The sequence below is a fragment of the Centrocercus urophasianus genome, unplaced genomic scaffold (assembly GCF_019232065.1).
Source record: "Centrocercus urophasianus isolate 14NV4802_14NV808 unplaced genomic scaffold, USGS_Curo_1.0 seq_23, whole genome shotgun sequence".
Classification (NCBI taxonomy): Eukaryota; Metazoa; Chordata; class Aves; order Galliformes; family Phasianidae; genus Centrocercus; species Centrocercus urophasianus.
The window spans coordinates 8,866,421-9,008,226 of record NW_024884789.1 but is presented as its reverse complement, the minus strand read 5'-3'; the positions used below and the strand labels follow the sequence as shown (position 1 = coordinate 9,008,226).

Here is a 141,806-nt window from a genome sequence, read left to right as displayed (position 1 = left end):
TGCCCTTCTTAGTGGGCAGAAGGGAAAGAATGGTTCTCTCCAGTCATCTTCTTCAGTCTGTCTGTGCCAGCAGAACACATTTGTTTCTCATTTTTGATTCCTTCTGGTTGTTTCTGCTGTTTACTTTAAAATATCATATTTTGGTTCTATTATCTGGTATCTATCTGATAAATAGCACAAACCGTAATGCTTGGACAGCACTGCAATGGCTGTGTTGGTACCTAAGAGGTGCAGGCTGATATCTATGTGACTACATATGATTTTTTTTTCTCGTAATAAGAAATTAGATCTGCTAGGGAAAATAAATTTTTCCCTAATTTTATGTGGTGCTGGTGGAAATTAGATTGCTAGATCTACAAATGCTTCTGCTAGTCAAATGTCTTGCCAGAACTAAATTCCCTGTTCCAGCCTCCCAGAGTGGCAGGGACTCTTCTTCATGCTACGGTGAGAACCCGTGTGTTTAGCTCTGCTGAAACTTTCAGGATGCCCCTCAGACTCAGGCATTTATCACTTCCCAAGTGCGTCTGCTGCTGTTTTCCTTCTGCTGAAGTATTCTCAAAGCTTTATTGAGTAGGCAGGAAATAGCTTTATGATAATGAATGGTGTCCCGAGTTAGTGCCTCATTCATTAGTTACAGCAAATGGTCACAATTCATGTCTTAATGAAGCCAGATGTATGAATGGTTTCCAAATGCCCAAATGTCTCCAAATGGTTTCTTAGTAGAATGGTATTTTCATAAGCTTGGTAGTATGACAGATAAGGGATCTTTACAACAAATAGTCTAGCAAATCCAGTGTATGCACTGTAACGCTTCATACCATCTCTCTGCTCACTTCATGTCTTGCAGGACATGCAGAAGTGGAAATGTTGCTTGACTGAGACCAGATAACATGAAAGTGATTATAGCTGTCAGGGATAATCAGGAGGAAGAACTGACAGAGACAGAAGTCAGCTACCCTGATCTATCTGTCATCTACATGGAAGATAATTTAGGGATCTCATTATCTTATCTTTGTTTCTGTGAGTTCCCATATAGAAGAAGGCATAGAGATACTATTTTGTGTTCCTGCACAGTAGAACTGATTTACTTTGTTTTCTGATGTGTAATATACCTGTCCTATTGCCTTAGAGAAGAGTCATTTTGAAGTAGGATTTTTTATTTAAAATTCCATGGCATGCCTACATGGAGTTTCGGATCTCAGCTTGAGGTACCATTATGCGGCTGTTGGCAGCTCTGCAGCTGCTCTGTGATTTTGGGACAGCAATAAGTGGTTTTAAAGTCAAACCAGCCTTCCTCATCTAAAGAACGCCTCCCACCAACTCTGCTTTACGTACAAAATTCTGCCTCAGTCTTTTTCATTTATGTCCATCACCATGACAGATTAATTTTTAGCCAGTCTATAACCTGGACTTATGCACCTATTTTGCTGTGACTGACAGTAGTTACTGCTCGAGTTGCATCTCAACAATATTTGAAACCTGTGGGAGTATTCTCATTCCTCTTTCACTGCACAATCACAAAATAATCTCTGTCTATGCACTGCTCTTTATTCCCATTGTTTGGGAGATGTCATACTGTGCTATAATGGCTTTTAACACAGCACAAATCAGATATCTTAAGTAATTTCAGCTTAAACGTTTGTTAGTACTGATGGATTTGTCTCTTTAGTCACCTATGTCTCATTTTGTCCACAAGATGGTGTTGATATTCTGCCCTTATGGTGAGCTCTGTGTCAATGGAAACATTCACTGAGGCATGTAATCTAAAAAGAGCTCACCATTAGATAACCTTTGGCATTGCCTGTGAGAGAACCTAAAGGCCTGGCAAGCTTTTGCAAAGTAAGATTTATTCCAATGGATTAAGGCAGATGCAGGAAAGGGAATGCCTCATTAAGCCTCCTTTCCAAAATCACAATCCTGCAAGAAGCTTGAAAAACTGTTTGGCAGTTTGCACAGAATAACAGGGATTAATGCCCACTTGTAGATCCATGCAGGCCTCCACTGCTCAGCCCATGTGATGTGATGAGTGCAGTGCTGCCAGCCCAGTATGCTACCCTCTGACCTGCATGGAAACCTCAGGGACCATCCCTAAGTCACATCCTGACCCAAAGCACCACGTTTGATTTAGGTATTGCTGTTGCCAGAGACAACAGCTGTAGAGGGAGCTGCTGTGATGCCCATAACTTTTCTCCAGCCTACCCTAAGGGATGCAGAACAGTTTTTGTTTATTCTTCTTGTTCCTGTCGACATTTTGCTCAAAGTAAGTGAAAATACCTACAAGCAAAACACTTTTTGAGGTATCCTTTGTTTGGCCATACACAAAGTACTATTGGTCAACATCAGAAATAACATCTCTATATATGTGACAGCCATTGATTGATAGGATGCAGTCAGCTATCTTCTTAGGAGTCAGCTGAATTGTTCAGCTTTGCACAGTGCATCAGAAATAACATTTAAGTGCAAACGAAGATTGAATTCTGCCTTCTGACAACTCCTTTGCAAGGGCTGAGAGCTACAGAAAGGTATCAGCGTAACCGCTGATTTTAAAAACGTGGCTCAAAAGCCATACATTGATAGGACCATGATCTATTCTTCCTGAACTCCTTCCGGTTCAGTTATGCCTCTCGGTCTATAGGAAATTAAGACCAAGTGTTGGTATCCTACTGAGCAGTGGCACAGGTGAGATTTCTGTGGGCAACATGGTGTATTTCAGCAGTTCCTGTACTCTCAGATCACTATTCAGAATATTCCTTTCTGTTAACCAAAATATACTGCTCACTGTTAGAAATAAAGAATGTTTTTAGAAGAACCAGGAGTTAAGCTATTGATGTGAACCTTAACAAATTCCAAGTTCTTGGGACAAAACACAATTCAGGTTTTTACAGAAATTGCTTTGGGAGTTGCATATTGTTTCTTCTACTGATTTGAAATCTCACTTTAGGAGTACATCAGCAATCCCCTTTTGAACACCAAATTTAAATTAAAATGCAATCTATCTTCTTTATTCTTCTTTCTATATTACTTCTGAGTCAGCAAAGCACTGACATAACTGTTAGGTGACTTGCTTTGCCCTGGCTAGCTGTAATACTGAACTGTGTTCAAGGAAGCCAGAGTTCATTGACCCAGACTCTGTAACACAGTTCATGTAAAAATTATACCAGACCTGTTAGTTTTTCTCCAGTTGACTAGTAAGCACTTTGGTTGCCATTAAGTGTGTCACATCCTTGTAGAATGGGGAGATACAGCATTTTCCTTATCTCACATTAAAGGTACCACTACTTGATAACTTATGATGTCAGTATTTATCTCATACTTCATACACAGATGTATGTTTTCCACAGAGTTTTCCTGTCATAGGGAGCAAATGATCATTGCATTTCTCAATACAGCAGTGGTAACTGTGACTTGTTCTGGGCATGTGGGCTTCCTAAAGCTCAGGAATTTTGAAGTCTGAGGATTTATACACATTCCTTCCTTTCTGGGCAAGAAGGAGTGAACCGGATTTCTTTGGCCTTGTGGTGAGCTAGGATGGCTGACACTGGGAGTTGATATCTCAAGTTGCAAGGTGTTTGTGGTGCTGTAGGGAATTTTTGAAAACAAGAGTGAAAAGGGGATTTCAATGTACCTGTTGTGGCTTTGTTTTGAAGGAATAGATCTCTCCAACTTTTTCTCTGTAATCTTGCTTACAAAGTGCCATTCCTTGGGAAAGCTCAAGGGCTGTCAGAAGGCTGGTGAATATAATATAAAAAAAAAAAAAAATCCTGAATTGCAAAGACTGCGCTTCTTGACCACGGTGAAAGAGGAAATCAGGTGAGACATAAATAATTGGTCTTCCATGTGCACGGCATGTACTTTAGCATACTGCTGTTCTCTTTTCTATATATCCAGCAACACGTGGTAAGCTGGAGACTAGCTAAGAAGAGGCAGGGTTGAGGACTGCAGTGGCTGCCTTTATCAATTGTTAGGCAATGACTTCACAGTTGTAGTTCATTTTCCTCATTATGGTGCCTGGAGACGGGCTGTACTGCACCACAGCTGTCAGCAAGCACCAGCATACTCAGGTCTTACCTCTGCTTCTGCTGAAATATGAGCACAATACGATACAAAATGAGATTTCTTTCCTAAACAAGAGGAGATTTATACAGCCAAACTCTCAAGATAGGTCTAGTAAATATCAAAACCTAAAGCTTTTGCAACGATCTTCAAGATACAGTCATTGCTGTGATAACTCAGCCTCTGATTTCAGCTCACAAATCTATTTAATCAGGAACAAGCAGGTTTATTTCAATGAATCAAGAATCCATGTTTTCTCACAGCGTCCCTGATCCCTGTCTTTCAGCTTGCCTAAGGAAGGAAAAAGCATTAAACCTTTGTTCAATGTTGGCTGATAGCACTGCAGTTACAGTAGGATGTCAATTAATCTATTCTGACACGTTTCTGACAGCAGCTTGTTACTCACAGGCAGGGCAGCCTCTGCAATGGGCTGCTTTATCAGGGTTTGGGTCAGAGGCTGCAAGACCTGTGGTCTGAGTTTTATGCTCACGCCTACTGTGAGTTCAGCCAAGCACTCAGCTTGGTGAGATCTGAACAGTGCTGGGTTGTCAGTACGAGCCCAGCATTGCCAGGTTTGGGGCAGCTTGGTGTCACGCATACCCCTTTGTAGCACTGGCAGCTTCCTTTTAGTTTCCCACATTAGCTTTCCTGATGGCTTGAGCTCAGCTGGGAACTTCTCATTCAGCAGGGCATTTACAGGATCCCTTCCCTCTGCCAGACCACCCATTTTCACAAACTCAACATCTCTCTACAGAGTTTGGCTCTATTCCCAAGAAACTCAGGCAGAGCCCACAAGTAATACAGTGCAATTTCCTTAGGAAACTAAATGAGAAATAGTTTATAGCTTTTGCTGCTGATCCAAAAGAAATATGTTTCAGACATGTTCATGAGGATTTCTCCTTCTGCATTAGAAATGCAAAGAGTTGTTTTGTCTCTATGGCCCATTCCATTTAACAGCTTTTCTCCTGCAGAGGTAAATGTTATTCCTACCTGTTCTCTGAGGCAGAGAGAAAAAATGCATCATACTGTGGGCTCTCCTGAAATAAAAAAGGAAACAGATACCCAGATGCAATTACAGCTCTCACTTCCTGATCTCCACTTCCGTACTTGCTGTACTTCAAAGCCATCTTTAGACCCATCTGCATTTTTCCTTTTTCCTCTTCTTCACTTTCCTGGTTGAACTTCACAGTCAGGACTTCACCACTACAAATGGTCTGAAAAGTCTATTTTCCTCCAGCCTCAAGTCACCTTCTGATGCAGGGAAGAGAGATTGCTGTTGCTTTACAGGAGAAAACCACTGAGCTACACAGACAAATGTGTCTGGCTTGTCATTGCCTAAGAGGTTAGTGACTAATCCATGGGGAGAGTCCTGATGTCCTAAATTAGTCCAGAGAAAACCAAGCTGTGGGCTCTCCTTCCTGTGATCTGACACAGCTTGGAACAGATGTCTGGTTTACACTGAAGGTTCAAGCTGAAAACCTTGTCGAGTTTGTTTCTCCACAGCAACCATAGGAAAGTTTATTGTATGTTATGCTGTGCATGGGGAAAGTGTTTCCTTTAATTGCTCTGTTTTAAATTAGGAAATGGCAAATTCAAAACCAGAAAAACTCTGACAATTACTGCCACAGGATATCATCAAAGCAGGAGGCGTAGCATGGACACCTACGTGGATAATTAGATACAGATCTTTTGCTTGTTAGTTAATGTAAGCAAGTTTTGGAAGCCTAGCTTGCCCCTACTCTGTGACATACCTAATATGTCATGGAATGGGTGACCTGTAATGAGAAGACAGGAAAAAAAATATAAAACAAAACCAAAATATAAAGAAATTTTATATTTCACCTGGGTTCCTCGCCTCCTCTCTTAAAATTCAGCAGGCAATTAGTGATCAGAGATTTTTGCCCAAGAGACTCAAAGGAATGGCAGAAAACAGAGAGTCCTTGAAACTGCTGTCATAAAGAGCCCTTGTGAATAATTGGGCAAAGACTGGCATAACTCCAACCTGTGTGCAGCAGAATCTTCCAGCTGGGCAGGGAGTAATTTGGCCGATCCGCTGCTAGTGGGGATAGTGAGTTCATGTGACCCTTGAATTATTTCTAAATAGGCAAAACTTGTTGTCAGAGGCTCAATTACACTGCAGTAGAGTGAACATGCACCCAGCTCCTTGAGGAAGACAGACATGTGTTGAACACTGGGAGAAGGCTGGGATGATGTTACACATTTGTCACCCATGGGGGATGTCGGCTTTGCTTTCCTTGGACTTGCGTGGGCAAATGGTGGGATAAGGAGTGAATATCCCCAGTGCACAGCCTGCTGTTCTTGTGAGATAGGAGTGTGCGTATTGCTAGTCTCACAGCACAGGTGGGGAATCTGGGGCACACACCAGGCTACTGGCTTCTAAATTCACACTCTGTCCTTTGCTGTCCTGCCTCACTGCATAGAGACATCTGTGTCCTTGCACTTCTGGCCTATTTTGTTGGTCATATTTGACTTCATTTCTCTGAAATAGATGTGTAATCAATAACGCATACACCTGGCTTGCAGCTAGACATGCACTACAGTGTTTCTATTCATGCCCTAACCTAGATAGATGCTTTTAGTCAGTTACCATTTTGTGAAATGTAAGCTAATCTCCTTAAAGACGTATTTTAATTAAACTGCTGAGAAATCTCTCATGAAATCAAATTTAATGATTTGATTAATGAAAAGATGAGTGCATGAATCTAGGATGTGCTCTTGAGTAAATCACTTCTGTACTTTGCGCTTTGATGGCAAACACGTCCAAAAATCTGATTCCGGTACCTCTAATTTTTAACGATACTGCCAATATGATCAATTGATTAAAAAGATTTTCTGCTTTGACCAAACTGAAGTTAATCTTTCTCTGTAGTTACCATTAAAAAAATAAATAGATGGATTTCTACCATATAAAAAATTGCTCAGCAAGGAAGAAAGTCATGCATTGGACAGAAGCAAAACGACCTTCCTTGTCCAGAGTAGCCAGTGTCCTGAACTCCTCTGTTTAGGGGATTAATACTGGGAAAGCCTTTCCTGAGGTAGTCAAGCAGCTGCACTGAGCATGAAGCCCCATGAGTCTTGAAATAGATGCCAGAGATCAGAATCAGTTTTGAAATTGTAAGGCACCAGATATCTGCAACTGCACTGCCTGATACACAGTGCAAACAGAACAAAGAGAATTAATCTTTTGTTACCTGCTTTTATTTATACTTACTGTAGCCCCTCTCTAAGACATGCACAAAGTATTAGAAGAGGAACGTCTCTGTAATTTGAGTGTGCTCCTTTAGGTACATGATGCCTGAGAAAAACGATCCATTTGCCTGAGGAATCTTCCTTAGCTGGGAAAAACTTACCTCAGACTTATCGAATAGCCTGATTTTTATGGGCTGACAGGGAACTAGAGACTATTCTGTAAATTTGTCCCTCTTTTATGCAAACTTTTGAGAAGGAAGTTGTTTTAAGCTGAGTGTGTGGCAGACACTTGTGTAGGAGCTCATGTTCTCCCTCCTGCACATGGTTGGGCCAAGGCACCGGGCTGCGGGACCCCAGGGCTGCTCACGCTGAGTTAGGAACAGCCAGCTCCCCTGCAATCTTCCCCAGATTTCTTTCATCTAATAAAAATATTTACCTACCCTAGCAGTAAGTTGAATGTAAGTTGGCTTTATTGCTGCAGTGACGTGGAACGGTGGTTGCTGGGTGACCTTGCCTGTGATTTTATGGCCTAGGCCAACTCTGCAGCACAGAGGTGTGGCCAAACCGCTGCGCTCCATTCTCACCTTTCTCCTGAGATGATCAGAGCTTCATGTCAGCTCTCTTTCAGTACCTGTAAAGACAGAATTTGACAATCTGATTTTGGCATCTCTTATGTGAAAACCTGGATCCGCAAGGAGAACCCAAGAGAGATCAGTACCTGGCTAGAGAAGCTGCAGAGCTTAACAGAAAGGCCAAGCTCTGTGCTGCTGTCATCCAGCAAGGAGCCAGGATCTGAAACCTCGGATTAGGCAAATGGCCATGAAGCCTGTGTGTGGCTTACTGCTGGGATCTGACAAACTGGAATTCTAGAGCCTGAATGACTTGGTTTGGTTTTGCCTGGAGGTGATTTAATGTTTTCCTTTGGAAACCAAAGTTTTTCAAATAAGCAGACATGGAAGAAAACGAAGGAGTAAATATTTTGGAAACCAGACCTGTCTCAAATGGTCCTCGGTGCAAGGTGAGGACTTCTTTTTTTTTCAATTACAGAAAATATTATATCTTTCTGCTGCTTCTAAGTGACTTTGGTAGACAATTGCCTTTGGACCAGAATGCACACAAATCCTACATGAGCCATTGTAAACAAGTTCAGAAATTCCTTACAGCGAGGCTGTGCTAAGCATTAGAAATAGAACTGAAATGGTAATGTTTTGGGTTAGCTACTGTCATCCACCGCCCAGGAAGTTGCATATATCTGAGTACAGATTTCTGTGCTGTGGAAAGTATCAAAACAGTTTTCTAGGTTCTTGGAAAATCCATAGATGACTTCTTACGCTAGCAAAGCCACTGCTTTATGATTTGCAGTTCAAATGCATTTAGTAAACCACAGCAAGCATAAGGTAAGATAGGCATTAACAAACGGACAATTAAATTGTGTGGAATGCAGTGTCCAGCAGCAAACTTCTAATATTCTTCTTCCAGCCTGCTAGAGATCATTTAACCTTCCTAACAGGTCAGCTGTGCTTGTCAAATCTCGGGCAGTGACGTTCACAGATTGTTTTCTGTTTGCTTGTGTTTGTAATTTGATCTCACGTAACAACATTGTCCTCAGCTCACGTAGAACCACAGGGACAACTGTGACATCCTGCCTGAAAATTCCTTGTTGTTTCCTGGGTTTGAAATATGAAAGATTTCCAATTTGGACAGGTTAGCATGCCTGTATTGATCTCATCCTGTTACATGAGATTAAAACATTAGTGAATTGGGAACTGGGCATTCTACATCCATCTTGCTGTAAACTGTTTTTTTCTTCTTTTTTTTTCAAGTTTTGGAGGGGGTTGGTGGAAATTTTGCTGTTGCTAGTGCTGAGGCCAGGATTTCAGTACAGACATTTGTGCTTTGGAGAAAGCCTATGTGGGATCCTGTCAGGAATGTGCCAGTTCAGATTTTTGTTCAAAATTGCTTCTTTTTGATAGGAGTTACTGGATATTAAGAGAGAACACAGAGAACTGGGAACCTGCAAAATAACTGTGTTTGTTACTCATTAGAAATAGTCTCAGTGAATGCAGAAATGTGTGTACCTAATGACAATATGTTTGTTGGAAGCGCTGATCAAACAAAAGAAACACAGTCACCTCGTCCTGCTGGACATCTGCTCAGAACTGATAACTGCTTCTCCAGACTGTTGTTCATACTTGTGCTGAGTGCCTTTCACCTGAGAATCTCCAACAATACTATCCATTGCTGATGCATTCTATGTTCTTTTTGTTTCTTATTTAAAAGAGACATCCATTTCATAGGCACAAGCAAGCAACACTCCAGAAAAAGTCCAACCAACCAAACAAGAGATGAAACTACAGAAGTTTTTAAACACTGAGGATGAAAATTGTTCCCCTGAGATTTGGCAAGTGGGCAAAGATAACAAACTCCAGAGCAGCTTGCAACGAAAACGGTTGTGTTATGATTGTCTGTTACCCATCTCAGATCCTGACTCCTGTGAAGGTGGGGAGTTAAAATGATTTCTGCAAGTATTGTGCAGCTGTGCCCCTTGCTCAGTCATATTTCTACATATCTGCAAGCGCGCAGTGCTTCAACAAACTGGCAGTGCTTTAGATGGACAGATCAGAGTTCATGGGAGCCTGGGCAGGATGCATGGCTGTGGAACAACAGAATATACTGAGTAATAATTTGCACTCTCTCACGGCCTGAGTGTTCAAAGAACTTGTGAAGTTTTACAGGCTATGATATCATGGCTCATACAATGGGATTTTCTCTCTGCTGATCTGGAATTTTCTAGTTTTGCTTTAAAAACTGGAAGGTTTTTGTTTGGTTGGGTTTTTGTTTTGTTTTGTTTTGTTTTGTTTTGTTTTGTTTTTTTTCCCCTGGGAAAAACCAAGAGGATTTTTTCAATCTTATTTAAGTTATTGCGGTCTTAAAATACACAACCAACTGAACACAACTGCAGCAATGTGATAGCACATTCTTCCCAACAATTACCAAGAAATAATATTGAGGATAGCTCACTAACCAGCTGTTCAGCAACTGCCTTCACTTTTTTTTTCCTAAGTGCAAATCTGTGTTTGCAAATACTTTGTCTGTATGTTATTGTGGGTACAAATGTTACTCATTAGAGCCTCTTTGTCGGCATTGCAAAATGTGTAATTGAAGTTCCGGCTACAAACATTTGCTTGTGTTTCCTGCCTTCGTGTTCAGTTTAAGAGGATTCAGTCTCATTTCAAGATGCAAGTGAAAGTGTGTTGATGTTCGTTTATTTGTTTACTATCAAAACATAAAATATCGTTATTTTCCATAATTAGGGGGGACAGTGCCTGTGCTGTGACTCAGGAGGAGGCGTGCACGCAGGCTGGCTCGCACCAGTGCCAACAGGGCCCTGCTTTCATAGAATTTTAAATGTGCTTATGGAGTTTTTAAATAAAAAGAAGCTGGTTAGTTATTAACTTGCACGAATATCTGATTTTAGAGAACAGGAGATTACAAAACAAACTGGATTTTCACCAGCTCCTGAAGGGCAAACAGCATGCTGCATCTGGGGAGAGAATGAGAATTTTCCCCTTGCATTTCCCTGCAGTGTGTTTGTGCTGAAGCTTTTTCGCTCTCCCAGTACTTGATGTAAATGTTAATTAGCACTCCAGGGAAAATGTGTTAACAAATGTACCTTTGACACAGGTCCACAGCCGAGCTTTGCTCTGTAGCTGCAGGCTGGAAAGATTAGCTGGCAAAATACCTTGTGCTGCTTTTGAGGAAAGTCCTCAAACACAAACTCAGCGGTGCTTGCTGAGCGCTTCGGCTTTGCTGCTCTGTTGCAGCTCGGGCTGTACTTGCCTGGGAGGAGGTGCCTGGGAAACCTGAGCAGCTGTAAAAAATAAGAGTTAACTCCTGGAAAAAGGAGGCTTGAAGCCATTAGCAGATAAGTCTGCCTGGGCTATTGTTTTCACAGAATTAGGAAAAATTGTTTTGATTTAGCACAAGCTTTGGCAGAATGATTCCTTCTTCTCTCACAGTCTGATCTTGATTAGCAATAAATATGGGTGGGAAAGTCATTACTGTAAGCTGTTAGAGTAGAAAGGTGACAGTAATGCTTTCATGAACTCATTTATTTCCTTTCCATATATGGCAAGTCAGAGATTCAGAAATGGAAATCCTTTGGAGGTGGATTTTTCAGTAGTGTTCAGACCTGCTTTGACTCAGGTTAGTACATGGACATTCCAGTGCTATCTGTCCAGTTTAATTCTTCAACATTTAGGTATTTTGTACCATGACCTCTGTGAAAATATATGCAGACATCTTCCAAGATTTGTCTTGTTCAGCTGTTCATTGCTGTGCAATATCAAGTATTGATTTATTCCCTGTGAGGAACACCTCATTTAAGAAGGTAGCCCAGAGGGCACAGTGCTGACCCCTGGGCAAGTCTGATTACCCAGCATAGCCTGGACCTCTGCCTTCTTGAACTATGGATGTTGCTTTAGTTGCTTAAAAGGAAAACATACAATAAATGCTGAATTCTTGTTGGCCCAAACGACTGAAAGAAAAATCACAACATTCCCTCAACAGATGGCAACTTTCTAAACAAAATTTGAATGTCAGCCAGGAACTTAGAAGGCAGGGCTGGATGCTGTGGCCAAACAAGTCCTTGAAGCTGCCCTGCCCAGGCTGAGCTGGGAGCTCTGCCTGGTGACGTTAGCCTGGATCTCAGAAGATTGCTTGTTCATGACCCTACCTGGTTTGCAGTCAGGAAATTTGATTATCACTTCCACAGAAGCCATTGCAGAGCACCTACTGCATGAAATATGCATTTATTCTTGACATGTCCCATGTTTTCTTTCTGTTTCCGCATACGGAGTTAAGGTTAATGTTCCATACGCTATGGACAAATAGGAGTTGCCATGGATACCATAGCCTTGAATTTCCCGTCTTCTAAGCGATTAAATTCTGCACCTTAATTTTGCTTTATTGGTTCATTTTTCTAACTCCTGATTTCCTCGGTTTGCTCTCTCCTCATGAGAGCAAAGCAGGACATTTCACAGGCTCCTTGTATCTTCTGGGGTATTGCATTTTGCACACTGGTCTGGAGGAACACTTAGGGCGTTGCTTTGCAACGTGCATCGGCAGATAAGAGCAGTGTGACGCCCAGCTCTTGGAGGCCACGTGAGCCCAGGGCTCTGTAGGGAACTCCTTGTGTGCGAGGTGCCCCCAGGCAGAGCTCTGTGCCTGAAAGGGCTGCATGTATCTTGATGGGCTAGGCAGGCCTCTGCAATGCTGCTGGCTTCCCAGTGCCTTGCAAAGTCTCCTATTCCATAATCCTAGCCCTCCAGAAAATGGCATGAAATAATATTGAATTGTGAACCACAAGCTATAAAAACATAGCCCTAGTTGGTAAGTAAAACGAATAAGTAGCTGTTAAATGCAAAATGAAAAGGTATAACAGGACACTGGGTGCTTTTGCTGTTCAATCTGAAGTGTTCTATAAATATAGCGAGGTTGCTACAGATCGACAAATTGGTCACCCCCCTAATTTAAGGCATACCATGGGCAATGGAAAGAGTGGCCCATAGACCTGACTAATGTGGATAGAAATAGAGAGCAATTTGGAGAAGTAATGATATAATTCCAGCCTTGTAACTGCAGACCCTGCAAACTGCGCAGCAGCACCATCAGCTTAATGGCGCTTTCCTCCAGCAAACACTTATGGCGGCTGATGTTGATTATCTGACACTGTTTACTTTGAAGTCATGATAATTACAGCTAGAGTGTCATCTGCACTGTAACTAACATGCTCCTCTACACCTAATTTATTCTGACAGTATAGATTAATGATGGTAAATGACCAGCAAGGATTTATCATGAGGTGATTCTGTGTTCTGCGGGCTGCCTTAGACAATGACAGGAAGTGATTGTTAAGTTTAGGCTATTGTCCTGATGTGATTGTGCATGCTCGTTTGTAGCTTTGTTTTGAAGTAAAACTCATCCAAGGGCTTAATAAAGACTTAGTTATGGCCCCTGTGAGGCTGAGCCATGTTTGTAAATGGGAGAGACACAGGCTGGTTATACTCCTCTGATTTCCTTGTACTGCAGTGCTTGTATCCCTGCTGGTATCAATAGAAGCTGGGACAAATCAGCTCTTCTGAAAATCAGGAGCTTAGCTGATGGTGAGGGGTTTAAAAGACCAAGACATACTGTATAAAGGAGATGCTCCCCCAAAAGGGAAGGTATCATGTTCCCTGCACACTCAGTGCCTCGGGGGCTTTCACTAGTCCTGCTTGCAAGATCTTGACTTTCAAGTCAAACCAGTCACGGCTTAGGGGACAGCACCATGTCATGCTAAGCAGAAAGTTGTGAAAAATGATACAAATGAAATGAAATTTTCCGAGGTCTGCATGGCTCTCAATCTCTGGTTACTTCTTGCTAGAATTAGTTTCATCATTGGCTTTTCTTAATAATAGCTTCCTTGTGTACGCAAGGACTTAACCTGGCTGACTTTAACTGCGTCATGTATTGCCTCAAGAATACTTGACTAACAAGATGATCAAAGTGTGCTGTTCCATGTGTCAATCAATAGGAATTCATATGCAGGATCCTAGTGAAAAAAAAAAAAAAGTGAGATTATGATGGAGATTTGGTTTTCTTTGCACTTAAGTGTTGCTGTGAGCAAACAAATGCTAATATAGTGAGCTGGCTTCCATTGTCTCCACTCCCTTAGGCCGGCATTTTTCTTGTTTCTTGCATGTTTCCCCATTTTTACCAATTCAGACCTCCCATCTAGCTGTATTGATGCTCCTTCATGTTTGCAGCAGAGCTCTGAGATTTGGATTAAAGAAGTGAAACAGTGGAATTGCAGAAATGCACAGCAGAGGTACTTAAGCAGCAGCAGGTGTCTGATTTGGGTTTGCCATATTCCCTAATGCATGCACAGATCCCGTCCTGAGGATCGGACTGCAAATCAGCTCCAGCAGGTAGTGATCATAGGTCTAACAACTGGTACCTTAAAAAAAAACAGGGCACAAGGGGGATTTGAGTTGACTGTGTAGACAGTTCTCAGAGCACGCAGGTAGATTCTGACTTGCTCTTCTTTGTAGACTGGTTTGGCCAGAAGGAAATGAGTGGTCATAGCTTTTAAGGCTCACAGAGATGAAAGGATTAATTTCTAGCACACCTGCAAGAATGACCTTTTGCTGAATACAGAGCAGATCAGCTTCTCCCCAGTGGTACAGTGAACAGTGCAGCAGCACCAGAACAGTGTATGTTTTGGGTACAGGGGGTAGTCCTGTGTGCTTCACTGCTCAAACTACATGCCTATGTTCTGCAGTCTTCCTCCAAATATGTGGCTGACTGCTTTGGCTCTATCAGCTCTGTGCTGGAGCAATCAGCCTTTTTTGGGATAAAGAAGGACATTTTGGCCATTGCAGAGGATGCTCTCTTAGCAATCTTTTTACTACTGAATTCAAATGTAGGCTGTCTTTTGAATGGAAACATAAGTAATACATTTTCAAAGAAAAGAGTATTTCATATCAGTTCTAATTTTGAGGGAGAAGTAAAAGATACCTACTCTGAACCTTGCAGCTCACATCCCTTTTCATTTTTGTTCCTAACTGTGGGGAACATTGGGAACATTTGGGAACAGCTCACCAGTCAGTGGTGGCCACAAACACACAGCTGGCCAAAACAGTCACCTACCCCACATGAACTCAAGTCAGGCTCTGCTGTAAGTGATCGGCTGATGTGATGTTTGGTAGACCGTTGCTCATAGACTTGCCCAAGCACAAAGCTTAAATGCAAGTGCCTTCAGTGTTTATAGGAAAATACTGCTGTGCTTTACCCTGGGGACACCAGCTTGGCCCTGGTGGCTGCTGGCCATGAATTGGTGCTCCCTACGCTGTTGGTCTTCACTCCACAACCAAATAGTTACTCTTCTGTAAATGACCACACAGGGAAAGTAAATAGAGCAGGGGAAACAAGAGGGGTGGGTAGAGAATGAAAGAGCAGAAACACCCTTTTTATTTCCCTTGGAATGAAATCTTTTGGGATATGAGTATGTGCGAATTGTTGCCCCTTCTCCAGCCTCAGAGGGATGACGACAAGGTGTTGTGCATGTGGATTAAAAAGGAGGTCTCTGAGGCACCGAGGCCATGGAAGTGCACAGTGTTGGCATTTGTCCTGTTGGCTGTAGAGATGCCTGCTCTGCACTTTAATCCCTGAAGAAACTGGGGTACATCTGAAATGGTCGATAATCTTTGCAATTTTTCCTCTTGTGAAATAAGAAAATAGGGGCTGGAAGCAGAGCTGGGTGAATGTGGAGTGTTTCTGGTTTGCTATTTGAACACCCCACCCCGGATATGAAAAATAAACAGGTCAAATGAAACCAAAAGCAGAAGTTTCTTTGGAGAAAACTTAGTCGTTTGGGAAGAAAAAAAATTGCACCATGTTTTACTCAGTGCTGAGTGCCTGATGTTGCTTTATAAGCTCTTCATTTTTGTCCTGTTTCATTCTGGAAAAAAAAAATTCAAACCCAAGCCATTTAATTTAGAAAATACCAAAGCAAAACACTTAGCAGAATCATAGAACAGTTGATGCTGGAAGGCACCTCTGGAAATCACCTATGCCAATCCCTCTTCTCAAAGCGTATTTGAAGGTGCTATAAACAGTTCTGTTTTGAGTTTTTCTTTGTGTCATTTCCCAAATTTGACTTAAATCCTGAATAGGTCTAGAGCCTGCAGATCGTATGTTGGGGTGGATTGAATATATATTGATTTATCTGGCTTTTTAGGCTTCTGTTTGGAACATTTGTGTCCTCTTTGCCAGGTTGGCAATGTACACCATTTTTTTTACTCTCTGTATACAAATGTTTCCCAGATGTCATGGATTTCACATAGTCCCTCTTTTTGTCTTCCATTTGGTTTGATATAGCCAAGACAGTCTGACCTCATGTTTGCTTATTATAGTGCACTTCTTTCTTGTAACTTAAAAAAAAGTGTGGACACTTGTGGAAGGAAAGCATCTGTACTTGTTATGAAAAATAGGAATACACTGTCTGGTTGGATTCATACCTGTGCTCATGTGAATCAAAATGCTTACTGATGTCTGCCAATGATTTACTAAAGGGACAAAATAGGACCTGCCATTCATCCATTAACTTCTTTTGGCCTTTTTTTTAAAAAAAGGAGAATTAAAGGGTGAAGGGGCAACACTCAGAGCGCATAAAGGGCAGCTGATGACCAGAAACATGAATAAATGACCGGATGACTCTGCTTTCAGCCTTGGATGTGCCCAGAAGTTCCCTCAAAGTCTAAAAAAAGTCCCCAGAATTGGGAAAATAATTTGATGGTGCCCATGATTGTCCCTCTCCTGTGGTCTGTGAGGTTTGGTAAGGATTTTTAATCATGATTGGTGTGGTTTGGACACTGACTGGAGCAGTAAAATAGGTTTTGTCACACATGTTGTCATATGGAGCTGTGTGCATGAGTGACAGCTGTCCCATGCTGGCTGCTAATGTACAGCTCGAATAAAGCACAGCCCTTCTCGTGCTTCTAGTGCTGCATGAAACATGCTCACTCTTTGTGAAATGGAAGGACAGTAATGGTTCTGTCAGCAAATGCAAGTCAGCAATTCTGTTTTAGTTTTTTTCTATCAAGGTTTATTTTAGATTCCCGTTCTGCCTTTTCTTATTGCAAATCATAAAAACAGACTAAAGCTCAGGGGTTCCTTTGCTAAACCATTCCCTCATGCTTACAGCTGGAGTAATTTTCCAACATTGACATGAGCTCACAAAATGTTAGTCTGACTCTAAAGAAGATTTTCCAGAGTTGGCTGAAGGTTTTGGCTTAGTTATAGAATCAGCTATTCCGGAAACTTTTCTGGAGTGGATTCTGGATAACCTGGCACCATTTAGAGCATTAAGAAGCCATGCATAATTTGGCCTTTCAAAATACATAAGGCTTCTACATTTCTTACCTCAGAAGATACCTTTTGTTTCATCAAATATCAGCTGTTTCTAATTGCTTCATCTTATTTCAGTCATGTATTTTCAGGTTGTTTTTTTTTTTTTTTTTTTGTTCCAATGCATAACAAAATACCTTCTTTAAATCAACTTCAAGTAATTCATTTTTCCATCCATCTCCTTGCTTGTGTTGGTTTCTTTTCTGATTGGAATGGTGCACGAATGTCATATACTGAAGGAGCAATATCATCTGTGCAGTCCTGAGTGTGGAGTACTTGGCTTCACTTCTGCAGCTTAATAAGTGAAAAACATGAAGACAGCTGCCAGTTTCTGCGTGTTTTCACTGCTTTACTTTCTGCAGCTCTGAGCAGAAGTGCTGAGGCCACAGCAGCTCTGCACATCATGATACCCAGGTCCGTGGTCTGGTGAGTGTGCAGTTCCTTGCTTCTAGTTAAAAGCATGGGGTGAGGCATAGGAGCGTTATAAAATGCATCCATGCAAGTTCTGTATCAAATGTGACTGAGTATTGCCACTTCTTGGTCCTACCAGCTCTGTAACACCACTGCAAATGCAGTTTTGCTCTGCACTGATGTGTGGCTGACAAGCATGCCTGCTGCTCTTAAGTAACCTTGGTTTGTTGCCCTCAAATTAGAATGAAATATCTTCAACCTTTGAACTCTTGTATAATGGCCAAACACCCACCAGAATTCTGATCAGTGTCCATATCACACATGCATTTTTTTTTACAATCGACAAACACAGAAGTTGAAATTATCCAGAATAAATAAATATGACACAGAGCCAAGCATAGGAAAGGATTTGTTTTGATTTGCATTTCTTTTCTTTTTTGTTTTTTGGTGGATAAGGATTTGACAAGGCGAAGGATCCAGGTTGTTGTGGTAATCATATCCCAACTCTACATCAGCCAATGTGAGCTGTGCTCCACAGAGGAGTGGAGTCAGGTCTGCATGTGGGCCCCAAGCACTAAACCTTACTGTCCAGAGTGGGATATGTAAAACTGCATTTCCCCAGGATCACTGCCAAATGACTGATCTTGGACACTTCCAGGCATTCCAGCATGTCTGGTTAGTGGTTACTCAGCCATCCTATCGTGTTTTTGGGAACCAAATGTTTTACATGCTAAAGCAAGGTGCATGTTATACAAGGAGTGTTTATAATGGATTGAGATAGAGTTTGTAGCCAGCACGCAGTGGCTTTACATCAAAGATAACCATCTGAAGAGGGAACACTGTGCATGTGCTTGAAGTCAGAAATGTGGAGGAATCAAACCCCTTCCTACTGTTTACTTAGGAGCCATGGGCAGAGGGATGGATAGGAAGGAGGGATTTTAAAACTCTGAGTGAAATAAGTTTTGAATTCTGTTTTGATTTCCATGCAAGTGCCAACTACATGCTATGGCCAGAGCTGACCTAATGAGACATGCTCTGAAATAAGCACTACTCAGACAAGCATCAAACTATTGCCAGTAAAAAAGAGCTTGCACTTTATGCAGAGACATCCTGCGCTCACAGACTGTTCTGTTCCATAGCCTCACCTGTTCACTAATGCCCTAAATCTGTGGTCATTCCTTCACTGCTTGCTTCTCGATGGACATCCTGATGTCATCTCACAAGATCCCCTTTTCTGCTTAAGACACAACTTTCATTTAATAAAACAGCCAATAGTATGTCTGGCCACTGCCCACCTACTGCCCCAACCCTTCCCTGTAGCCGGTGTATCTGCCAGAGGGCATGGCTGCCTCTTGAGAATGCTCTTTAGGATTTCACTGTACTTTTTGCTTCAGTGATACACTATTGTGGTTTCCAAAGGTTAATTGTAAGTGCTCTACAAAAGAGATGTCCTATCCAGATAGCATGGTTTCCTTTTAATTGTGAATTTGGATCCAGCTTTGTTCTTCTATGTGGTAATGGGCCAGAGGCAGCACCGTGCAGGCTGTTTTGATACGAGTTGAACCTCTTTACAAACTCTTTTGTGCCTTCTTTTTAATCCTGCCCTCATATGGAAGCTTTGTATCTCCTGCTCGGCGTCAGGGCTGGACTGGGTCTCAGTACTCCCAGTCTGATGGAGCAGGCAGGAGGATGAGCTGTGCTGGGCAGCGTGTGGCTGAAGGCCGCTCCCAGCTGCGGCTGCCGTGCGCTGTGCTCTGTTGTGTTAGGCAACACTAAATCTTCTAAGAAACGTGCTAAACTTTGTGGTTACATGAATCTATTGTCTTTGCTGAGAATTTCAGTCAGTAACCTGTTATACCAGTGAAAGGAGCAGTTTTCATGTTCCAACATGTTCCCCTAAAATACTGGGTGTTCAGACAGGGCAGGGCTGACAGCTCCCTGTCAGGGTCCCTTCACCCTGCTAGCTAAGCTCGATTTTACACCCATGCAAATGAGCACTCAGGAAACACACCTTAAAAGAGGCCTAAATAGCTGGAACTGGGTAGGACTGGGGGGCTTCATGGCTTCGCACCCACCGCCATCCCACAGTGACTGAGAGCTGGGCTGCACCCTGCAGCCCTGCTGGGCTCCAGGAAGGGGAAGCAGCACCCCAGTTGTCATTTGGCAGCAGAGAGCTATAAGCAGGCTCGGACAGAGCATGCCAGCATGCTTTTGGGCCTTCTGCTCATCTTGCTAGTATTCCTCTTTAAGTCCTTCCTGAGCAGGACAACTGCAAATGCAGAAAATGCCAACAGATCCATGCTCAAACAAGAACTTAGAAGTCTTTAAAACCAGCAGAGTTGAGAAAATGGAAGATGAGAAGTGCTTCCTTGAAAAGCTGCAGGTATCAGGTGATTTGTTATTGCCCATGCACAAGTCAGATGCTGAGAGAGCCCACTGCACTTGTCTGCCCAGTGCACCGGCTTCCTGCAGGAGCTCCCATCTGTAACAAAGCCAGGAGACTTTCCTTTCCAGGGGCAAATCTGCTACACTGAATGCCATCTCGCTTCATTGAACCTGACGAGAATTTTCATTATACATTGAGCATCAGAGAAATACAATCTTAAATAAATACCAGCCAGTTATGCTTAAAAGCCTTTTAGATGAGTGCTGGACAGTTTGAGCTTGTGGTTGACACTGAACAATTTCTTGCTGGTCTTAACTAAGGTGTGCTAGCTCCAGGAGGTGCAGGGCTATGCTGTGGGTTGTACCAAAAGTACTCTAAAAATATAGATTTTTACTTGACTATATAAACTATTTTAAATATGCAATTGCCCAGAAAACTGAAATTTCAAAAGAGGGATTCTGTTGTGAAGAAAGTCAGATTATAGCCTTTCTTCCAGGCCATGGTAAATACTTCCTAGGTGATTTGGGTCAAGTCACTCAATTTGTGTTTTCCCTTCTGTAAGGAATTAAAGTCATAGATCAGACAATATTTCTGATGTACTTGGGTTTGCCTGTGATACAGCGGTAGAACTTCAGGTAAACAAGAGTTTATTTTCATTTGCAGCTCAAGAGAGCAAAGAAAGCAATGCAGCAGTGCTTTTAGAAGAAATCCGAGATTTCTGTAACCTCTTCTGAGGCTCTTTTTTCACTGAAGCGGTTAATAAAGCTTGGATGTAGTGTATTCTAATGTGCATAATTGAGTTGAGCACTTTAAATTCTTTTAGTTATATGGCTCCTGTCTGTCTGTTTTTGTTTTACTTGTTTTTTTTTTTTTTTTTTTTTCTTTTTCCATTGCTGAGCTCTATAATTGTTCCTTTTAGCCACAGTCACCTCAGGTCAGGCTGTACCTTGCGAGGGAGCCGAACTGCAAACAAGGCTGGCTAAATCCCGTTCCTGTTGTTAATCCTCCCAGTTCTGGGTCTAGCACTTGGCAGAGCAACAAAAGCAAACTTTTTATCATAAGTTCACATTCTCCTCAAGTGGAGGATGAGTTGGGTAATTCCAGCCTTCTCTAAGAAGGCTGTAAAGTGGCAGCTAGCTCATATTTCCATAATGCAGGGGCCACAGAGTACTTTATTTAAAGACCATGAGGGTGAATTTAGTGTGATGATATTGTTTCTTTTCCCAAAATGTGTATGTGAAAGGTAAACGTGGTGATGTCTTCAAACTGACGAGAAAATGGTGAAAGTGTGTGTAGTTTGTAGTCTGGTAGAACACTGGCCTGTGTCTTCAGGTTTTGTCTGAGCTTGCAGTGCTATAAAGGACTTTTATTCCTTCAGTCTCTGTCTAGCGAGGTCCGTGTGTAATTTGCTTTCTCTTCCTCTTATAATTTTTTACAGTCTTCATCTCTGCTTCTGTTCTTTGCACGTTATGTTCATTGCGTGGGAGCAAGCAGAGCAAATTGAGAAAATCCAGCTGGGAAGCAAGGGAAGGCTGATGTGCTTTGTGCCCAGAGCCTCAGGGCAGCCTGGGGGAGCCCAGGCATGGCCAGCACAACCCTGTGAGCACAGGGACCCGACACAAAGCACCGTGCTGGGATCAGTGTGGGCAACTCAGTCACCTGCCTCAGATGGGACAGTTTGCCTATTAATGTGCCAGTGTTACCAATAGGCTACTATATTAAAATAATAAAAATTGTTGCCACATGGGAAAATGGTGAGATAAGTTGGAGGGAACAGAAAAGGATTGAAAGTAGAAACCCTAAAAAGAGAGAAAAACAGTAATCCTCATCATTTGGGAAATTATATATTCCTCATCTAGGTCAGTATTTAGTTACTGAGTTTGAAGGCCATGTAGGAGCAAGGATGAGAAGTTTTGGATGCAAGAAAAGGGTGCACAGTGAGAGTCACCTGCTGGGAGCAGAGCATCCCTCTCTGCTGCTCCAGCCACCACTGGTCTGGGGGTGATTACATAGGACAACTTTCAACTTTTCAGTCCGTTTTTCTTCAATATTCTGACACTGTGAAAAGCCTAATGCATATACCTGTGAAACTGGAGCAGATTTCAGAGACTTCCTCTGATGAAGATCTTTAGAACTAGTGGGAAGGTTTTAAAAATGTAGCTAATGCTGTGTTGAGTGTTGTAGCATTGTGTTAATGTTCAAGTAACTGAAGCTAAAGCCATGGAGCAAAAGTGATGGTGGCTGATGTAATGGGATTGTCTTTACTAATGAAAACACAACTTCAATGAACAGCCAAAGAAGGGAAAGCAAATTTAAAATAGTCTGTTTGCCAAAGTGCCATGTCATTGCTGTGAAGGCGACCTGTAAGTGAGATTCTGGGTACTAAAACTGAACTTCATCACCAACAGGAAATCAGCATGTATGCAAATTCTCTCTCGTACCCCAGAATCACCTTCTGGTGGGGCTGTGTTTGTGTCTCCCACACCTTAAGGAACAGCCAGCACAGCTTGCCAGCAAAGAAAAAATAAACAGTGTGTTTTAGAAAGCAAATGCAAACAAGGGATCTGCTCCCACTTATCTAAACCTGTGTGTCAGTGATTTTTATCTGAGCGTCTAATGTTGCAGGTAATTTGTGTAGAGATGCCTATCCCTAAATAGAGCTATAGGTTAGTACTTTTTTTTTTTTTTCCTATTCTAAAAAGTGCAACAACTTGCACTACCAGTTGGGAGAAGTTTGCATTTTTCTGGCTTGTTTTATAAAAACAGCATCCGCATGAAAGAAGTTGATGTATTATACTTAACACATACATCTGCATTCTCCTATGACAACACTTGAAAATATTCCCTGCATACTTTTTCCTGTTATTTAGCTTATGATATTAATAAAACTTGAACGGAAATGCTATGAGGAATGGAATTTGCTATATTCCTTTTTCTAATTTAATTTATTTTTCTTTTTGATCATCTGTTACATAATCAGTGAAATACCTCCCAGCTGGAAGCACAGCTTCAGCTGTGAGATGCCTCCAGCTGTTTTTGGTAAATGAGCAAGTGGTTTAAAAAAATCAAAAGAGAAACATTGCTTAGGAACTGGGGGTTTGGTTTTGTGCTTTTTTTCTGCTCCTGGTTCAAGGTAGGACTAAAATAGGGACCTAGATACTAAATGTACTTTAAGTGGCTTTAAGAGGTCTCTCATCTCTCTCCACGTGGCACTTGGAGGAGAGGTGAATGGTGCCTTGCTTGCTCAGTGGTAGGAATGAGTTAGGGCTAATCTGCTGTAGAAGTGATGATGTTTTAGGGGGATACCTACAAGTGAAGGCAAGTGTTTCCTGGTGTCCCTCTCCCAGAGGTTCCTTGAAATCACCCCTAAGTAAATGAGGGAGAGAGACAAATTGCTAAGTTTTGCCCCTGAGGCTGTATGCATGCTCACCTGCTGTGGATAAGCTGAACTGTTAACTCATGTAATATTTTTCTTGAATAGCTGTATTTCTCTGGAAAACGCTTTGCTGGGATTTGCTGTTCTTGCTGAAATCAAGCATGGCTGTGCTTGAAAAAAGTTTTTGTAGTGTGGTTATTGCCAGTGTTTTAGTAAACAACTTATATAGTAGACGTGCCTTTGCTTTACCCCTCTCTCATAAGGTTCTTGTGTCACTCTGTGAAATGGACAGTTACTAACTTTGTTTTTTACCGGGTAGCTGTTTTAGATCAGGCTCAGAGCTCTCTTTTATTTTTTATAAGACCTGGTTGTTTCTTTTAGTGCCTTTCAAAAGGCAGATGTGATTTGTAGGTGTTTATACTGGCTGAGCAAGAGGGAAGCTGCCTGTGTAATCACTCAGATCACTCTGATGCTTGCCTAATGAACTTCGAAGTGCACAGAGATGTGCAAACCTTCCATTGTTTTGTCCAGAGTGCTATACCTGTGGTAATGATTGGTTCATTTCAATTCTTTGTAAAGCCGATATGCCCACTAGTTCCCTCTGAAACCAGAAGTGTCAACCAGCTCAGGGCTGGGGAAAGGTTTGGTTAACGCTTGAGATGAGAGATAAGGAGATATGTGTGGCCAAGGTGTGAGCATTTTTCCTACAAGCAGATAGGGAGTAGAGAACCATGCCTTGGAGGCATATTGGGAAAGAAATGTACCACAATGAGGGGAGATTGAAAGCATCTGCACTGAGCCTGAGGAATCTACTCACATGGACAGAGTGAGTACATACCAAGGAGAGACTGCCAAGGTGAATAGAAACCGTGAGATGTGCCTTTCTCTTCAGCAGGTTTGTCAGATACACCCTTCCCAGCAATCTGGAATCCTCTCATGAGGTTAAAGGGCATGTCTTAAAACCATTCTTCCTCTCTGCTTTCAACCCATTTTGGTGAATTTTTTTTATAGTGCTCACAATTGAGACTGTGTTCCAGAGCCTGCTGTGCACTGCAGCACCCAGCTGTGCAGCTCTGACCGTAACTCATGTGAACTGCCAAAGCCTGCTCTGCTTAATGTGACAGATCCTTCTGTGACAGCAGTGCTGCGGCCAGCCCTGGGGGAAGTGTGGGGAGGGCTGGTGCCTGTGTGGTAAGATTTGTTTGTTAGGGCTGTGGTGAGTGAACCTGCAAGAGCTGCCTTCCCTTCTTCAAAAACTCAGAAGCTTTATCTCCCCCACACATCCTGAGCAAGTCGGGTTTCTCTTTGCTTTTTCATTTTTAATAGCTATCCCCAGAAAACTTGCACCGTCTGGTTTCTCCACCTGCTCTCAGTGTGGTTTCACCTTATCTCTCCTCTAAGTTGTCATCTCCTCTTGCAATTCTTGTGGTGTTGCTCTTCCCGCTGCTCTGCTGCATGTGTAGACGGCTGTAAAACAGAGTTTACAAGGCTCATGATCTACGAGCGCTGTGCCATGGCACCGCAGAGGTCAGGTTCTTGTGCATTCCTCCTTACAGCTGTCTGCACGCAGTTGCATGCAGAAAAGTGGCACGGAGCATAACTTCCCTGATGAGAGCTTAGAAAGACACAAATACAGTTGGAAAAATTGTATGAATCATGAATGAAACTACTCACAGAGTCTGATTGCAGTGTAGGAACTGGATGTCAGACATTCCTGGCAGAAGGAGGGTACATTTGACGAGAATAATAAATTGCACAACCATCTGAGTTATCTATTTGATGGTACGGTATGTTTCTTGTAGTTAACTGAGGGTTCAGCTTCTTGCAAGTAATTGTACAGCCTTGCTCCATAGAAAGACCTAGCATCAGGGGAGATGGACTGTGCAGATAGACAGGGCTGAGCATGGTTAAAGGTACCGGTTTGGCCCAAGGAAAGGAAATGGACTTGAGAATGCAGTTAACAATTGGTAAATATTCAGATTAGATCCAGTCCTCTGTCCTGTATTCAGACATGTTTGTAGAACGAATTTTTTGGATGTTTGAGTGGTCTACGAACGTGTCACTGCCGGCAAGTGTGATTTTGGTTTTTTAATTTTTATTTTTTGGTTGTGAATGTGTAATAAATTACTAATTAGCATAACCATGGGTAATGGATCTGTTCCTTTAATAAATTCAGCAATCAAAGCTATCTATTTTGCAGGCGTAAAGCCTGTCTTAGAGTGATTTTTTTATTTTTTTTTTAAAAAGAGAGTTTTTCAGCTCCCACTGCTGCCACAATGCAGGGATGTGTTTCTACCTCTGTGTTTTGTTGTTCTCTTTGCCACTCACACCCCATGTGTCTCTGGGAACGATGCTGACCCAGCTGTGGGGGGGGCTACTGATCCTTAATACTCTTAATTAATGAGGAGTAAGTAAGAAAGGAGCTGCTGAGTAGGAAGGAACTCCTGTCCTGGGATCCAGGCTCTTGATTTCTGCTGCAGAGGGGATATGGGAGATGGCAGAAAGGCTTCTGTCTGGCCTTGAAAGCCTTTCTTGAGCACCTCTTCCTGCAGGAGCCTGAGGCGGCTGGCTAGCTGCTGAGATAGGCTTGCTGATGCTAACAGCTGGTTCTTGTGGCTTTGATGACCAAATAAAAGTGGTCCACTGCTGGAGGAACCATGTGTAGCAGAAATGCTAAGTCACAGCCTGAACCAGTGATTGAGCATCTGGTGAGAAGGCAAGGCCAACCCAGGGGAGCTCAGGTGCATGCAATGCATCTGAATGAGCAGACAGGGTGGAGCCAGGATCCACCCCTTCCCAGACCTCATTTAAGGGTTGGCAGTGGAGGCAAGGGGATCTCACTGGAGGTCCCTGCATACCTGAGGTCTTCCAAGGGTAAGCAGATTTCTTTTTCCTTTGTTTCTGTGTCCCTGGCTGCTACACTTGGGCTTATCCTCGCTTGCTGTAGCCTGGGACTTTTCTACTCCACTGTCAGTGCTGTGTTTTCTATCATGTTACATCATTACACACTTGTTTGTTTCCCTGATTTACTGCCGCTTGCTGGATCCAGGCAGCAACAACGTTTTATGGCATCAGTACCCAGTTCACTAGTTGGAAGAGTTCTGAGGCTGGGTCTGTGCTGAGCTGGACCAGAGGCTGGCTGGCTAGGATTGATCCAATACTCTGGGAAAGCAGAGGAATAACAGGCAGCCAGGACTGTAGAATAGAAGAATTAGGAGACAATTTTCTAGGAGGCAGACCAGTTCTCATCCTTAGCTTAGTAAATCATAACCTGCAAGGGATGCATACTAAACAAATGAGGGTTAGTTTAAAAATACTTAGGAAGAGAAAAGGCAAAATTCTCCAAGAAGAGAACAGCTAATTCGCTATGGTCACAGCTGGCAGCATGGTGCTGTGCATCCAGATAGATAATTCCACTTGTGAGGCACGGGATAATTATAGGGGAGTGAGTGGATACAGCAGTGCTTTGTTCCTCCCTTCCCCACAGATTGTTTGGCTGACAAGGTGCTGCCAGGCAGCGGGAACTGTTGGAGACCACCTTAGCAGCAGCAGCTGGTGGAGCAGCTCTGCCACTGAGCTCTGGGGCTGGCACTGCAGCCAGAGCTGGGCTCTGCGGTGGGGCACCCTGAATCCTGCAGGGATGTGCTGCCTGGGCTGAGGAACCAGAAAGAGAAGGTATAGGTGATGAAGACCTAGACACTTGGGTGGAGAGGATTGGGTGGGAGAGGAAAACTGAGGCTTTTGGGCCCTGTAACTTCAAGGATCTATATACCTGCAGTGCCTAGGGAAATCAATGGTGCTCTGGCATCAGCCTGAGCTGCACCCGGGTCCGTGTTCTTCCTCCCTGGGGGCAGAGGAGATTCAGAGAGGCTGTGCTCTCACCTTTTTTCCCTGGATATGTCCTGATCCACTGAAATTGAGTCTAGATAAGCCTGCTGAGAGTCAGCAGCAATGGAAGCCTCATGCCCTGTCTTTAAGATGCTGCTCTTGGGTTATTTGAAGATGGCTTTCAAAAGTACAACAAAGATACAGTGCTGGAGGAGACTTGACAAATGTTGGGTGGACAGACAGACTTGACAATGAAAGGTAAGGAGCTTCTACAATAAGGGCTTGACCAAACTTCTGGGAAATAAAAGGGAAAATTGCATTGGGGCAGAGTAGGGACTTTGATCCGATGGGGAGAAGTGGTAAGAGAACGAAGAAAGAATACCTGAGGAAGGAAAAGTATTTAGAAAAAAAGGTAGGAAAAAAAGGCAAATGTCAAGGAAAGAATGGGACCAAAAAAGAAACCTCCAGATTGTGAGGACTGCAGATAGGTAATGGAATTAGAAAAGGAGGTACGTTTTCCTCCCAGGTATGCTGTCTGTCCTACTGATCTCTGAGCAGTGGTGAGTGGGATGTGCAAATCACAGCTGCAACAGCAGACCAAGTTGTGTGAAAGGACAGCAGATGAAGTTTGTAGACACTTTGTGTATGTGAGCTTTAGATTCAAATCTCTTTAGTGCTAGAGTTTAAAAAGTTGCTGACCTAGACTTTCCTGAGGACTCTGATTTCCAAATAGTACAGACAATTGTCTGTATTCTGCAATCTTTATTTTGCAATGATGCTGGGACACCAGAGAAGTGGTGAGGGAAACAAACCCATTGTATGTATTTCTGTATTTGCTGGGAGCTGATGATCTAGCTCAGGATGAACTTTATACTTGCCTCCTGTCACTGGAAAATGCCCAGTTCAAACACCCTGCCTTGCTCAAGGGATGTAATGCTACCTGTGGCTAAGGCAGAACACGGGCCCTGTTTTCTCTTATGGAATGTCTTGGGGATGAAGAGATGAGCTCTGCTGCAGTTTGCAGGTCAGCAGTTAGTGTAGAGTCCACCCAGCTGTTTGTGTCGTGGCAAATTTTTTCACAGTTTCTGCTCCTCCTTATTCTTCTTTGCTGGCCTATGAACAGGCAGGATTGCCTCATTTTGAGAAGGCCAGAAGACGCACTTGGAACGTGTAGCTGACTTGGGGGAGAAGCGAATAAAACAACACAGCAGTCTGGTGTCAAGATTGTTCCCTTGAGCTCACAGACATGCTTGCTCTACCACCACAAATATTTTTTTGCTTTTCCAAAGCACACTATACTTGTTCATGCAGGTGTCAGTCCGTTGTTTCTTCTGCATAATTTTGACTGCCAGGGTCTTTGGCACTGAATTACTTTCAGCACTGCGTTTTGGTACTAAACCTGTTCTCTGGGCCGTCATGTGTGTTACTGTGTAGCTGGACAGGAGTGAATTGCTATAGTGCTGGTGCACAAGCTCTTGCAAATGTGTAACTTGAAATGGTCAAGGACTATGTGAAATGGATGCCTGCTGCTAACGTATCAAGTGAAAGTGCTTTTGTTTAGAGATGTTAGCAGGGACAGCGCAGGTGTGGGGTGCAGCGTCTCCCCCAGGTCTGGAAGGCAGTGTGGTGTTCAGTCTTCTGTCAAGAAATGCAAGATCCAAGCTAATTTGTCTTTAAGATGTACAAGGAAGTGGCTGAATACTGTAATTTTCAATCCCTTTTGAATTTTAAGCTTCTGTATTTGCTTTCCAAATACTTTGATCTTCCCCAGCTCCCACTTGTCCAGACCGAGCTGATAACAATCACTGCAAGCTCTTTCCTAGCCTTCGTTCTTACTCTGCAATCTGGAATGAAATTCAGCTGTGTTCTCCACAAATAGCCTTTCTCATCCCCCAGCTGTCTGCTAGGGCTAGTTTTCTTCTGACCTCTCACTTCACTGATTCTGAACTGACCTTGCACTCCCCCCCATGGCCCTAATCTGCCAGTGTCTACGCTCCTATTTTTCCTCTACTCTTTTACACTGTTTAATTTTCTAAATAATTGGGCCCACTGTTTGCTGAGCTGCCCTTTAGCAAATCAGCTTGAGCCAGGCCCTGAATCTGCAAACAAAACTCCTGTGGTATGGTGAAAAATGGCCACTGCTGGTGGGTTTAGATATTTTCATCTCTTCTGTCTGATTCGAAGCTACAGGTAAAACTATACTTTCAACAGTGTTTTTCTATTGGCAATAAAAAAAATAGTAGCCATGTCCTCAAATTTGAGAGAAAATAGCTAATGCTTGTACCAGTTCAAATACCATTTTCCATCTTTAGCTGGATTTTCGTCAGTGTAGCAACAACAGGAGTGATTTTTTCAATGGCTTAATTACTGTTAAGGGCTCATCTCATCTTCCCATCCAAAGCAGTGAATTCTCCTTAGACAAACTTGCAAATGTATATTTAGTTTTTGTTGTTTTGAAGTTAGGCTCTAGATCAGCATAATCAGCAATAACCTGCCTATGTTTAGTGTAGGGAAACTTATGAAAGAGAGCAGAGAGGTTGTGTGCACTGTATCTGCATGGGCACTTTGTTTTGTCACGCTGCTGTTATGAGATGTTGAACAAAGCATCCCCCCCAATATTTGTTTGTCATTTGGATAAACTGAATAGTGTTTGAATGTGAAATACTGCTCTCATCTGTGTAGCTGCAAATAAAACCTATTTGTTTCACAAGGAGAAGGCTCAACTGTAGGTGTCAGCACTGCAAGCTGAATGTGGAGTGCTGAAAATCAAGTCTTGCTGTCTCTGGCTCCCTCGGTGCCACCAGGAATAAAGCGCAGTTTAGTTTTGCAGACAGATCCATTAAGGCTGAAGAAGACAGGAGCCCATGCTTGTGGCTGATGGCACAAATAGAAGCTGCGCTATTCTCTTCTGCAGCTTCTTTCCAGTCCCTCTGAAGTGTGTTCTTATCAATGGGATCTAGTAATGAGAGATCTAGCATAAAGAAAGAATGAGGATGAGATTCCTCTCCAAACAACGCCCGCTGCTCCAAGCACGTATGTTAAGCCTTTTCCTTCGTCTATTACTGAGTGTTTATCTGAAGTGGGCATCCCAAGCGAGAGCCCAGGCAGCCACAGCCATTCCTGGTTCTGACAGACAGTTACCGGGTGTGTGAAGTTGGTGAGATGGCACGGTGGCAGGGGAGTGGGGAAGGAAGGACTTCATTTCGCAGCCCTTAACCCTACCCGTTACTGTGAACAAAAGCATTTTGGTGGTGCTGTGGTTATGCTGAAACGCAGCGTTCCGCGGAAGCGCTGCCCGGCCCTGCGTGGTGCTCCCGTCTGCTGTGGGAATGGGGAGCTGCTTTTGAGCACGTCTCCTCTCTGTCTTTGAACGGCTACCCGGTGGCGCGTTTCCGAGCCAGAGAACTGAGGAGTGGGCGGTGCAAGGGGCCGATGGAGCTCCCGCAATCCAACCCCCGACATTCTCTCTCCTCAGACCCGGCAGCCTCGCAGCGCTCCTTTCCCCGCCCCTCAGCGGGGCCGTCACGCGCCCACCGCAAGCAGCTCAGCGCGCGAGGCGCACGCGGCGGTTTAAAGTTCGCTCCCGCGGGCGGGGCCGCGGCGCGGCGCGCCATTGGCGGGGCGCGGCTCATTTGCATTGACGCCAGCGCGGGCCGGAGGTCAGCGCCGGCGGCTGCTTTTATTGGCTCCGCCGCGCCGCTGTCAAGCGCGGGGGCAGCGCGGGCGGGGAGGAGGGGGGGGCGGGAGGGGTGGGGGGGGGGCGGGCGGGCCTGGGGGGGGGGGGGGGAAGCGCCGCCGCATCGCTACAACCAACGGCGGGTGCGGAGCCGGAGGAGGCACTTCCCTGCTGCGAGGGACGCCGGCCCCACGGCCCCGGGAATTAGGGCTGTCGCCGCTGCCGCGCTTATCCGTGGAGATGGAACGCTAGGATCGCTTTCTGCTACTTCTCGCTCTTTTTTTTTTTTCTTTTTTTTTTTTCTTTTTGATTTTCTTATTATTTCATTTTTAATTGTTTCCTCGCCTCGTTCTGCCGCCCCACGCCTTCCCCCCCAACATGGAGGCCCTTTGATGCCTCCGCGGGCCGCCCCCGCCGCCCCGGCCCGGCCGCTGAGCGTTGAGCTCCGGATGCCGCTGCGGCGGGCGGGACGCAGCTTTCTGCCTCCGGCCACCGCGAATGTCACCGCCGCGGCGTGAGGGGCGCGCGGGGCGCCGGGGCGGCTCTCGCCCCTCGCCGTCGTTCCGGTGATCGTTTCGGCCGCCCCGAGCGCAGCGCGGCGCCCAGCGGGACCCGGCGGACGCAGCGCCGTTGGCGGGTAGCGCGGAAGACGCAGAGGGGAGCGGCCCCCCCCCTCCCCCCCGGCCCGGGTTAATCGGTAACGCCGTGCGAACTCAGGTGGAAAATGCGCCGTGCTCCGGACTGAGAGGGAGGAACGGTGCCGTGTCTCCGGCTGCGCTGAGCCGACGAGACGCCGAGCTGTGCGTGCGGTTGGGGCTCGCGTTTTTGTGACCTCCCCCATCGACCCCCTCTTTTTTTTTTTTTCCTCTTTTTTTTTTTTTTAATATTTTTTCCTTACCCCCAGAAGGAAAGCGAAGCTAAGCTTTCAGATGGCTTAGGAAAATCCCTAACACCCTGTGACACCATGACGCCGGCCCGCTGCTGACCGCCCCCCGCCCGCTGCCGGGCCGCCGTCACCGCGGAGCCGCGCCCGGGGCCGAGGAGCGCAGAGCCGATCCCGGCGGTGCGGAGGGACCGATGGCAGCGACCCGGTGGGGAGCCGAGCCGCGGGACTCGGCCCGTTAGCAAATCCAGGCGGGGGGAACGTACCAACGTGAAGGAGAGAGAGAGAGAGAGATACGCGTATATATATCTCATATATATACAATTGAGAAGTGTTCCCCAGGTGGCCACAAAGCATGGGCTGTGCTCCAAGCATCCACATCTCTGACAGCAGAGTGGTCTATCACAGTAGCAAAGAGTCCGAGGAGTGCCATTCCCCTCACCAGACCAACACCACCATGTCTCAGCAGCAGCAAGGCAACCCCGTCCCGGGATTATTCATTAAATCCTCCAACACATCCACTTATAAAGTGAGGACTAATTCCTCTAAGAAAGACAAGAGGGAGAACAGCCAGAGCATGGAGGCAGAGACCCAGACCAGCAGATCCAGTTTTAAGGTAAAGGGGTGCGGACCACGAGCGCCGTTGCTCCCACTGAAGTCACACGTTGCGGGGCAGCTCATTCTGCTGGAGCTGTCAGCATTTGTTTAAAACTCATCAGCCCCGCAAACGGCTCTCGTGCTGTTCTGTGCCATGCTGGGCGCTGCGGGCCGGGGAGTGGATGCTGTGGGTGCCTCACAGCTACCAGGCCTGGGGCTCACCTCGGTGCTGGGGCGGGCTGCTGGGCGGAGAGGGGCTTCAGGTTGTGTGCCGGGTGCTCTTTACACCAACAACTTGTTGACCTTGTCTGTTGCTGCAAGTAGTGTGTTGTTGTTCTTAATTCTTTTTTTTTTTTTTTTTTTTGAGTACCTTTTTGTGTGTGTTCTTTCCTGTAGGGATGCAGCATCAGCCCTGTAAGAAATCAGCAGGCACATACTGAAAAAAACTGCATTTCAATTTCATGGCTGTATTTTAGAGTGTACATAGTGCAGTGCTTGCTCGTCTGTCTCCATTCCATTGGTGCACCATTGCTTTACGTGTTATACTTCTATTCCTGATGCTGCTGGCTTTGAATATTCCGTATTTTCTCTTCTTCTGGGGAGCTGTCTCTATTTCTCCAAAGTAAATTATTGCAAATGTCAAAGGAAAGTGTAGCACCCCAGGGATGTTGTATAACATGGCTGATCTGCCCTGGGCTGCTGTGATAAGCGCTGAGATACGCACGCTGTCAATAGGAGATAGGGGCTGGAAGTGCAGCAGGAGCTCACACAATGTCAAGTGCTTTGCACACACAGAGAGACCAACAATTCGTAGCTTCCTTGGGAATTTTACGTGCTCAGGAGGAGTATTGGCCCAAAACAATTTTCGTCTGTGCTGTGGGGTATTTTCTTCAATTGTTTTCCTCCAGATTTACTAAGTTCAGTTCATGGAAGTTTTAAAAAAAGCTATGGGAAATGGGAAGAGGTTATGTGAAGTTGAGTTAAAGGAGGAATGAACGGCCAGCACACGAAGGTCGGCTGCGTCAGAGGAACCTCAGGTTTTGTGTAACGCCGTGCAGGAAGCGGAGCGGGACGGCTCTGCTCACACGCGGTGCTCGTGCTTGTATGGCACACTGTGTGGTAGCTCTGCTCACAGCCCTGACCGTTGTTTTACCAGCTTTATTCTTAATCGTGATTATAACTGCGCCTTACAGAAACTGAGTGACAAAAATATTCTTATATTTTATATTGTGTGATTTTGTCTTTGTGCTTGGTGGTGGGGGGGAATAAACAACTCCAAGATCTTCTTCTAGAAGCCTGTGCATGGGAAGTGGTCTTAATTGTGTTAGAATTTTGTTGTTTTTGTTGGCACTTTGTACCAGCCCTTGTTACTTGGTTTAGATAACCCAGCCAGGTGCTGTGTGTTTGACTGGGGCTCCTTGCACGCTGTGATCTCACTGACAGCTATTCTGATTTTCATCACTCAGTGGTTTTCTGCCCTTCTCATTGCTCTGAGCACGTTGCTTGGGTTTTGGGAAGTGAGAATGGAATTCTGTTTGTGGTCAGTTGAGTACAAAATCTGATTGAAACATCCCCTCTGCATAATTTTTACCTGTAAAATCCTGCTCTTCAGAGATACAAGGCAGCACAGTACTTCATTCTCTGCTTTTGTTGTTAAGTGTGTTTATCACAATCAAATTTATGGACTTAAAGTCTGTACTGTGCTGGAGTGTAACCATGTTATTGCAGATGTCGTGCTGCAGAGAGCTACGTTTGACAGCAGCTTTCACAATACAGTGCTGATGTTTGAAGCCAGGAGGGTCATAGGGCAGCGCTGGGCACTTCTGGAGTTAAAGGAATTTTTGGTTTGAGAAGGAACTGAGAGAATTTGGGCGCTGCTGCATAGAGCACACAGTGTGTTGTGGCACCTGGGGTCTCATCCTAACTGCAGATGCTGCATTCCTAATCTAAAATGTCTAATCGGCATTGTGTGAATGGCCAGTAACCTGCCTGAATGCTTTCTCCCATTGTTTCGTGGCACTTTAATTTATTTCTTTCTCACTCTTGTGTTACTATGCTCAAATTAAAGCCGAGGAAGTCGTAGATGAGAGCTAAGAACAGAACTTGATTCATGTGTAAATCTCATGTTGTCACTTAAGCTGACAACAGCATGAATTTAAAATAAGTGTAATAGGTAATACAGTGACTTTTATTGCATTGGTTTAGTAGCAATAGTGCACGTGTCAAAAGAAGAAATAACCCACAGTGATTGTAAAATGGCCTTATTTATATTGCTCATTAGCCCCCAGACTTATTCTGGTTTTATGGTTATGTCTTGTTAATTCTTTGTACTGTTCAGATAGTGGCGGATCATTTGCCAGGGTGTGTAGTGTGAGTGTTGTGTGATAGCATTGATTTACAACCTGTAGCTAAAAAATTGCCTGCTGTTTTCTAATAAGGAGGAGCCTAAATTTATCCATAGTAAACATGCAGTAAACTCCTGAACGCGCCATGCGCAGAGATCAATGCCGCAAGAGCAGCTCCCCGTATATATGAATGTGGCAATAGTGTGTGATAAATGGAGAAGCCTTTATAATAAAATGTTTGGTCCTGGTGCCTGCATGTCCCTCTTTAATTAGTAATTTCATGTGTGGCTTTCATTTGAAAATTTATGAGCAGCTTGGAAGCAGTGCTGTATGTGAACGGTGAACCAGCCATGAAACCCTTCCCTTAGTTTTCAGTGCACAGACTGCACGGCTTGAACTCTGTACTTTTCCCAGTGGAAGATGAGCAAGATTTACACAGTAATAGCACTGTTGCAAAGGAGAGGTTTACTGATTTTTTTTTTTTCCAACTCTAGAAGTCTGAAGATTGTGAGTTCAAAATTGTGACAGCTTTTTTGTATATATCATTATGATTTGTTTCTTCAGACTGCTGTGAACCTGAGTTTGTATTAAGGGTGCTTAGCTGTACACAGATCCGCTTAAACACTTTCCAAGTAATAGCTGTGTTAACATATAGTACAGGTAAGGACTGGCACGGTGTAAGGGCCTCATGGGCATGTGTTTAAAACTGGCTTGGGAGTCTGTGAGCCTGTGCTGTCCAACAACATGTGTCAGTGTCACTCTTCCACAGTGCATGGCTGCACACTGTGGTGCATACAGCGCATTTATTTTGCCCCCAATCTTTTATGTATGTGATTTCCTTCCTTTTCTCTTGTGTAGCTCTCCCTGTCATGTAAATTTAACTCAGAAGTGCGTGCTTGAGTGCAACGGGATCGGAGAGTAAACCCATACTTCCTTTATTGTAAATTCACAGTTGCTGTAAGCCAGCAGGACTAGATCTGCCGTAGCCTTTTGATTGATCAGCTGGTGTGGGGCACCCGCTTACACCCATGGTGCCACAGCACCAAGTTTTCTTTGTTCAAAACCTGCAAAATTGTGGGTTTAGAGTCGCTGCAAAGCAGTGGTTGTGTAATTCTGCGTTCAGGAGGACGTATGCTGACTTGTACTTTCAGTGCTGAAATGGATCTCACTTCGGCGTTTAGCAACACACTATTTAGTCTCTTAAGCCATCTGTTCTTTTCCTGCCTGTCTGGCGATTCCTTCCCCTTGCACCATATCAGCTCTCCCTCCTTTGAAACTCCCACACGCTCCGTCCCTGCTTTCAGCAAGGCCACCCGACCTTCCCGACCCTCCCTGTTCCCACTGAAGCTGTCCTCAACCATTTCCCCAACAAACCTCCCAGCACCGTCTCCCTCCCACTTCCACTGACGTCAGCCCTCCCATGCAGAGATCCTTGCTCTGCCATGAGGATCCTTCCCACGCTGCCGCACGCTGGCTGTGCTCAGCCCCACGGCTCCAGGCTCCCAGGCTGACGGTCGCGGTGCTTTTAATTTCAAGGCACGAACCCTTTTCTCCAGGGAATGGGGATGTCGAATTTGTAAATTATACAAAGTGAACTGATGGAGCGACGTGAACTTTCCATATTCGTGTCTGGGTTATTTTTTTTATCTTCACCTTTTAATTTCCTGTTGTTTGTAATGTCAACTGGAAAAGAACTGGAAATCACTCGCAGCGTGTATCTCACCTCTGTGAAAGTAGCCAAAGACATGCTTTTGATTTTTAAACCATTATTACTAGATCCCTCCTGGTCATGCAAAACATCAGCAAAATGTGCTGCTGCACCTGAGGGCACTTCCCTGTGTGAGTGAGATGAGCCAGATTAGAGCCTGCATTTTTGCAGTTCTTACTGTTGGTGTGAGCTCTGCTGAGTCTTCTTTCAGCTATAAATTCTTGCTAGTCACAAAGCACTGCTTTCTCTCTGGCCTTGCTACGTCCCTTGCCTGGTTTTGCCAAGCTTAAGCTTTAAGTTGTCTGCCACCCAAATGTGTTGGTAGATTAAATATTAAAAACACGTTTATTTCTATGGTTCTAGTTATTTGTCTCGCTGTATTGCACCTTTCGTAGAGCTGACATGGAAGTAAAGTCCATCCTCAGAAATTTTCATGTTGGATGTACTTATAAGATGGGCAGAAGAACGAGAGGTGCTGCAATTAGCAGTTCTCCATCCCTTCCCACATTTCCGGTGTTAGACGTGGTGTGAAATGGCACTGCAAGGGACCAGCATGGCCTTACCGTTTAATGTGCCAGCCAGGCACTGAAGTTATTCCACTTTTTGAGCAGCTAGAATGCTGACTGACTTTCAGATAAGTCCTCAAAGAGGAAATATGTATTTAGGGATACGGACAATGGCAGCTCTTATTAGCTTGCTACAAAAAAGTGAAAGAAAAGCAAATCTGATAATGAGCAGCTTGCCCTCAGGGTGAAGCTGTTTCAATGGAAGCTTTGCATAAGTCAGGGTTGTGTCGGGGGGACCCTACATGCACCTGCACACCTAGGAGAACAGTTTAGTATTGTGTTCTGGTTGGGTTTTGTGTATGGATGCAATGTACCACATTGCAAACAGCTTTAGCAGCCGTGGTTGGAGCTAAATCCTTGCAGAGATGTTTTCAAGATTGCACGTAAAATGTGATTTTACATCCAGAGTGCAATTTGTGGTGTGAATTGCATTCGGTGCTGTGAATGTGAGGCTCATTAATTCACTGGCGTTTCAGTACGAACTTGCTCGGCCCTCTGACATTGTACTCATTGCTGTCAGCCCATCGGGTAGAATAATTAGGTATCTTCATTTAACCATAATTTAAATTGGCATGGGACGACAAGATGCAAATTGAATAGCTTTAACGTGCTGAATAGTTTGATTGCTCAAAGTCAGATTTTAAGCTTTCAAAGGCACAGAGAAAGTGATGTCAAAGCCCCCATTTGTCAAAAATTTCGGCATCCAGCCGCTTTTACCTTCCTTCTTAAAATCTCTGCTAAGGTCAGAATGCAACAAACAGCATTGACATATGCACTGTGAGACTAAATAGTGCAGGCTCTAATTTGTACGTTCTTCCAGACCACCCCCTTTTACTCTGGGCTGAATTGTTGGCCTCAGATCAAACTCCAAGGCCCTTTTCTCCTCTTGTAAAATCTGTAAATACGTCTCTGTACATAATGTAAGAAGCTTCACATCCTACAAAGCAGCGCCCACATGTTTCACTGGGAAGGGTGACGGCTGAAACCTACTTTTCTGACATGGAAATGTGTTGAAATGCATTATTGGTTTTACTTTTTTGGTCAGAATAGAAATTAATCCTTTTGCTAAGTAATGTTGAACGGATTTGAGTTGTGTCTGTTTCTGTATCAGAAATGAGGATTCACTCCTTTTTCCAAAAGCAGAATTAGCTTACACTTTGGAAGTTGCACAGAAAACTTGGAATGTAGTATCTTGTGTGTACTTGGAAAGATCAAACCTTTTCAAGCAAGAAGTATTTTTCTCTATGAAAAAAACCTGCAAAACTCCACAAACAGATTTCTGACTACAGCTTTGCGAAGGGAAAAATGGTAGCCTTGAAATCTTCTCATTGTTAGATCTCCCAGTTTCCTAAGTAAATCCATGCAAAGAAAACACAGAATCACTGGGCTAATATGAAAGAACGACATCCTCTGCTTCCCATTGTTTTTAACTCTGAGTTAGCGGCGACCTTTAGCTTCCTACTGGGATGCAGTGGAAACCTGGAGGCCCCACGTTACTTCAAGTTACACATTTACTATAGTTTTTTGTCTTTAAGCTTGAGGTTCTGCTATGTCTGATACAAACTGGCCAGACAAATAGCCTCAGTAAGTAAACCTTCTGTACTGAGATGAAGCTTAGGCCGGTGTGTGTATGGCTTACTTAAAGCACAGCAAAAGCCGTGTGATCAGCACTGACCATGATCTTTCTGTATTCTGCGACTTGCTTCATCACACAGTCGCTGTGCCTCACTCATGCTGATATCACAGCTGCATCTCTTCTGATGCTTACATGTAGAACTCTGCCTTTGCAGCAGTAGTTTGAATCTCAAGTTTTGAAATACGTACCTGTTGTGTGGTAGGTAGGTAGGTCAGGATTTGTGATCAGCCTAGCAGGCTGAGTTTGCAGCTGCGTATTTCTTTTTCTTTGGAATACTCTGTCTGCTGTTTTAGTTTTTAAGGTTTTTTTTGGTGAGAAATTCCTCAAATGGCTGAGGACAACCACACCTATTACTTTGGTAAGTTGAAGCAGAAGTGACTTACCCTGTACACTCATTTACTGGCTGATAAAATCACGCTGTCCCACGAGCTGTGACTTAGTAATCAATGTCCCAGGGCCAGGAGAAGGATCCAGGGGTCCAGAGGCACCAGCATTCAAAGAAGCTCTGCCATGCCAAATATGGATGGTACTGGGACTGCTAGCAAGATATCTGTGCTTTCTTTTTCAAAATAAAGAGAATTATTATTTTCACATACCAAAGAGGTTTATTGGGGGGTGAAATTCAGACTGAAATTACAGTCCTTCAGCCCCATTAAGCTCTGTGGTCTCAAGAGGTGTACCTGTGGCAGGACTTGGACAGCTCTATTTACCTTCCACTGTTGTAGAAAATAGCTCCCTGTTGGATATGAGATTTGGAAATAAAAATAGTGGCAATAATACTTGCATTAAGGGCGGAGTTGTTTTCTGTCATCCCAGTTGGTATAGCTCTGCTAGGCAAGTTCTTGGCTGTACTGAAGCTAATGGAAAAGTCACAGTTTAAGAACAACCAGAATTTGGTCTCTGGTCCGTAAATAAAACTTACCTGGATTCTGAAGTGCAACCAGGGTATGTGCCCTTATGTCTGCGTACCATGTTTTATGGTTGCTTAATCTGACACTAATGCAGAAAAGCTACCAATAACAGATACTATTAACTGCTTAATGATGAGAGGAATAGGATAGAAACAAAATATTTTTTTTCACAGCTTTGTATAGCAGCGAGGGCTGTTATCAAGCAGTAGCGATGTAAAGAACATAAATTGCTGTGGTTCCAGGTCATAAAGCAAGTCTGTGAGTCTATTGCTGATCTTGAGAGTGCTGGCTGTCAAAGTTAAAATGGAATTTCTAGGCGTTCAGAAAGATTTATTTTTCTGTATTTTTGTATCTGTGTTGTTACCGAGTTCTGTCTGAAGTATCCTGGGACGAGTTGGTTGCCAGGTGTTTTCTAGTTGCAGATGATTGCTCTGGGAACTCTGCTGCAGCCAAGGCTAGAGATACGGAGCTGGAGGCAGAAGAAGGCTGCTGGCAGTTATCGCGTGTCTCTGTGGATGAGTTGTTGTACGTTTCTGCTTGCATGCTTGATCTTAATTCTAAGTCACGGAAGATCAAGGCCACCATGTACCCGGGAACAGAGGAGCTGCTCTGAGACCAAACCATGTCCATGTAACGCAGTGCTTTGCTCTGCCCACAGTCAGCAGAATGTGCTTTAGAGAAAGATGCAAGAATCTATTTAAAGTTACAAAAACGAGAAGAGTTTCTGACGTTCCTCTTCGGAACTGAGCCTGGACATGCTGATTTACTTCTCCTTTCTAACAATTCTGGCATGTAGTATGGTACTTGTATTTTAATTTTATCTCCTTAAGACTTTGTTGCTAAGCTGATAACTGCAATTAAAAATCTGCTCTTGAATGGAATTTATAAATGGTGGAATGACTTCCAAAGCCCATTCTGCCATGGCAGTGCATGCTTACCACTGACACGCTGTCAGTGTGGAACATTCATGTATTTGCAAATCTGCAAATACTGTTGCAAGGACCAAGAACAGATGGAAGCGTTTAAGAGAAAGCAAGTGGGATGAACCGTAACCAAATAGGAGTTTGCCTTTTGAAGAGAACCTTCAGGACAAGAGAGGCAGGGTGCTTTTCATACATAAAGCAGTCTCCTGCAGATGGAAGAAAAAAGATCTGGGGGTTGCATTGATATTTTAGAGGGATGAAACATTTACAAACTCAGGCAAAGAGGGCTTTGCAAACCCAAACAGCTTTTGTTTTTTTAACAACTATACTGTGAGGAAGAGTAAGTCCTGGGAACTCAGAATCAATGCTTCCATTGATTGCCCTGCAAGTTTTAATTTGCTTATTGTTTGTTTTCTTTTTGCCTTTTGCTGTGAAAGTGATCAGCTCTCTGCAGAATTTCAGACAAAAGGGCTGTTCTGCATACGCTGTCTCTCAGCTGTGTTATCATCTGTCCTCAGTGCTGGAAAACCTGGGATTGTTTCATGCCGTTTCATGCCATGCTGTGACGTCTGTTGTGACAACAGCTGAGTCAAGTTCAGAGGTAGTGCTGTCGGTTGCAGCCCCTCCTCCAAAGAGCAGCCCGATAACCTTTACACAGTACCCTGCCTCTGGCACTGGGACTGGATAGCAAAAGCCAGCTTCTAGGTGATTAGGGACGCTTAGGTTTTGTGATCCTTGATAATAAAAACTCATGAAATTAATGCAGCTGCTCAGGGAGGAAGCTGATCTATCCTGCTTGCACTGGGCTTTGCTGGGAGGAGAAAAGACAGTGCTTGCTTCTGAAGGACAGGTTGTTGAATCTGGGTAAGCATTTTGTTTCCCGGAGCTAAATAGTGATGGATCAGATAATCATTTTTTATTGAAAAACAGAGTTTTGCTGTCAGTGTTTATATGTTACAGTGTTTGATTATTTATTTATTTTTTAATCAATGTAAAACCTCAAAGTTAGAGTGGGAGAGGGACGAAGCTGTGCTGGTGGTTGATGTAAGGATCAAACAGCTCTTCTGATCCCACACGTAGCCCGAGTCAGTGTGAGCAGTGAGGTTCATAGCTGGGCTGTCAAAAGGGAGTGCTGAAAATACTCTCTCTTATTTTGCCAATTAAACTGAATGGAGCTTATTATTGGAGATTAAACAGCACTGAGGTTTTCTCCTAACTTAATCTTGGCTTTTCTGATTCCTAAAGAACTCTTACAAGGCTCTCCTGTGCCCTTTGGGTAATACAAACTCTCTTCTGCTAAGGCTGTAAGACTTAGGCTGCAGTGAGTCCGCGTGGTCTCTTGCCCTTTCTTCATGGATGACCTGCAAAGAAGAGCTATCATTCCTCTCAGGAAACTTGACACTTCTGGTCAGTGGCCCCTTGCATTTTTTCCCAGCTGGCTGGCATTCTAGGTGACTGATCACAGAAGTACTCAGTTGCATCCACTTGTTCAGGATTCCCCATGCCAATGCTATTCCATTTCAGGATAAACGTACTGAGGAGGTGTGTTCTGTTGATCATATCTGAAAACAGAGCTGTGCTTCCCTGGTCAAACACCTTTAGGTTCTTCCTTCTCTGTAGCTCTGTACCAATAAGAGTAAATGTGCATGTGAGATACTACCTGGGGATCATTAAATGCTTGACTACTGTTAGCTTCATGCCATTTTAGGAGGGTCACAAGGAGCTCTAAAGTATTTCTGACCTTTTTTCAACCCCTCTCCTTTTGCAGAGAGGTGGATGTGGCTGAAGGACTTGGCATTTTTCATCAACTGAGAGGTCTCAGGCTAGCAGGTGGAATCCCTAGGAGATGCTCCTAGTGGAGGCATCTCCACAGGTTGCTCTGAAATAGTTTAGTGATTTGAATGTAAACCAACAAAACAAATCACAGAGAAAGAAAAGCATGAAAGAGGATTGACAGGGTGAGAAAGGGCTTATGGCTGTAAGCACTGCACCTCTGCTGTTGCTGGGTGCTGAAAAAGGTCCTTATATCCTTCAGAGTCTGAATCATGTTTGGGAAACCTTGACCTCTGACAGAGGAGTAAGCTGAGGCCAGTGCTAATGGTTTGTTTAAACACAAGTTCTTAAACTCTGATTAATTGATTGCTGTAACTCTGTTTGGTAACTACAGATATTTTTGTCCTATAACAGATGTCAGCAGACTGTCTGGAGGAATATGTGCGTACAAAATGTTTGCCTGTTAGTTTGCAGTTGGTTAAATAGAAAGCAAAAGCCTAAGTTCATATATCCTTAGGTCTTGTTTTTGAAACTAGTTTGGACAGAGCATTTAGCATGTGTTAACCTGGTTAAGGTGCAGGAAAGATAGTGACACATCTGTAAGTGCTTTGCTCAAAGCCGTGAACAACAGCAAGGTAGTCGTTTTAGGGTGTACAGAGCAGCTTGCTTTTCCTGATGCCCTCTGAGGTCTTCTGCCTTCATCTGGGTAAGATGAGCCTTTGGGACCATGGCTGTCACATCAGTGCACCCATCTGCAGCACAGAGTGCTGAAAGCTCGGATCTTTGCAGGGTTTCCTCAGGAGGATCTTCTTCCTCTTTCCAAATCATACGTGTCTTTCTAAAGGTCAGACTATCTTAAGAAACCATTGCAGACTGTTCCTAAGTGATTATACATCTTAATTCTCTAAAAATAGGAAAAAAAAAGATGTAGCTCCCAGACGTGCTGGGATGACTGGGGGGCTTTCTTAAGACGCTTTCTTAAATAGCACTCTCTCTCATCATATGAGCTTTTAATTTCTCAGTTCAGAAAAGTATGCAGCACTTCACAACAGCGCATAGCTGGGCACTTTCAAACCCTGCTTCTTCAGACAAAATATATGAAAGATGACTGTTAACTAAACTTGGCTTAATTAAGTCGACAATTTCACAGCTCCTTTGAACAGCTCATTAACTGCAGGCTGCAGTGTCTTTGCAGCCAAAGCTCCACAATACATCATACAGTGAACCTGCTGACAGAAGGGTACAACTTCCAACACAGGCTTCAAGAAATCAGATTTATTACTGCAGTCCTGCTTCGTCTAAAACCAGTTAAGGCCTCCATTAACAGCTGCTGTAATGTAGTCCTAATTTAGTCTCAATGGTAGCTGCTGGAGGTAACAGACTAAGCTTACTGACTTCAGTTTATCTCGTTGGGTCTCTTCAGCTTGGCCTTGGAACAAGATTTCAAACTGTTTCAAAGAAGTCTGCAAACCTCTGCTGCCCATGATCCTATGCTGAAAGATGCTATTGTGAGTTACGGAGCAAGTATCTAGGGTTTTGTCTCTTGTGTTAATATTGCAATGGTCTGTTCTTAGCACTTGTGATTTCTTACTGACACGGCTAGGGTAAAGCCCTACAAAATTGCAGCAATTCTGATACTAATGTGCTTGTGACTGTGTGGTTTATGCCACTTGAGAGTAGAAATAAAATGGTATAACTTCTTCCACAACAGAAGATTTTCCAGTATTTTTTGACATTCTTGACATTTCTGATTTAGGCAAAGTCTTAATACAGCTGAGGCTAGGACTGAACAGAGAATGTTACCTAGCCTGAAAATGTCTGTTGAAGAAGCTGGATTCTTGATAGTACCTTATGTAGTTACAGATACACTGATAGTGGCAGAAAAAAAAAAAGAAAAATAAAAAAATTGACCATGCTATTAAATTCTAAGATGGGTATTTGCAAACCTTTGGTAAGAAAAGGCATTTTTTGGTCAGCAAAGCTGTGTATGCTAGACCAGGCAGCAGAACAAACACAACGGAGCAGTCCTTGAATCAGGACAAATAAGTGATTGTTAATGGCCTTTGTCCTCTGTTGCTGTTTTTGTGCCTTTTAGTGCAGGACATTTTGCTCACTTACTCTAAGTATGAGACTCTTCATTCTGCAATTTCAGGTTATTACAGAAAAGTTGAACTCTCAGTTAATTAATTGCATTGTTTAGGAGCCAATAGACTGTTAATAATTATCTCATGAAACTGTCCTAGATTTGTGTTGAAGTATGAGACAAATGATTGCTGTACAGAAGATTCCAATTTACCAGGTATGACTCGATGGCAATTTGAGAGTAAGACGCAAAAAGGCAACCTGTGATCCAAACGTTGTGAAGCCACAGCTGCTTCTGCAGAAGGGCAACTCTGCTGCGGGTTGACCATGTTACTGTAGCATCTGCAGCAGTCTGTAGTTTTTCTTTAACTTGTTCAGTTCTACGTAGTAGAGGTTCCTTCCTACAACCTCTTCTACAACACACAGCTTTTAAAAGCCATTCTCCTTCCTTTTACCATTCTGTTCTACCTTTGGCTGCCATTTTTATGTTTCTGTAACTTCTTTTTCACAAGCAATACACCTCATCTCACTGGAAATATCAACATCAGCTTCTCTTTCTTAGTACATCACTTTTTTTAAGAGAAGATGCTTTAGTTGGGTTAAGGTCTTTAAGGGAGGTCTAACACTAACACAAACACTATCCTAGAAATTGTATGGTTTCCTATTTTGTTGTTGTTGACAAAGAAGAATAGCTGGTAAACAGGTCTCTCCCTGAAATTCTGTATTTTGTACACACAGTATACTGTTAATCATTTGCACCAAGGTCAATAGCCCCTGAAATGCTATTATTATACATCAGTCTGATATTAGAGGAGTATTTTCACAGTTGTGTACATGAAATCAGAATCTTCACCTAAAAGGCAGTAAACTCATTTCTGATCTGCCATACAATAAAAATGTTATTTTTCGTCAGTTTTCAAAATTGTGGTGCTTTTCTGTGCTTAAAATATTTTCCTTGCTGACATTTTAAATTGTAGGTATGTTTTTGTGTTGTTTAACCAAAATAAGCAACATGTTGTGAGATAAAATAGTTTTTTTCTTTTTATAGCACAAAGCTTAAATAATTAGCTGATACGTAAATTACTAGATTATAGTTTGCAGATATGAATTTTACTTATTTGAATATGAAGAGAGACTGTCATAAATGGCATTAAGCCTGGACTGGTAGTTTTGTATGATTCAGCTGGTGCTGACACATTTCGTAATACAGATTAGACAGTTTCCCTCTATTTTTATAACCACATCACTTCAGATATTAGCTCAAAAAGGAGAATAGCTACAGACACAGTTGTGATCAAACTGAACTCTGTTCTGAAATGGAAAATGGTGATTATATGCTGGTGTCTGGGAGCTCCCTGTGGCCTAGTGACGATGGCTCACACCCTTTCCCATGTTGGACTGTAGATTGGAGATAATTACTGATGTTCCCAGACATTTCTTTCCTTGCTGGGAAATTGGTTGTTTTTTTTTTCTTTTTTTTTTTTTTTTTTTTTTTTTTTGCCTTCCTAGTGATCTTGAAAGGCCTTCCCTAAGTATTGAGCCCAAGCTAGTTTTGTGGCAGCTTGCTTTCTGGCAACCACCAAGTGGGAGAAAACTTCTCCTCCAGTCACTCCCTGTGACTACCATCTTTATTGTTGTTATTTTTATGTTTTTCCTCCAACAGCCAGTTATGGTGTCTCTAATGTAATTAAGTGCTATTTCATATCTTTCAAAACCTTTAGTGTTTCCTGTTCTTTTTTGCACTTGCCAAGCTGGTGGCCATTCCAGAGGTGCTGGAATGCTTCATGAGTGCCTTCTGGCTTACAGAAGCTATGTCCAATATCTCCTTCTGCAGTCTGTTTTTGGGCTGCCAACTGTTCCTCTTTGGTTTCCTGAAAATGGTGTCAATAGAATGAGGGAAGCCTGGCTGTCATCCTGATTGCACCAAGATGGGAGGAATTTCGTGTAAGTGGAAGTATGCAAGGAAATAGAGTTGTGAGACAAAGTCTCTTGCTTCTGTCTTTGTATCCATACAGAGCTCTACAAGCTGATGCTTGAAGCTCGTAGGGTTAACCGGAATGCTGTTCATACAGCCGTGTTCATAGAATCATTGAGTTGGAAGGGACATTAAAGGTAACCAAGTCCAGAGCCCATCCAGCCTGACTTTGCATGTCTCCAAGGATGGGACATCCACCACCTCTCTGGGCAGCCTGTTCTAGTGCTTCATTACCCTTATAAAAACAAAACAAAACTTTTAAAATGATGTTATTAGATGGCTTCAGCTCTTTTTGTTTTCATTTTTTTATTTTCTTTTTCCTGTCAGAGATGACCTCTGTGTGATGACCTCCAGTTTTTGGTAATGCCCATACTGATAACTTTTCGTGCCATGTTAGAGCTCCACTGTGCGTGCAGTGTAGAGCACAGGTGAATGAACCCTGCTGGCTTGGAAAACAGAGTGCTGAACAAAATGTTCTAGCCGATCTGAAGCCAGCTAGGTGTCAGTGGCAGGAGTGGTCATAATTGTCATTAATATGACATACAGCCAAGAACAGAAGTGACAGAAAATATTTAATAACAGAAATTAATTTAGGTGATTTTGTAATGTTGCCATAACAAGCTCTGTGAAGTTAGGCTTAGCACAAAGCCCTGGTAGTGTGCATTGGTACAGAAATTTATTTAGGCAGGAGACAGGTTTGCGTATTATAGGGAAGCTCTTCATTGAGTCAGCAGTCATTTCTTCTACAATTCATAATCTGCCAGTTCTGTCCATGGAAAATAATCCTAAAATTTAATTATTGTGCCTATTTTATTCGTTGTTCTTTACATTTCCTTCGCCTTTTTTATAACTGCTTTCCAAAATGCCTCACCGCCTATAAACATTAGGCTGCTACGTTTTTGAAGCTCATGACAACATTGTTCCATAGATGTGCATTTGCTGGCTTTTGTGGGGTAAACACCCTCGAAGCAGAAACTAAGCAAGCTCAGTCTCTGTGGCACACTAAGCCCTCATGTGCCTTGGGATCAAGAGTCCCTGGTCTGTTTTCATGTCACTCACATGATGTTGTTTCGCACTTGGCGTACAGCATTGGGTCAGCACTTCCTTGCTTTTTGAGAATGCTTCTCTTTTTAGAAAAAAAAAAAAAAAAAAGCAATTGCTTGATTCTAACTCTGCTTTGCATAATAATAACAGCTTTTTAGGGCTAATAAGTGAGTATTTCTAAACTTTCCAGCTCCTTTCCAGGCAAAAGCTAGCAGTGTAGATTACTCAGCAGTAAAAAGAAATACAGCAACAGCAAATAAAGCACAGGAAAACAAATAGTATTTCTTGGGAAAGGCCTTCATTATTTTTGGAGATTGATTCCTCTTTAAAAATCCATTAGGCTGATCACAGTATGCCTTGGCAGAAATTTTTGGGATATGGAAGGATATTTTACTCGGTGACTTGTGGATTTGCATTGCTCAGGCAAGAAGATAAGATGGTCAAATAGAAAAATGTTAACTTTGAATGATGTCTAATGGTCAGTCAAGGCTATTGTATAACTTGTCTGCTTCATGACAGATAAGCAACTGCAGTGCAAGGACTACACACATTTATTAGTTTAAAAATTCTCCTTTAGCCTTATCTAAATCGTAGGAGCTTTTTTTTTATTCCTATGACTGAATCTGTGGTAACCTCTCCTGTCCTCAAGGTGCAATCAGGGTGCTATTTGAGGGGAAAGAAAAGGAAAAACGAAGGTAAGAAAAATTTTTATAAGACCTGAGAACTGTTTCCAACTTCAATACTTTGAGTGTACCTAGGCATTAGTAGGTCCTTTGACTCTATCTCCCACGGTATTCTCCTGGAGAAGCTGGCAGCTCATGGTTTGGACAGGTGTGATCTTTGCTGGGTAAAGAACTGCCTGGAGGGCAGGGCCCAGAGAGTGGTGGTGGATGGAGTTAAATCCAGCTGACATCTGGTCATGAGCGGTGTTCCCCATGGGTTGGTATTGGCACTGATCTGGTTTAATATCTTTATTGATGATCTGGATGAGGAGATTGAATGCGTCCTCAGTAGTTAGCAGATGACACCAAGCTGGGAGGAAGTGCTGATCTACCTGAGGGTAGGAAAGCACTACAGAGGAATCTGAACAAGCTTGATTAAAGGACTGAGGCAGCTTATGTGAGGTTCAGCGTAAGTGTTGAGTCCTACACGTTGGTCACAATAACCCTTTGCAGTACTACAGGCTTGGGGCAGAGTGGCTGAAGAGCTGAGTAAAGCAAAGTCACTTTTAAAATAAAGTCAAAAACTTCAGTATTAGTCAACAGCTGACAGAACATGAGCCATCAGTGTTCTCAGATGGCCAAGAAGGCCTATGACATCCTAGCTTGTATCAGGAATAGTGCAGCCAGCAGGAGCAGGAGGTGGTTGTCTCTCTACTTGGCACTGGCGAGACTGCACCTCAAGTACTGGGTTCAGTTCTGGGCCCCTCACTACAGGAAAGACGTTGAGGCCCTAGAGGATGTCCATTGAAGGGCAAAAAGGCTGTGGAGGGTCTGGAGCACAAGTCATGTGGAAAGGGGGTGAGGAAACTGAGATGGTTTAGACTGGAGAAGAGGAGGCTTGGGGTGACCTCATTGCTCTCTAGAACTACCAGAAAGGAGATTGTGGTGAGGTGAGGGTTGGATTTTCTCCTGGGTAACAGCAACAGAATGAGAGGTAATGGCCTTAAGTTGCACCAGGGGAAGTTCAGGTTGGGTGTTAGGAGTATTTTCTTCTCAGAAAGAGTGATAATGCATTGGAACAGGCTGCCCAAAGGCAGTGGTGGAATCACAATTCCCTGGACTTGTTCAAGAAGAGAGTGGATGTGGCACAGAGGGACATGGTTAGTGGCCGTGGTGGCAATGGGTTGGTGGTTGGACTAGATGATCTTAAAGGTCTTTTCCAGCCTTAATAATCCTATGATTCTATGATTTCAGATATCAAATGTCTGGCTGTATGTGTAAGTTTGGTGTGTTCTGTTCAGTTGAGTAAATTCTATTCTGTATGTGAGTTGTTGGGGAGGACATGCTGCTTTGAGGAAAACTGGTTTAGGAAAGAAAACAAATTGTGGAACTAATATAGCTGTAGTGCCATTTTGTTTGTGTTCATGTGGAGTAGCATGCAGCTTATGAAGAGATCTTTATAATTGTTTTTGATAACCAGTCCAAAAAAAATGTGGAAGGAATTAGCACTAACAAGAAACTCCATCTTGAAATGTCGACTAACAGAGATAAGGATCATCTTTTCCTGTATGTTTGTAGGGCTGATGTACAGTTCAGCGCTTGCATAACACAAATGTACAAATGAAGTAAAAACGGTGATGATGTCAAGAACTGAATTCTCTGTTCATTCGCTCTCTACAGTGACGTGCTTCTCTTAAGACTTAAACTCATTTACACACGAGGAGAGAGCAAGAGTTGTATGTTGAATTAGAAATAGTTTAGTTTAGAAATAAATGGTTTGTTCTTGTGCTGGCATAATCAGTGACACTGCCAGGTTTTAGTGTTTCAGTTATGTATATTAAAAGAGAGAATTGGCACTAAAGTTATCAGACTGCAGTTATCAACTCGAGGTTTAAAAAAAAAAAAAAATCAATCAATCTTCTAATATCCAAAAGAGCATATTGCTCATTTCTGTATGCATGGCTGTTTTTATAATCAAATGCAATTTTAATCCCTGATGTCTTAATGTTTAAAAAAAAAAAAAAAAAGGAGATGAAGGAATCAAGACAATCTATGCTTGCTGTGTTGTTTTCTGCATCTGATTTTGCAACCGCAATCTTCAGTAAATGGCGTTGCTCTCCCTGTGGTTGCCCAACTGACGTCAGTGGTGGCACCGCAGGGGGTGGACAGCAGTGGAGCCCTCCCATGGAAGGACACATGATGCTGAGGACAGCTGGAGGCTTGCCAGACAGCTTTGCACTCTCTCATAGAAAATGATTTTCTTAACCTGTTGCGTTAAGCCTGAGAGAAATGAACCGATCTACCAGAATAAAGTATATCCTGATATTTGAAACCAAAATATTTTTGGTGGTTGCTGAATTGAGTATCTCTCAAGAAGCTTGATATGCTAAACCAGAACTAGATAAAATGCTCTGACTGCTATTCCTGCAGAACCAAAACCAGGGGGCAGTTAACCCCAACCCTAAACAGCAGGCTTTGCAATGTTGCTGTTTGATGCTGGATGCAGCAATCCCTTGTGCTTCTCTGGGGCTCAGCTGGCCCCAGCGTGGGCTGGTAGCCCCAGCACAGTGATTCCAGGGTAGCCCCAATGCTTGAAGTGATAGGTCTAGCAGTTAGGAAATAAACAGCAGTTACAAAGTGATTAAAGTCCTTGGGTTTTCTTTAGTAAGATCTTGGACTGTAAGTGAAGGAATCATCTGAAATAGGTCTTGCTATTAAGATATGCAAAAGTATGGTCTACGCTGAAACTTGAGTTCTTGGAACAATTACTTTCTTTCCTGCCTGAAAGAGCTGTGTCAAGGTGTGCTCTGAGAAGGCAGTCCCTGATGGCTGGCTGAGGTGCCAGCAGGCCTCCTGCAGCGGAGCGCTGACCTCAGAACGGCCCGGTGCCCTGGGGAGAAATGGTATTTATTTAGCTTTCACATGATTAAATTGGGATTAAGTTGGATATGTAAAAGACTGTCCTGTACCTCATGCTCTCAGCTCAGATATTAAGTAACTGTTTCCTAGGATGTAGAATGAAATGTTGACAGGGGCCAAAGCACCTTGTTCTTTTGTTTCCAGGGAAGCGAGATTCAGGTGTAGAGAGTGTTGTTCTTGGGAGCTGCTTTGTACAGCCTCATCCTTCCTCAGCTGAGCCAGTAAAGAAATCTGAGGGTAACTAAAGGGCAGAGGTACAGCAATAATATGCAGAGGAACATGGCTCCCCAGGGAGGTGGTTGAGTCACCATCCCTGGATGTGTTTAAAATTCGCTTGGATGTGGTGCTCAGAGACATGATTTAGCAGTGGGTTGTTAGAGTTAGGGTAGTTTGGTAAGGTTGTGGTTGGACTTGATGATCTTTAAGGTCTTTTCCAACCTGAGCAATTGTATGATTTTGTGATTCTATGAAATGACCAGGCCATCCTGGGTAATGGAAATTGGAGAACTGTGAAAACACGGGGACTTATTGGTGCAACATGCTGTGGGAATAGAAGCGCGCCATTTGCAGTGCTTCAGGGAGGTAAGTTGGAGCTAGCTTTGATATTCACTGCCTGAGTCCTGCTATGTAGGCCTCCACACAAGAAGTTGAGGAGATCACACCTTGAATGAGGTGTGGGCAGGTGCCCAGAGCCTCTTCTGTTCGGTGCAGCCTGGCCAAGGGCTCTGACCATGGCATTGGATTGTCCCTGGCAGCATGGGAGGAGGCACGGCCCTGCAGGGCCTGCCAGGAGCTCACTGAATCCCAGTGGCTGGGGAGTACAGCATGCCGGAATCCTGTCAGCAGGCCTGTGAGAGTCTTTTCTATGTTTCATCTTGTGAAGAAGGGTAAATTGTCTCATGTGCTGGGCAGCAGCAGTCTAGGGTGCACCAGGGCAGGCTTAGGTTCTTCAGAAAGTTGCATCTCTTCTTCCACATCTCTTGTCTCTTTGATTGCTCTCGTATAACTTTGACACGCCTCAGTGCCTGCAGCAGTGTGTGCAAATGGTGAACAGAGGCTGGCAGAAAACAAGGAGGGCGGGCGGGTGTCCCGCGGTGGAATTGTTTCCAGAAGTGACTCTGTAAAAATGACAGCAGGAGGTTCTTACACTTGTTCTCTCAATCACTTTCAGATAAAACTCTGCTTGGTTTACAAGTCACAAGGTGATTTTTCTAACAGTCAGTATTTCAAACTCTCACATTTGGGTTTGACAATCAAGCTGTTTTCTGTCTGAATCTTACTTCATTGCCAGTAATAAAAATTCCAGCTCACTCAGCCATGGTAATATTGGTTTTGCAGAGCTAACAGTAGTAAAAGCTTGTTTTTGTCAGCAAAGTTAGCAAGATTAAGTCTCAAAGAGATGTCACCGAGACAACTGATGTACAGGAAAGTGCTTTCTTTTGTTGGTGACTTACCTTGGACCAAGCTCTACTGAAACGACTAGGAGCTTGTTTCAGCAGCACCAGGTTTTGCTCATTGTCTTGCCTAGGCAAAGGAAAAAAGATCTCACTTCAGAAGTGTCGAGGTTTATGCATCTTGCTCTGTCTCACTGACTACTGCAACATGATTATTCCCGGCTATAGGACACACTTCCTCTCTTTCCTTGGTTTATTGCCAGTATTTGAATCTCGGAAATTAAATCATATGTTATCATCAAGCAGATTTTTTTTTTCACATGGAATTTTGAAAACTCTAATTAATTGCTGATGGGATCCATTCTTCTTCTTTGTCCTCCGTTTCTTATTATTTCCTTACTTCACTGGTGTCTAGCAATTTCTGTTTTTATTTAATCCTTCATAGAGTTGACAACTTCATTTTGAAAAAGAAGGAAATGATACCTTAAAAGAAAATGCCAAATATATCTGCTTAATTGTCATCTGTTTACTCTGCAGTCTGTCGGCAGAACTATCTGTCTTCCCAGCCTCCTGCTGATTGTCATTTTCTTGCTGTCACAAAGATTATCATCTTACAAACGCCCTGTGAAGTCGGAATGCTATTTCACAATCCTGTGCTCATTAGTCCTGTTAGCAAGTATCCTGTTATCTTCTTTCCTTTCACCCTTGGCTTTCAGATGTGAACATGACAAGTATTTTATAGGACCATAAAGTTAAAATTCACAGTTTGGGGCAGTGTCTTTTGAAGATAGAGAAAAACCATATCAGTTGAGGAAATGTTGCCGCAGAAAAGGGATGTGGTCCCCCTTTGATATGCCTCGATCTTCTGTTCAGAGGAGTTGCGGCTAGGCTTTTCCAGCTGCTGTCAGAGATGTCTCTTGGCTGTTCAGTTGCAGCACTTGCTTGTGGTGCTGCAGAATGTGTGGGAATTGAGTATGCCAGCCTAGGCAAGAGCAGAGCGTGTGCAGTCTGTCTTGTATTCTGCAAACTACATTGTCAACATTGAAATCTGTGATATCCTTATTGAGAAAGTAAAGAACTTCCAAAATGTAGCTCTGGTTTTGGTGGACCTGCTGCTTGGCCACTTGTAGCATAGTCCCATGAGTATCTTATGGAAAATGAGCGGTGTCTTGGTTTGCTTTTCCTGACTGATTCGTTTCCCATTTAACCAAATGCAAAGGGACTTTTCTAACAACTAAATCACAGAATATCCTGAGTTGGAAGGGATTCTATCATAGAGTCCAACTCCTGGCTCCATACATGATCATCCAAACTTCAAACCCTATGCCTGAGAGCATTGTCCAAATGCTCCTTGAACTCTGCAGGCTTGGGGACATGCCCACTACCCTGGAAAACCTATTTCAGTGCCCAAATGCAGTGTGCCTTGTGCTGGAATATATGAAGAGCAGGTAGGAGATCGAGATGTGGGGGGGAAAAAAATTGGATGCTGCTGATTTGGGTGCGAGCAAGATCGTGTCTGGCTATTAGATGGCTGTGCATTTTGCAGTCTCCTCAGAAACCAATGAAGGCTCCTCTGGTGGGGCATGTTTCAGTGGCTCTCAGGTATTTGTTGTGTGGAGTGCCTGAACTCTTCAGTCTCAAACCTCGTTAGACACCCACGTCTTGTTTTGGAGTCAGTGTACTCATTAATTAGAAATTCACGTGAGCATTGAACTGCTCCCAGCAGATTATTTCTGCTGTGACCTGCCTTCTTCCCAATATGTTAGTTCTGCTAAGAACCTGTGTTACCTCCTGCTGGAGTTCATGTCCTGCCTTCACAGACTGCTCGTTCTGCTTACTGCAAGAGGACCATGTCTGGTGGGCAGCACTGCTCACAGTGAGGAGCCCCATGCTGGGCCCGTGTTGGAGTTGCTTCCCAGCTGTCGGCTGCAGGGTCCGGCCTGTCTCTCCCCGTTTGGGGCAGGAAGCATCATTTGGAGGTTATTTTGCCCATGAAGTTTGTACTGGGGAGGCTGTTAGTCCTTGCTGTTGATTCTAAGCCCTGAGCAGATCAATAGCGAACGCAGGAACATAAACAAAACCAAATTAGACACTGCCAGTTTGAGGTTTCCCCCTCTGTGGGGCCCTTGTGGTTCATGGGCTCAAGCTGTGAATCAAGGCGACTGTGTTGCCACAGTGATCTCTTAACCAATGGCAAGTGTTTAGTTCCTTGGGTTCAGCATGGCGATTTCATTAAGTTCAGCACAGGAACGTGATTTACTGCGATCTTTTTGGCACCACTCGTTTTTCTTGTGGAGTTATCGACTCAAAGGCTCCAGTGTCCAGGTTCTGTGGGAGGTTTGGGTCTTTTTCTTTCTCTTCCTTGCACCAAACGTATTTGTGTGCCAGGTGTAAAGTTTTGGGGTGGCTAGTGTGATTTTTCTCTTGAGAAGCTTATACAAAACAGATTTTGCTCTTATCAGTCTTCATTTTATAGCTTCTGTCAGTTACACACAGAGCCCCTTTCAGTTTATATTTGCCCTGTGCCTCACAGCAAAGATTATTTCTTTCTTCCATCTTCTTTCCCTAATCTGTTTGTTTGTTCCTATATATTTCTGCCATAGTTTAACTAAAGCTGGGAGTTCAGTGCAGCTTTGTGGCTTAGACTGCTTTGTGCTTCTGTGCAAACTGCCCCTTCGTGACACTCAGTTTACTGATACCCTTCCTTTGGAAAGTGGACAGACACTATTTGCAAGAATTTTAGAGCTGCAGGAGGGGATACCTCTTGCTCTTCTTCCTAAATCATTACAGAAGACTACTCCTGCTGAAAATCTGCAGGCTCCCATAAATCACCAGGGTGAAAAAAATCTTATTTTAATATGCATGGTGATATGCATCTCTTCTGATCAAGGTCCTGGTTCTTTTGTTTTGTTTTCTTACTGAGTTAAAACATGAGTACCCAATGTTGATTTTGGAGATAACATTTTCTGGGTAGAACAGCAGAGTGCCACTTGTGATGATCCGTACCAGTGTACAAATACTCTGAATGCCTTGGCTCTTCCTTCTGATGCATCTATGCTGTCAGTATTATTCAAACATAGAGAAGTTAATAAAAATGGACAACATAGATACATCTTCAGTTTTTTACTATGCATTTTTAGGTAGCTCTAGGCATATACTGCAAATGAGTTGTGGTAGACTTTCAACTGTTCTGTCAGCTAGGGCCACTTGCAGCAGAGGGGAGGAAGGCTGCCAGGCACCTACTGCTTTAGCTGCCATGGAGAGCAATTCATAGGCCAAATGATGGTAGGTTTGAGGTATTAGAAGATGAGTTTGTTAAATTAAGCTTCTGTAGTGTTTCTAGTCAGGGACGTGAACGTGGCTCTTGAGCTATTTGGAAAAAGAAAAAGAGAAGGAATAGTTAGTAGTAAAATAAATAAATAAATAAAGTCAGCAATTTGGACATGAAAAGCTGTTTTCTGGCCTTTGCAACCTGGGTAAACTTTTGTGGGTTGAGTGTTCTTGTTTGTACATGAGGCTGATTATTGTGAGCCCTCTACCCAAGATTGCTGGGCTGTGTCAATCACATAGGGATCTAACAAAAAAATGGCATTCTGCAGCCAAATCCAGTTTCTGATGACTCAGTTGGTAGGGTGTGCAGCCAAGATATGTGCCCTTCAGTGACATGAAAACCACAGTCGCTTGTGGAATATAGGGTTCTTTTCCTTTCCATAAAGCAAGTGGAGCAAAAGAGTTGCAAATATGGCATATTTTCTAGATAATAAACTTGAGTTTTAGGGCACGCCATGAAAAAGGATCACTTTAAAGAAATGTCAAGAAATAAAGAAGAAAAATAAAGCAATTTTTTAAGTGCATCAAGTTGGGTCAAGTTCTTACATACACAAAGAAGGGATGCAAAGTGCCAGCATGTTTTGGTTTAGTAAGAAACTGGCTTAGGAAAAAAGTTAACTTGTAGGAAAAAGGAAGGCAAAAGAAGGCAAGGCTGTGAAATCTGTTTGTTCTGTCTTAAAGTTGTTCAAACCTTACTCTTAACATAAACCAAATTTTGTGTTGAAATTATTGTAGTGAGAATAAGAAATGGTAAGCTGATATTTCTTCTGAGCAGAATATAATTTTATTTTATAGCAGGTCTGAGATTTAAAGCAAAATGAACTTATATCTCCTATGCCTGAATATTTTTTTCACTATCATTTGATACCAAAAAGATTTAAATCATAAAATAGTACCTGGATAATCTCCTCCTCCAGATAACCTTTAGAAAAGCAGCAGCATGAATGGGCTGGGAAGGAGCAACCCAAAGCGGGACAGCCAGGAGAGAATGTGTAAGGGGAGGGAGCTGAGCATGCCCTGGGTCTGCACATGTCACCATGCAGGTGCTGAACTGCATGTTGACTGCAGAGAACTCCAATTTATCCCGCAGAAGTGTGCCAGTAGACTTGTGAGCACTGTCTGATGCAACATGAAATAAGTGACGCTCAGACCTTTCCCTCTGCAAGCAAAATCAGTAGATTGGATGGGTATGCCAGGAGTGAGCCTACTTGGATGTGTCGTCTTCTTCAGCAGACAGACATCATTCAGTCATTGGTTGGAGGTGCTCTGTGCTGCAAAGGAGAGCTCAGCAGTTGATAAAGTGGGGCTGCAGTTGTAATGAAGCTACTTTTTACATTTTTAGATTAAAAAAAATAAGTTTCTCCAGAGAAATAGCATCTGTCTCTGCTGATAAGGAGAAACGTAATTTTAATCTGTGGTAATTCTAATCCATGCATCGACAATAGTATTTAGAGATGGAAAAAATTAAGTTTTTGGGAGGAGCACAAAGGTACCAAACCTTTGGCATCTCAGTAGAACCCTGAGACAGCTGGAGTCTTTTCATTTATTTTTATCTGTGTTAGAGGTATATTCTTAAACCCTGTGTTATTTTCCTTTAGGGGGAAAAAAAAAAAAAAAGAAAGAAGGAATGCTTCTTTAAGGACTGTGAAATCAGAAACAGAAGCTCATGCTACCTGGCCGAGTAGAACATTTCTGAAGCTTTTTTTGTTGTGTTTCTGTCGTCTTCCCCCATCTCCTATTGCATGTTTTCTGTTGTATAATTGTACATATTTCTACTCAAAGCCAGGCAGCTTCTCAGCAAAAATTGGACTGACTGAGCGTCTTAGTTTCTTAAAACAGTACATTCTGGCATAACTTTTTTCTTACTTGTCTTCTGAGCTGTCAGCAAGGGAGATTTAAGAACTTCCAGCGGAGGTTTAAATGTCTGGCTTTCTGAAAACATTGCAGCTCACCAGTTGTGTATGTAATTTAGGACTTGCTGGTGCTCTGTAACAAAATCTTAGACTATTTATTTCCCTCTTTCTAACATTAAAAGAATATTTTTGAGCATGAAACTGTAACATCTTTATATACAAAGCTCTGAAATTTATAGTAATTTGTGGAGTTCGTTAGCTACCTCCACAAGTCTTGTGGAGACAACCAAACTGTAATTTTTAACAGCCATGCTCTTTAAAGCATCAATTTTTAAATTCACTTTTATCTTCTGAAGTTTCTAACCATCCTGTTTATTTTAGAGCCTTCAGGGCTCTCTGCTAAGACACTATTAAAATAATAATTCTGATGGCTTGGGTATCTGGATAAGGGTTATGGCTTAAAAAAAATCCTGACTTTTAAAACAAGGGATGTTACCTAATCTTTCCCATATGGACGTTTTGAAAATGAAAAATCATTTCTTACATAGTAATTCTTCAAATGCGGGTAACAGCAAAGCTGTGAATTTGCAAAACCAGCTGAAATGAAATGACGAATCCTGGCACGCGTTGCCATTGCATTAGCTAATAGCGCCTGCGCTGCTGTCCAGAACTTCGCTTTCGAAGTCTTAAATACAGGCAGCAATAAAGGCGTTATATAATGCAGTGCTAGTCAAAAGGAGCAAAGGGAAATATCCAGAAAATACTGCCTATAGGAAATGAGTTAACGAGTGAGTTTTATTTCTTAACCTATGATTTCTGACATATTTTGGTGATACCAGAATATTCTGCGCTTTATGGAACTGTGATATGGGTAATTAAAGTTGTCTTCTTGTGCCTGTATTCTTTTCCAACAGAAACAACCAGACAATGATATACTTGCTTTTCCTCATACAGTCTTTACTCACAGTACCTCCTGCTTGGCTTATGGCTTCCTGTGAGCGAAGTCTCCTTTGTGCCATGTGTCCATGGGAAGCACGCAGGCAATGCAAAGAGCGATGGGGGTGCAGCCAGTATCTTCCTGGTAGTGCTTTTGTGCAGCTCTTCTAAGCCAACCTGCTCTCCTGTCCTGTGTAAAGACTGGGGAGAATTTGCAGTGCTGCAACCAGTAGGGTTCAACTGACTTGACTTTAAGTTAACCCAGGCCAAAGAAGATGTAATTCTGTAGGAATTTGTTTGATGGTGGAGTTTGTAGAGTCTCTTGCTGTAAATGTTTCCTGACACAGTACGCTAGCAAGCCGTCTTACTTCTTTATATTGTTATTTGGTCAGACTTCAAGCGTTGACTTTAATTTGCCATTCAGGGCTCTGCCTCAGGTAGCGTGTGTTTGCGCTTGGCTGTGGGTGAAATCCCCAGCCCAAAGAATTTCGCTGCTCACAGGAGCAGTTCCATTAAAACAGACTAATTTGGCCCACCTTGAAGCCCTGAAACTGTTTCTTGTGATAACCTGTCATAGCTTGGGTCCAAGAACTTGACCGTTTGTGGTAGCTGGGGTCTGGGCTTGCCTGAAGAACCAATGGGAGCCTTTGTGGAAGAAAAACTTTGAGGGAGAATTTCTTATTGATGGTTAGCTCTCTTTACTAGTTTTGTTTGTTTGTATTAATAATGAGACTGTAAATATTTTTCTATCATATAAATGGTGTTGACTTTAGATGGGAACAAGTGGTGTTTACAGTGAGAGGAGAAAATTAACATCAGATTATTTAATCAAGGCAGAAATTGCAGCATGTTGTACATTTTGGAAGGTAAGCTGCTTGCAGAATAGGGAGAAAATGCAAAAGAATTAAAAATAATAATAATCACGTTTGTGTTGAGTTCCACTAATGCTTGAGAGTGATGTGCACAGTGTAATTATAAAAGTGTGATGTTACCAGGAAACATAATTTATTACTTTTTATGGCCATCAATAAAAAAATAAAGGCCATTCTGGATGTAAATGTGCAGATACAGTGACCGCGATGTTGCAAGCCTCATACTTACAAGTAAACTGAAATGCTGCTAGACAGAAAGTTATTTTTAAAGTTCAGTAAGTTCTGTTTTTCCATTGTTTAGAAATACCCAAAGGAAATGGCTGCATATAATGGATTAACAGTTTATACATTTTCCTGTCCACAGCTGAAAAAAAATAAAATGAAATACTGGCATGTGGAATCTGAGCGCTCAGTATCCAGCTATAAATTGCACAGTCTTTAATTTGTAGTAATCATCATATCTTCTCCAAGTATTTCTAGCCTGTTCTCCTTTATGGGACTGTGGACTCCTCTTGTCAAACTGTATTGCTAACTGGTAGCAAATGGAACTGGATTTATTAAACTAACAGTTTATTAAGATGTCATTAAACTATTACAGTCAGATGCCAGATAGGGAGCAGTTAGAATTGTCTTAATATGTTTGTTGGAGCTGCGGGCTATTCTCAGCTTGGGAGCTCATTTTTATACATTCTGTATTTTGAACACCATCTGCCTCTCAGCCCTCCTTATTTTCACCCCATCCCTTTCCCCCAGACCAAATTCTCACCAACCAAGGCACCCCAGAAGGCAGCCTGCCCTTTGGCTAGCTTGCTCCTTGCCGGACCACAGAAAATTAGAGGACTCTATAGAGTCAAAATCGGAAGGCTTTTTTTTATTATTATTAATTTTTTAAAATTGAGCTCGGAGAAGAGCCTGATTAGCATTTCAGACTTCATTTGGCTCCAGCGATTTGGGCGTGCTCCCATTGCCCTAATTAGAAGCAGCCCTGGGCGCTGGCTGCTGGGAGCAGGGAGCGATGGCCCCGCTCCTGCCTTCGTTGGGGCAGAGCCTGCTGCAGCCCGCGGAGCTCGCTGGCAAAGCAAGCCTGGTGGTGTGGTCTGCTGGAGACCATGTTGGATTTATATAATGCAATAATTGTGGAGCGAATACGGCTCGTTCCCTTTTTGCTCCTTGTTTTGAATGCTTCTCTTCAGAGTGTTTGAGCATTTTACGGAGACCTTTCGGTTGGCTGGCAAAGGCAGGACAGCATCCCTTTCTATAAATGGAATAATAATTGCTCTGTGCGCTGGCCAGCAGTGACCAACATCTGGGTCCTGGTTATCGGTTATCTTTTAGTCTCAAATATGTGGAACATCTTCCTTGTCAGTTGCTCTTTGCCAGGGCCCAAAGCATAGTCAGGAGGTAGAGCTGTTGACTGTGTGCTCCTTGCCTGGAAAGCAGGGAGAAATACGGCAGCACAAAGTGAGAGCAAATGAGGATGGCGTTCTGACCGCACTAATAGGCCTTTCAAGAACCAGGAATTTGCCTCTTGCTCAACTGTAGCATTTTTACCCTTGGATGTTTTGAAATAAATAGAGAATAAAGAAAATGTGTGAACATATTTTAGATGCTAAAAAGAAATGCATTGCTTGTCAGCAAAAGGTGCAGCAGGATGGTGAAAGTAGGTGAGATCCGTACAGGAGGGGAGCGTCTGGGTTTCGCTCTCCGCCCCAAGGCTGAGAAGGGCTTTGCCTCTTTGCCATGGAAAAGGATGATGGGGAAGACTTCTGTGTCTCTGTAAACAGAGGATGATGGATTCTGAGAAAGGAGTAATAGTGACTTGAGTGCAACCCATGTTTTATACTGGAAATCAATCATTGCCTGAAGAGTCAAAGCAATAAAAGCAGTAGTTTGGTAACCCAGCCCTGATTCATGGAGGATTTGAGTTCTTGTAAAAATGGACTTCTAATTAGTTAATGAATTTTGGTTGGAATATGATCTGATGGCATTCCCCTGTTGGACTTTGCAACTTCGTATTTTGGGGCTTTCTCTCGCAGTAGCAGGATTTGGGTGCTTATCAGCAGTTAGGTGATTTTTTTTGTTACCAGCTGTGTATCGGTGTAACTAAATTGTTCTCCAGCAGCATTGGCAGTCACATACCAGCTCTTTAAAGAAGAATGTTGATATAGCGCAGCCTAATTTAATGGGGAAGGATGGAATATTTTTATGTTTGATTGCTAGCACCTAAAAAAGAGAAAGAAAAACATTTGAAAGGCCTGGCCTTTCTATACATGACTTTTACCTTCTTAATCTTGAGGGAGGGGGAGGCTGGGAAAGCAGAGTTGCCTTCTGCAGTTATGATAAACAGACATTTATCAAGGATGGTCTGCCCACACGCTAGGCTGTGGGAGCCCAGGGCATCGCATTTCAGGTGAATAGAGCTCTTACTTAGGGCTCTATCCCACAGAAAATAGTTGAGGTTTTTCAGTCTGTATGAGCCTAAAATATGCAGATTTCAGCTTGCTGGAGACTGACCAGTGTGAGGGGAAGATGCGGAAGTCTGAAGTCAATGCTTCAGTGCCATCAGCTCAGGTCTGGGGATGGCACTCTCAGAGACCCCGCGGCACCATCACCTCTTCCCTCTGGAAGGTGCTCGTGTCTCTCAATGCTCTGAGTAGGCCAAGTGTTCTGAAAGGTGGGAAGGAGACCGAATACAGGAATGTAAGCATGGAAGAAATGGAGGCCAGAGCTGATCAGAAATTCTAAAGAATGTGTTCAGAAAGGAGAGAGAAAACTGAGTGTATCAAATGTGTGTATATAGCTCACATGAAAAATAACAAGCCCAGGATTTGGCAGCCACTAAAAGAAAAAGAAAAAAAAAAAAGAAATAAAAAAGGAAAATTTCTATCCCAGCTTTGGTAGAGGAGGGACCCCAAACTCTCCATCTTTAAGGCTGCAGAGCACACACACTGTTTTTGACTATTTGCCACGAGTTGCTTTTTCTTCCTCTTGTGGACTGGCAGCTATGGAGATTCACTTCAAGACAGATAAAAACTTTAGGAAGTGTGGCTGCTTTTTATTTTAGCTCTAAATCTGTTTGCACGGGAAAACAGTGGAAAAAATCCTTCAATTCAGAGATAACGAAGTGTTCTGTTTAGAAGATGAAACCAATGTTAGAAACTGAAGAGATGAATTATCCAGTGAGAAAAGTTTTTTTTCAAGGAAATTCAACTATGCTTTAGTAGTGGTGAGTTCTGACAGCTGGCTGGGCTGAAGCAGATCTGGTGTGCTGTTGAATCTGTGTTATTAGAAACCAAATGGCTGAATGATTTAATGTGAACAATCTTATATATATTATAGCCATCATTAAGATACGTCATTCTTTAGAATGTCACCAAGAACTTGTCCCGAATAAAGCCTCCTGCTCTTTATCATGCTGATCGATGCTGAGTTATTTGCATTTCAAATAAACGAGTAGCCCAAGGACAGCTAGAGAACAGGAGTTAGCAAGGACTGGTCTGTGAAGTGCTTTGTCAGGTGATATCTTTTTGTGCTTACAGATACGCATTTATGTTGATGGGTGACATGGCAAGGCTTTCATTTGCTCTTGATTTATGTATCTTTTTCCAAATAATTCAGAATACCATTATTACGGTTGCTGCGAAGGTCGCGCTGTTAGAATGAGAAGAAAGGTGAGATTTTGGTCAAGGAGGATTATACAGCGGTGCCTTTGGCGCAGTGATTTTACTAACTAAAGATCAGACTGTGAACTCCTCAGGGTAAAGACTTTCCTCAGTATTTGTACAGTGCCTCACAGAATGAGCTCTGGCGTGTGGCTGGAGTCCTTGGGCTCCAGCACAGCACAGCAATGAATAAAAGGTAAGTAAGGGGCAGCTGGACTGGTTGGCTGCCTTGGGAAATCTCAACTCCTGTTTTATGGACGTGTGTGCTGGAATTATTTGGCATCGGCCTCAAAATGAAGTGCTTCAGTTTGCCTGAAGGAGTTCTGCTTCAGTTGCTCTCAGAATGGAACGTAAGGCTGAGATCCTTCCTAGGCTGCACACAAGCCTGTGTAAAAGTTGGCTTCGGAGGTTAACAGTGTTACAGTTACTGCTCGACATATTGGAAATCCAAGTGTAAATTTATAAATCAGTGCAAAATGCTTTCTGTACCTCATTGTGCTTGCTGTTGATTTTTTTCTGGTATCTCTAGTATTGCCAGCACATTATTACTTTTAATTCCATGCAATTAGAAGACATGATGAACTGAGACCCAAAGCTACTTGCCTTTGCTTTCTACCATAAATGGTAAGATGGAAAACAAGACTTGATTTTGGTTAGCTTTAAAAACAAGATAAAAAATAGGTGATACAGCAACAGGAAATGCAGTTTTGAAGTGCGGTTTTCGTTGATTGAGATGCAGTTACATGGCCAACCTCCAATAAATTGGAGAAGACTGATGAGTTTAATGCTGCTGTAGCTGTGACTTGCTAGCAAAAGTGCCCTGACCCACGTGGGATTTGCTTCCTACCTGTGCACTCGTTCTGTATTGGAAAGCTGTTAGCAGTTCTCTCCTAACCATCACTTGATCCACAGCCTGTTCAGATGAATGAATCCATTCAGTGAGTGCAGGAAGTATATTGTTAAATACTGCTCTGGAGTAACGGAGATTGGGCTGACTCTGAGCTGCCTGTTTCTTTTTGCCACAGACGCTACATACTAAAGTTAGATAGATTTGTTTGTTTTAAATCAAAATATAGCTCTTCTTTCTTCCAATATGGGACACCTGGCTAAAATGTAAGAAAAGTAATCATTCAGCCCTTGCTGAAGGCAGCTTTCAGTATGTCTTTCAATAGGAGTCTTTAGGTTGAGGGAGGCAAAATGTTTGTGGGGATGCTTAGGAAGTGCAGCAGCAGGATGGAGTTCAACAGGCAGTCACAAGGCAGAAGAATTTATATATGATGACTTCATTTGTTCTGAGCATTTGGGAGTGAATCCTAAGGTCAAATCTATTTTGAGTCTGAGAAGCCTCTTGTCAAGCGCCTCATTTTGCACATGGCTGATCACTTTTTGGTGGGTGCTGTGTAGCTGCATCTCCAGCTGCTCCCAAAGGGAAGCCCAGCATCCAGCCACGGTGATTGCCTTTCCTCATTCCTTCCCCACTTTGTAATTCTGCCTGGTGTCCGGTTTGCTGTCCTTCCACACAGTGGCACCAAGGCAGAGGTATGGATCCGAGTGAGAAAAGTCACTTCCTGGATGTCGCTGCTCTTTCTGCTTCTCCTCTTTCCCACTGCAGCTGCTTCGGGCAAGCAGAAAATGCGTGGAGGTGCCATCCACCATTGAAAGCTTTCTGCTGCTGACAAGGGGTAAACCAGACACAAGCCTCACAGCAACTTCCGTGGGTAGGAAGTCGTATGAATGAGACAGCGGATAAATTTGTCCACAGCAGTGGACAACAACAGGGTGCTCAGCGGAGCTGGGCTTGGCTGTGGCAAATTAGGCACTCCTTTTTTTCCTTCAGGTTTTAGTGACAGCTTCAGTGTTGTCCCAAGCATTTTTGCTATTTTGAGAGTGAAAAAGAGAATAGAATGGAGATGGGGAAAGAAAAAAAAAAAAAGGAAATACACTCTATTGGGAAGTGTCCCCTTTCAAGCTGCTGATGGAGCTTTTGTCCCTTCAGCAGCAAGTTGTAAAGTCAGGTGTGTGCCTTTGTTATGCTATAAGGCTTCCTGTGAGTTTTGCCATTGCCCCTATCAAACCATATATTTTGAGCACGAGTACTGCTGTAAAATATTCATAAAGGCTTTTCATCTCAGCTGCAGGTCACTTCGTTACCTTGTGTGCTGTGAGTGGGTTTGAGGTGGTGCTGGGAGCCAAACTTTTGTTCTATGTCATTGAGTGTTCTCAGGGTGTTTGTGCATGATAGAAGCTCTGTCTGTCAAAAATGCCTATACCGTGTACTGAGTCAGAACCATACAGTGTAAAATATTTTATCTATGGCCTATTAGAAAACAAAGAGCCAATAAAAATAGAACATCTTTTATCCTCCCCTTCAACAAAAGAGGCCATCCAGCCACAGAGATGCGGTATTATTGTTTTCAGTGGAGTGATGTAATGCTAAATCAGGGGTCATCAGTGTCCTGACAGCAGTTCAGCAGCCCCAGCCCTCACTTTAAACCTGCATATTTTGCAGCAGGTTGTGCATTTAGTCCCTCAGCTCAATTTGAATTGCAGAGGATTTTCTGTAAGCAGGCCTTGAAAAGTTGCACAGGGATTGGAATTGCAGGAATAGCTTTTTCTGCTAATTCTGCCTGCCCTGACCAAGGAAGGGGTGGTAAACATCTCCACAACTAAATGCCAACCAGGAACAGTTCCACTGTTGCTGGTTCAAACTACTTCATGTGCTTTGAAAACCTGAAAGCTTTGACAGGGTGCTTACTATGAACTGATGCCAAGCAGTGACTAAACAATCTCATTAAAAATGCAAGGTAACTGAAGCAAATATTTCCTTTGAAGAAGCACTATCAGTTAAGTACTCATTTCCTCTTTTAAGTCTTAGATTAAAGGGGCAGAGACAGGTGGGCTGATAAGAGCAAGATAAGGCTTGTTGAGTTAGTTTACCAGCTAATTTGGCAAAAAAAGCAGTCTTGTTTCATGCAGTTTTAAGAGCTTGTGTTTGTTATACGAGGCATCAACTGTCTAAATATCTAGTGTAATCGTGAAATGTTTTTGTATGCACAGGTAACCTGATATATTTACATATTTTCCACAAGATGTAATACTGCTGAGATAAGATCTCACCTACATAGTACCATAACCTCTGATACTAATTCCGAGCTCCTAGCTAGACTTCCCTTTAACAACAGCGAACCCAGGCCAGCTGCAGTAATAGTGTTTGTCTCTGTATTCCTAGAACTGCTCCTGAACCTGGACATATTTGGTGATAGCCCAGAATTCGGCTCTTCTGTAGGCTCTACAAACAGATATTAAAAAAAAAAAAAAAAAAGCAAAAAACCACCTCACCTTACATGGGTCTGCTGTGTGTGCTGTGTGTTCCAAAGCAAGTCAAACATACATTTTCTTAACATTAATGGACAGGATGGATTTTTTTTTTTTTGTGTGTGTGTGTAGTGTGACATTCAAGCTCCTATCTGTGCCAGTGACTTGACCTAAGAGAAGGAGGTCCTTGGACAAGAGCAGTACAAGAGCCCTCGTTCTTGTGCATCTTTGCTCCCTGTAAGGACTTGGTTTATGAAGCGCTGTTGGGTACCAGTGCAGCTGATGGGATTTGTGAATAGCTTTATGGTAAGGTGAGCGAAATGTCTGACACCCCAGTACAGAATATGCTTGATGTGTAATCTTATCAGTCTTTTTTTTTTTTTTAAATTTTTCTCTCAAGTCATTTTAAAATACAGAAAACAGAAATCGTTCATAGCTTTCCTAACCAGGGCATTGGATGCTGTGTAGAAGCCAGGAAAAAACTTGGAAGTTTCCTGGCAAAGCTCTTGTGGATCTATTTTACACATCAGACCCTCTCACAGATAGTTTGCTCACAGATGTTAGAAGACTGTAATGAAGTTAATGATAAAACTGTATACAGTGTGTAAAGACTGGACCTGGAAGAATGCCTCTTGGCTTTAATGGCTTTTGGATAAGGCCCTAAGAAAATACAGAAGACACTTCACAGACAAAAACCATGCTTTAATTTTTTTTGGCAGGCTGCTAGCCTTCAAACCACTCCCTTTTTGCTTTTCCATCCCCTAATATTGTGGAGGTACTTTGATTCCTAAATACAAAGGTGCTGTGATGATCAGCCTCCCAAACTACCAAGATTTTGGGAGGGGACAGCTCTGATGCAAAGAAGTTGTGTCACTGTACAAAGCACATAAGCATCCTGTTGCTGCTCTAAAAGGTTTCAACTGAACATACTGATTTCTATTTCTCTTGGGGGTCCCCTGGCACCCAGTTGTGAGTCACAACATTAAAGTCTGGAAGGAAAGAACATCTTCAGAACTGTCTTTTACCTCTTATTTTAGCGGTCTCCTAAGTGTTTCTCTGGGTCAAGCTGCATTCAACTTTAGAAGATGGGAACATGTGGGATTACAAGACATCCGTGACTTTTTCCATGAGAAAATAATAATAAACTTTCAGTAATTTAAGGATAAGTTCAAGCTTTCCTCTGGAGACTCGTACATGTATTTGCAGATGAGATAGTTGTGATGTTTGCTAAGAAAAAAAAATAATCTCACAACAGGAAAGAATTTGTTTGGAGGAATCTCTCCTCCGCTGCTGAGGCTTTTAACCATTGTCTGCACTGAGAAGCTTTGTGCAGGGCTCCCAGCATCACACACACCAGATGTCAGCAGGAGTTGGCAGTGAGCAGAGCCGGGGTGCGTGTGGCTCCTGGTGCCATTTGAAGGGCTGTGGCTGTTTGCACAGGGGGCTGTGAGAGCCGCTTTGTGTCCACGTTACCATCTAATCACCAGTAAGATTAGGATTCCTTCTAAGGCAGCGGTGGGGGAAAACCGGGGCTGAAGCCAGCCTGCAGATCACACAGCTCTAATCACAGGGGTTGCGATGCCTCCCAGGGTGAGAGAGGGAGCCCTGGGCTGGGCTGGGGCTTCTGGACTGACAGCTGTGGCCCTGACAGGGTTAAAACAAGATCAGTGGAGTGCTGCAGGTGAATCATAATGGCAGTTCTAGTTCCTCTGCTGCCAGCAGTCCTGTGTGGGTGATCATGGCGTCAGGGACTGGGTGAGCATCCCTGGCAAGGGAAAGCTCTGCAGCTGCTGTACAGCACTCACGGTGTGCTGCCCTGCAGTGCTGCCAAGTAATTTTGTCTGTTAAAGATGTAACTTGTCCCTCTGCATGCCCTTCACACATCACAAATTGTTTTACTCCGTCTCCTTTCACTGTGCTTTCCCTCCTACCTTTTGTATTATGGCCTGAGGTGCAAAATGATCCTTCACTTTTTTTTTTTTTTTTGGTAGCTTCATGTGAGAGAATTGTTTAGATGATCAGTAAGGTGATGAATTTATCCTTCCAGCAGGATTTTTTTTAAACACTCAGAGCAACAGAGGTAGTGAGACTTGTGTGAACGCTGAGAAAGCAGCTTTGCATCTGGTTGTGATTTGGGCCTGGAGGTTGGGTGAGCTGTGCAACCCAGAAGGAGATAGCTTGGAGCTGAGAGAGAGAAACTTTTCCATTTGTGCTGAAGGTGCTCTCTGCAGGACAGCTCTGTTCTGTCCTTGGTGGACTGGCAAGGCAGTGCGCAGGGCTGCCACGATATGTTTCCCTCCAGCCTTTTCTCCATCACTTTCTCAATGTTCTTTCTGTGCATAAGTGGCCCTTTAATGGAATTGTTTTTTCCTGTATCTCATCACGAGAGCTGCACATTTATCCTTGTGTTTGGAAAGGTTTCTAAATATTCACATAAGCTTCAGCGTAATTTATTTTCTTCTGTAGCTTAATAAAATCTTGGATTTCATTCTGACTAGCTTTCTTCAGGGATTTACAGAAGGCGGTGGGACTGGAACACAGGATAGAGCTCAGAGACAGGAAAATAAGGAGCTGTATGAATACCTAGCATTTGCTTGGCATGCTATGATGCAGCTCCAGTGCTGCTTGAAAAAAAAAAAAGCTCGTAAATTATTAATACTTGTAGGAGGAAATGAATATAGTAGTGGTTCTGCAATGTCTGGGTTGCTCTGAAATGTCGGGTATTTATGCAGGCTTTGAACACAGCATGTTGATCTGAAGGCGTTCTTGCTCCTGCTGCATTACTGGAGCCCTTCTCTCTGGCAAGGCTGACCAGCACCAGCCATTTCTTTTAGACATTTGCCATCCAGGTAATGTCTGTGTACCTCCCAGATACTTCAAACATACATTCTTCTTTCCCATGTTGTAGAGGAAGTTGTCCGATAGCTGTGCGTTCATGTAGAAAGTGAAGGAAGAGATAAATGTTTGGCCTGTTCAGTTTTGACTGAGGTGAGACCCATGGTGATGTTCTTTCCTGTGGAAGAATTTCTGCGGCCGAGACTCGCACCAGCAAACCTCTGTCTGGAACTCGGCAGCGTGCTGACATGCTTGTTGGCAGTTCCCTTCTGCTGCTGGAATGTAACTGCTGTGGGAGATGGATGCTGCAGGAGAAAAAATATTGCAGGCAGCTCTTCTTCCTTGCCGAGGAGGGGTCTGTATCTCATGGAGCAGGATCTCTTATCTGGTGCAGATCTGCACAGGATGAATGTTTGCTTCTGCCCCGGGCTGGATGTAGCTCAGCACACGGGGTGCTCAGCAGGCTGGGATTTCCTGCTGCTGCGCTTTGGGCTGGGAGGAAGGGCTCCGCACTGCAGGTCAGCAGCACCTCTTCATTTGTAGCTGCTTATTCAGTCTACAGAAAAACGATGCAGTTGTAAGAATTTCTTCTAAGTTACTGTCACATTAGCATATTTTGGCAACCAGATAGCCCAGCAGAAGAGCTTTAAGCTAGCTTAATTTTCAGTGCTTAACAAGAATAAGAGAGGTCTAAAAATATTTTACAAACTCATCTTTCCGTGTCAGCAATCCTGTAGAACTCACAGTGCTGCATGAGGAGGATAGCAGTGATGATGTCAGACTACCAGTGTGTTAATTTTCTTTTTTCTTCTTTTTACTTTCTGAAAAGTGTGATGGTTGTGTCTTTGCCACAACTTCTGTAGTTCTTTAGAAGGTTAATTTGCGGAGTGAGGCAGGAAGAGAGAATTCGGTACTTTGGTCTTTCTACCCAGAGGAAATGATAATGAAATGAAAATTGACAAAAATTCAAATTCCTTAATATCCCTGAAGAATCAGATATTTTTTCTGTCCAATTAAAGTGCATTAGAGAGTGAAATAAAAAGAGGGATGATATTTGACCATTCTAATTTTTTAAGACTTTATAAAAATGATTTATTGTGACACAAGCTTTCCCAGTACTCTATTGAGAGGTCTCTCAAGGTACTGCAATATAGTTTGACACTGGAAGCACTGTCACTAAATCTGATCTTCTGCTACATGCCATCTAAACTATGGTAAGAGTTTAACTTCTATGGGTTGTTTCCTACATCACATAAATTCATATCTTCCTGTGCAGGTTGCGTGAACACAGTAGGAAGACTCTGAAATACATCCCCCTTTCTTTGTGTTACTGGAGACCTTCCACTGTGTCAGTCATTCTGAGATGTATTTTAGGACCTTGGGACATATCTATTTAATTTGAAATGTTCTTTATATCCCTCAAAGATGATCTAAAACAAGTTTATTTATATGTAGAAAATACGAATCGCTTTTTTGGAAAGTAGAAGTACTAACGTGCTTCTTAAAATGGAGATGTGGCCGAATTCCTCTTAAAGCAAGCAATATGAGATAACACAGAGGAGTAGATACAGAAAAAATATTGGCTTAGTTAATGGTGTTTTGCATTTTAAAATAGTTTTTACCAGGTAATTTACTATAAACATGGCAAATGAGAGGTATTCACTTTAAAGGCCTTTCCATTGTGTTTATCAAATAACTGTTATAGTATTTACAATGCTGTATCGAGTTGAAAAAACTCTGAAGCTGTTTTGTGTATTTTCTCTCAAGGTTAAAGCTTTGAATCATGGGATAATGTGTGATATCTCTAGGGCTTCTTGAAACAGTTCAAGAACACGCACAAAGCACTGTGGTTTCTGCTATATTTGCACAGAATTTAACATTGTGTTCCTTTGGCTGAAGAGCAAAGATGAAAATATCAAGGAAAATATCCTTTGCATTAGCACCACAGTATACATTTCCACAACAAAAATCCCTGCTGTAGCTGTGGTGCAAGGCGCAGGAGTTACTCACCAGCAGCTGGTCCTGCGGGCAGCTGGAAGCCCTCGCAGAAATGCAAAGCTTACATTGGCAGGGAAATGCTTTCTGTTCTCAGACCTTGTGATTAGCTGAAGGAAATCATTGCAGCTCTTGTGTCCCCTAATACTTTCCTTTGCTTATGCTTGCCTTAACGCTTGCTGTCAAGATTAATGCACGTATCGCTTTGTCGCTCGCTGCTCTGAGCTGTTGTGTCTGAGTGGTTTCTGCATGCCAGTTCTAGAGCTCTGGGGTATTCCTGTATCCAAATACCTCACAGCCTCTAATGTATTTCTTCTCAGTACCACCCAGAGAGCTGCTGCTCCAGCACATGCGAGTAAACAGCTCGGCTGGGTCACGCACACTGTGGTAGACCAAGAACCTGAACCATGGCTCCCTCTGTTCCCTGACTACTCCTTTGTCTCAGGTTTTAAACTCGCTTTTTGTACAAACCAAAAGTGCTTTGCTCCATGCTCAGTTAGCTGCCGGGGCAGCGTGTGCTCTGTGTAACAAGGGATATCGAAGCGCATGTAGTCTGCTCCCCAGGGCCTGTGGGCCTGCCTGTCTGTGCAGCAGGGCACAGAGCGGGGCCTAGCACTGAGCCCTGCATCCCTGCCCGTGCTCGGGGACCTGCCATGTGTTGTGAGGGTTGTGATGTTAGAGGGCGTTCTGCATTGCAGAGGGTGTGCACCTATATTTCGCTGTCATTCTGACGTTTGTCAAGAAGCCAGTGTTGGCATCTGCTGAGTGACCAGTGGAAGGGTGGAGGAGCTGCTTTGATCTCTTGAGCCTCAACATGCAGCATTTGGCCTCTGGACATTTCTAACTGTGCTTCTATCTGGAGATGCATTTCTTTTTCCTCTGCAGGAGCAGCACCGTATTTTATGGTTGGAAAAAAAAAAAAAGGTGAATTCTGACATCTGGCTTTCTGATGTGTACAATTCACTATCTGTTTAATACAAAGTGCTGGTTTTGATGTCTTTTCAGGAAGTTATCTGTGAGCATATTTTCAGAGGCTTTACTCTGCTTGTGTGACAGCTTGATATTACTTACTGGTTCCACACATTCTTAATAGCCTTACTCAAATATTGCCTGACTTGTTTTCCAGATATTTTCAAAGTGTTTGTGAAAGCTTAATATTGCTGTAATCTCTCTACATGAATAATTGCATGGAACCTGTTATGATTCATTTATTCTAGAGGGGTTTTGAAGTCAGCACATGACAATCTATTTATGAGTTGCAGCTAGTCCTTCAGCATGCTGCATCATGCTTATTACTTTGCACATTTTATGACTTGCAATGCACAATCTGTGTTGGTTCTGTTTAGCAATGGGCTCCTTGTACACTTTTAGTCTAGGCTTTGAATGTGTTCCTGTTTGATCTGTCTCTTTGTCAGTTTATGTTGGCTTTGGATGATACAGCTGTAATGCAAATTATTTGCCCAGTCAACACTTTTTCTGTTATGAAATAAACTGCAGAAAAAAGTTCATATAGACGTTGAAGGCAGAGCCTCATCCATGGTGAACATTATTGATTGTGGTAGTGCAGGTTTAGATGAGCTGCAGCTGTTCCTAGTGAAATGCAGTGTTCACCTGTACAAATGTTTGCAAGCTTCATTTTTCATCTGTACCTTCAGAAGCAAGCAAGATGTCCTAGTGGAATCCTAGTTTGGTTAACAAGTTGCTGGAGAAAGACAAAACGAGCTTTCAGACAGACTGCTACCTCATGATGGTGACAAATCTTTTTCAGGCTGTTTTCCATTTCTTTGACTTTCTATGGTCATTCTATAAAAATAAGCATTAAATTGGATAACATTTGCCAAATGAAAAACAGCACTTTAGCATCAGAAATTGGAAATAAGGACTTAGTTTTACACTGAAACCATTAATATACATATTTGCTTTTCTTGGTGATCTGGTCAGCTTCAAGGGTGGCAGCAATCACTTGTTGAGGAGGTGGATGTCTCATGGGCCCAGTTAGAGCTGTGCCATTTCCACCTCAGCACAAAGCCACAGCACAGTCATGCCAAGTAATAAATACACAAGATGCACGTCTTCGATTTGTTGGTAACACTTCCATACAGCTTCTTCTTGTAACTGTGTAACTGCATTAGTGATTGTCTTCATGGAGTAGCTTCTATTTTTTTTCTTTCGTAGCTTCTTGTTTGCTGTCATATAAAACTGAATTCGCTCTTGGGTTCGATACATTTATCTCCAAGAAACTCCTGGGGAATTTGTGTTATTTGTTCCAACCTTTTCTTCACTATGTATGTTGAAATTTTGCTGAAGAAATAAATAAAAAGATATGATTATTGAGTTGAAGAGTTTAGAAGTTAATTTAGAGAGGCGAGCGATCCATAAAGAAATAGTTTGGGGGAGGATTAGAATATTGTTGGCTAATGAGCAAAGCATGAAAAGTTAAAAAAAAAAAAAAAAAAGTATTGGGTAAGCAGACCTACTGATGAAACTAGGAAGAAAAGTTGGCTGAAGAGAAGTGAGAAGCTGTTCTGAATATGGGGAAAGATACAAAACTGAGGAAAAAATAATGGGGGCAGTGGGAGGGGAAGAACGATGTAGATGGTGTGGAAAACATACAGTGTTATACCCGAGGAAGAAGTTTTTTTTATGTTTGCAGTAATAACAGGAAACCACTGGAGAAATTCAGAGATTTTAGCGGTTTGCTTTAGGGTGGAGTGGAGAAGAGTTGGGAGGTAGAGAGCCTGGGCAAAGAAAAGCAGGGATGGTTGAGACAGGCAACCAGTGACAGTCTTAGCAGTTGGAAGAGTGCAGACCTTGGAGCAAATTTAGACACTGAATTTACTCTGTTTTGTTTTGCAAGCTGTTTGTAAAACTGGCGTGGCAAACACCTGTAAGTTTTGCTTTCATCTTCAAGACAAATGGCTTTAAAGTAGGATCTTCCCACCTTAAGAAAAAAAAAAAAACAACACAAAACAAACCTAACCAAAATACAGATTTTTATTATTTCGTTTTTCAAATGAAATCCAGCAAATGCTCGGCAGATAAAGTTATATATAAATCAAAGGAGAACGGTCTCTACTGTTTGCTTCCCTTATGGGTTGTTACATAGGTCAGAAGTATGTTGTACTAGATTTGACATTCAAATGGTCAGCCCAGAAACTTGGCAGTGCTGTGCACTGTTTCAGTAAAATCAAGTACAGAAACCAACTCAGGTTTCTTATCCTGCTGGCCAGAGGAGCTGGGGCGTTTCCTGAAGGTGAAACACTTGAGTTCAGAGGGAGAAAAGAGTGCCAACTACTTCAGTGAATGTCCTGAGCTAGAAGCATAAAGATCACATTGGGGAATAAAAAAAGAAGTGCGTTGACATAACAGTGAACTGCCACTGCTCAGAAAACGTTTAGACAGATGACTTTAGGATGAGGAGATGTTGTGATTCAAATGATATTGCATTCACTGCGTATTCCCAGAAAAAGGAGAGGGGACTGAATTAAAGAAATAAATCAGACAAATGTATTTTGAAGGATATCTTGAGTTCAGTAACCTTACAAGACCTGGAAAAAACAGTTTCTTCTGAGCTTTGTGTTGCTGAGAAAGACAGTCTCCTTGGAGTCCATTAGAAGTCGATGCCAACCTACTGGAACATTTCCATAGTTTGCTGTCTAACTTCCCAAGGTTAATTTTGGGAACTCAGCAAATTCTGCAGACATGACATGCTCTTCTGAAGTACAGAACACCTCAGGGGCCTCACTGGCTTCATCTGTGGTCAGCACTTCCGAAGCACAAAGAGCATCCAAAACTTCAAAGTACATTAAATAGTGAAGATGTTTGACCTGAGATTCTTTCCTCCAACTGCCAGACTGCTTCCCAGAACTCAAGAGAATATTATTACTTAAGTTGGTTAAATACAATTTAAGCAAATATATTGCTTTTCATCCTAACACTGCTTTTTTGACCATGACTGGACGCAATCTGGTGTAGGAAAGGGGAAAATAGATATATATATTATTTAGTTTATTTCTCCATTTTGTTTCTATACATCAGCCTGTGAACTAACCTTATTCTCTTATTGTTGATGTCTCTCTGCTAGGAATTTACATGGTAGTCTGGGGCTTTTATGAATGCACATGGATAAACTATGGTGATATCTAAATTTGTAGATTTTGAGATTGAGACATGACACTTAAACCCAGAGGTCTCTGTCTCCATCTGTTGGAATGAGAAGGGCATAGCCCCAATGGCTGCTGTTTGAAGAGTCATCGTAATGAAACTGCAATTTCATTTTAGCTGTGTCTTCACCCGTGACTTTCAGTCTAACCAATGTCAGCAATAGCAGTGATTTGACACTGCTTGTGCCCATGGAGGTAGAAAGCTTGTCTTCACTGGAAAATAATAGAATGATTAGACATCTTCAGGTGCTCAAACATCACTTCTGCTTCCTTAAAGGCGGGCTGGAGTACTTAGAAAACCAACTCCCTTTGCAATCAGAGCGAGCACAGTCTGACCTCAGTATAAAAAAGAACTGGACTACATAAAAGGGTGAAGTTTTCATCCTGCATCAACCAAACTACAGGCTATGTACCTGTGCCAGGGTCTTGAGTGTAGAATAGTGCACTAAATCCCTGGGTGCTCCATCCAGATGTTGACTGGTCACATTTTTCCTCTCAGAGCCATTTCCCTCCCTACCCTTGGAGCTCTTTCATCTCTGGACCTGCCTTGCTGCTTCAGAGAGGGCATTACATGCTGCACTGCTACAGCAAGGAGTTTACCCTGTCAGTTTGTTGGAACCTTGCTTTGTGATTTGGATGAAATGTGTTTATAAATGTTAACAGAGCAAGTAATATTCTTCTGCTCATGTGACAAAGAGAATCCTATTTATAAATGCTAGGACAGTTTCTTCTCTTGCTATGATACTGGTAGTTAACATCTGTGTAAAAGGCAAAGGAAATGAGAGAAGTAAACTTATTCATTTTTCAGGTATCCTTATGTTATATCAGGACATTCAAAACCATCCAGTGATAAAAAGGGTTTCAAAAAATGCCTGAAATTGTCATTGCTCTCTGAGAATTTAAGGGATGGATTTTGACCAGTTCCCAAAATGCACATGAACACCAACCGGGACTTTCAGCAATCCTCATTATATGCAGGTTCCTTGCTTGGGTGCTTTGGGAAGTTGTGTTGCCTCTCCATGCTTAAACACCCTGGCAGTAAGAAAATTTCAGCCTAATAATCATTTGATTAGGAATCTAACTTGAAATCAGTTTGTCATCTCACTTGGTATCACTAAGAATCCAGGAATTTCAGAGCTCAGTAGGCCAAAGCCTACTTCTGTGTGAGCCTTTCTTCTACGTGAGTTTTTGCTGAATCCTCTTCTGTAGTAGGGCTCACTGCCCTGTGGCAGCAGGTGTACCAAGGGTGTAGGAGCGAGGAGTGTTGCTCTGGTTTGGTGCCCATGCCTTGTTTTGGACTTGCCAGCTGTTGGCGAGGGATCTGTCATCTGAAATGTTACAGGTTTTCAGCACTGTCTTAAACAGTTCCATGGCACGTTTCTTTGTTGTATGATGTTGTAAGCCTCTCATCCTACCTTGGAGTAAGTTTTAGAGTTCGTCCATCAGAATTTACCTGAGGACTGCTTTATTTTGGCTTTTCATGGATACAGGAATATGTTCAGCTTCGGAGAAGACAGCGTTTCCTTTGGGAAGAACTTAAAATTTCTGGTTTAAATGTAGTGCTCATTAGGTTATTTAACCATCTGCCTTTGGGCAAGCCAATCAGTACATGTAAGCTCATATCACTTCTAGAGGAAACATTCTTTTCTGATAGCAAATGAACTCTGAGTGTTCTGACATACTAACAGGTTATTCAAAATACATTATTTTCGTTTTGCGTTTGATAAAAGTATCTTATCATGGCCTGAGATGTTGCATGGGTCCCCAGGAAGTCCTTCAGAGCCCATTGTCCTCTTTTGGAGTAGGGCCATTGGTGGAACAGCATTGGCAGTGCTGTGTGTGAAGGTACCTTTGATTTACAGATCTGTGCATTCATCTACACAAATACACACTAACAGTGTAATGCACAGTAGAAGCTGGGATGCAGCATTGTCGGACGAAGTTTTGAGATCACAAGTTTGAAACAAAGAACACTTTTTCATGTACTGCATAATGCTAGAACTCATTTTCAGAGGACACTGCAGATGAAAAAGTTTTATGTAGCTCCAAAATTTGAATACAGAGTGTCAGTGGAAGAACAATGAATCCATAGTGTCACAGAGATGTACAGCTCATTTTGTGCTGTGGGAATCCCTCAAGCCATGGGCTCTTGGGAGAGCAGCCTCTGCCTACCCAGCAAGCAGCAATTGACCCCTCACTGCAAGGGAAGGGGCACCTGCATGGACCCTCATCCCTGATGCAGGAGCACGGTGCCCGCAGGGTGCTGCAGCTGGGCTGCACTCCAGCCTTCCTCTGTGCTGGAGCTGCTGGCTTTGGAGTGGGGATGATGTTCTGGGCTGGCTTTATGCTTGGTGGTATTTTTATTCCTCATATAGATTTCAAAACAAAACAAATAAGTTGTTGCTTAGCTACCCCTCTGGAGGGGCTCTCTCACCGTGCTGCAACTCAGTAATCTTAATATTGCATTTTTCGCTTGTTACAGTCTATTTTTTCTGGCTGGTGTTTGATGCAGACACTTCTGGGACTTTTTGATCAGCAGGAGTGGGAGGGCTGTGCAGAAAGAGGTGCCTGGCTTGGGAGCTCTGGGAAACGCCCCTCGTCAGAAGCTGGGCAGTATTACACCAGTCAATTTGCTGGTGGTTCGGGAATGATTCTTACTCTGATGAAACTCCATACTCAGGGTGTCTCTATTTCTTTGTCATTACAACACAACTCTGTTAAGAATAGATTAATTTTGCATAAGCATGAATACCAGAAAACAGAATTTTTGACTTCTGTTTTCTCAGAGATGTTTTGAAGGAGAAGCCGTAAATCGGCATTTTGAAGTCATGGTACTGCTTACCTCAAAGCACAGCAAAATGGAGCTGCTCAACCTTTTGTGCAGTCAGAAATGAATGCAAAAAAAAATCTCTAAATTATTTCTTGTTGAAGGAAACAAGACATGCCTAATGCCCACAGCTTGTACTTTACCCTTTGTATTCAGCACCTAGGCAAAAGGGAAGAGAAGAATCTTCCTTAACGGAGACTATCACTGCGGAAAAATGTTCCTTGTGGTTAAAGAGTGTAGATTCTGTTTGCTTCATTGCCTGAGTTGTTCTGTAATACTGGGCTGTGCAGCATTAGCCTTTGGTTGTTCTGGATGAAGAGCTTACCAGGGCTCCTGTATGCTCTGGTCACTGAGCTGTGTGTCCCTCCATGGTGTCCCAAGCAGCTCCCAGCCATATCTGCAAAATTAGCCTGACAGTCTTAAATACAGCCCCCTTCCTCCGCTAGGTGCAGCTGACAGTGCTTGACACATTTCTGTCCACCCATACAATACTTAATTTACAGCCCTTAGCCACAAAGCCACTTTCTGGCATTGTTAGAGAAATCAGAGTCTGTTCCCATAAAGCTTGTTACTTGACAGCATTTATGCTGCATGAATAATACGGTGATGGCAGCAATTTGCAATTAGCTGTTTGAGCCCTGTATCTCTCCTCATGTTCCTGCCACGTGCCTCCGAGGCTGTGTGGCTAAGTCTGACCTGCTTCCCTTCACAATTTTCCTTCTCTATAATGTATGCCTTTGAGCTCACTGGGGATACTGTGCAACTGGGGTAACTAAAAGGTTGGATGGCAGCTGCAGAGTGTGGATCACTGTGTTAGATTGGACTGAGCCACAAAGCCATCTCCTGATGGTGATGTGTGAGAGGGCCGCAGTGCCCACACAGCCCCAGGGGCAGAGTGCCACCTGTGGATAGGACAGACAGACCCCATCTCTGGAGCTGGCTGAGGCCTTCTGCTGGGGCTGTGCTGGACAGGAAAAGCCAGCCCCTGGTATGGAAGTGAATGCCTGGCAGGGTATGGGAGGTATCTGGCTTGTGGCTTTGGGGAGTCCTCACCGGCACCCAGAGGAGTGTGACATTGTTGGAACCTGTTTGAAGCACATGTGGTGATCTATATATAAGATGGTTTGTCCCCTTTGAGTGTACCAGGAGTGCCCTATGAGGCCAGCTGACTGGGCAGCTGCTCGAAAAGGCCTCCAGGAGCCAGGGCCTGACCAAGGCAGAGGGCAGGAGGGAGGTGGGCAAGCGGATGCTCCCATCCCTGCCTGCAGAGCAGCTCCGGCTTGTCTCCCTTCCCCCATCTACAGCCAGTGCTGCTGGAGCACAGCTATAGAGCAGGATTGAGCTGGAGCCAAGGAGAGGAGCTGGCTCAGATCCACCAGCTAAAAGTGAGCAAAGCTTTTGAGCCTGACTGGAATCTCTCACAAAAACAAACAAACTAACAAAAATCCTTCCCCAAATCTATGTTTCCATTTCCCCCCTCCCCTTATTCTGTTAAAATAATTCCTTGCCTTTTCATTTGTTTTCAGGTTTTTATCTTCTTCTTCCCCTTCCTGACTATATATAAATGAATCCCTGTATGTGTACGTACTCAAGATGTTTTCGGTCAGTCGTGGAAAGTGTTCCTTTCTGTGGTGTTTTCATTGAGACAATCAGGGGCAAAGTTCTTGTGGCAGTGCCAGGTCTAATACCACAGGAAGAGCTGTGTCCGCTGGAAATACCACAGAGAGTACAGAACCCGCAGTATTTTCTAAAAACACAGAATGGTTTTGAAAGCAAGTCAAATACTGCAAAGTCAGCTCAGATTATTATTTTGTCTTAAATTGTTTATTTGGCTTTGTTTTATTTTCTTAAAAGGGTGCTGAGGAACATTGCTTACGTTAAATCTGGTTTTGCCACTGTGCCCTTCCAGTCAGAAACACAGCTGTAAAGTGATGGAAATGCCATGATTGCATCACTTCTAGTCCTGTGGACGCGCAGTTCAGACAGCAGTCTGGGTGCTGCTCTGCCTTCAGCTTTTGTTGACTCTGCGTCTTGTTGGTGTTTGCAGTTGCTCCTGTGGCATTCAATGTGACAGTCATAGCTCTGCTTTCTCCATAGCTATACCTGGGAATGAGTCCTGTGAGATGCAGCATGCTGCTCAGTGCACAAGAGTATATGGGATCAAGGGCCCCAACCTTAAAGAACATAGCATGAGTAAATACCCGTTTGGGGAGCAGGGGCAAGGAGCAAATCTGTGCCATTGGAATGAGTGCACTTCTACCCAGTCATTGGCACAGCATGGGTACACTTTTAATTTCCTCCTCCACTTCGAGAAGCAGTTTGGGAAACATCAATTTGATTGCTCTGTTTATGAAGGCAAATCATGAGCACAAACAAAATATTGAATGAACTGCTTCTTCATAGAAGTCTGTATTGCAAGAAATTTTAAAATCTCAAAAGAAGAGTTTGGAATACATGGGGAAGCAAGCGGTGAAGCTGAGGTTTGGAAAGACATCCTTATGTTTTTGGAATGGCTTTCTTGTGCATCAAGAACAGCCAACTCTGTGTGTTACTAAGTAAATGATTTCCCAGTGACTGTGTGTTAGCAGTGGTTGTTGTGCAGAGGCTGACAGCTGGCCTCTGGAGCCGAAATACTCCTGGGTCTGTGCTGGTGCTGTGAGCTGTGAGAATGCAGCACCAGTGGGTTGTGAGTGGTGCAGAGCCGCAAGTCACAGCCTTCTCTGGGGATGATGGTTGTTATTGCACTGAGCGCCCAGGCTCCAGCGTGGAGAAGTAACTTTGGTTGCTTAGTGTTAGATGTCAATTTAAAAGTTTTTCCTGTTTTCACAGGGGTCAGATTTTAATTCTGCTTAATTATGTCCTGTGTTAGCTCTGTTCTAAACTAAGAAGTCTCATGCAGCCTGGAACAAATTTTAAAAGGCCTTCAAGGATCAATAGTTCTCAATCATTAATAAATGAAAAAGAAGGAAAATACTACACAGTTAATTGTATACAATGTCAAAGGCACTGTTTGACTGAGAGAGGAATTTGGTAACTGTGTGGAAAAAGCCAAAGCCAGTGTATAAACAATGTGAATGTCATCAGGGAAGTCCAGGTGCTGCTCCCTGGCTGGGACATTTCTGCAGAGATATAATCCTTTTCCTCTTTGTCTTTAATGTGTCAGCTCAGGAATTTTCTGTCCTGCCCTGCTGTCACGATGTTTGAGGTCTGCAGTCTCTCTCAAACTCCAGCCTTGCTATTCGTGTGAGGGAGCAGTAGCACAGTCGTATGGGGCGGTTCTCATCAACAGGAACTGCTGCTTTTCTGCTTGCTTGTCCTCGAAGGCTGTTTTGTCTCTTCAGTATCAGGTTAAAATCCAGTTCAGCTGCCATGTGTTTTCTCCATACTTTCCCAGTCACTGATCAGTAAGTTGCGTGTACATGCAGATTCTTCCTTTCTAATTAGCTTATTCCCAATGACTAGTTGATTCACTGTCATAATCCAGTCTTATGTGGCCTCATAATCCTCTTGTGCCTCTTCATCTAAGCGATACGACGCAGTCAGGTCCAGACAAAAGCATACAGACAATTCTGTTTCTAAAAATGCACTTATTACAGGTTTGAAGTTGACACATGTCAGCACTAAGCAAAGCCCTCATCTTTTCCCAGGCCACAGTAAATATGACACTCCTCATTCAAGGCAGCTCTGTCCACCCCTGTGAGAGTCTGGGAAAACAGGCCCTGCAGGGAGGCTGGGGGCCAACAAAACAGCCTCTGTTGGACAAATTAAGTATCAGAGCAGAAGTTTTCAGAATGTATATGGTTTAGCAACAAATCACATGCAGTAGACAGCAGGATTCTGAATATGTGGTATAAATGAGGCTTTTTGTGTTGCTCTTTTCTTCAGGTTCCTTAGATAACTAGTTACTTATTGCTTTATAAAATTTTCTAAATAAGCCCATAAAAATGAGGCAAAGATAAATAAAAAACCAGCTAGCAGTCAGCCACGCATAGAAGGCATGGGTACAAACATAACCCCAGCTGTCCAACTTCCATCTTAGTCCTCATGTCGTTTGTGTGTTACATGCCATTTTCTGCCAAAGTAAAGATTCCCATCATCCTGGTAGCTTTCTTTGATGTCCAGCAGAGGAGATTCCTTTACATATGGAGGAAACTGGAAGAAATCTGTGTTCTGCCGTACCTGATGTCTTGTTTCCCCAAAAGAGACAGCATGAGGAGTGCTCACCTCCTGCCCAGCCCCGCTGCTCCATAGGCACCTCTTTGACATTGCAGACCCCAGGGCATGGCCCAGCCTTGTACATTTGTTGTTTCCCAGCATGAACAATTCAAATTGAACTAACAGAGAGTACGCAGCAGGAGGGAGAGAGCTGTGCTGTCAATTGTACCATTTCATCCTTGTGGACACCAAAGATGGCAAGTTGGACTCGGCCTTGGACAGTTGGACAAGGTGTGAATGGGTTCAGAGTTCATGTTTCTCAGTATGGGAGTGGGATTTGCAGCACTAGAAGATTTTGCAAGTGGTTCCAAGGTCCGTGGATACTCAGGCTCCTGGCTTGCCTTGCAGTTGTACCAGACTCCTCCCACTGCACCCCTGGCCTGGCTGCCTGGACTTTGCTTCGGTTATGGCTGGGTTAGAAAGGAACCAGTCCACAGCGTTCTTGGTTGTTTCTTTTTCTTTTCTTTTTTTTTTTCCCTCTCTGCACCAATTTGTGATCTATTAACTATTTCTGTCCCATTCTCAGCAGACCTTGCTAGGCCATGGACCTTACAGCTCATTCTCAGGGCAGGGCCCTACCTGTCTCTTTCCTGGAAATTTATGACCATTTGCTCTGTGATAATTGCAATGTAAAACCTTCTTGCTCGTGGGAAAGATGTATACTGCTGTGTGCGTGCATTTGCACTGAATGCCATGTGCCAGCAGTGTGTTAAGAAAAATGTCTTTGAAAGTAAAATAGGCCAAATAGATTGTAATCTTAACTGCTTTGTGGCTCAGATATTGAACCAATTAGCAGTTATCAGAAAAGAGCCCAAGAACACTAGGATGGTCTTATGGAAAAGTTTTATACCTTTTGAAGACCTTACACTGCCCCATCCCTGACGAGACTTTTACTGACTGGAAGTTACAAATGTTTTCACGTCAGGAAGTCCTTGGAAGTCTCCTACTCTGCTGCCAAGACCCAGCCCAGCTTCTCCTTGGCTGATAAAATACAAGTGCCTGAAATGGGAAGGAGAGCAGCAGTACGTCTGGGCTTCTGTAGCGGGGAGGGAACAAGCGGACCACCAAGTGGGATTTTGACTTTTAGGGCTGGATGCTCTTCAGCCTCTGCAGCTAGGTGTTTGAATGGAATCCTGAAGAAGAATAAGACTTCCATGTGGCATTGACAGCAGGACGGATGAGGGGATTTTGAAGAGGAACTTGACAATTTTTTTACCCAGCAGTACTTCAGTCAGATTCACACAGGTGCCAAGTTCTCCCATTCTCATAGGGCAGACCAACTGTACTGAAAGCAATGGAAACCTGCTTTAGTTTTGAAATGCCATTTGGGTGCTTTGCATGAAGTACCTAAGCTGACTGTTGGCGAGGCATTACAAAACTTGTAAACAGGAAAAAAAAAAAAGAAAAGAAAAAAAAAAGCTTTCCTTGATGAAAGTTTATGCAAATTCACTGGTTTCTTTGGAACCTTTCGTTAAGATGAATCCCATCTTTAGTCATTGCAGTGCTAAGGCAAGTCGAGTAGATGTGGAGTGAGGTTGCACCATCAGCGTGTGGGCAGGGAACTCAGAGCCACTGAGGTTTGCTTCCTGTGCCAGAGCAGGTCCTGCAGCCTGTCACTGGCTGTGCAGTGCCATGTCTGATGAGCAGCAGAATGGAGTCATGCTGCCTGGACAGCTGAGCAAATAAACAGAGAATTTACAGCCCTTTGGTATACAAGCTATGGGATTGTTACCTGAGGCTCTTAAAATGGGAGGCAGCCCAAACTGCATGTCATGGGTGGCTGTGCATGCTGCCCTCTGCCTTTCTCTGGGATGAGCTCTGTGTGCTGCAGAGCCGTTGCTTTTTTTCAGATCCCTAAATTCACATGCTGACTTTTGGGATTACTTTTCAGTCAAGGCATGGTTGTAATTATATTTGAAGTATTAGAGGCCTAAAGAGCCAAAGTCAATATTTTTTTAATGACCTGTTTAATGCCAAATGTAAAACATGAAGATTTGATTCTCCAATCACTTTTGCGTTTTTATGCTTTGAGTTGGAGATGGCAGATTTAAAAAGTTGAATTTCAGTATTAACACATTTTGGTTTTGATATCCTGATTTATTCTATTTTTGTATAATGCATTTTCTTAGATTAACAGTTTTTTCCCATTCCACTTGCTCACTATTTTGCTGGCTAGCGTAGCAGTGGATTAAGGACAAAACAAGCAGATCAGCAGAGGGGCTTTGAACAAACAGGATTTTGGCCTTTTCTGTGTTCTGGGGACATAGACAGTTACTGGAGTGGGAGGGATGACCTGGGTCATGGAGGTCACTCCTCTGCTATTATGGGCAGCCACAGCATTAAATGTCTGTCATAAATGCATCCTGTACCATCTCAAAACTAATTACTTTTCAGCCGTTCCCTGTTCCTATTAGAAGGCTGTTCCAGATCCTTCCTCTTCAGAGGGTTTCTAATCCTCTTTATTTCAAGCCTACGCTTACTCATGGTGAGTTGATACCTATTTCTTCATGTGACAGAATTTTACTTTGGCTTCTGTAGTTATTTTCCCTCCTTGCTCTTTTTCTGCCCCGGCATTTTGATAGAGAGCAGCCATACATCCTTCCAGCCTTCCTTATGTATAAGAGTTGTTCCTGGGCTTACCCAGGGAAAGCAGGAAGAGGGCAGGGCGGAAGGACTCTGCCCATTGGAAATGCAGATCCTTCTGTCACTGGATGTTCTTTGGACTTGTTTGCTGTTCAGAAAAGCTTGCCAGTGCTGCTGATGGGTGCAGAGTTGGACGCAACCCGGTAACTGCCTGTCTCCAGTCTTTTGGAAGTTCTGCCTTCTGCTATGGCCAGTGCTGTTTCCTTCGTTTGCTCCATGGCTTATATTTGCTCTGTAAGATGCTGTCCATCGTGTTGTTGATACAGCACAACCATGCGTCAGTCTGCGAAGAGGGCTCCTGGATATTTGGGCAGTGCAAATAAACATGCATAGTGGAGTTGGAGGGAGAGCAAAGCTGCAAAGGCACTTGAGGCTTTCCTATTGCATGAACAGCAATAAAGGTTGTTAGAAGGAGCCAAATCTAGGCAAAAGAGGCTTGATTTAGGTTTTCCTGTGATTCCTAATCCCCTTGATTAGCTGCAAGGGCACCTGGATGTGCACTCCTTAAAGTGCTTTGCAGATCATGACCGTCTCATGCAAGCTCTCCTCTTTGTATTATGTTCCCTGTTAGATTTTTTACTATCCCGTCTTCTTTAGACATCATGTTTGCTAGTTAGTAGTGTATGAGTGATAAAAATCTGTCCGATGGAAACATGTAACAGCTTTTCTCATCCCCCCCCATCTGAACTGTTGTTTAATTGAGCAGCCTTCAGGTCTGTAGACTCCATTGATTTATTTCATGCAGCTCTTTGTAGCGGTCTGTGTTGTTACTATGGCAATGGGAAAACATAAACAGTATAAATGAGTAATGGCAATAAGGAATTGTTAGCTGGCAACAGAGATGATACATTTTGACCCTTTGTGAGATTTCTTTATTGTCTGAGGACAGACAACAAAATAAAGGGATGGTTTTGATCTGTCACAGGAACAACATCCAAATGGAGAATATTTCAAATTGGGAAGGGATGCATTAACCCCAGAGCAACCTTAGACCTTTGTTACCTGTGACAAAGCTCAGGGGCCCAAGGAGATGTCTAGAAAAGTGCTGGATGACTTGACTATCAATCTGTCCTGGAGCTGGAGCTGTTCTGCCCACCAATGTTTCTGCAGGAATTGTCATCTGTAAGATGTTGCTCAGAGGTAGCACCTCACATTGTTTTACCTCCCTGACAGGTCCCAGTCCTCAGCAGCTCCTTCCAGCAGGGCAAGCAGCTTCACTGCAGGACTCATCCCAACCAAATGAATGAGCCCAGGGACCCCGCTTTGCCGCATGGCTCTGCATTTGGTTTGCAGAATCCTGGCTTGATGGAACTGCAGCCTGCAGCCTGTGACTTCAGAAATGTAATTGCTAAGTCATGTAAAAAGATTAAAAACGAAAAGAGCTCACTTATACAGACCCTGAAAATTCTGTTCTGAACTTGGCCTCGTGCTGGTGTGGATCTGTACAGCTCAGAGGAGCTCAGAACAACCCGTGTTTGCCCGAAGATCTGGATGAGCAGTGTTATTTGTTGGCTGCTCATTTGGATCTGTTCACAGTGCTGGGTGAAGGGTTTTTGCTACATTTGCTCTCAGAATCTATTTTCCCAAATTCAGTTTAAGCATAAATCAAATTGCAAGTCTAGATACTCGCTTCATCTAGACTTCTGAAAGAGCAAGGTTCTGCACAGCAGGAGCAAAAGTATCAGAATCTGTTATCCATGTTTCAATGAATTTTGGGCCTTGGATTAAAAATTGCAAACATGGTGGAATAACGACCAGTGACATGATAGATGTCCAGGGCGAACAGATGATGAGATCTCTGCTCAGCCTGTACACTGCCATTGCTGTTGCTTTTCTTGTTTGTAAGGAATGGGACTTTAATGTCATCTGTTTGAGATGCTCGATTGTTTGGTGCTGTAACATTCAGAAGGCTGTTGGCAATGAAACGTACATACTTCAAACTGGTGCAGCTGTGGAAAGTGCAGCTTCCTAAATAATTGTGTAAAAAGGGTCAGGTCCTTACCTGGGTCAGTTGTACTGCTACCAGTGCTCATGCTCACTGATGGGATTTTATTCTGACTGGGGAGCAGTAACAGCAGTGTGCTGTGGGTGCGTTGGAGGTAAGCATGCCTCAGAAGATGTCGAGTTCAATTAAATTACCCAGATGGGCAAAATTCAAGACTAAAAGCACTGGAGGTACTTTTCTTGGTATGCAGTTTTAGAAATCCTGGTATTTGTTAGCCTGACATTAATGCCTGGCGTGTTTCCTTTATTCTTTCTGATCTGCCAAAGTCTCATTCAAACTAAGTTAGATAAGTGTGGCCAGTTTGTTGTTTTCCAATAAACTTTTCTCTTTCCTCTTATAGATCTCTGAAAACTTCTTTCATGAGTTTATGTGCTGTGGAGATGTCAGTAAACACTGAGATTTGTATTTCATTCTGAAAAGTCTATGGGAAATATAGTTATACAGTTACCTCCTGCTAGGATTTCTGGTGTCTTTACTGGAGCACATAGTTAATCCCAGCTGTTGTAATAAATATCCAGTGAAATTCTCTTTAGGTACTGACAAAATCAGTCCAAGTGCAATCCTAAGAACAAGATGTAATTCATGTAATTTGTATAATGTCTAGGTTGTCAGACTGAAAATGAATGCATATTACAGACTTCTTTGTGTACAACACCAAGCCATGATTCAGCAAAGCAATCATGCATGAACTTAAACATTCTCTGGATTTTAGTAAGAGGCAAGGAGGCATTCATACATTGCTCTGAGCACAGTGTCCTCCTCGTGGAGTTGCAGGGCTGCCTTTTTTAGCCAAAGAGTTCCCATGGATGTCAGTGCCTGTGCTCTCTGGGCACTTCCTAGAAATTGGGTCTGGCTGCTGAGGGCTGTCTCCTGACCCAGGCTGCAGTTTGTGCTGTGCTGGCTTACCTGGTTCTGTGCTTTCTGCTGCAGCAGGGCATGCACTGGAAGCAGCAGTTCCCACCTTTGGCCTTTGTGCTGCACGTTAGCCCAGGTTACCTGTGTCTATCCGGGACTGTCAGAACGTGTGCTGATCCCTGGGTTTCCTGATTCTCGTCTCTCTTGCAAGAGGCAGACCTGTCCTTGGGAACTGGCTGCTGAAAACAGCCATCTGAATATTGATTGAGGTCTGGCTTCAGGAGCAAGACTTAATTGAGCTGATCCTTGCCCTTTTTACGCTGTTTTGTTGAGTACTTAATGCCTGTCTTGCTCAGATCAAAGTCCTACAGCAGTTGTGACCCATTTCTGCTGCACTGGAGTGGTACTGCCAACTCCAGAGAATTAAAAATCACTATTCCAGTAAAAAAAAGTGCTCTGGGCTTGGGAAACTTTATTTAAGAAAATTTATTTTAATTAAAAGCACACTTTGGTTCTCTCTCCTTACATTCTGATGTTTGAATTTTTAGGATCAAGCAATTGAAGGGAGGTTGGGGTTTTTTTGTATGTTTTCTGTTTGTTTGTTTGTTTGTTTGTTTTGCATCTGCAAGAGGTAGAAGTAACATTTTTGCCAGGAAAGCTGGTAATCTCATACAGCTACATGGCCCCAGAAGCTGGCCCTTAGGCTTTGAGGAAGAGAGCAAATATGAGATCCTCTTAGGAGATGCTAGATCTGGTAACTGCTGTGTACTGGTGAAGAGAAAATAATGTGTTTTGGGGAGAATACACAGCCAAACTACTGCTAGGAATCAAAATTCTGTCCAGAATTGCTTGGTTTATAAAAGCCTTGTCACATCAGAGTTTGGATCTTTCCCAGAATACTGTTTCTGAACTCTGAAATACTTAAAAGAATGATTTCTGGCATGTAAAAAGGCAGAGAGTTTGTGTAAAACACTGCCTTAACTTTACACTCTTTACATAGCTTTTCATACACATTTAAAATTTTCCACATAGAAACATTTGCATTTTAATAAATTATCATTTCTTCAAGAAGAGAAACACCTCATGCACAATGCTACATGGTGATGTGAAGCACTTTGTAAACCAAAGATGATAAAGGATGCTAAAGGTTCTCTTTTTTAACAAAAACACTCAACATACTTTCAAAATACACTCATTATTTCCCTGTGGTGTGGGACCCATGTAGCAGATTTTTGTGATTTTTATGTGATCCTTTGGTCACATCAGCAAGATTACATTGTTTGCGGCCGTTTTCTGCTATTTAGTGAAGGTTTGGTTCATTGCTTATCAGTAATTTTCCTTTCCATGTTCTACCCTTGCTTTTTTCTTGTGATCTGAGGTCTGTTTCCCTGAGCACAGGTTTCTCTATCCCCACCTTGAAGCGATGTCACGTCATCTCCCTGCAAGTCATTCCATGCATCCATCTAGCCAGAAACATTGATTTTTTTGTTCAAACCCTTCTGCAGTGTCAAAGAGTTTTAAAGTATACATTCCTAGTATATGACCTCTTTGGCTATATGGTGATTATTAATATTACAGAAGCAAGTAAGGAAATGACATCAGTAGATAAGATGGACTGTGCAATAGCAGAAGCTTTATCCACACTGAATACACTATTCATTTGCACAGAAAGATCATTTCTCAATTCAAAGAGGAATATTCTAATTTAAGGCCTAACTTCGGCCATATGTCAAAATCTGTGCAGAAACAAAGCTTAGCACTGTGCAGGGAGCCCGTAAGAAACACATTCCCCTTTGTGGATGGCGACTGGTAGGTGCATCCAGCCCTTGGAGCCCTCGTTTTTTCCTGACAAGCTCTCTTTTTATATCAGAAAGAGCTTCAATTTAGTCTGTTTGTAATTTAATGTAGAGTGACTCAAAGGTGTAAAAAATGGGAAATGCTGTAGTGAGTGGCCTCCAGGTTAACTTTCCCATAAGCCTCACCTAGGAGGTTTTTATTGCTCGTTTGAGCAGATCAGAAAGCATGCTGCAGAAGCACAGCTCTGAAACAGACTTCCATGAAACAAACTTTTGTGTAAAAATTCAGTTGGATGTAGGTGATAGAAGTGAACATTCCAGACACAGAAGGTCAGAGGAGTCTCTGTTCAGCCACACAGGAAAGGCCAGGAGCTGGAGGCATGGCCAGTCTCTGTGGTGCGATGCTGTAGGGAGGCTGGGAGAGTGCTTTGTGTCCTGTGCTGTACCTGCTGTTGAAGACCTCGTGCTGGGAAAGGGAAGGGAGGTCCTGCAGAGGACGGTGATTTTTCGGCAGCCCCTCGAGGGCTCCATCAGCAGATGGCTGGCATGGCCACCCACCCTTCCTACGCAGTGCCGTTCCTGTGCTCGCACACAATAGCGTTCCATACTTCCATTTATATTTGGAGCTGTGTGCTGCCTGACTTTGCTCAGCGCATTCACCTCTGCTGACATAAATCAGTGCTTCACAATGGAAGGCCCTAAACAAGCACAGTCAGTAGAAATGGACTGTATGGCTGTGGAGCTTCGCTCACTGCAGGTCAGGGCCAGGTGCCTGTCCCTATCTGTGCATTAACTGTAAGCTGCAGTGGAATGAAAATATGGAAAGGGAGCTGTGGTAAAATAGTGTTTTCATCCTGGTGGGCTTTGCAAAATCCCAGCCTTCAGATAAGGTGTTAACTTTGTCACTTTGTTGTCACACCCAAGTGAATGCCATTCTCCGATAAATACTTTGTCATTCCTCCAGTCTGATTTGATTATTCTTGGAAGCGTTGTCCAGTCACATACATTTTTAACCTCCTTTTAACCAAAGTTAGAGGAGGTTTGTGAACAATTAGCCCTGTCTGCCTGCAGAGGATGTGGTGCCCTGGGCAGATCTGTGCCCACTGCTGAAAAGACCAAGCCACATCCAAAACTCTCTGTGACAGATCCCAGGAGCAATCTCTGCAAGCTACAGCCTGCATTGCATGGAGTGCATGGCGGGGTTCGTTCCTGGCCCCAGTGCAGTCAAAGCAACTCAGGTCTGCAAATTAGCTCCTTTGTTAGCAGCTGAGTGGAGCAGCTGAGGCCTCAGCAGGATGGGAGCAGTGTCAGATGCCGTGTGATGCACAGACAAGCCGCATCCCTTCTCTGGTTAGGACTTACTGTGCTGTCAGAGGTACTAACGTAAGCTGTGAGCCAGCGTAAGCTGCTTGCTAGCTCCCATTCCGTCACTGCCAGCTGCTTGCACCTGCAGTGTTTGCTGGAAGTGGCTTAGGTGTGCTTGCAGCACCCTCACTGCTGGCCTTAGCCAGCTGGGCTCTGCCTACCTGCATCTCTGTGCTGCATGCCCACGTTCAAATCTGAGGGGAAAGAATCTCCCCATGTTCCTCACTCAAGCAAAACACTCATTGCAAGTTAGTTTTAGCTCTGCCGAAATCACAAACTAATTGAAACCAGGAAAATTGTGATATAAGTAGAGTGAAGAATGAGAAGCAATTGGTTGTCTTTCTGTTCTTTTTTCTAGCCATTTGTTAGCCTATTGCCACTTGCCAGTGTTTTGGAAGAACTAAGTCTGCTTGTCACTGGAGCTGTGTTACAGACAGCTCTGGCCCTGTGTGTGTTAGCTGTGTCATTTGATTGCAGTGCTGACATGGTTCTTGGTGTGTCCTCCTCCCCAGGAATGTATTTTACATTTTGTGTCTCTAAGGAGAGGAGAATTTGGCGAGGAGCACTGAGAAGCATCTGGCTTTTTCCTGTTGTTCTGTCTTTCTCCACTAAGAGTGGACAGCTTTAAACGTAGCTGCTGATTCTAATTGTTGGAATCTGTTCTGCTTAGATTTTGGCTGGCAGTGTTACCTGGATAGGAGAAGTGTCCTGAGACCGTACTTATTGAATTGCATCCTTTCAGGGAAACATCTTTTGGTAAGATCCCCAATTTTTTCCAAGCAGTATGCTGGTCTGTTTGTCATGAGCTCCTCAAGAACTTATTTAGACTAGGACTTGATACACTACATCCCTTTAAAAGGAGTTGCTTAATGGCAATTTGAAAGAGCTGAAAAATGATGTGCCTCAGTGGTCTCTTTACAGTGGCTTAGTAGGGATGAAGTTTTTTTCTGGAGGATACCATTTTTCTTGATACAGCTGCTTGGGATGCAATAGTTAGGCTCTGTGTTTGTGGTCAGCGGTCCAACATTACTCTTTAATGGGTTAAGGGATCATTAAATTGGGCAGAGATGGGCAGAATGACGTTCAGTCAGAGCAAAAATGCCTTCCCCTGCATTTTCTTTCTACTGGCTGTAACCTGGCTCTGAGTCACTGTGTGCCCAGCTGAGTGGTTATTTTTTTGGATCAGGTTTGACATTTGTCCACAGCTGGAAGATATGAGAGGAGATTTCACAAAGCAAATGCTGAAATACATAACAGAGATGTCATGCCTGCTCCTCCATCCATGGGTGGGGTGTTGAGCTTGCTTCATATCAAAGTGCTTTAAACAGGAATATATAAAAACATAAGTTGTTATTGTTCTACATGAAAGACTGATGGTGGTATGATCATAATGAAGTGGTGCCTGCATTTCTGGTACTGCTGCCTGTATGTTCACAGAAATTTGTCCTTTTTATCCACATCAGCTTTTTGTGTCCTAAAATAATATTTACAAAATATTCCAGATGTTAACCATGTGAATTCTTAAAAATGATGCTTTCATGATCACATAGGTAAAGATTTGGGATCAGATCTTATACAGACCAAATTAGTGTAGCTCCAGGGAGCAGCTCCGGTTTGCATCAAATGAAGATCGCACCCTGTTTCATTGAGACAGTAATTTTCATGCAAAACACACCAGACATCACAGGATTCCAGTAGTTCCGGCCCATTTGTCTGCTGCTGCTAGGAAGTTGTTTACTCTTTTGTATCACTCTCTGCTGACGTCTGCTCACTGAACAATGTCATCAAATTTCCTGTTTTTTGGCTTGTGGAAAGTAGCTCCCCCACCTTATGCTAAAGCTTTGCAGCATGGAGAGCGGTGGAGCCGGATGCACCCAGCAGACAGGATGTAAGGTTAAATGCAGCATAGCTAAATAAATAAAGTAGGTGTTCAGTTGTAAATGAGAGCTGCCTACTTATCATGAGGATAAAGCTGACAGTTTAAATGTTGAGCCGTGATAAAAATCCATGTTTGTTTCAGTGATCTTTCTAAATGGCATTTGGATATATTTTTTTTTCTGTATGTTTCTCTTGCAGAAGGCTATCAATAGATTCCTTCCTGAGGCGGCCAGGTTTATAAATTTGAAAGGTTTATAACTTGGTTTTGTAGGATGTTATGTGAAACCACCTTCAGATCTTGTAAAGCATTTTGCAAACTGTTGAGCCTGAAGCTGCTGCTCATGCTGTCACACTGGGGCAGAGAACTGCCAGCAAGGCGTGCAGCAGCACTCCTCTGCTAGCTGGCTGAGATCAGTACTGCTGACACACTGCCAGGGGCCTGATCCCCTTACATTTTGGTTTGCTTGTGTTTTGGCCAGTGGCACAGGGTTATTAACTTCCCCTTGGACAAGAACCAGTGATGAGCAATGCAGACCTTAGTTCAACCATTCTTCCAGGCAATGTTTTGAGCAGCTTTACTCGATCATACTGACAGCAGCACCCTGTTAGCCTCCTGTCACGCAAAGCAAAAGGAAACACCTATTGGAAGAGAGAAACCGCCTTTGAAAAATAGGGCACACTGTGCACCTGATAGTGCTTGCATTGTATTTCTCTTCTGTAGATCTGTCGTGCTGCAGATGGTTTCCCCATCACCCCATCTCCAAATCCTATTTCTGTTTTGCCCAAACAGCTTGTGTACTTGGCTGAGAGCGGCATCGCGCTGAATGAAAGCAGTTCTTGTAAGGAATCTTCTGAAGTCTTTTATTTTAAAAAACAAACCATTTAGAGTTACTCCACAGAGTGATGGAAAAGTGATATTTCCATCTGTGTATCTTTATGGTCAGAAAGTGCCACACCTGGTTCCCACGTAATCCAGAGCTCCTGTGCTTCCTTCCAGCATCCTACTTCATCAGCAGGGCCCTGCAGTCAGTGTGCAGAGGTGAGCGAGATGCAGTGCCCAGCTGTGGTACTGGTGTGTTTGCTTTGTGTGCTCAGGGCTTTGGTTCCATTTGCAGTGGGACTGTCTCACTAAGATCACACATGTGAGCTTTCTCCAGGACAGCCTGCCAGGCCAAGCAGGATGAGATACAGCCAGCTTTTGCTCCAGGCTGTTAAACCCTTGCAATGAAAACCTTGCACACTACACAAGTACAAATAAAGAAGTTGATCTGGTCCTTGTGTGGACTGCCCATAGCACAGGACCACATCAGTCACCTTCCGCTTTGGAACCAGCTCTGTCTGTGCTCAGGGAGGCTCAGGAAAGCTGCAGGAAAGGAGACGGCTGCAGACAATGAGTGTGGTGCCTAGGCAGGGGTAACCTTCATCCAAACAATTGGCAGGGCCTTCTCTCTCTTTGTTTCTTCACTGCCCTTCTTCCTCTCTGTGTATTCCCTGTTCCCTCCTCTGCATATTTTCAGAGGTTCATCCTGTACCCTCGTGCCCTTCTCCCATCAGGTGACAGCGGTGGTGTTTGATTATTTTGACTTCTGTCCTCCCATCACGACCTTGTTTGCAGCCCTGACCTCTCCAGTTCCTCCTGGGGCTCCTCACTTCCCTCCCCCTTTGCAGCTTTGCTGAAATTGGAATGCTCGGAGCATCCCGTGCCTCTGGGCATCATCCCCATTCTTCCCAGGCCCTCAGCCGGGCCCCTAGGAGAGCTGCTGCCTCCTGCTCCTGATTACATTTGTTCAGAACTTGCCTTTGTGGAAGAGATTTAGAAGTACAGGTGCAAGCAGAACTCCTGAAAAGATGTCATCTATTTTATTTCTAACAAATAAATTCCAGGTGTTTCTCTCTGACTCTTGGAGTGCTGATGGAATCAGCCTGGGGCTCCAGTTGTAGCATGGTGGTAGAGGTCAGAGCAGGGAGAGAAATGAACACCTCTATCCGTGGCTTACAATCAAAGGGATTCTGATTTTCCAGCCAGATGAAGCTGGGGGAGTTCCAGGTGAGACTGTGGGGGAACTGTGTGAAGAAAGCAACTAATAGGCGCTGTGTTAGTAACTAAATTAAATGAACTTGTACGACAGAAATGCTGGAAATAATAGAACATTTCAAGAAGAGAATATGCTATCATGCACAGAAAAAAAAAAAAGAAAAAAGAAAAGAAAAAGAAAAAAAAAAGTTTGTACTTACCAGAAGATGTTTGTTGCTACAGACGATGCAAAAAGCTGCTTGTTATGTGGGAGACATTACCTTGTGTAGTGCTGCTTGGAAGGCTGCAACTAACTTCTTCCTGAAAAAATAGGCAGCCAATCTAGTGGTAATCCTGGAAATTCTACATGCCATGATGCCATGCAAGCGTTTAAAAAGATGTAATAGAATAGGTTAAAAGTACAAAGCAGAATTGCAATGCAAAATCATCAGTTTAACTTTTAAGCTGTCATAGATGCTATGAAATTATGTCCTAGAACTCCACTGAAGTAGGAAGGTGGTATGTGGTACGTTTGCAGCATCAGAAAAATTATTCCTGGCATAGACATGTTTCAGTTGTAAAAGAAAATAGAAGAAATCAGTCCTAATTGGTTAAAATGTATGAGACTCATTACCACTCAAGGAGTACATGGGTAACAGTGACAGCGCTTAGTGCTGTAAAATAAAGAGGAGACATGAGGCTGAAGTATCACACACTTGTGCCTGTTAGATTTACTAGACAAAAACGATTTGCAGGTAGTCATTCATTCATTCAGCATTCACAGCCAGCTGTGTGGAAAGGGCACTGACAGCAGCAGTCACAGAGCTCCCATCTGTATTGGAGTCCTAGTCAGCTTTCCTGGTGCAGGACTGAGAAAAGGGGGTGTGCAGGGAGAATGGGCAGGTTTAGAGCTCGAAATGCACTGGATCATCTCCATCCAACAGCAGAACATTGTTGTCTGTGTCACACAACCACCGCAAATCATGCATACTTCATCTGGAAAGTATTTCTGGGTAGAGCCTCATATTACGGCCTGCAAATTTTGTTACTCTGCTTTGTGGAGAACATGCTGTGAGCAATTTATATCTAATGGGGCAGTGGTTTGATGCCACCTCTAATATTTTCCTGCTGTTCTGGAGGAGGTTTGTTTTGTTGAAAGACATTTGAATGTTCTTAAGCAAAATTAGATTACATATATAACTGGATTAAATTATGCACCTCGTACTATTTTCTGAAGTCATCCAGAGTACAACATAATGGTTCAAATTAAGCAGTGAAGAAAAAAAAGTAAACCTTTGGTGTTCTGTGGCTGCTGCCTGGACTGTACATGTTGGTGGCTCGTGCAGTTAGTCAAAATACATTACTGTCGCAATGCAGCACGAAAATTGCAAAGTTCAACATTTAGCAATACACCATTTGTTGTGTCTTTGGAGGGTAAGGACAAAAGAGATGCAGAAAAATCCGCTAACCACACAAATATGAGTGCGGTAAGGCCATTCGTCCCGGCTCAGGGGAACACACAAACACATAAATCAAATGAAACATCTCATGATTGATAAAGGCTTTCCTAATCAAGAGCACCGCTCTCTCCCGTGCTTATAGTAATTACAGCCTTATGTTCAAAGTTCACAGAGGATGAAAAAGAAATCAGGTGATCTAAGACTTTCCAACAGCCTGATCTACATTATTCTTCAATGAGTACATAGGATGTTTTTTTTCTAGTTTTCCAAGTGACCTTGTTGTATTTCATTACTGGGAGGAAAAGGAGAAAGAAAACAAGTGTGTGCAGTTGGTGCTGCACTCAGCTCAGAGCCACGGACGTTCCTGCAGCATGCTGCAGGCTGTCAGAGCAGCTTTGCAGTCCACACGGGGCTGTGCAGATGTAGCACAGGGAGGACATAAGGGCTCACAAATGAACATTTCCTGCTAAAATTTCTGGTAAAATCTCCCTGCCAGAGCTATCAGCAGTCTGGATCACTGTCTGGGAAGAAACACTTCGTGCAGGGGAGGAAGAAGGAAATGGTGACTGTGAACTTGTTAATGGTGTCGCCAGACAGGACTTTAATGTCTCTTCTCCCTTGTTTGTGCTTTGACATGGAGCTTTCCCACTCATACCAAAAAGCCTGGGCCTGTCACATCCATTCATAGAAAAGACAGGAGAGAGAGAAAGCTTATCCAGGAGGGAAACATAGTTTGGATAGTTGAAAAACAGATGAAATGAGCTTCCATCTTGTCAGGTGCCAGAATTTGTATCTTAAGGGAGATCGATTCTGGACAGATGCCAGTTTTTCTTGTGACTAATCACCTTGTTTTGCATAGGTTGACAATGTTTTAGTGTATAACAACCAGGACCTCTTTCTTCCTTCGCCTGTTTTATTGTTACTGCGTGAGTAGAATGAGGAGCTGGTAAGAGATGGCCAGTGGAGCTCAGAGGCAGCTGGCTTTTCCTAAGAGTTTGTGGGCCTGTGGCAGGGTCTGGTGACTTGTAACTGGAAGAGGCTGATACAGCTTCTGGAAAAACAGATTCCAGACATCCTACCCATGTTATAGGCAATGGAAGCACCATTTAAAACTGGTTGTCCAAAGAACACTTGAAGGGCCAGGTCTGCTTGACCATGTTCACCACCACTAGCTCTGTGCTGAGTATTGGTGCTTTTATCGTGCAGTCAGCTGTGCAGTTTGCAGCCTAGCTCTAGTGCATGTGTTTACATTATGGATTTATTCAGTGTTTTTTCACCTCCTTTTCTTGGCCTGCGATCTTCCGCCTTATTACAGACCTTTCCTTCCCAATTTGCTGTGCAGCAGGGCTCTCTCACTTACTGTCATAACCAGGTAAAAGGATCTTATGTGGGTATCTCCAGATGCTGTCTCTTTCCTGTAAATCTCAGGCGTAAATAGAAGATATATGAGGCTATTCAACATCAGTGTATTACTATCTGCACAGTTATGGCTCTTGTACTTTGAGAAATACAAACCTTAGATGTGGAAAGATTATACCCAGACAGTTGTGTAGTCAACAGACTTCACAGCAGGCAGGATTTTGCCTTGTTGGATGGTAGATACCAGCTGGATTTGCATCTCCATTAATGACCACAGTGGCTGCTTTAAGGGCTGTTGATTAAAAGGGAGTGGCTCCACTGAGAGCTTGGTTCCCAGTTTTGGTGTGTGAAACTTTACTGGGAGGTGGTAACGTACTGGTTGCTTAGGCATTCCTGGAGGCAAAAGCACGCTCCGTGCTAACTCATTTTATTCCAGCAGTGTCATCTTTGGCACCTCGGCAGCTCTTTGGTAAGGGGAGAGCTGGGGCTGTGGAGATTATTTCTTAGCAAACGTAGTAATGCAGTTAGATTCATTAAGTAATGTTTTGAGTTAAATAAAAGAGTGCTGGAGTGTGCCTACCACAAATGCAGATAGAGTGAAATTCTTTTCGCCAAGAGAGCTAAAATTAAAAGTGGAATTCTGGTTATAATGAAAAAATCCACGTTAGTAAAGATATGCAAAGTTCAGAGGGATTGGTGTGACTGTAAAAAGGTTCTACTGTACGTAAGGAAAAAAAAACAAGAGCAATCCCATGAGCAGCGCATGCGATGTAACATTTCAGGGGTGCTGTGGGCTGGCAGAAGTGCGGTGTGTTCCTGACCCAGGCGCGAGCACAAGGCCTTTGTTGGGTTTCAGCCTACCTGGTGGGTCCTCCGAAATGAAGAGGTGTCTGTGTGAGAGGAAAGCAGCCTCTAGCAGCCACTGTCCTGCTAGTGAAATTCTGAGCGGACAGAAGAAAGGAGGGATCCCAGCTCTCTTAAATCCATTTGTCTGTTTGCTCCCCATGATAAAACCTGGTGTAATCCTGTTGGTCTCTGGTATGATCATCCTAAATGAATGCTGGAGAGCAGAAGAGAGGACACGGTGCTATGAACTTCCTAGTATTTATTTTAAAGGATGTCTCGAATATGCTTGTAATCTCATGCTTTCTGTGATGTATTGGAGATAAAGTTCTCCATTTGCAAGAGGCCAAGAACATCACTTTTGGTTTTCTCAATTATTAATGGACAGCGGCATTCAGTAAACAAAAATCCTGAAATGTTTGCTATCGCTACTGAATATCCCCCTGTGCTGATCTGTATTCTGTCATGGTAGCGAGTGGCAGCAGATAGAAAGAATTATTGTGGTCACTACAGCTGTCTTTCCCCACAGTGTAATGCCTCAGATTTGCCTTTCAGTGAGGAAATCTATATAAAGATTTTTCTTGTAAAATTTTCTAAGTTGTTCAGCTGGGAACATGGGGGTTCCCAGGAGGCAGGCTGTGCTGTCAGCCTATTGCATGTCATTTACCTGTGCTCTTTTTGTAATGTGGTGTTGCTCTGACTGTACATTTGCCAAGGGCTCAGGCTTCCACCATGTCAGCATGAGCAGTAAGTTGTTAATGGCAATAGGAAAATCAAGTTTGTTCCTTAATAAAAGGGGGGCTCAGGATGGAGCAGAGGTTTTCTAGAAAACCTAACAGACCCACTGGCAGGTTCATGCTATTTTGTGCTACACGTTCTTGCTTTGCTTGATCTGTTTGTGGCAATTAGTGTTGGTAGATGAAGGCATGAAAATTTGATTTGACACATAAAAACAGTATTTGGAAATCTTCCTAATAGACTGGAATTTCCTTTTAGATACTGAACCCATTAAAATCCAGATGGTTCAATGAAAATGCCATTGAAATCCATATGAATAAAGCAAAAAAATAAAGCTTACAGTGACAGTGATGGAGATCTGTTGTATCCTAATGTGTCTCTAATCATCCCTAAAAACTAACAAGTGGGAGCTGCTAGAAGGAAGAGAACTGGTAGACAAATATAAAACAGATTAGCACTTATTGCTTCTTGCCGGGATCTTCTGGCTTCTGCGGAATCACAAGAGAGCGAGCGGCTTGAATATTATTAAACAATAGAACTACTGTGCCGTATTTAAATCTCCCAGACTGCTGTGCAGCTCAACTGTGAAAGTGCAGGCAGCAAGAATTTCCCTCTGGGCCAGAAGAATGCAGTGTTTGTGTGGAAGCATCCACACAACTGGGGAACGGGAAGTAGTGATGCTGCAGCTGGCCTGCAACATTCATACACCTGAGGCAGCAGGAGGGATGAGTTCTTTTGGAGTTAGAGAAGGTGTTGAGAAAGTCAGTGCTGGATCTATTTGCTTGCAAACCCCAATGTACCCCCAAAATACTGTGGGCCTCTGAATTTAGATGACACTTCCCCTCCGAGGTGCCAGATATTCGAGCCAACACTTAAATTTTGTTTAAAACAAATGAAACAGAATATGTTACTAATATCCTGAAGATGCCCTCTCTTTTCATCTGAAGCAGTTCAATTTCTGCATTTTACACATTCTTAAACTGGACTCTCCAAAAAGACAAATGCTTATGAACCGCGTTTAGCTTTGAAAATCTGAAACTGTTCTTACTACTTTTTTTGCCTTGATAAAGGCATCCATTTGTGCAACCTATGTATAGAAAACCGTTATTACAGGGTTTAAAAAATTCTTCTAAAGTACAAGCCAGATCATTTAAGCTGCTGTTTTTCTCTTTAGCGCAGGATATAACTACAAATGCTTTACAGCATGTCCTCACCACACAGAAATATTTGGCTGTAGTTGAGTGAGCATTCCAGGGATCCAGCGTGGGGAGAGCCTGCAGCCTCCAGCTGAGGTCTGCGCGTATGTGGCCTCCATAGTGATGTTCCAGGAAAGCTTCCAGTCACAGTGGGCAGCCTGAGGGGAGACCCCAGTGAATCAGCTCAGGTTTTGAGGTGGTGAAGGTGTAGGGCATTTTAAACTCCGCGCTGGTTGGTCATGAAGGTGTTTGACAAAATGATGATGATGGACCACAGACCGTTGTTAAGGGTATTTACGTTTCTGGGGTTGTTGTAGAACATTTGTTTCACATTTTTCCAATCTAATGCAAAATAAAGACAAACAGATGACATTTCAAGCCCAGTGTGCTTGTGTATATCATGCAGATCTCTAAAGGATCCCTGGGTCAGAGAACTGCTGCAGCAGATCCCACTTGCTGGACTTGAACATCTTCTGATGTGAGAACTGGTTCCCATTCAACAGTGTTCTCTTTGGTTAGAAAACATCATGTGGATTCATGAGCTGCCTCTGCGGGTTTGAGATCTGTGTGATTGTGCTGTAAGCATGCTAAGCGTTAATGACATTTATCATTTAAATATCCTGTCAAGAGCTGAAGGAATCCTTAGAGCTGTTGGTGTGCTCTGTGTAGAAGTTCTGACCTTTAACAGTGGTAGAGGTTACTGTCTTCTGTTCTGTAATTGTACAAAGCTGACCGCAGTGGGCCACTGGTCTGGGCCAGAAGCCACCCAGGCCTTACCACACTGCACATAATTATAAAAGTTCCTTTGGGACAGCATTTTCTTTTCTTTTCTTTTCTTTTCTTTTTTTTCCAAAATAATGAAATGATTCACCTCTGATAATGTCATGCTTGCAACATGATAACAGTAATTTCGTATTACAAATACGGGAAGATTTTCCAAAAGGTGCGGAATGAATTCTCAATTGTATTTAAAGTGTGCTAGAATGCAGTAGGCCCAATTTCGTAACTATATTACTCCAATTCTGTTCTAATTTAGCTGTATGTATTGGATTCAGACTAATTCTGAAGCAATGAAGATGGGAATTAGGTCCAGAATACAACAAACAACGTACCCAGTTGAAGGGGTCACCAGGAGCTCAGGAATAAGAGCATGGGTCCCATGGCTGGTATGCTTAGCAGCCTCACTTGAGAGGCAACTCACTGTGCTCCATAGACCTTCTCACAAAAACGGCAAGCTCTCCGAATTTTGTGTTCCTAATGATGTGAATCAGAGGCCAGAGCTTGCCTCCCAAGGGCTAATTTATGTAAAACTGATTCACAACCATTACTAAAACTTCAGAAATTGGGAACAGAGGGTATGATATCTCACTGCTTGTGTTGGTTGCTGTATCACCATATGGCAGCATCATAAATAATTCTTATAGAAATTAATTTAATACTGGAAACAAACAAACAAACAAAATAAATAAATAAAGATATCATACCAGAACTTCAGGTGATCTTCAGACCTTGAAATACAGCTCTGACTCCATATTGTTTTGTTGACAGAGGTGCATCAGGGGGGAGCCAGATTTAGAATAAATGCTGGATTTCGTAAGAACAAATTGCATTGAGTCAGAATGCTGCATTATTTAAATTGTCGAGTCTGTGACATTTGTCTACATTTTTTATGAAACAAAAATAGGAAAAGATATCAAGGGATAGAATTAGCAGGTTTCATCTGGGCTGAACAGCAGTTTTGATAAATGTTAACTGCCTTCTAGAGCTCTGTATTTCAGCAAAAGATGAACTAAGTACAGATTCGGGTCTTTTAGAGCCTGGTTTGCCTCCATCCTTGAATCTGTCAAATGAAGCAGGTAACCCTAGGTGCTTTATTCCCTCTTGTTCTTTGATCTAATTGTTGTGGCCTCCAAATGGCCAAAGGAATAACTGTGGGGCCAGACTCCTACTTTACAGTGAAGCAAATCCAGGTTATTCTCTTTGTGGAATTGCTCTGATAGCCGATGGGGTACTTTCTGCCTTCCAGCATCCACAAGTGTTTGGCTGAGGTTTTTGAGAACTCATGTTATCATGTGGAATTCAAAGTTCTGCCATTAATGGATTCCAAAGGAGTTGAAGTTTGAGGTATGATCTGAACCTGTGAGTCTGAGCTTTCCCTCTCAGGGGTGATAAATCTATGCTTAGCACAGCAGGTTAAGGAAATATGTTTTTTCCTTTGTAAAATTCATCCCTTTGTTTTTCTTAGCATAAGCTGAATTTTGAGTATTCTAGCCATCCTAAGGCTCTGAGCATGTTTTGGTGTTTGGTTGTTGCTGTGATGAGTCAAGTCTTCCTTCCAACTGCATGGGCAAAACTTAAGTATGCATTTTAAAACTAAATACAACACATTTTTTATGATGTGTTAAAGTATTGATCTGAGTAAAATGATGAATTTTTCTGACAGCAGCCCAATAAGCCCGGTGATGAAGTCTTATATCACTGTAGTTATCCATGTCCTAAAATAATGAATCAGGGCCTTAGGGCTGAAGTCTTTATTTGAATGGGCAGTTACCTGGTGTTGAACAGCTCACCATTTCTCATCGCCTGCTTTTGAAACCTGGATGTCAGCAGGTTGCCTCAGGCAGCCCGAGGCTTTGCTTTAAAACATCCCACAAAAACTTCATGAAAGAAATGAGCTAAGAGCATAGCTCTAAAAAAGAAATGTGTTTGCCGCACCATAGCGGAGCACTGCATGGGAGTTAATGGCCAGAGGGTGCGGGGGGCTGACGCTGCCTTTTAGTTTGCTCTCCTCTCCAATTGGTAATGGTAGGAGAGGCGCGCTGGAGGGAGCCAAGATGTGAGACCTCTAGCAAACAGAGACCTGCGGAATGCAGGCTGCTTTGATGTGTCCTGCGCTCCAACCAGGCAGTTTATCGCCGCAGGGAGTGTGCGGATTGAGCTGGCTTTATGTCCACCCTTAGTCCTTACTATATTTATTCACTGGGCAAACTCCACAGGGCTTTTGTAGCTGTAGGAAGAAAAAAAAACTTAAACAGCAGCCACCATGAAAGACCATTGCTGTCGATTTTGTCCTGGCAAAATGTGAGGAATGACTGATGGTGACAAGTACTGTACCAGGTTATATCAGGTCAGCGCCGAGTCTGTTGTACTTTAATCAGATCGGTCATGGTTGTTTGGGTCTGTATTTATTTCAGTTATTTTTATTTATCAAACATTCGCTTATCTCTGAGCATGGGAAACATGCAGTATTGCTATCAGCAGTTGCAGTGTTCTCAGTTTAGTGGTTACAACAGGCAGTGGGTCAGAGAACACGGGATGGCTGCAGTGCTGTGTGTGAGCACTTAGAGCAGGCTGGGGTTGGTTCTTTTTTCAGTAGGAAAGCAAAATTCTTGAGTGAATGAGAATGTGTTTGTGCTGTTACAGTACGTGCGAGCCTTGGCTGGGCTTGGTTTGTTGTGAGCTTATGTTCGTAAAGCTCTTTTCATTCATCCATAGAGTTTCAGCTCACCCTTGTTGCAGTCTTGGTTTTTGACACAGCACTTAATCAGCACGCTGCTTCCGAGTGCTATCAGCAGCAGACAAAGAGCTGAAATGATTAATCAAGTGATTGAACAGATTTCAACAGGATTAATAATTAACTGGAGTTCACTGATGTTTTGTAGTGGAGATGCAGAGCAGGGTTTTTCTTCGGCCCAGGACAGGCAGTTAACGTGTAATGACAGCTTCCCATTTGGGCAGTGCCTGTAACTTAAGCTTCAGTGGTGCATGCATGGGTATTTTCAGTGTCAGAATGCCACAGTTTGCTGGCATAAAAGCATTTTGCAGGCTCCGCGAATTCCCTGTAGGATAAATCTTGTAGCATAACTTCATAGAGCTTGGTCTGTGTTGGAACTGGGTGTGAGAGTGCACTGCCCTGAGACATGGGGCTCAGAGACCCCAAACTTCAGAGCTCAGCTCCGAGTCTGTGCCCTGCAGCTCATGGTGGAACCGTAACAGTAACACTTGCTGCTTTATGCTGGCAGCTGGAGAGCAAAATAAATAGTGCAAAATTTTATTTGAAATGCGGTCATGGCCAGAGAACTGACTGTAGAAAGGCATCACTTATTCAATAGATACACCCCCTCTGTGTCCTTTGGGCATGCCTGCTGATCCCTCTGAGAACAAGGAGTCACTGCTGGCAGCGCTGCAGGGCCAGCACAGCCCTGGCAGATGGGGTTGGATCTCCTTCTGCTCCGTGCACTGTCAGCAGAACTATCTGCTGTTTTCTGGTGCAGATTTGGAAGAAGTGGATGATGGGCCTCGAGGGAGGAGAAAGCAGTTTGATTTTTTCCTATGGAAGAGAGGTTTGGGGTCTTAAAATTATAAGAACTGACCAGAGAGTATTTAAATTAAGCCACTTGAATCCAGGATGGCTGAGAATAAACCTGAAGCCCACCCACACAATTTTAATGCTGGCTTTTTGGGGCCCTCTGAAATAACACAGCAAACCCTGGCTCCTTTTTTGTAAGCGCTACGTTGCCATTTTTTCTTGATTTGTGTTTCTTACTCATTTAATGTTACCCTGATGATTTCCAAGTTGATAAATAAATAAAATCACACATGAGAAACTCAGAGGGCTGAGCAATGGAGCAATGAGGTCAAAGAAAGAATAGAGCATGTAATTCAAAAAGATTTTTCTGTGGGATGTGGTGAGGTTTCTCTAAAATTACTTATTGGAAACGTTCTAGAGTGCAAAGCAATAAATCTGATCTTCAAGTGTGGCTTTACTTTGAAAAACAACAATGTAAAAATGACACCTTTGTACTCAAGAGATCTTTGTACATGAGAATCTGGAGATGTTTTCCATTTACTGCGTTACCCATAGCATTTTTCTGCTGTGTTTTCACTCCAGTATCTTTGCAGAGTCTGTGCTCTCCAGGGACCGTTGGCCGGACACTGCAACCCTTTTGGAATCAGGAGCATTGTTACTCCTGATTTCTAGTTTTCATTTCAGAGATAAGAGATGAGAGCTACTTAAGCACATGAAAACGCAGTTACTTGCCAAGTGGGAATTCCCAAAGACTCTAACCTACACAATCCTATTAGTGTCCTCTGTATTTATATGTTTATCTCCTTGAGAACGTCTGTCCCAGATGCCTTCAAAAGTCGTTAGTGTTGAAGCCTGTACTCCAGCCAGTGGTACCCAATGATTAATTGCATTGGAGCCAGCTGCCATAAGCAGCACCTGGGCCATTCACCTCCATCGCTTCCAGTGGCATGTGAGGAAGAAAGATCCTGACTTGCACACAAAGCTAAGCTGCTGGGCTGAGTTACTAGAACAGCATCTAGTGCAGAAATCACTGCATGCGCAAAGCATGCCATACCACAGCAGCATTTTACAGGGTTTCTCAAAGCCAAGCTACATGCGGAATGCATGCAATGTCACACAGATATCTGGGTTCTGATGCCCACCCTGGAGGGGCTGGGTGGGAAGGAGGGGACACAGCCCAGCATCCATGAGCCTACTACATTTATGTGCTTTTGTATCACTCGTGGGCACCTACGACATAGGAAATGCTAGGGGTAACATTCTTTTGCCTTTCTCCAGTTGGTTCAAAGCTCTTCAGAAGTTGTTGGGTTTTTATTTTTGTTTTTTGTTTTCTGTTTTTTTTTTTTTTTTTAATTTTTAAAATGCTTTCGTATTTTGCAAGGCAGCTCATGTCATACAGGGGTTACAAAAACCAGATAAATACCAACAGTCTGTCTACAAAACTTTCTGGACTAATCCATTCTTTTTAAAATATAACAGTCAAAACTGACCTGATTTATAATGGTGTTAACACAGCTCAGCACACGCATTTACAAAAGCAGAACAAGACCGTTGTAACGGTGCTAGTATATCTGTGCAACAGTAATCAATAAGTCTTCTCTAACAGAGCTATTTTTGCTTCTTCTCTAGGTGTGTATGTGCTAATAAGATCCTTTTTTATATTTTCTAGTCACCAGTTACAGATGTGCAGTTTGGCCCTATGAGACTTCATCAAGATCAACTTCAGGTAGGAGATACGGTTCCAACCGAAGTCTTAATTTCTCAGATATCACAGAAGTTAACTTTGGATGTATGTCTGGAGTTTTTGTGGTATGGGGATCGTCACAGTGTTTCTGCCAAGTGATATGCATGCGCATAACAGGCTGTAACCACATTATATATGATATTCTAAAAATCCTGACAAACTCTTTTCTCCAAACGTCTCTCAACTCATAGAAACAGAGCCATCTATAGCCATTTCCTCTGTTGTGGTCAGTGTAGTATGTTCCATGATTTGCATTTTATTTAATGCATTTTGCATTTACTTAATCAAAATCTCATCAGAACAGTGCTCAGTCAAATGTCCTGGTGAAGTCTATTACACCAGCAGTACTACTAGCATCAACAAAACTTGCAGTATCACAGAAGACAGAAAGTGAGCTTGGCAATACGTGTAATTGTTTTGGTTTTTTTTTTTTAAATTATTATTTGTTGTTGACTGGCATTACTTCAAACTCCTTTATCTCTTTATTAATAAAGATCATATGCCAGCTGTCCCCTTCTTTTGTCTGGGATGGGACCTGACTTCCTTGAACATCCTTTGAAAATTCTCCCGTGTCTTGTGGCATACTGAAGTATTAATAATCCAAGATATTCCTCGGTGATTAATTACAAAACTCTTGGGTGAAACTTATCTGGACTGCTGATTTGAAAATGTCTGTCTTCAGGAACAGTTCAATGTCCTCCTGAGCTATTGTCAGAACAGACAGTCTTATCATCTAACATCAAATATTAGGACAACCTAATCCAGTTTTTCTCCAGGTATAAATCAGAAACATTCCTTGAATGTTTCTGCCCCCCTTTATGGTTATTAATGGTTGTATGACTTCTGTCCAGTCATAGGCCAATCTAACATTCTACCAGTTAATCCTTGTGAGAGTTGGCAGATAGGAGGGAAAGAAAGGTCAGACAACATTACATTTTTGCCGAAGGTGATCATACAAATAAGATCTCCTGATTGCTTTGTGCTAATGCTGAAAACCATTATTCCACTCTTAAGAGTGTTATAAATTAACTCCACTAAATATAGCCAAAGTATGACATGTTTTTCAAGCAGGTTTGCAAAGGTTACTATAAAAGGAATCTGAACTAAATGAGTACTAAGTCCTTCATTCTTAAAAAATATGCACTGCAGGGAAATGTTAAGATTTACTGGTAAACATTCCATCAACCTGGTCCAAAGTGTAACCAGCACAGAATTCCTAAAGTCACCCAGAAGATAAACGGCAGTGGGATGTGGTATGAGTTACACATGCTGCACATTGTTGTCTAACCAAAGCATATATTTAAGTGTAGTTTGATTAAATTACTGAAAGATTGGTGTCCTGAGACAGTGGGCCAAAATGTTGGTCTGGTTTATCCATCCTTCCCAGAAGACTGCATCTACTGAGTCGTCCACAGAAGCAGCATTAACATAGATGTATACTCTATCAGTCTGCGTATTCTCTCTGCAAAATGAACTATTCTCTATGAAATATTGCCCCGAAGCAAAGCACAATCACATCAGTGGAAGTCTTCCTTAGTAGACTTCATGTTTGTCTTTCATAGACTATTCCACCGTAGAATTTAAAACATGTTTCATAAGGAATGTTGAACTTCTGGGAATTGTGTTGATTTTAAAAAGACTCAGAGAGAGGAATGCTACTGGCAGTTGTTCAGCAAGTTATGACAGAGCAAATCATAGCTCTCCTAACTTCCAGTTCTGGACTTCCAGCATGGTAGTTCCCTTCTGTGATACAAATCTCATGGCAAGCTTGGCACAGGAGTCACAGGGGTCTTCATATACACAAATACTTCCATCTTGTGTGACTTCATGGTGGCTAACCTTGTTAAAAGTGGGTAGAAGTCATGGATTCTAATGTATTTATATGATTTGTTAGTAATGATTCTCTGTATTTGAACCAGGTACTTCTAGTGTTTGCCAAAGAAGATAACCAGAGCAACGGGTTCTGCTGGGCCTGTGAGAAAGCTGGATTTCGATGTAATATTGCCCGGACGCCGGAGTCTGCGCTGGAATGTTTTCTTGATAAACACCATGAAATTATCATTATAGACCACAGACATTCCAGATACTTTGATGCAGAAGCATTGTGCAGGTAAACACCGTTTCAGGGTAATTAATGAATAGCTATGTAGATAACTCGTCAGGAAAGATTTCTTGCTTTTTTTATGAACCATCTATAAAATCTATTGAATGTTACTGTTTGGCTTTCTTTTTTTTTTTTTGACAAAAGTCCATTTTCATCAATATTATCTCAGTGCTTTGGCATTTTTGGTTGTTTGCTAGGACAGCTGAAGCTTGACCTGGCGTGGAGCTACAGAGTGCAAATTTGTTGCCATAGTGGAATGTTTTTTCAAATATCTGGCTCCACGTTTGCGAGATAGAAGCACTGCTCATTTTTACCTTCCATCCCCTATAAAGTGAAATGCTCCTTAAATGTGTGAGGCCAAATTCTTGAAACTAGCCCTTTTCTACTAACGCATTCAAGCTATTTCAGAAGGTTGACTTTTTGCTGTTCCCCTCGACAGCATTTGAGGTTTCAGTTGACGTACATTCTGTATGTCCTTTTTTTGACATGGAGTTTCAGGCATTGCTGCATTTATTCTCTTTTCTCAGTAATCCTGCAGGCTTCAGATCTAACTTTTTTGCTATTGTTAAATCAAAGCATGCAGTCGAGACATGTTAAAAAAAAGTGCGTATGAAGATTCTGTACGGTCACAGTTTCTGACATGCAAACTTTAAAAGATGTTAAATGTTCTTTCTTTTTATTTAAAGGTCTATCAGAACAACGAAACCCTCAGAAAATACAGTCATTATTGGTGTAGTACGAAGGTAAATACATCTTTACTTACAAATTTCACCCACAAAGTGTGAATCTTAACACTGCAAATGTAAATCCTGCAGTGACAAAAAAGCTTGAATTAGAAATTCTTGTAAAGTTTATCACTTTATGTGATTTTATCATGTAGAGTTGTCACCATTGCTAGCCACAGGATTTATGATTTCCACTTTTTACTGAAGAGGCTTGACTCAACCTCTGCAACCCCACGTGCAGAACTGTGGAATTGCCTCATAGGTTGTGTTTGGATATTAATAAATATAACACACTGAACTCTGGATCTGTCTTTCAATCTGAGTAATCACATCACAAAGAGGAGATCTGTAGAGTTATGGAAAAACTATACAACAGTTTGAGCAGTGAGAAACAGCATCTGAGCATGGAAATTCTGAAAATAACACGGACTGTTAAGACATCTCAGTATAGAAGTGCATGTTTTTTCCTCCTCCTCCCTCTTGAACACACTACTTATATATCATAAAGTAACGTAGAAGTAACAAAAATGCAATGTATTTAACTGGAAATGGGTTTGAGCTAATTTTCTCTGAATACAATTTGAAACTGGCCATTTCTCAGAAAACATTTATTCTGGAAGCCAATTCTGAGGTGTTTAAATTTTCCGTTAACAATCCTGCTTTCCACCACAATCACTACCAAACAACAGATCCTCATTAAACATTTCAGAGGATTCCATTGTGAATATAGTCTTTATTATTTTTATGTTGGGAAGTCTTATGACTATAGGAACCGTTGCTTCTACAATCAGAATCATCTCTTATCAAAGTAATACCAAAGAAAGGAGAAGAAAAGGAGCAGGGGAGAAACAGTGAACTAACTCAAGAGCTTCTTTATGTATATGAAAGACCCCTGTGGTTCTGTGGGCCAGCAAGTCCTTTCTAAAAGCTAGGAGAAATTGGAAGCTGGGCTTGCTGACTCACAATTAGGAAGTTACTCAAAAAGGGAAAAAAACCCTGCAATTGATTTTGTCTTTTCAAAATGTTCATATTGTGTGCTGGGACAAGGTAATGGCTCCCTGCAGTGACAAGCTTGAGTTCTCAAACTTTTCAGATGTCTATTACCCCTGTTAGGGAAACTTCAAAAGTAAGTCTGTCTCTCAGCTAGTTGGTTGTTTCAAATTCCTGTGTGCTAACACATGCCTTCTGTAGTCTCTATTCAGGATTTCACAGAGTGATAACTTTCACACATTTCCTTTCTTGCAAGAAGCGTATTTGTGAAAAAGCCTGACATTTAGCCAATAGCATATGGAAGGGCTTCTCTCTGAGGATTGCAATCCTTCAGTTTCCTGCAGTTTAGTTTGTTGAGGTTGTTCTTTCCTGCAGTATTCCTGATCTCTTTCTTTGTACTTTTGAGAGGCAGCATTTTGAGATAGCTGGCATGAGGAACGGAGATATTTTCTGCCCTTGTCTCCCTGCTTACTCTTGATGGGCATCATTCTCTTTGTGCTTAAGAAACAAGTGCATGGAAAACAAAAACAAGAGATGCCATCGGATCAGAAATTTCAGACATAAAGAAAAGCTATTGTGCCATCTGCTAGACGTGACCAGCTTCCATCTGCTTGTTTACAGAAATCTAACATAATGACCTTTCTTCCAGATTCTATTCATACATCACATATGTTGGAGTGTCTCTTAACAGTTGATACAGCCAAGATTTTCAGAGTGATTCAGATATCTCATTTTAGGAGTATGTCATTCTGAAGTGACCTGCTAGTAGGTGCTGGGTTGTCAACACTGGAAAATCCATCATCATTCAGCCACCCTAAGTTGTCCGCTAAGGTTTGGTATATGCAGATAACAAAACATTTCTTAAAACGATGCTCATGTAGACTTTCAGGTGCATCTTTGGATAGGGACAGCATAAATAACAAGGACCTGGTACCAAAAAAGCATCCATGCTACAGTCTAGTTAATTAAATTGTTTGAAGCATTACTTGTTTGCGATGCAGGAAGCTCATTACTTACAAATAGGGAAACATATTGGCTTATCTGTTCCAAAGATATGAGTTTGTCGTAGACAAAAAAAAGTTTTATTCATAGATCCTGTTAGGATCTAGGCATATTATCCCATCATGTGACATCTGGTGTACAGGTACTGGTAGGTCAGTGGCTTGTGAAATTGGGCTTCAATTGATTACAAAACCAATATCTGCCTTTATCCTTCTTTTAAAGGCATGCTGATCGTGAAGAGTCATCGATATTGCCCCTGATCTCTGCTGGCTTCACAAGGGTATGTTTGTTTTATAATCTACTAGTTAGCTGTGCCATTCCAAAACTGTCACTGGCTGTGTCAGTAATCCCACCTGTAAGTCTTGTTTGTGCTGCTCATTCTTACATAGCTCCTCATTCAGAACTACAGTAGAGCTAGAATAGTGCTGACTAAGTAGGTGGGTGGTCTCAGGAATACTAGAAGTGGTATTGAGACATTTCTTCAATATAAGTTTATTTCACAACAAGTGTACGATGCTCTGATTTATAGGTTGACATTGGCAAAATTGACTAATTACTGTAGCAGAGCCAAAGAGTGGCTTCAATGAACAGCAGAGCATGCTGTGGGAGATCTTTTCTATCAAATGCCAATTCACATCTGTAAACAGGTTTCAGACACTGTCAAATGCTATTATCTTTTGTTTAGAAAGACCTGAAAAGTATCACGTTGAATCTGTTCCTTGGCAACTATTGCAATTAAGCAGGAAAGGTGCTTATTAGCCTGTCAGTTGAGTGGATTCCTGATAGCATTTAGCTGACAATGGAACAAAAATGTGCACAATTTTACCATTGTAATTCAGAGTATATTGGTTGCATGCTGACGAGATTTTTTGCCATTGCACTGCAATCCATTTTCTTATTTATAGCAGGGTCCTAATACAGGAAATGCTAAAGCCTGAAAATAACTGCACTCATATGCACAGACTCATTCCAGTGGGCGCATCAGTAATCTGACACAGGTTCTGAATTATTTATAGATCAGAGCCTTGGAGATTGGACTAATGGCAAAGCACAGAAAGCTCTGTTTAGCAGTCTGGATGTGGTGGCTTATCTTTGATAATCCCATCCCCCACAGCTATCAACATCTATGGTGGTTTATCATGAGCAAAGATGTAACATTGAGGCTCGTACCTGATTAAAATGAGAAGTTGCAAAAAAACATCAGAGAAGATACTCAGGTCATTGCTGTCAGGGCCTAGAATTTTTCTAGTTCCAAAAAAATAACCTTATCAAATTGCTTACATTGCAGCATGTTTATTTTATGCATATCTGAGCCTTTTTTGTTCTCCATTGGGCAAAAGAAAGCTGAGTTCATACCCTTGAGTACAGAAACATGTACTAATTATTTCTAATGTTTTATTTGCAGAGATATGTAGAAAATTCCAATATCATGGCCTGTTACAATGAGTTAATTCAGCTGGAATTTGGAGAGGTGCGGGCACAATTCAAACTAAGGTAATTTTAGCAAAAACGTCATCAACAAAATTTGCCATTTCAGCCATAGCCTTAAAAAAGCATCCATTTTCCTGTACTGCAGTAAATTATAGAATGTCAGATAGCTAAAGAAAATACGTTAATCCTTAAAGTACAACTTTGTTCAGTATGGAATTACAATAGCTTATTAGCATGTGCAGTAAGAATTATGTGGATCAAAGCTAATCAGATGTCATTTTTCGTCTCCAGGGCTTGCAATTCATTATTCACAGCATTAGAGAAAAGTCAAGAAGCCATTGAGATCACAAGTGAAGACCATGTAATACAGGTTTGTTCCAGTTATTTTTATAAGAACAGAAAATTGCTCTGCAGGCTGTGTTTTATTTCATTCATGATTACATTTACTTTTTTGCTTTGTGATACAAGAGTCTAACCTAACTTAATGGTTCTGATAAGGCTGAAGTGAGATTCACTGTAGAGTAGAATTTTCTCCATTTGAGGTATCTTACATAAGGCAATTTTGAGGGAGACTGTTGTTTCTGAAAAAAATGAGAACTTACTGTTTTGGTTTTCTTCTTCGTAATTTTTTTATATCACAAAAGAAAACAGCTGTTGGCTTGTACACATTTTTTTTTTCGTCTACAAATACTGGATATTAATTGTATCCTTTAGAAATTAAACCAAATTGGTGCTCTATTTAAATAAAAGTGCAACACTTTTTTTTTTTTAAATAAACCTGATAGTTCTTGTCGAATGAGGATTTTTGAATGTAATCATCAAGAATGTGTTTAAAAGTGGAAGAGAAACTGTGCTTAGGTTTGCATTCCTGAAAAACATCATCTTTATAAGGGAGTTAGTTCCATGCATGACTGTGAAGGCTGCGAGGAGTGATTTTATTATCAGTAAAGAGGTTGAGTATAAGCCTCTGGGAGTTATAATGTGCATATAAATTGTACCCTCTCGACCCAGATCTTGACAATGGCAATTTCATTGAAGAATGTGGTTTCTACATCCCTTCCCCAAAAAGAACAGAGCCTGTCCTGGAGCAGCTTGGAAATACACTTTTTCAGGCTGAATTTTGTTGTTCTGTGGACAGACCCAGAACACAGGGGAACCAAGAGGAGGGAGTCCTGCAGCTCCAGCAGGCAGGGCTTTCTTCCTTTATAGGCCAGGGGAGCAATGTTATGAGCAGGGAGCATCCAGATGTGCCCTTTCCATATCTGTCACATGGAAACACTGCAAAGTGTGAGGCGTTCACGTTCTGTTATTATGGGAAAAAAAAAACATTGATACCTTTTTCAGGAGCAGTGCATACAGAGATTTATTCCAGGCTGGGGGAAAGGTTCCATTTGCTAGATTTAGCAAATGGATAAAAAGTGATCTGATGTGCTCTTAGTACTGTTGAATGTTTTTGTTTGTTTTTATTCCACAGTACGTCAATCCTGCATTTGAAACAGTGATGGGCTATCAAATAGGTGAATTAATAGGAAAGGAACTAACAGAAGTGCCTATAAATGAAAAAAAAGCTGATTTCCTAGATACTATTAATTCCTGCATAAAGATAGGAAAGGTAAGTAATGCCATTGTACTGCTTCTCGTTTTCTGTTTGTGAACTTTATTGTTGTCCAGAGATGGCACGTGATATATGTGCAGCTTCACAGCCATAGAGCACTTGCACCTTTATTACTTTAACAAGATAAGGAGGTAAAAACTGCTCATTTTTAACAGCTTCTTCCTCTCCAATTGTTTGGAAGAGCTGCACATTTTATGAAAATTATTGACTTGCTGACTTTATTTGATAGTACAAGGGGGAATGCTTTTAAAGAAAAGGAGGAAGGATCTAAATTGGATGTAAGGGAGAAGTTTTTCACAGAGGGTGGTGAGGTGCTGGAACAGGCTGCCCAGACAGACTATGGATGTCCCATCCCCAGAAGAGCTCAAGACCAGGTTGGATGGGGCCCTGGACAATCTGATCTAGTACTTGATCTAAGGGCTGGCAGCCCTGCCTTTGGCACTGGGGTTTGGAATTGATGATCTTTGAGGTCCATTCCAACCCAAGCCATTCTGTGGTTCCAGGGTTGTTTATAACATATGCTGTATATAGCAAAAAGTGTAGAAAAGAAAACTAGAATGAAAGCATGTTATCCAGAAGGGTGTGAATGAGAAAAGAATAATGTGGAAGTATTTAAATTTGAAATGTGGAAGTTGATCTGCAACTTCAGAAAGTGAAGATGTCTTTTCTGATGTTTTTACAATCACTTGAGAATGATAGGCAGTGTCAGCTGCTGGCTGCCAATATCGTTTATCCTCTAATAGCATGGGAGCTGACTCCTACTAGAAATGTTTGTCACACCCAGAAAGTACATGAGAAATCCAAGCGGGGTCTCTAGGCAGAGGCATGGCTTCTTGGCAGGTATCTCCACAACGTTCCTTTGGGACTGTTGTGGCTGCAGTGTGAGGACCATCATGGAGCTTTCATCTGTGTTTTGGCAATGAGCTGTAAGTGCTTCTGGTGTCACTGCGTGTGTCATCGTACCCGAGAGGAGGAAAATCACAGAGGTAACAGAAGGGGATTTGGGAGTTGGTGTTTGTAGACATGTCGTTGTCTGTGCTCCAACCTGAGTACGGGTAGCTCACGGGGTCGTGCTGGCTGCCAGCTGGGAGCACTGTGTTACTGGCACTGTGAGGGGAGATGGCAAAATGGAGCATGGCGCTCTGAGTAAGGAGGCAGTGATGCAAAAGCATCGATGCAAAGTTGCAGTGAGTCCTGCTGTGTAAATCAAGGTGCTAACACAAGCGTTCCTTAAGAAACCTTCACTCTGGATACGGATTGCATGTGCATTTCAACAAGAACGTGTCACTCATTTCTGTGTGTGTTGGTCTTCTCAAAGAAATCCAAGCAACAGACTTTGCTAGGGATCATAGTGCTTTGTACCTCTGTTGCCTGACCCAAACTGTTTCAGTAAATGTGTGTAATACAAAACTGATGTTAGAGGGGAGTATTTATGAAGTCATAATTCGGATAAGTTAGACGTGTCAGGCTTCAAAACCACAGCATCAATTCTCGAGATGTGAAGTGATCAAAGTTTTAATAATTTAGTGTGCTGATAAAAATGTCTTTAGTAATGGAAACGTGTTTCACCCCATGAATGATAAAAATCTAACCCTAATCCATCTCTTTCTTTGCAACATATTTCATTCCTGGCTCTAGGACTTTCCAACCGTGGTGACTAATGAAATACTGCTTATTCAAACCTGTCTGTCTGGAACAGCTTAAACTGTTTCAAGTGGATATGTCCTGTTTGCAAGGTTTTTGTACTTCCCTTTGCAACGTTTTATAGTATGCAATCCCTGTAGCCCCACTTTTATGTATTTCTAGAAAAATGAATTACAAATGAAGTTATTACAGGAAGTATTTGCAAGTAGAATTTGACTGTGTGGTGCAACCTTTGAAATACTCCATCCCTCTGAAGGTGCTTTAGATTGAAATGAGTTGTTACAGCACTTTCAGAGGTGCCTGATTTCTGTCTGGGTCACTCTGATTTGGTCTGTTGCTCTGAGGCTCGCAATTACTTTATATCCTAACTTAAAAATCTGCTTCCCATTACAATAAACTATATATTGGTTACTGTAGGCTATAGCATGCCAAAAAAGCCAGCTGTGTTCTGTGATACTCTCCTTTTAAAAGGTTGAGTTCTTCTGCTTGGAATAAACACGGTACTCTAACAAAAACAATAGAAAGTAAGATTTGGCGATGGTTAGAAGAACTGAGCTGTGGAAAAATTGCGTCTTGTCTTTAAATGGAACCTCAGAAGATGAACTATCGCAGCATTTCCCTTTTTGCACCAACAGACCTCACGCTGTGAACAAGTCCCATATATCCAAACAAGAGCTGCTAGGCATCACCCTCAGAGATGGTGAACTGCGTGGCGCATAGCGATGGCTGGGTCAGGATGCTGCTCTCATTTCTTGTTACTGCAGCTGCCTGTCATCTGCAAGAAGCTAACCTTACTGGGATGTCAGGCCTGTCCAGACCTGAGTTACAAAACAACTTGTGCTTTTTCAGTGCTTTGAGATTCGGATTGCATTTATTAAGGTGAAATGTATAATTCTACTTCTGATGGCATTGCTTGCATTCCCTGAGCTCTGCACGTTGACACAAATCTGTTTACATTAGTTTCACTTGCCCTGAAGCGAGATAAGGGCTGTCGATACGTCAGACCAGGCGTGTGATTCTCTCAGCCCTGTTGGTGGGTGTGGGCTGTCCTTGCACCAGGCTGTGCTGTGATGGGCAGGGCAGCTCTGTGTGATTGGTTCTGTTGCACGTTGTGCTTATTTTTGCTCTGTTTCTACAAGGAGCTGTCTAGTGTGAGAAGCACCAGATTTACAGGGCAGGCTGAATGATTCCTTGTAATGCTCGAATGAATGTTTCAGAGGATAGATGCATGCCAGAGCATTCTGAATGAAGTCTCAAATTGCAGCACTGATTCCTAGCACACTCTATTAGGGGTAAAGCCATTATCTTTGTCCTCTGCGTGGCTCTTACTCTGCATTTGAAGTCATCCTGGTGGGTGGTACAGAAGTGACCGATGGCGGTGTTTGTGCTGCTGTAACACAGCCATAATGATGGGCAGACAGACAGCACGCCTTGGGAAGCAGCTCTTCTCTGCTGGACTGCCAATAGGCTCTGCAAGACCATATGCTGTTCTGAGATACGTTTAAGCAACATCCCTGTGAGAACTTAACAGAGCAGCAGGATCTTGGCTTGGACCTTTTATTTTTTCAGAATTCTGCTGGCCTTTTTCCTCTCTCATTTCCCACCACAGTGTCACAGGCTGTAGACGTTCACAAGTTGAAAAATCTTTCTGTTGATGAGAAGGAGCACATCAGTGAATAACCAAACCTGTCCTGAAAAGCACACGCTTGCAATGTGATAATTATCCAATCTGTACCTTCTGCCTTTCCCTTTTCGTGCATATTCCATCTTTATTACCTGGGTTAGGAATTGATTGCTCATCTCTGCCTCATCCTGGTTGTCAAGAAAATATTGATATGCATACTTCTAATTATGGCATCATTGAATTTTGTGATGTTGGCTTATCTTCATTTGTATTCCTCATGCAGCTCATGCAGAGATGTTATGTCTGCTTCCTAATTTGTTATTCACAGAGCTTTCCTCTGGCAGATTTTTGGAAGAGCTGTTGGTATTCTCTGCTGTGCAGCCGTTGCCCTGCAGCTCTGTGTTTGTTGGTTCCATTAGCAAAAATGCTAAACTCCTCTGTCTGTGCCTGCGTTCTGGCCTGCTCTGCTGTGAGGTCTGTCAGTCCAACATAAAGCAATAGGTGCTGGGTGCCTCGGGAAGGCATTTCATGTGCATTTGTAGGATGTGAGCAAAGGTCTGTTGAGCTAAGCTGATGGACAGCAGCTGGCACGGGTAGTTTGCATTGTTAATAAGTGAGACGGATTGCATTAATAATTAATCATTTGGTAGATATTAGCTGTCCAGATTAAAATCTGATGCTTTTTTAAGGAAAAAAGAAAAAAGACCAAAAAAACAACCAGTAACAATTACTGTAGAGATGGAAACATGTAGGCAAGGCTGTAAACTTTGCCTGCTGCCATGTTCCTGAAGGCAGTGCTAGTGGAGGGACCTTGGGCCGTTGGGGAGCCTGCTGGCTCTGTTACCACTCAGTAACAGAAATGACTGAACAATATTACACTCATAAGCATGTCTGAGACAAGGAGTGAGGGTCATTTGCTGAGTCTCATTTGAGAGAGAGGATGAGGCCTTGCAATAATTTACACTCCGCACTGGAAAGAAACGTCTCATATCTAGAGGATAAAAATGACTTCTCTCTGCAAATTGAAAATTTCCTTTCTGCCTTCTCTTTTTGTTCCATTTGTAAGCTTTATTAAAAAAATAAAATAAAATACAGTGATACTGGCAGCAACAATCTGATAAAAATTGTCTGCTTCAGTGTTATCCTGAGACTGGTGTGCTTTTAGAGGGCAGGTCAGCAGGTGGAAGGCAGAATCCAGGAGATGTTCTAAGCTCTTTTGCTCAAAAAAAAACAGGATAAATCTCTGAAAGGCTTTGAGGCCGAATAGGCAGCACGGAAAGTAAATGCACCAGGATCCCAAGGCACTTCTAGCTACTGATATGTGATGTCCCACCACGTGCTGTGCAGTGGGCGCAGGGCCTCCCCACCACTGAACATGCAGGTGCTTCTGTGGCCTCTGCAGCAGCTCTGCTGTGAGCTGCCCTCCTGCAGGGCACGTGTTGGGGCTCCAGCAGCTCCTGGTACCATCAGGAGGAGGACTGCCATGTGTGTGTGGGCCCACGTTCCCTCAGAGAGGTAGCATCTGAACCAACATTGTCATCACATTGCTTTTTTACTGTCAAAGATTCCTCTGATGTATTCTTTGCCTTTGTGACCCTTAAGAATGATCCCTTAGGTTTGTGTTGTACAAGAGTTTTCATTGAAGAAAGGTATGAAGCTATATCTTCTTGTCCTGTTTCATTGGACCCCTCTAAGTTGCCAATTGAAGGAGAATATGTAGAACGCTGTATTTGGTCTGCTGACTGCATCTTCAACTTCCTTCCACTTGAATTCCTTTTTCAGGAATGGCAAGGAATGTACTCTGCGAAAAAGAAAAATGGAGATAGCATACAACAAAATGTGAAGATATTACCTGTTGTTGGACAGGGGGGGTAAGTGTGACAGCTGGAGCTATGAGCTGGGTGTGAATGTGGGCTCACTTAGAGTTCAGTCATCTCAGCAGGCACGGGATTGTCTTATTTCTGAGCATAAAATAAACATAGGCAAAGGAGGGAGCCTCAGACCTCTGCATTAATTCCCAGGGTAAAATCAAGTTTATATGCTGTGTACAAGGAAAGTGAAACTCTCCTAATTGTTACCAGCAAGGAGCCAGAAGTCCAGGTGTGCACACTTGTGCCTCATTCTTCTAATAAGGAAGCACGTGTGCTCCATCCTATCTGTCTGTGTCGGGTGCTGGGAGCAACAGAACCCACCTGTGCTCTGTTCTGCTGCTCAGCTGCACTGTCCTTCTGTGCTCACCTGCTCTTGGCTGTAGTAATTTCAAAGCCCTCCAAGGAGATCTGAATGTTAATTAAAAGCACTTGGCTGAGATACTTGTTCAGAAAGGCGTGTCGCCATGAGGGAGGGGTTGAATGCAGCTTCTTCATTCAGCTGCTTCCTAAAAAAAAAAAGTGTTTCAGGTTGATTTCATCCCTCGGTAGTAATTCATGCTCTCTACATCAATGGAGTGAAAATGTATTTTCAGCTTAATATGCTAGCCTTGCAATATGAATATTTTTTAGTTATATTATACCTGACACATCCTACCATAGGCCAGAAGAATCCATGGGAGGCAAAGAGAAAGATGAAGGGACGTTCTTTGAAAAAGGTGTTTTTATTTTGTGTTCCAATCACGTGCAGCAGAACTGCTATTATTTTTTTTTCATTCCCCACTGAGCCTTCCTGTCGGAACAGGATTTGCCTTATGTTCATTTGTTGCTATTACCCATTTTGTGTGTCAGCACTGAATTAGAGCCTGAGGTTTGGATGGGAATTAACGCACTGTTTTTTGCCTACAGAAAGATTAGACACTATGTGTCAATTAGTAGACTGTGCAATGACAACAATAAGGTAAGTAAAAATGATGATATGCTTACTTTGGCTTGAGCACAAAATACTGCAAAACAATGGAAAAGTTCTGACTAACTGGATTTCTCATACTGATTTGTAGGTGGAGAAGACATGTGAACGTGTTCAGGCTGAATCTCAGACAGGTATGACACATCTCTTCTGTCTTACTAAGTGGAGTGTATACCTGGGGAAAGAAAGAAGGCAGTTTATAGTGAGCTGGCAGAAGATCAGATCTGTACAGGACAGGCTGAACAGTACTATTTAGCTAGGAATTAACTGGGAATCCAGCTCTGAAGGCAGCAAAATAAATACAAGCTCTCTCCCTGCTTCTCTTAGAAGGGGTACAAAGCAACCACCCTTGGAGATGCAGTGTTGTGGTGTCACTGCACTGATGACATGTTTCAGTTGTATGTAGTGGATCCCTGTACCAAAATCAGAGAAATTGAGGATGCCATCTAGATGGCACGTTGCTGTGACTGATCCATAGCTTGTGTCACGTGTGCTTGCATTGCTTTTAACTGTATGGGGGAGTATTTGTGGTTGGAAATGGGGATCACCACCACTACTGCTCATCCTTATCCCACGTGTCAGCACTGCATCTCTGGCATCCGTGCCAAAGGTCCCTGTTAACTGCAGTGCTATAGCACAGGCTGTACCTGTCGGAGCCGCTAAGGGGTCTGGGATACAACGAGTGCTTTGATAGCATGTAGTGTACTTTCAGATACCAGTTCTATGTGCAGTTGTTACTTGAGTGAATTCAGGTGTGCTGCACAAATTGTATTCACAACTATGCTTGTACTGTGTCAAGAGAACTTTTCCCTCCACACTCTAGTAGATCCATTCTGAACAGACAACTTGGCACGTTTTGTCAGAGAGTATGATTGGGTTTGTGGCAGTGTAATTGGGCAAGGGTTTAAAAATGGGTCTTCATTGGCCCTTGTCTGCTGGAGCCTTCTGCTCAGTGTCGCTCAGCTGCTGTCATGTTTTCTCTGAGTTTCAGTTCCTTTCGCATACTTCTTTGGCAGTGCTTATGCCATTGGGTGGTGTCTTTTTATCAACAGATATTCAGACTTCCAGACACAAAGACAGGAGGAAAGGATCACTAGATGTCAGATCCACAACATCACGAGGGAGTGATGGTATGTTAAACCAGCAGGTTTTTTTTTCATATCTATATATTCAAATTTTTATATGAATGCATAAAATGCACATATAAATACAGATAAGCATGAGTGTATACGTGTGCATACATACCCAGACACGAATAAAATACCAAGTCATCAATCTGCGAACAACTTCATGTTTATAGAACAGCTCAATATTCATCTGTTGAACTATTTGAAACCTTTTCTGAATCACTGAAGAATGGAAGGCCATCACCTTCTCTCCTGTGTGGATAGAAGACCTAATGAGATTGAACAGAAATACTTTCCAAGTACTCTAAACCTAACAAATTATTACAAGAAATTACATTTCTTATCTCTTCTCTCGATAAAAATATGAAGATAATTTTCTTAAGAGTTTTATTTTCTTTTCACTGTGTGGTATTGTGCTTCATCCTATCCCCCCAGCCCTGATAACTGAGACACATTCAGTATTTTTGCTGATACTTGCATAGTTCTGTTAAGTGCAGACCATTGCTGTTTGGGCAGCATGCAGTAGTGAAATGTGGAAGAGATCTGCGGCAGTGAGGATACAGTCATATCTTGGTATGACAGGAATAGCATTGATTCTTCTTCTAAAAAGGTGCTCAGCACAAAGTAACGGTGCTGTGTCTGTATTTTGTAGGCAGCACAATGTAGTTATCTAGAAAAATCTCATCTTGGCTTTTTCTCTACGGAGCAGAATTGCTAACTGATGTAAAACATTTATTTTTCAACTTCCAATGAATAAGAGGCTAGAACCTCCACTGTTTTAATTTGGCATAGCTGTCTTCATTTCAGAGGAGCTTCACTGATTTACTTCAGCGTGAAAGCTGACTCATGGCTTGTTGTGTTGAAGCAGGCAGGAGAAGTATTTGTATCCTGTAATACCTCATGCAGTTGTTACCTACGTGTGCCAGCTGGGTTAGACGCAAGCACAGCTCTGTAGTCTTTTAACTGAGTATTTCCTTAAATGTTTTAATTAGTTTAAATACAAACCAAAGCCGCGATTTAGCCAGGCTGTTGTAGCTACTTATCTCTAATCTGGATAGCGATGGTTCAGCAAGCATCTCTGCACTGGTGTGTTGCCAGCATTACCAGCATGTGTATGCATCCTGCTTACAGGATCACTTGTGAAGGGCAGCGCAGGGTAAGCCATTCAGAAAACGAACCCAGATCTCTTGGCTGAATGCTGCTGTCATGCCGTGTTGCTGAGCTTGGTACTGATTCTGCTTTGTCCCATGCAGGCAGCTCACAAAGGCGGCACTCTTCTATGGCCAGGATACATTCCATGACTATTGAAGCACCAATCACCAAGGTAATGAGCAACTGTTGCTGGTCATTGTCAGATGTGCTGTACTGGAACACCATGGCACAAGGCTCCAGCACAGCATCTGGATGGAGGAGGAAGGCAGTGCTGGCTTCCACTGCAGCTTCTTCCCTTCTTCTGCCTGTCAACAGCCCGATGCTTTGAGCTGAGTTCTCACAAGGCTGCATAGCAGGGTGCCCTCCTTGTGGCCAGCTTCAGCACAACCCTTTTTAAGGACTCTTGCCTTTGGGGAGGTGGTGACAAGAGATCCTCCTTCTTGTGCTTTGTAAGCTACTTCCTGGAACTGTTCAAGGATTTGTCACAAATTGACTCCTTCATAAGGTGACAGAGGCAAATGGAAGAAGGTTGGACAGAGGAAAGTAATTAATAAGAGTGCTGTCTTCAAGGCCATGAAGTCCTAAAGCCAGCAGCAAAAATCAGTGTTTTATTAACATTCCTTTCACTTTAATTCTCCCACACGTGGATTAAAGGTTTAGATCTCACATAGTTGCTATGAGTTTTCCATAATAATTGATGAGTGTCTGTTCTTTCTTAAATCGCTTTTGAATTCAAAGCATGTCTGATGTTAAACTAGGTAATAAACATCATCAATGCTGCACAAGAAAGCAGTCCAATGCCAGTTGCAGAAGCGTTAGACCGTGTTTTGGAGATATTAAGAACCACTGAACTGTACTCTCCACAACTGGGAACAAAGGATGAGGATCCACACACAAGTGACCTCGTGGGAGGGCTGATGACAGTAAGTACATGCTGCCACAAACAGCTATTGATTATTTTCTGCTGCCAGATGTTCCTGGATACCTGATCTTTGTCATCTGACATATGCTTTGCCTATCAGATGCTACATTCTTTTTGTGTTTTCTCCCCACAGACTCCATTTTATTAATGTAACTCTGGAATAAAGTGGACTAGGTCCTTTGAAGCATTAGTTTCACTGAATATGGAAAGGGAAAACTCTTCTTTTTCTAGTGTTTCATTTTAGAAAGGTATAGATGGAAGAGAATGAAAGACAGATACTTTGTAATTAGGATTAGAATGGAATGAATGAAAAGTATGTGAATAATCAGTATGTGTTTTCAGAGGATTAGAAAATGCCTTTTGTTGCTTTTCCTTGGATTATATTTGAACTCGCAGAGATTCATGGAAAGATCAGTATTTTGAGCTAAGAACGTGAATATTCACATTTTAAAACACAACCACACTTCACAAAACTCAATGTTTAAATAAATAAGGCAAGAAAAAGAAGTTAGGTATTTTGTCATTATATTAGCTAAAAAGGAACAGGAACATTGGAAAAAGAAGTGTACCAAAAGCTGAACAAAGGGCACGTAGCAAAGCAAAGAAATGAACCCAAATTCTCAGTCTGGAGTGTGGCCTTCCTGGTGATAACTAGATGAACTTGGATTCATGTTACCTGTACCTTAAGGATATGTGTTCCCATTGGTCTATAGGTTGCACATAAAAGGCTTCCTCAGGAGAAAAATAACTGTGTTAAATGCAAAAGGATCAGAGGATGTGAGCTTCTCAGAGAAGTCTCTGAGCTATTATCATTTCAAGCTCAAGACAAGTTTGCAGAATCCATTCAAATCTTGAAACAATTTACATATATTTTTTGTCTTGTAAAATAGCCCAGCAAATGTCTAATTAGGAGAAACATACAAAAGGCTTCAAGAATTCCAGAAGATCAGAATGCTTCATACAGTTGAATTTACTAACTCAGGAGACAAAATATATTCTTACATTAACCATTAATATATGGGAGAAATGATGATGCATGAGATACAAAGGGAATCTTTGCTTCTGCTGAATAGTCGTGCAGTGCTCAGTTTTTAATTTCAACTGCCCCTTCCTTTTCATGGATTATTAGTTCTTTACATACATTTGTATTCCACTTGTAATTCAGCCCATCTTTCCAGCATAGCGTTATTGAAAACAGAATCGTAGAACCATAGAATGGCTTGGCTTGAAGGGACTCCAGGGATCATCAAGTTCCAACCCCAGAATCATCTTATTCCATTTCACATTCAGAAGCTGTATCTAAGGAGAAGCAATTGTGGGTTATTGGATTTGACCTGCTACCCAGAATTCGTGATGGGAAGGGCACCTGGAGTTCACAAATGGGTTTGCCAGAGAGAATTACACCTGCTATTTCAACTCTTAAAAAGGGAGTCTATGATTCTAAGAGATACACAGCATCCGATGTTCTAAATACTTGTCCCATAGCAATGCAGTTGAAGAGTCATTGAGACAATTATAATGGTAGTACTCCATTTTAAATCACAAAACTTCAGACTAATTTACTTACGGATTTGAAAAATACAAACATTTTAACAGTTCCTGTAGGTGCAGGCATTGCGTGTTCAGATACAGCATCCACATTTCCTTAAGCTATGCTTTGTGTACATAACACAGTCAGTTGTGTTCAGAAAGGGTTCAATAGCTGTTTTTTGACATTGTGGTCTGGGTAAGCACTTGTGCAGTAGCTAACAGTTGGTGTGCATCAGAAGAGCAGGCAGAATTTGGGCCACTACATTTAGAGTTATGAGTTGAAAGGTAAACATTAAATACATCATTCTGTCAGTTCTAATCCTTCAGCTCAGCTTGCACATCAGGCATCATGCCAGACTTACACCTAGGAGGCACTGAGCTGGAGAGCACACAGGCATAAGTTCTTTGATAGAAGGGAAGTCTCAGTTATTTTTTGCCCTGCAATCTCAGCAACGCATCATGAGATTCTGATGCTGCTGTGGTGACCTGATCTGCCAGCACTGGGAGGAGAGCAGAAGTGTGTCCCCATCCATCCCCTCCCACCACCCACTGCTGTTTGCTGATGGGAAATGTACAGACATACAGCGCCTGGTGGCACGCAGCCAGACCTGATGTCTCTCTGTTGTCCAAACAAGGGTGGGTGTGAGGCTGTAATTCCATCTGCACCTGAGAAATTCCTGTCTTTACTCCCCAGAGTTAATAAGGACGCCACCACCTGCAGTTTCTCATCCATTATGATCTACATGTAAAGCATACATAACAGAGGCAATTGTTATGACTGTGAGAGCTCATAATCAGGCTTCTCTAAAGTCATGGTGCTACTGTTTGTTGACATTATTTTACAGACCTCTTTTACAGTGCCCCACGTTTAACTCTCATCTTTCATTGAACAGGACGGTCTGCGAAGATTATCAGGGAATGAATACATATTGTCAGCAAAACGTAAGTCTTAATTTGGCAGCTACTGAGATGTTGAGATATTAAGACATTTATAAAATCTGCAAAAGGCAATCAAATGTTCTTTTTTTTTTTAATGAGCATTGTTTGTTTTGATTTACCCCTCAACAGAAACTCATCAGGTCGCTGGCAGCTTGATCTCTCCCATCTCCCTCAATGACATACCCCCACGGATAACACAGGCAATGGAAAATGAAGAACACTGGGACTTTGATATCTTTGAGCTTGAGGCTGCCACTCATAAAAGGTCAGTAAACTATGGGCTCGTAAATACAAGTTGCTGAAAACTGACGTAGAAGTCATCCTGTAATCAGCTCTTAAATTTTTCTACCTGTGCTTTTCATACTGAATTTCTTTTATTTTCAAAGTCGAATGTTAGAAATTTTCTCACCACGTGTGAACTCATTAAATATCTGTTGTTTCATCACACACTATTTCTTGCAGATACGCAGTGGGAATTTATCAACTGGAGATGATGTATCTTTGATATGTTATAATAACAAAGCAACACCATTTTACGAGCTTTCCATTTCTGTTTTCAAAAACAGAAAAGTTCTATAAATCAAATTGTTGTCCAAGTTACATCCAACTACACAGAGTCGACACGCTGATCGAATCTGGTCAGTTGGTATAGAGCATGCTTTGTTTTGTCTCTGTGTAATTGGGTAGTTTCTATTCCCAAACAGTTTTGAGTACAGCTTTTCAGCAACATTCTCATTACCTGTCTTTGGGATTAAAGGAAGCTTTTTGATTTAAAAACTTAGCAGGCTACATGTTATGTATAAGACTAACAGAGGAATATTTACTGATAAAATGTAAAGCACAGAGTTTCATCATAGATGTTTTCAAAAGCAGGTCAGCAGTTCTGATGGTCTGTATGTACATCACTAGCAACAAAAGCTCCCACTATGGCTGTAAATTGATTTCTTGCTTAGATGTTTGGTTTTATTTCCTGATGTCTATCAAAAATTCTCCTCTGAGTCTGGTTTCATTTATCATGCTTTGTCTTAACCCAAAGCTTCTGCAACACTGTACTTTGGAGGCTAGATCCTGCAATAAATTGACTAACTTAAGCCTCCACTGAAATCCCAGATCCATAAGAGCTTTGAAAGATGTTTAAAACAAGATCCCAAGGCATTTCATTAATACATATAGGCTTCAACTTTAGACTGTGGTTTTATGAGCCCAAAACATTGAGGTTTTTGTTGTTCTTAATAAAGTGATCTAACTTCTGATTTCTAAGTAAAGAGATTTGCATCATCTCATTACGATTTTTTGGTTTTGTTTTTGCTTTGACACACTTTCATTTCTAATGAAGTACTATAGATAGAGTAATTAAAAAAAAAGTTAATCTAGCCATTGTAATTTACAACATTTAATGTGTTCACTGCATTAAAAGAATTCTATGTCTCAGGCAACGTACATGAGGTGACCAGGTTGGTTTTTCTGTACTTATTGATTTGAATAGACCAAAGAAGGACAAAAGAGGCATTTTGCTGCCTACGTGCTTACTAAAGGTATAATAATTAGGATTGCCTCCTGCTGCCTTTAAATAAAGGCAGTTCATTTACTAAGGAAATTAAGGTGATCTTCAATGGATCACGTCTACAAACAGATCATTAGTACTGCCTTCAAGTCTAAGCAGACAAACTGATAAAGCCAAGACATTTCATTAACCCTAAGCTCAGTGAAGGAGACAATGCAGTTCCAGACACAGAGCCCTGGAGGAACCTCTGACCGTGCTGCGTGCTGCTGACGAGCTGGCATGCAGGGAGACCTCACTGCCATCCCAGTGACATCCCAGCCAGCACTTGTTTTCACCTGCTTCCAGAATACCTCATCCTTTACTGCATGCAAAGTCGGTGAGCAATAGAAGCCTTCAGGTGGCTGGTGTAAAAGAAATGGAGCGGGTGTACAGAGCAGAAAGAATAGTGATTGCAGCACTGCATGGTGTACATGTACATAACCTAAATGTACACAAGCTGGCTTAGGAAACTGGCAGTAGTAATACCTCCTCCCTCTTCTCATGTGCTGCGTTCTGGACATGCTGATTTGTCTTGTTTTGGCTGCAATCTGTGTTTACCCAACAGAGACTCCCCAGGTACCAAAATGCTGCTACACACAGCAGCACACACAGCCTGTTTAGTGCTCTCAGACCCGTCAGGGACTGTCACGTTCTGAGAGCTGGCATGTGACAGGAAGGCAAAAGATTCTGAAGTTCTGTAGCAAGCAAATCTGTATAGTGATCTGGCACATCTTTGGTTAAAAAAGCTCTGTAGAGTTGTGCTATTCACACTCTGTAATACCCTTTCAACCTCATTTGTTTTAAAATTTTGTTTGTTTTTCTTCACAGGCCTCTGGTTTATCTGGGTCTCAAAATATTTGCTCGCTTTGGAATCTGTGAATTCCTGAACTGCTCAGAATCAACCCTGAGGTCGTGGTTACAAGTTATTGAAGCTAACTACCATTCCTCCAACTCCTATCATAATTCCACCCATTCAGCAGATGTGCTACATGCCACTGCTTATTTCTTGTCTAAAGAAAGAGTCAAGGTAAGTCCACATCTATAAGAAACAGTATAGGTGGGAAGTGCAGTCAGGATTAAAGGAAGATCTCTCGGAAAAGATGCCAAGACTCAAATGTCTGCCTAGTGCCAACCAGTTTGAGCGCTCTGGTGAAAGAACTGGGCTGCTTTACATCAGTTCTAGAGTCTGCCGTATGGTGTATGCGGAACAGTGGGTACTACGTAGTACTATAGGAACTGAGCCATTGTTGATGAGAGAATAAGAGAGCCTCCTTTTACAACAAAACTTCCTGGCATCGTTCAGTTTTCTCACATAGGTGAGCTAATGACTGAATTATTTTGTGGTGGTCAAATACAGATTAACAACTGTCACTTCTCATGCCTTGTGATGGTAATTTTGTGGAAAACTCATGGAACAATATAGGCCTTAAAATATGCTGAGTGCTTGCAAAGCTGTATTACCCACTGAAGTAAATGTCCTGAGGCTGAAAGAGACTGCATTGGAGAAGTGTTGAAACAGATTACTTGTTGAAGTTCCTTGTACCATAATGCCCACTGGTGTATTAGAGCCACTGACAACCAGAATAAATCAGAACAGCCTTTGTTCTCACGCCCAGAGGGCAGACTGCAGTGTGAGAAGGCAAATTAAAGCAGTGCCTGCACGTATACCGATGGCAGTACATGTTTCTAAGTTAAGTTTTTGGATGGAAATTCCTACTCTGAATGGGCCTGCCTAAGGATAGTGCTAGTGATGGGCACCTGGCTGAGCCATTTGTGATTGTAAACAAGCTTCCAACAGCTCATTAAAATTGAAGTCTCTTAACCTGGAGCTGTATCTTATTAGTGTGCTCTCCAGAGGCTGACTCATATACTGTATGCCAAGAGGGAATAGAACTTCTTCAGAAATTTGCAGCCCCTTATTTGCCAGAGGTTTAACTGGTTTTCCCAAGAATATCTATGAAAAACAGACAAGATCTGGAATCATCTCAATGCCACAGAAACATGACTGCCTCCTCCTTTTCCAAAATGTTATTTCCATTCCTCTTTAGGCATAGAAAAAGAAAAAAAAGTTGCAATAGAAGAAGGAGCAGAATCGAAGTTCAAGATTTGCTTTTTATCTTCTCAGAGTTACAGCCCAGCTGCTTTTGCACTGTCCAGAGTTCATCTTAAGTTAAATACAGAAAGCACAATTCTGCTGTCAGATTCACATTGAGATTTTTTCTTCAGTAAATTGAACTCAGTTCTTGTGTGGGAAAACTTTCTGGTTTCCAAACTGAAGCAATATTCTCAGGATCATTTCCATTTCTGTGGCATAGGAATTAATGTGACAAAGTTAGAATCCTTGACCTGAAGTTGGAGGTAAAGGTACTGTAAATCCCTTCAAAGGCTGTTATGTCACACTCAGGAAATAAGCTTGGGATGCACTGCTGTGGTCCTGCAGTTCAAGCATTCTCCAGTTTTTCGCTACTTTCCAGCTGCACAGGTCTTTCTCACACTGAGCACTGATCAGTCTGTCCCACTCAGGAGAACTTGTTCTACAATTCCTCACCCCTAACTTTATACCTCAGGTACAATCCCAGGAGTAGCAGCGGAAAGAAGCAGCTAACACAAAGGAGGCAGTATTTCAGACAATTGTAATTGTGAACCTAGGGTAGAAATATTTCTTTGCCTTTTCTTGTTCTGCACAAGACCCTTCTTGCAGTCCTCAATGAATAATATCCTCGCTCCATCAAAGTCAAGTCTTTGCATTAATTTCAGAGAGTAAGGTAGTGTAGGGACAGTCTTCTCATCTACCAAATCTGAGCACTGTGAATGGTACAGTCAAAGGGAGCAGAGAATTTGGACCTTAACTCAAGCTAATTTGAATTAACTGTCCTGCTCCCAGATTCAGCTGGAAATACTTCTGCTCCTGTCTCTTTTATTAAAATTTTAACAAAAGTATCTTGCATTTATGATCGGCATAAGTGCAGAATAAAGACTAGTTTCAGAGTGGATGAACCGTAAAGATTCCTGAGGTGTTTGGTTCTTTTTCTCCTCTGTGTTATTAATGCACCGTTAAAACATCGCAGCATAAAACCTTCCAAGTCAAATAGTTTTGTATTTCATTACAGAGTAAACATAAGGAAGCATACAAGAATTACCAGTGTGATTAGACAGAAAACATGGAGTACACCATGCTAAGAGAATCTGAATCTGAATCTGACAGTCCGATTTTTCTAAGGTTATCAACTGTTAAGAATTCTGCCCAGACTTTGTACACTATTACAGAACTGGACGTATGTGAAATACTCTTTACAAATCACAAGCCTAGCCAACACATCAGTGGAATACGATTAGGGCACATTCAGTTTTCAAAAGAAATGAAATGGTCTGCTAGCAATAGCATACTCTTTAGCAATACCAGTTTTTTTTCCAAGCCAAATACCCTAACTGAGTGAAGGCTGTTTATGTGCTGTTAGAAACCACAAACTAATTTATTATTTTGCATTAATTTGATTAATTGAATTTAGTTTGTCAAAAGTATGGCTAAGGCAAAACTCAAGAGGCACAAAAAGACAAAAATGTCACGTGGTGTTCAATAAAGCTTATAATGAATTTTCCAGTGCTCTGACTAGAATGTCTGACCATTACTGATCTGCAGAGTTCTGGCTTTTCTCCCTTAGCAACTTGGCTTAACCTTTATGGACAGAATAGCGTTTCTAATGAGTCTGCCAGGAAAACTAAGCATCCTTCTATTTTCAGCAAACTTTGGATCCCATTGATGAAGTTGCTGCACTTATTGCTGCCACAGTCCATGATGTGGATCACCCAGGAAGAACAAATTCTTTCCTGTGTAATGCTGGGAGTGAGCTAGCAATTCTCTACAATGACACCGCAGTGCTGGAGAGCCATCATGCTGCCCTGGCTTTCCAGCTCACCACCCGGGATGACAAATGCAATATATTTAAGAACATGGAAAGGTAAGCTTAAACACTGTCTTGTCTGCCCACTGACATCTCTCACTTCTGTGCCTACCCAAGCCTTTCTATTCTTTCTTCCCCTGGCACCTCTCAGCAACACAAGCGGTCTTTAAGACAGACTTGTTTTAGCAAGCAGCCCTTTGTGAACCAGTCAGCATTCTTAATTGTTTCCTTCTTTAAACAGGAATGAGTATCGAACCCTTCGCCAAGCCATTATTGACATGGTCCTAGCAACAGAAATGACAAAGCACTTTGAGCATGTCAACAAGTTTGTCAACAGCATTAATAAACCCTTGGCAGCGCTAGAAGAAAATGGGGTAAGCAACAATGCGAATCCTCCTTAAAATGAATAGGCAGGGACTGGGAACCCTTGGCAGTAGGAAATCTCCACGTGATATTCTGAGAAAGTTCATGAGAAACATGGAGAAAGAGAGATAAGAAATGTGTCTTTCGCCTCTGGCTTTGAATGCTCTTTTTACATCATCATTGCACAGCTTTGAAGATGCGTGGGACTTGCTTGGTTCCTGTTATTACTGCAGCACTGGGATGTTTTATGAGAATCAGCCATGTGCTTGGGCAGCCTGGCCTCTATAATTCCCAATAGAAAAAGCCATTTTGATGAACCCAGTCACTCCTATGGAGAGTGCTAGCAGAAAGACTTGGTGTTCTTGTTGGCCATTTCTGCAAAGGTGCCGAGATTTGCTTCAGAACAGAAGCTGAATTACTTACTCACAACGGGAATGCTGGTGGTGCAGAGTAAGGGCAGGTATATTGACTGCCATATGGCACGTTCTGTGGAAATGAGGGCCCTCAGCTTTTAGTGCTGCCTGGCAGCATTCATGGGTTTTCTGCCTACTTTCTTTTTTAATCTTTAAAATAGATGATAGTGGCATTATATATTATAGAGACATAATCAATAGCCATCTGGAACCCCATGGACACAATGAAATTGCCTGTTAGGAACTCATTCTAAAAAACCACACCAGTTTCAATAACAGCTTCAGCCAGCAGTTTTGTTGCCAGTAAGAGTAGCATATAATTTTGTTGGAATGGTTTTTGCAAAGAGAAGATTTTCAGAATAGTTATAATAAAGTTTGCAACAGTGGCAACGTCCTGTAGGAGCTGTAATGGTTTTCTGTGTTTTCTTACCATGTTTTTTTAGAAAGCCACATTTATGACTATTGTGTGCAGGGAGGGTAGGGCAGTCTTTTTGTTACCAGAAGGTGGGAGAGGGACAGACCTCACCCATCAGAAGCAGACTGGAGCTTATCTGGAGGAGAGTACCCTTGCCCACAAGAGAATAAGCTAGAATCAGCTTTGTGTTTGGCTCTTGGTGATGCTAATGAGAACTCTGTGAACATGGAGCCCGAGTTGTAGTACGATACTGGTTTTACTGACTTAAAGTAGAAGAAAGGCTGTTAATTCTGTGGCTATGAAGTATTTTTTCCCAGATAGCTCTATGTTGCAGAATGTGGCTTAAAGTCTCAGACAAGCATTGTTGATTTCTGTGGGTGCTGCACTGGACCTTGTGTTCATTGCCCAGGAAATACCTACACTTTGTTCCAAGTGCCCATTCACTGCTACCAGAACCTAGAGGAGACCAGAACTAGCCTGTGCGTATGCTTGTCCTTAGAATGATCATTTAACAGCTAAGTCTTTGTTACCACAGTTGGTCTCTTACCTATTACAAATAAAAGGAAGGATGATGAAATACATGCTCAGATTGTAAAGCTGTTGTCAGAAGTTGCCAAATGACAAAACTACCACCATCTCTTCAATCTGATGGCTTCATTTACATTTGTGCATGTTACAATGCAGTCAGGCCATAAATGTTTCATCAGATTCTGTTTTTCACTGATAGTCTTCTCTCACATTAGAATCCCTGTGCTGCCCACTGGCTTGTCACACCATTTTCAGTTCTCACCCACCATTCTGTTCCGTGGCTTCTCACTCTGCCTCTCTCTCTTCTCCATTTCCCAGCACTAGCTTCCTCGCTCAACAAATCCCTCCTTTTTCAGCCTTCCTTCCCTCTTCCAATAGTGTTGGCTTGCTAGTCCATTCTCAGAGTTCCCAGGATTTCTGTGCCTCTCTACTCATTTTCTTCTCTGCTTCTGCATTCATATCAGGTAACAACCTCTTCTTCCCTGCTGCTGTTTTTCTGCAGGTTTTGTTTACTGCAAGTAGTGGAGAGGCAGGCTCCCTATTCTTAGTTATAAAATCTGAACCTGGACAGCTTCTGCTCCAGCACAGCCAAGAACTATAGTTGCAGCAAGAGTCCTGCTCAATCCCAGGCTCTAGCAATTCCTACTGAATCTACACAAACCACGTTTTTTTCCCTGATATTAGTAACATGTCCAGCAGCTTTTCACAGAGATGGTGAGTGGCTTACCCCAAAACCATCCCTCCAACTCAGTTCCAGGTCCTCACTCATGAAGATGTGAGGGTATTTAGAAAAGAAAGAAACAGCAGCAATTTTAGCATCAGCTAGAAAGAGCTGATAAATTCTCCTACCCTCATATTTAGAAGCCACCAAATCATTTTAAACTGCAATTTTCAGAAAAAAATATATAAATCTATGCCTGAGGCGGACACCTGGTAGGGGAACTTCAACCAACCAATTTCAGCTGGCAGTTGTGAACAGTATTAAGTAAAATCTTTTAATGTGAAGCATCAGCCCGCCGGCTAGCCGACAGCTGGAGCAGTAGGCAATCAAGCTGTTTCACTGTAGATAGTTCTTTTAAACATACCTATTTATTCATGGAAGTTTCCACAGAACCTGATTTTTTTTTTTTTTAATGGATGATTTTAAGAAGTAGCATGCACACATATATTTGAGGGCCTCATAAACGTTTTTGTTGTTGTTGTTGTTTTGGGATATTCTGATGGAAATGTAAGGCCAGCAAAATGCGTGGGAGATTAGGAGGGCAAATGCTTCTCTGCTCAGTTCCTTGATAGTAACAAACACGATAAAAAAGAAGGGAGAATAAATCTTAGTAGATTACAAGCAAGCGAGGTGGCTCCAAAAAGCGGGCTGCAGCATCCATCCAAAGATGGATGGATCTCTCTTGTTGACAGTTACAGAGAGCTGGGTGGCTGCTCCATGCTCTTTGGATGGATCCGTCCTCCTGCCTACAGAGAGCAGGGTAGCTGCTGCTGCTGCTTCAGCCTGTACAGGTAGACAGTAAAAGTAAGGACAGCTGCATGTAGAAATCAAAGTTTAATTCTGGCTGTGAGCCCCAGGGGCTGTAGGGGAATAATCTGCCCCACGAGGTATTTGCGATTCATAGCAAATCCTGCTTAAGAGTGGGAAGAAAAAGGCAATATAATTTTTAGAGAAATCGAGAAGCAAAATGTTTTCCTTCTTTCGTTTTGGAGTTTCTCAGTTCAGCAGGTTCCTACTAAAAGGTCTGTAATGTGCGAGTGGGTGAAACCAATCATTTGCTGTGCTTGTTACCAGCAGAACAACTCTGACAGATCCCTTTTCAAGTCTGTTCATATATCTGGTTGCAGCAGCAGTGTGTGTTTCCTGGCCCTGTTTCCAGTCATGGCTGTGACTCAGTGTAATGTTTGCAGGCTGAGCTGCCAACCATGTATTCCAAATGGGACAGTTCCACTTATTTTTTTATTTATTATTTTTGTACATATTTGTTCAAAGAGCCATGCTGAGAAGCTGCTCTGTTTGTTTCCTTTCTTCTTTTGTTTCATAAATTGAAAAAAAAATCCTTTCCAGCTCCAGCATCCTTTATCCTCCCATTTCCCTTCATGATGTCACCTAAGCCTATGACAGGAAGCCAACATCTGACATGGAGAGACGCCTCTGCACTCTGAGCAGGATGCTGGGATGAAGCACAGTTAGCACATTTTATTCCCAAGACATCCGCAACCAGCAAGCAGAGCTGTGCCTTGGTTTGAACAGATCACAGAAGCAAACATCCTTTCTGCATTCCTGGTGGCTCACCTAGGAGGATATTATCTGCTGTCCTTAGCTGAATGATCTCTCATTATTTTCAGTGCTTCATTTTCATGCATTACTTGTGTTTCTGGAGCTTCCATCACTTTACATTGACTTTCTTACATCATTTTTACATGTATTTGAAGATCTATGCAACTCACTTTGTTTCCTCAGTACTTCCTCTTTCGTGTATCTACAAATGAGGGAAAACAAGAAATTTGAGAATCTAATTTTGGTAGGAAATATGGATCTGATGTTTCCGAACTAGCACCTACCAAATGATACTGTTTATATTATTAATTGTGATTTTCTTTTTTCAGGAAGGACTTTTTTCCCCCAGAACTTCCTTCTGAAAAATATATTCTATAAAAAGATCAGAATGTTTCTGCTGCTTTGTAGAAGCTGATTCATACCTCCCTTTTTGTACCAAGTATTGCAGGATCTGGTGTCTTACTGTTCTCTTACCAGCATCACACTTCTTTCTGTTACTCCTTTACTGCATTTAGACCAAGACCTTGTTAGGTGTTAGACAAGCCTAATAAATTCCTTGCTTCAAAGAGTTGGTTTTTTTTAGTAGTAGACAAGAGACCTTGTGGTCAATTTCTATATTCTACCCATCCTTGAAGAGTCAAGTAACTCTGGCGTCCTTATGTGTGTTTTTTTTGAAATCTGGATTATTGGAGCCTTTACTCATATTAGTTGGATTCTGGCTCCAAATATAGAGGACTGTTGCCATACCTGTATATGCAGCCTGGGAACCAAATATAAGCTGTGTGTGGGCTGAAGCTTTTCCTAGACTTGCAAAGGCAGGATGAGGCTGTACAGAGTATGTTTTTAGTAACACTGACAAACTCTCAGAAAGCACAAATTCCAGTCAGGTTGGAGACTGGTGGGCTCCCATGGCCTTGGTGGAAGGCAGAGCAGGAGTATGCCTGGAGGCAGCATGGGATCTGACTCCTGAGGCAGCAGTGCTGTCAGTATGATTGATGCTCATGGTGATGAGGTTTGCATGCAGAGGATGACCATGCATGTCAGATCAGTCCGTTTTTTGTTAAACCAGCTGTTCCACTATTAATGTGCAAGTCCATTAATCCTTGCATTTCAGCAGAGAATTACATTTCCTGCCTACATAGTGCTCATCACTGTGTGTGCAGTGATTAATGGCTCCTCACCACACATTTAAGGAGGCAGACAAGGTGTAGAGGGATTAGGTGACTTGCCCAAAGATGCCCAAGAGATCTGTCACAAAGACAGTGAATGAATCCAGAAATGAGTTCGGTGCTAGTCTGGAGTTGTGGCTAATATTCATAACCCCCTATGAATTCAGCTGGACATCATATATGGTAGTCAGTAATAGCACTGATCCTTATAGGATCTGCTGAAAACATTCCCAAGGCACAAAGCTTTTGAGTAGGTATGCAGAGCTTTTGCTAATGGATTGCTTTTAATTCTCAAATGTTGCAGAATAATGGTGATGGGGATTCAATCAAAAATGTTCTCACGTCTCCTGAAAACCGCATCCTCATCAAACGCATGTTGATAAAGTGTGCAGACATTTCCAATCCATGCAGACCTATAGAGCAATGCATAGAGTGGGCCGGACGCATCTCTGAGGAGTACTTTGCACAGGTAAGGCAGCTAAAAAGTGCTCCTGACATTCCAGGCTCTTTAAAAGGGAAGAGAAGTGTGCATGTATGGCCACTGTCCCAAAACACCTAAGGGTGCATTAAGCAACATGAAAAATACATTATTTTTTTTTAAATGATGGGATATTCAGTATCAAACGGTGGGCGAGGAGGTCAAACATGGTGAGACAACGGTTTTGAAAGGGATATGACAGTGATAAGGAGAAGGCTCTCAAAAATGAGAGCAAAAAAAATGTGTAGATGTGGCACTAAGGGATAGCATTTAGTGGGGTTGTATTGGTAGTAGATGGACAGTTGGGCTGAATGATCTTGAACATCCTTTCCAACCTTGATGACTCTATGATTCTACAATTACTCATGCCAATACAACTAGGTACCTTCAGACAGAAGAAAGCTGACATCTACAGTGCACTTATGAAAAACTTAAGCTTTCAAGTTCTCCAGTCTGCGACTTGAGTTTTTTTTTTGTTTTGCCTGTCGTGTTCCCGTCACAAAAGGGTGCCTTCTGCCTACTGTGTGCTGGCTCTGTCTCAAGAACAGGATTGTCAGGTTGTAGTGTCAGCATGGGAGCAGCACTCGGCCCAAAAAATGCTCTAAGACCTTAGTGAACCATGCTGAAGAAAGGTTTTGAGAAGACAGGGACAAGGGGCAGGCATTACAGATATAGACCAAATACTGGAGTTGGGCTTTGGTACCTCAAGGGGGAAAAAAGAGGAAGATAAAGATAGTTTGACATCTCTGATTGGTACAAAATGCAGCTTCTGTCAGAGGTTAACAACGGATACGTGTTCTAGATCCAAATCAGTCATAACTTACAGCAGTAACACACAGTTACATAGGGCCAGCTCTGTGTGTTAAATGCAGAAGGTAAATTTGCCACTTTGTGGGAAACATTGGAAGGCACTGTTCAGTGGTTTGGCTGAAACCTGCCCAAGAAGTGCTGCTTCTTCAGCTTGTTCAGGTTTCTCTGTTTATTTAGCAGTTGCATGCTCTAGTCAGTGCCACTCAAAGAAGCCGTTAATGGAATGTTACAGAATAATCACAAGAGTGTTCTTTGCAGACTGATGAAGAAAAGAGGCAAGGTTTACCTGTTGTGATGCCAGTTTTTGACAGAAATACTTGCAGCATCCCCAAGTCCCAAATATCATTCATCGATTACTTCATCACTGATATGTTTGATGCTTGGGATGGTAAGCAAAATTCCACAGATCTTTTCTAAACGTTTGAAGCTATTGTGATATAGAATTGTTCTCTTGTGACTCCTAAAGAAAATGGGAGACAAGAAGATTCCTGTAGTTCAAGTAAGCTTAATAACTTCAGTATTGCTTAGAAGTATTTTGATCCTGCTACAAACTGTTCTCCTGGCTTCTCTTTAATGTATCAGTTTCAGGCAGTGTTTAACTCTCTTAGTTTTAAACTTGCTTCTGTGAAAATGGAGGAAAGAACACTTTCTCTCTGAGAGCTCTTTGGACATAACCATTTTGTCCATGTTGATATCAGTTATTCTTCAAGACAAATTTCTACAGTCTGGAAAATGCCTGGGGGAGCAACTATTTCCTTCCAAGCACTGTCTCTGTGGTAGAAGTGGTCAGAAATGTGACTCTCCTAAATGCCACATCATGACATGTGACTGAGATTTGATGAAGTAGGATAATTACAAGCATAATTAGTTATGCTCCTCCTGGAAAATGGTGTCCCTTTGCTGGTGCTTGCAATACCAGTATTAAATAGACTCTCAAAACTGCTCTCAGTAGCCTTGGAAGATCCATGAGTGATGAGAGCTATAAAGCCAGAAACATTTCAAGTAGCGGTATGACAGCTTTAAGCTTTCCTACTTAACACAGTTGCCTGGACATTTAAGTGATATTTAAGCAGACAGCATCATGTGACTATTCCAATCCTGCAAACTAAATACACTCTGCCCTTTTTCCCCTAGCATTTGCAGACCTGCCAAATTTGATGCAGCATCTGGATAATAACTTTAAATACTGGAAAGGATTAGATGAAAGGAAGCTGCGGAGCCTCCGACCACCACCACCAGAATAGCAATTAGACTATGGTGTGTAATTTACTAACCAGATGCATATTTATTCAATCTCACTTTTGTCCATGTGATTTGAGATATGTTTCGGTCTCTGCAGTATTACAGTAAGGATTGCCCATGCGCTTGGGGAACTTTCAAATTCAAGAGAACATGAGGTCAGCAGCTGACTTCCACAAACTACCATGTGTGGACTCCAACGAAATAAGCCTGTCAAGTGGAATTACACTGGATTGCTGCAGTACTTGTACTGAAGAGGGTTTATTAGTGAACATGTTTTGCGCTATCTTCTTACCAGTGTGCGAAGCTGGAAGACCTTGAAGAATCCATACGAAACAGACATTCAGTAGAAGATTTTGGTTAATCCTCACCTCTGCAAGTGAAGAAGAAATACCTATTAATAGTGACTCACAGCTTTTGTGAGAAAGCTACATGCTTTTTATAAGCACTTAGGACAGTTACATAGAACAATCAGACATTTAAAATGCAACTCTCCATGAAGGAATTTCTGATCTATGAAAAATAGATATACTCTATTTTTTCACATCACAGAAGGTGCAATCATTCACTTCTGAGCACTACTGAAAGTGAGTTCTCTTTAAGAAATTTAGTAGCATATGTAAAAAATAACACAAGAATTTTTGAGGTTGATCGTTAGCATCTATGATTAAAATGATATGTTTTATTTATTTTGTTAGATGTTCAATATTTTCTATGAATTTATAAATACTTAAAAGCCAAAGCCAACTTTAGATGCATTACAAATTTACATGATTCATACTCATTAATATACATTTAATTGATGTACAGACCTTTTATTTTCATAATGCAAATACAAATACTATACAATGATACATTTTTATTGCACTGTAAGGATAGATGTGTATGTTTAAATATTGTCTGATTTATGTTAATTAAAATTAAGTTTTATTGCAAAGGTCTCACTTGAGAATAGTAGAATAAACAAGAAATGTATCCTGAGCACCAGAACCGCGGTAGTTCTCCCATAAACCAGTGACGACCACCTGATCTTCCCTTGGCTACAAAAGATAATAATATGTTGGAACTTTCTGTTTTCTCCCTTGAAATTTTATGACTGAATTCCCTGTCAAAGTCTGCCTTATTTTATATAGTATTTCTACAAAGCATTCCACAGCATATATGAAGAGGTGATACTACACATCTAACGAATTTCAACATTTTATAGCCTATGTATTTTCCTCCGCCATGAAAGAAACAGAAAATAAAGCCACCAACAAAAACGTTTAACGCAACAAGTTTGTAAAGGCTGTGTACCTTCACAATTTGAATGAAACCTTCATAGCAAACACCAGAAAATAATAAAATGTGTATTTTAAGAAGCGTCAAGGTCCGACCCATTTCATTTGGAATATATATGCACTCTGTAGTTTGCAGGCTAACAGAAGCATGGAATTCCTGTGAAAATAATTGCTGTCTGGGGAGGGGAGAAGCTGAGGGGGTTGGATTGTTGTTAGGGTGCTGAAAGGTGGTACGTGGCCGTGAGTCCCTCTGCAGCCTGCTCTTGGCAAATCCATCAAAGGCTCGTGTGTGCTGAGACAACGCCGGAGCTGCAACTGTGCTGGGCTGTATTGCGCTGAAGGACTACGGGAGGATTCTGTCAGCATTTCCTGTAGGCAGGAAGGCACTTCCAAAGCACTGAAGGAATCGCTGATATTGTCAATTCAGAGGCAACAGACTGACTTTAGAGAAGGGGCATTCTGAACCATTCTTCAGGAAACACAAGCTCAGAAGTGGATGATGGAGCAGTTCAGGGACTGCAGCAGCTGGAGCCCTAAAGCAGGTAAGAAAGGAACAGGTGGCTTCTCCTGTTGTTACCTGTTTCTGTGTTTGTCCTTCATCTCCAAGCTTCTGACATTCATGGGCTGCCACCATCTGTACCTCACTGTTTGTGTTTGCATTGTACCTTTCTTCCAGTGCTGCTCTCACCCTGCTCGTGTGTTCTCCCCTCCTGCTTGGTGTCTGGATTAGGTGCTGGGAGATAGAGGATTCCCTTCTGTAATTCCCTTTAGTTCATCAGTGCTTGTATATTGTCAAGCCCACTGGGACTCATGTTCTGTTTAGAAACACCCAGACCTTAGCAATATCTCAGTGATTATAGTTAGGGTGTAGGCTTCATTTAATCTGCTATAAAAAATGCCTGCTGAATCATCATTGAAAAGAAGTGATCAATATGATTAATTCCCTGAACTTCACACTGCATCTTTAATGCCATTACTTGGAATGTAGAGCTATGCTCATCAGCCCTTTGTATCAGATAGATTTATGCCCATACTGGTGTATAATAATTTCACTTAACATAAAACTATAATTTGCAGCCACTGAGTGCAGCTCTGTTCATTCTGTTGTCTATCTGAATTTTGCTGTTGCCAGAGAAAGATTGTACTTAAAGTTTGAAACTCCCTTCCTTTTGCTTTTCCAGTCTGGCACCCCGTGATGGAGCTCTGCTTGGGACAGGAACCAGGGGTT

General features: G+C 42.5%; 1 protein-coding gene across 1 annotated transcript; it reads left to right on the top strand.

Annotated features, from left to right (window-relative positions):
* The first annotated feature begins 31,934 nt into the window (after positions 1-31,934).
* Positions 31,935-140,666, top strand: PDE8A (phosphodiesterase 8A). The gene is made up of 22 exons (XM_042824440.1): positions 31,935-32,387; positions 106,440-106,496; positions 108,434-108,624; positions 109,305-109,361; positions 111,558-111,615; positions 112,741-112,829; positions 113,058-113,136; positions 114,241-114,378; positions 119,432-119,520; positions 120,427-120,478; positions 120,579-120,621; positions 121,540-121,617; positions 122,868-122,938; positions 123,525-123,689; positions 126,112-126,160; positions 126,287-126,422; positions 128,529-128,727; positions 131,442-131,659; positions 131,844-131,976; positions 137,076-137,240; positions 138,318-138,447; positions 139,194-140,666. The coding sequence occupies exons 1-22, from the start codon at positions 32,127-32,129 to the stop codon at positions 139,301-139,303; spliced, it is 2,568 nt and encodes an 855-aa protein (XP_042680374.1). The 5' UTR covers positions 31,935-32,126; the 3' UTR covers positions 139,304-140,666.
* The last annotated feature ends 1,140 nt before the right edge of the window (positions 140,667-141,806 follow it).

What these genes read in the sequence shown, in the direction of transcription:
- PDE8A (XM_042824440.1), top strand. Translation starts at nt 32,127, where the DNA reads ATGGGCTGTGCTCCAAGCATCCACATCTCTGACAGCAGAGTGGTCTAT. An exon ending in ATATTTAAGAACATGGAAAG is followed by an intron (nt 131,660 to 131,843) that starts GTAAGCTTAAAC and finishes TTCTTTAAACAG; the next exon opens with GAATGAGTATCGAACCCTTC. An exon ending in CAGCGCTAGAAGAAAATGGG is followed by an intron (nt 131,977 to 137,075) that starts GTAAGCAACAAT and finishes CAAATGTTGCAG; the next exon opens with AATAATGGTGATGGGGATTC.